Source organism: Aphelocoma coerulescens, chromosome 4, assembly GCF_041296385.1.
Source record: "Aphelocoma coerulescens isolate FSJ_1873_10779 chromosome 4, UR_Acoe_1.0, whole genome shotgun sequence".
Lineage (NCBI taxonomy): Eukaryota > Metazoa > Chordata > Aves > Passeriformes > Corvidae > Aphelocoma > Aphelocoma coerulescens.
The window spans coordinates 33,812,071-33,948,373 of record NC_091017.1 but is presented as its reverse complement, the minus strand read 5'-3'; the positions used below and the strand labels follow the sequence as shown (position 1 = coordinate 33,948,373).

The 136,303-nt window shown below is 40.1% G+C and overlaps 2 protein-coding genes across 20 annotated transcripts; both read right to left on the bottom strand.

The window, feature by feature from the left end:
- Positions 1-15,112: 15,112 nt before the first annotated feature.
- MND1 (meiotic nuclear divisions 1) lies at positions 15,113-57,645 on the bottom strand. Of its 6 annotated transcripts, none has more exons than XM_069013526.1 (8): positions 57,566-57,645; positions 55,357-55,422; positions 54,497-54,554; positions 52,742-52,890; positions 36,022-36,096; positions 34,099-34,213; positions 18,532-18,576; positions 15,113-16,886 (listed from the first exon to the last, which is right to left on the bottom strand). In XM_069013526.1, exons 1-8 carry the CDS (start codon positions 57,566-57,568, stop codon positions 16,780-16,782), a joined length of 618 nt encoding a protein of 205 aa, XP_068869627.1. In that variant the 5' UTR covers positions 57,569-57,645; the 3' UTR covers positions 15,113-16,779. The 6 variants fall into 6 exon arrangements, with proteins under 6 accessions (XP_068869627.1, XP_068869628.1, XP_068869629.1 ...); XM_069013527.1 differs by lacking the exon at positions 57,566-57,645 and adding an exon at positions 57,475-57,554; XM_069013528.1 differs by lacking the exon at positions 57,566-57,645 and adding an exon at positions 57,192-57,444.
- Positions 57,646-65,007: 7,362 nt separating this feature from the next.
- TRIM2 (tripartite motif containing 2) lies at positions 65,008-133,497 on the bottom strand. 14 transcript variants are annotated; one of them, XM_069013511.1, is made up of 14 exons: positions 122,466-122,743; positions 120,917-120,992; positions 115,720-115,806; positions 101,534-101,715; positions 99,179-99,416; positions 92,114-92,265; positions 91,256-91,436; positions 87,538-88,261; positions 80,761-80,864; positions 79,379-79,546; positions 72,541-72,709; positions 70,808-70,878; positions 68,105-68,245; positions 65,008-67,116 (listed from the first exon to the last, which is right to left on the bottom strand). In XM_069013511.1, the coding sequence occupies exons 4-14, from the start codon at positions 101,665-101,667 to the stop codon at positions 66,964-66,966; spliced, it is 2,235 nt and encodes a 744-aa protein (XP_068869612.1). In that variant the 5' UTR covers positions 101,668-101,715; positions 115,720-115,806; positions 120,917-120,992; positions 122,466-122,743; the 3' UTR covers positions 65,008-66,963. The 14 variants fall into 14 exon arrangements, with proteins under 14 accessions (XP_068869612.1, XP_068869615.1, XP_068869618.1 ...); XM_069013514.1 differs by lacking the exons at positions 115,720-115,806; positions 120,917-120,992; positions 122,466-122,743 and adding exons at positions 127,088-127,154; positions 133,376-133,497; XM_069013517.1 differs by lacking the exons at positions 115,720-115,806; positions 120,917-120,992; positions 122,466-122,743 and adding exons at positions 127,088-127,154; positions 133,376-133,497 and having other exon boundaries at positions 101,534-101,712.
- Positions 133,498-136,303: the final 2,806 nt, after the last annotated feature.

Genomic DNA, 136,303 nt, shown 5'->3' with positions numbered 1-136,303 from the left:
GGACGGGAAAGCGAACAGGCACTGCCCCAATAAGCTGTTAATGACACCGTACGCATTACTGCAGATAACAAACATCTTGTTTCTAAGCAGAATTTTTGCCAGCTCGCTTTAACTTTCTAGGCTGTGATTAAACACAAAAAAATAGGGTGGTTACCTGGCCTACTTTTTTTCATTTTCCCTCTTCTCATGCATTTTTGATTGAAAAAATCTGCATGGTAAAACAAGCATCTGTATGATCACAGAAAAAGCGTGATGAATGTAGGACAATATTAAGTTATGTTAATGGTGCAACTTCTGAAATACTGGCAAGAAAAATAGTATGGTTAAGTGATCTATTTTTAAAAAAGCTGCTTGCTCTGGAATCTCAAGTATACATATATATATATATCTCAAACTCTTCTGTGTACTGAAGAAGGATAGTAAATATTTTTATTTTAAAAAGCAATGTTACCATTGCGGTATCAATCAAATGCTAGGTAATTAAAAAAATATGCTGACATGCTCTGTCCTTTCCTTGCCCTGCTCTGCCTACATTTTTTAGCACATACAGTGCATCCACTTGAAAGCGTGGTGGATCCTTGCACACAGCAGGATTTTGCAGTCTCCTGCGGGACCCACCATGTTACAATAGCGTTCAAAGCTTTATAAGCTTCATTTAGTTTCAGCAAGCCTGTTGGAGCATTGTCTGTGCTTAAAGAGGCATTTAAAACTAAAGCGAAGCTTTGAAAGCTTCAGAGACAATGACGCTGGACTCCCTAAACCCATGAGTTCACTGCACGGTTTGAAGTGATGGCATCATGTAGGAAACATGACACGCTGCTCTGAGAGCCTGGCAGTACCTAGGCACAAAAGCGGGGGGCAACGCAAAATCTGAGGCACACATCAAGTTTCTACCACTGAAGGTCACGCCTGGACTGAGGAGATTTTTTCCTGCCTTTGAGATTTGTACCTATGCATATTTACTCTCTCGTTCCATAATGATTTCTAAGCCATGGCTATGTGTGTCTCTAAGCTGCTATGAATAAAAGAAAACAACAGCCAGAGCACACACAATAAAAACAAGGGAATATGCAGCAGCCATGCCTCCATGAGATGTCCAGCTCTTGGTCTAAGTGGTTTGCACATCCCTGGACTGTGCAAAAGGCAGCATTTAATGCAGAACTACACTACCTACAAGCTAAGGGAAAGAGCAGTAAAACAGGCATCAGCAAAACTGTGGTTTCCCAAACAGGCACTCATTTTGCAATGAACAACCCTGCTTGTCACCATTTCTAGGCAAGGGCATGCAATTTGTATAAACACAGTGAGAAACTGCATTGGTAACATCTCAAGGCAAGAGGAAAAGATCCTCCTGAGTCCCAAAAATAAGCATCCACCCTATCCATGGGACCTCACTCAGGTGGTGAGGGTTACAGGTATTCTTGGGTTGCAGTGGCACGAAGTCCCTGCTCCTGCCTTGTCAAGCTTCCCTGGCAAAAACCCTGGTGCTCTTGATCACCAGGGAATATGACAAGGAGAGGGAGACCCACACAAAAATAGCAATGATCCATGCAAAACAGCACCTTGTGGTCAGGTACAGGATGCCCATAAGTAGATTGAAAGGACAGTCTGTAGCAAACAGGTGTAATAAATACCAGCTTTGTAAAAAGCCATGGTGCCTGAGCATGTTTAGAAATAAAACAGTAAAATAGGATTTCACAGCATGACAAACGCTGTTCAGTAAAAGCTGGGCACACCTTGGCAGCACTTGGAGAGCCATGTCATGTGTTGCAGGCAGCATCTCATTTTTAAGACCACAGTGTTTCACTGGGGCACAGCTGCAGGCAGAGCTTGATGGGCTGGAAAAGGACATGGCGTGAGCCATGGCAGAGTTACCATGTGCTTTATTTTCAATTTTGATAGCTGTAGAAGGTTTTAATGGGGGTAAAATATAGTCTTATTTAACCTCAGTCCTCAGCCCACCAGAGCCATTTTTCACTGCAACTGAAAATAATGAACATAAGCTAGTTGGAGGCAGACAATGGGCATGGGAAATTTGAGCTCAAAGGGCTGAAGCCTGGTCAAAGTGTAAAGCAACCAGAATCCGTTTAGTACCACAGTATGTCAGAAAAAAAGCGTAGCTGTCAAGAATACAGCACTTCCACATGTGTGCAGATGCTCTTGAGGGAGGAAAATACACTGATGACATTGAAAAAACATAGCACAAAAGTAAAACACGTTTCAAAATACACCCAAATTGGAAACACTACTGTTAGAAGCTTACTAAAACACAGTAAAATATTGCCGCAGCTCTTTTTAAGTCCTGAAGTGTTACTATAACAAAAATAAACATGCTGATGGAAATATAAGAGAACAGCAATGCCAAACTCCTGGAGAAGTGACTGGCAAATTTGCCAGAGCTGTGCTTCCAAAACTGGCTGTGCAGCCCAGGATCCAGTGTTAATGGGTCACAGATGTTCTCCTTTTACAAAAAGAAGTTGAATGTGTTTATTTCTTTCATGGTGCCGGCCAGAGGGCAGTTAGGGGAGCAACTGGAAACCTGTGAGTTGCAGTTACTTGATTGAATAATCTGTTTGAAAAAAAGATGTTGCCATGCAAAATTATCCTCCCCCCCTCCGCCACCTCCCTGACAGTTTTGACAGCACATAAGAGTTTCACTTCCATCCAAAACTTATAGGGGAATTTAGGTAACCCAGAACGACGTAATGTGCACAGTCTGTGAAGTACCAGGGATTTCTCATGCCACAGTCCTAATGCCACCTCTTTTTTTACTCCATCAAAGAACCCAGGGGTCTGGCTACTGCCCAGCTCAGTGCCAGGGCATCAGGATGCATGCGTAGGTCAGGCTCTCCAACAGGAGCCAGGTTCCCTGCCTGCTGTGTGAGTTGCCATGAGGAGGGCATGGACTGACTTCTCGGCCCACCTATCTGCAGACAACTTGTGTAGCTGCAGCCACCACTTTCTCACCAAGTGCCCTCCCCCAGTACCTAGCTCTGTCCTCCTTTAAGGAAAAGCCACCGCATAACAAAGGAGAAAATAAATCCCTCCCTGAGAACAAGGGGTGCTATTACAAAGCCTTCCTGACCACCCCAAAGCACTGGCATTTAAGAGCACTCATGTCAGGGCTGGTTTTAATGTGGGACAAGGAGAAGCACTGCCTTGCACCCAGGCTGCATGGGCAGCAGTGGCGTGGGTGACAGGATACTTAGAGCAGTACAACTCAAACAACATGGGGAGAAGAAAGCTAATGGTTCCTATACTCAACCCACAGCATGAAGAGTCCTTTCTGGATACTTACACCACAGAGCAGTAAAATCCTAGGCAGGAGTTGAGTATCTCATGGCAGTCCTGCAATACAGGGTTCTGAGGTCCTCTCCAGGGGCCCAGCTCCATCACCACTGAAGTTAAATGTCATGTGTGAATGTGGACACTTCTGCAGGGGTGGCAGGCATGGGTGCCCAGTTACAAACAAGCTTTCCTCCAAGGCACAAAACATCCATGAACCCCCACCCTGCTGACCTGGAACTGAGTGGTACCCACAGGAAAGCTCAGCCAAGGGTGGGAAGGCAATGCCTTGGCCTGGGACAGAAGCCACATGACCCCCTCCACCTGAAATGGTCTGGTTGCTGAAGGAGTCTCTGCAGAAGCCCATGTCACGTGGCAGACCCCAGAGCACTACGGGGATCAGGGAGGCCCAGGCTGTTCTGGGAAGAGCTGAAAGAGCAATCTTTTTCTCTTATTCGCATAGCCAGGAATCAGCCTAGATATTTACAACTTTCTAATCTACTTTTAAATGCTGCCTAGAAAAGCAATGCAGAAAACTCAGGTGATCTGGACATTTTGAAGACTTATTTTATTTCCCAGAGATCAATTTTAGGCTTGTTCATTTCTTTTCACAGAACATCTGCAACTCTCTGCAACTGTAATTGCTATCATTGTCTTTTGAAAATGACACTTGTACAGCCTCCTTCCAAATAATTGCAGGAACTTTCTGTTCATTACGGGAGCATATTTTCAATGCACAGGTCTTCACCTCACAGCACTTCTGCCCTTTCCCCAGGGATGTGCAAGCATTCAGCTGCTGTACTGACATCCCAAGGGCTGTGGCCCTTTGCTCACCAGCTATTCCCAGTGGCACAGCACTCACAGCTGGACAGGAAGCAGCACAGCTCCAACACGGTCTGGATGAGAAGCTGTGCACATTGTCAGCCACAGGAGCTGGGTGCCTCATTCTTCGCCTGCTGTGCCAAAAATGTACTCTGCCAGGTGCCTGAAGGCCATGCAGGGTTGCTTTTCCAAACCTATTGTATACTCTGAGTGACATTCAAACGAAATGCAACTATGGTGCTCCTCTACAGGCCTTGATCAAACATCAGACCTCTGAAAACAACACATCTGCCCTAGGAAATACATTTTGGTTATTGCAATGAATTACATTTTTACATCCAAAATCTGTTTCGTTTCCAGCAAGAAATCAGAAGATGGCTAACATGAAATATTTAGATTCTGCCAAAACAGCTATCTTGTGGCTGGATAAATGCACAAGGATATGGACTTTCTTTAGGATGCTGAAGACAGCCCTACAAATAGGTTAAAAATAATATGTTGTGTTTCTATGTAAGACTGTTACCCTTTTACCATTCAGAACTCCAGCTTTGCTCTCAGCTTTCTGAACCATTATTCCTTATGCTGCTGACTGCACACTTGCACTTACATGTTTTCTTATTTTTTGGCTCAGTGGAGCAAGCAGTCAGCTTTTCCCTCATTCCTGAGGGATATCAGGTTACAACGAATGTTGTTCTGCTATTGTATACTTACCCAGTGGTGTATTAAAAATGCATATTTTCCATTTGATTTTTCTCCTTGCCAGAGTCAGGTTTAAGGCCACTTTTCTTCTCCCACTTGCTAGGTACTGTTAACAAGCTACTAGCTTATTCCCAGATGTAAAAAGGCAGGCAACAATACATGCTCTGTTTAACCCCAGCTGGGGATATAGTCCCTGCACCAGTTCATTTAAACTAAGGAAATTTACAGTGTATCCATGCAGCTAAACTACTTTGAGTGTATTAATTTTCGGAGAAGTAGGAGAAAGATGTACATATGGAGGCTGCCTGGTGATGGGACAGCCTCCTACAGCTGTGTGCATGGCACACGCTCACAGGGCAGGTCCCAGAGGGTCTCAAGTCCCTGCTGGTGGGTGCCATGTCCCCCCTCTGCCCTGCCCCTGGGCCAAATGGGAGCCGGCTGGCAAGGGAGAGGCCATGGATGAGCACTGCTGCTGAAGCTCTGGGGCACCTTGAGGACCCTGTCACTCGCAGTTTTGTTCCAACTTTGAGATCGATTCAGTTATTAAAACTGAGCAGCAAATTCAAAACAAATACAGTCAGAAATACAGTGCAGGCTTGTTAGAGCTGTGTGCTGGAGCCTGTGGGACAGGGAATTTCCTTGCCCACCACTAATATTGCTCAGTTTAGCAGTTTAATCCAAATCCCTGAAGAATAAAACCAGGATAGAATTCCATTGGATGGTTTGACTCCCCACAGGCATTATCCAGCCTGCACCGCTGCACAGCTGCCCAGAGCCCTGCATCTGACACAACAAGAAGCCCAAACGTCACAGTGCCAACATCTGCCCGTGTTTTCCCTTCTGGTGCTTCATGCTATGGAGGGCTGGTTCATCAACCCAACATTCCCAGGTTAAGGAACTGCAAACAGTAGCCTCGGTACCTTCCAAGCACATGGGGCAACCCCAGTACCTCGTTCTCAGTCTCCAAGCTCTTAAGGTCCAGGAGCACATATCTGTGCACTCTTCAGAACAATAAAAAGCCCAACTGACCTTTTTTTCTGGTTCACAATTAGATTAAAGACTTTGAATAATTAAGTAGAACTGATGCTAAGAATATTCTTTTACAGATATGCTAGAAACTGGTAGTATAAGAATCTCAAGAGGCAATTTAAGCGCTATCACGATTCCCTGAGACACCAAGGGGAGGGATGCAACTGTTTTTCCTACAGCAAAAAAGGGTGAAAGGTTCAGCCTGAAAATACATTTGTGGTCTGGTAACTGCCACGTGTAAAGAGCATGAACTAGAGGATTACACAGACAGAGAGGGACAGTAAATCATACGGATGTAAAAGCATGTTACCATTCAAGCTAGAAATACTGCTTAAAGGAATTATATTGTCTGTTGGCTTATTTAATTTGCTCTTAATTGAGCATATAGAGAAAAAGATCACTACTCAATGCAGACTTCTGATGTGGTGCCTCACTGCTTGGATTTGTCTGTGGCCATACAATTATGATCAAAATCAATTAAATGCATTCACAAAGTAATCACCTTAGCAACAGAAAATTTTTTTAAGAAGTCAAGAAAGTCATATGAGAAGATGTTCTGAAATTATTTATATATCTATATTCTAATATGACATACATAGCAAGGACAGGCTGATATTTCTAAAAGGTCAAATTTTTGTGCAAGTAACCAGAAAAACACGAAGTAAGATGAAAAAAACAGAATATTATATTCCCCACGATTCACAGTCCCAAGAACCAGAGGTTAAGAGTTTGCATGGATATACTCTTAACTCCACCCACAAAAGGACTTATGTTTTATACCAACTTTTAAGTCTTCAGCTAGAGAGCGAGGCTATCCTCCTTAGCTTTATCCAAATCTAAGCATTCAATTCCACCCATTTGAGAAAAATTCAAGATTTTCTTTATTATACTTAGCATGATGAGCATGTGAAAACAGAGGATGCTTGATGCAACTTTCTCAAGGAAGAGTGGAAACTCACCTCTTAAGTCTCCTCGGAAACACTCCAATTGCAGTCAAGAGAACGTAGGAAAACGCATAATGGACTAAACTTGAAACCTGGTTTGTTTCAATTTCTGCTATAAGTAGTTGAAGGTTATGCATCTGTCTTTCAAAAGCATTAAATGTGGATAAGACTGATTCTCAAACTGGAACAGGACATGAGACTACTGTCAACTCCAAAACCAGTTATTCCAAAAAAAAAAAAATCTGCTTTACTGCTGATCTCTGTTGAGACCTCAGATTCTGTCCAATGTATTTCAGGCTCTAGAAACAGTAGTAAGCAAAATTATATTCATCTAGTTTGCATATTCCTGCTGTATTCAGAACCAGGCTCAATTGCTCCTGCAGTAAAGGATGTTTTACAATCCTGCTGTCTTTAACAACAGAAAACTTAAGTGGAAAAAGACCCTCAAAAATCTCCCTTACGTATTTTAATCCATCTAGTAGCAAAGAGACGTGAGACTAACTTCGACAGATTTTCAGGCTCCCAGTGATTTCAGTAGAACTTGGTCTTCTGAAAAGCTCTGAAGAGACACAGATGCCCAAATGCCTCACATGGCATTTAGCACAGCTGTACTCTGAACCCCCAGGGATGTCCAAGCAGATGCTGAAATATGCTCAATAACCTGCCTGGGGGCCAGGAGCAAAAGATGCTGTATTGTGTTTAAAGCATGCCAGGAGATCTTCAGCTGAGAAACTGCACTGTGGGGTAAGGTCTTTCCCTATGTTTGCAGGTAAGACAGAGGTGTAAATAAAATGTAATTAATTTCAAGGAAAAAAAATTAGCAATACTTGTTTATGGTGCTTATGGAAAGATATGGCTGGTTCAGGCTGGTCCCTTCCATAGGCCAAGCTGCAATGCAACTGTACTTTAAGTGGCATTTGAATCCACTTCTCCCACAAAAGCACATTTTCCACAAAAGCTTTTCAGTCTCAAAGCCACCTGATGCTGCAGAGAGGCTACTTTTCCCCACAGTGGGCTAAAGCTGCCTCTTGCATCTCATTTTGACACTGACAGCTGTTTCTGCAGCAAGACATAACAACACACACAGAGTTCAAGGCTTGTTTGCTGAGTCTCTGCACCACTGACCTCTGAGCAATCACAAGTTTTCTTCAAGAGAAGCTCCACACTGTACCACAGATCACCGGGCTCTGCCTTGGCATCCAGTGCTCTGGCTGAAAGGCATCCTGGGGCTGAGCTGTAAATGCAAGGAAGCAATAAAAAGGGAAAGGCGAGATGCTTGATATCCAGCAGCATCCTGCATTACAGCCTCCCAGACCTGCTGCAGACAGCCCTACAGCAAAGTTATTCTGTTTTCATAAAAATCAGGTGCAATTCAAGAAGCTTTAGCCAGAAGGTTAAGATGGAAGCCACGTGCCAAGGAATTCTGGAGCACAAGCATCACAGATTTTTATCCCTGAAGCAAAAAGTAATGATTTAAACTCAAAAGGCAGAAAGGCGTGGAAGAACAAAATTGTAGGGGTGAAACCTTGAGCATCTTGGTGGAGGTGAATGGAGATAAGAATCCTGATTCCCTAGAGGCAAACAGGGTTCAAGCAAAAAGGGAATTTTACTAGGCTGAGGATGCCTAAAAAGGAAATTATTTTCCTCCTTTTCATCGACAGAAAGATTGTTCCAGTGACAGTTACCATGGAAACCAATTTTGAGAATAACAAGAAAGCATTTATGGTACAGAGCTTATTTTAAAGGATGGTGAACCATCAGCATCCCATTCCCCTAATTAAACTGATAACCTGACCAGATGACCCACAGAACTGAAACAACACATTTTAAAGTGGCATGGCATGGCAGTGCTAAATGGAACAGCCACAGCTTCCCACTGCTGTGTTTTTATGACCTTCAAAGCTATGGATATGGGACTCAAAAGTTTCTCCCAGGACACAGCTTTAGCCAGGCTGACTAGCACCATATCTCTCAGCATGCGAAAGCTAGAGACAGGTGAGCACCTCTACTCAAGTTAGTTCATTCAGGCTGTCATTTTCTTCTGTGCCATTCAGTTCTACTCTGAAGGAGGTGGTTTTTCCCCCAGCAGACTGAAAATTCAGTTGTCAAATGCAAGGGCACATGGGACTGGCTGAATCTAGGAGGGCAGCATTCCTGCTGCCTTTGCAGTCACAGATTTCACTCTTTCCTGTGGCTGCTGCACAGACCGGGGAAACTGAGAAATGCCTGCTACCCAAGGTAGCAGAGGGAGGAGGGATCCTTAGGGTCTCTCTCAACACCATGTTAAAATGTTGACTTCAGAGCAGACGTCATGAGGCTTTTTTCTTCCACTCATCTTCAGTCTTTGGTCTGCTTTGCATTTACTTTATTTTTATTGCTTCTCCTTGCACTATGAAGGCTAAGGGATGGGAGGCAGGCCACAGACTTGAAAAGAGAAATACACGAACATGAGCTCTAAAATAAAGGCAATAATGTTCTACTGGCACTGCCAGAAATATTTTTCATGCAAGGCTATCAAGAGCTTTCCAGCTTCCCAGACAGGAGGCTGTTCTCTGCACACAAGCAGCCAAGGAGCAGTATCTCTGCTCACAGCCACCCGCAGCACCGGAGAACAACCTCACTGCCCCAACTCCCGGGCCAGCCTCTAACGGCTCAAACCCAAGATAAGGTGACACCTGTCAGGTGGAGCAAAGACAACAGGCAAACCCCAGGCTTGATGAGAAAATACAGTCACTTAATCAGATCTTGATGCTTTTTGAAGTACCCAGAAATCAAGGAAGCTGTAAGGACTTTACTGCAGAAATGTTTCTTTTTCAAAAAGACCGAACCTTCTGAGCAGAATCACTCTGCTGGCTTGTTGGCAAAACTTCTTTCATTTTGGTAAAAGCTGAGGCCACGTGTCCCACTGTCACTGCTGTTGTTTGTACAAGAGGTGACAGAACTGTGCAATTAGCATTGCCATGGTGTATGAAACGAAAGCCTCTGAAATATGTTACCTTGAAAAAAATTACATGATAAAGAAGACAGCTTGGCATCAAAGGGTTTCTTTCAGTCACTCCATAATACACCTGTAAGCCTGGTCCTCTGAATTTTTTTATTTAATTGTAAATTACTGCTTACACTATTGCATACTAGTTTATGGTGTAAAAGCACCTCTATTAGAGTATGGCTATTCACCACTCACTTGCCAAGATAAGCATTTGTTAGGGTAAATCTGTCAAAAATAAAGCTGTCTAGAAGAGCAGAGAGGGGAATTGCTATCAAAGGTGGATCTAAGCATAGATCTTACTTGTGCTTTTTAAGCAGTGAACCCTCCTCCCTCTGGCCCTAATTCAGGATGGAGACATACTAGGCAACAACAGTAATAGTAAAAAGGCAAAAAAAAACTTAGCAAAAACTTGTTGCTATTGTTTTTTCTATCTGCTCCCTGTCAAAAGCTGGATGATGCAATTGGCAAGCTGGTATAGAAAATCAAGTCAGGAATCAGTATTTTTCACTTATGGTTTTCTGATTTGGGAAGTTGGTTCAGACAATGCCCACTGTTGGCTCAAGACTGATAAGGCAAAAATCTAAAAAGAACCAAAAAATTTGACATTAAATTCCCTTTTTTTCATTTCCTCATGTTCCCATCCAGTTATCAGTCAAATTTGCACATCAGTAAAGGCTGTTTAACAGGAAATTCTCTCTGCTCCAGTAACTAACATAAGCATTGAAGAAAGAATAAGAATGAAAACACACAACCCCAAAATGCAGATTTAGATCATGCCTACTTGAAAGAGTGAAGCCATATGTCCTACCCAGACATGCATGGTTCTCCTAGGTTTGTATAATCTTTTAATAATTTAAGCAGTTAACTGACAAGGAAAGGGCTCCTGGACTTTGTTGTTGAATAAAAAGACAGCTTCAACAATGTGATATCCAATTTTGAACATAACATTTTAAATTAGAAGTTCTGATTGTGAATCTATTTTCATTTTTACCACCTCCAATCCAAGGTCAGAATAGCAAATTAGCACTTCCATAACAGCTTAACTCGAAAGTACCAGAAAAAGTTGATGGATTTCAAAGATGGATTCGAAGCTGCTTTGTTCAGTGTATCTGTTTGGAAAACAATTACTCATTCACTGAACCTCTTATGGTAGTTACACCAGAAATGGAACACATCATCCAGGCTTCTTGCCTTTCACCAGATGATACAGAGACTGGTGTTCTGGAGCACGTAGTATCATTTTCTTCAGTGTTATTTCTTACATATCTCTTTCAGACAGGTACAGCATCAATGGCCATGGGAATAACAAACAGGTCTGCTGCAGAGCCTTTTGATTTTTTAATCACTGATCTCAGGAGCTCACTTTTAAAAACATAGTGAAGAGCATATTGCCTAGAATATATTTCAGGAGAGAAAAAAGCCCACAGAAGGATACAGTTTATTATGATGATTAATTGATGTCCATGCAAAAAAATTAATCAAAAAGCATTTCTGCCACTGGGAGTGTCTTTGACCAAGCACAGCATAACAAGGAAAAAAATACGATTCAATAGATAATTAATTTTTCTGGGAAACTGAAAACGAAGTATGAAAATTTGACTTTTATCTTCCTTGAAAAATCCTCCAAAATGCTAGGATCAGCCAGAGGCATTACTTTGCACGGCTAATAATGACAATGCAAGAACATGTTATTGACTTTTTTACTCTCCTTTTTTTTCTTAGCAGTAAAGAGAGAAAACATGATCATTTTTTCCACTGTAGCCTGCAAAAATGAGAAGAATTTTTTTTTTTTTTTTCATCTCAACATAAAAATCCCATCTCCAGAATGCCAGCGAGGTGCAGCCTGAAGGAAGATGACATGATCAAAGGTGTGCAGGGAAAGACGGGGATTCCTGTACGACACAGCTTCAGTATGCAGGTGGTAACTCAGGCCCTTTTTAATTTAAACACAACTTCTTCCACCACTGGCTTTCTCTAGAAGCCATAATTTTAAACAGCTTTTCCTTCTGAGCTTCAGCAGCAGCACAGCTGCTGAAGTTCATCATCTCACCTGAAACAAGGTGCCCCTCAGACGAGTTACAGGATTTAATTTAGCACTGCTTGCCAGATCAGTACAGTTTTTTGGAAACAAAAGAATGGAGTATATTTTAAAATTAAGTTTTTCATATGGAAAGGCTCATTGTTTCTCAGAATAACTTGGATTTTTATCAAATACTGGAAATGGAAAATTGCCCAGCAGGTTTTGTTTGAAAACTGTTCTTTATAAATACTTCAGCAGGAACATTTCTTTCATAAGGAAAATTTTTCTAACTAGGTTAGGTATGACCCCCACATAGCATCAAAACCGTTCATTCATTTGTGACGCTTTGTAAGAGAGTCTGAAGTGACCCTGAGAAGTTCAGTGGTGCTTTTGGTGGTGTTCACAGATCTCTTTGCCCCCTGGTCTTCTTGACATGCAACCTTCCGTGCATACAGTTTAAAAAGAGACAAGTCCAACACAGAGATAGATGCTTCCCTTCCTGTATGCCTGTGCACTGGAAGGTGTGTGTGCTGACAGCAGTGTCAGCAGGAGGAGGAGTAAGACAGACAACCATCTGTACAGACTTCAGTGCTTCACTTGTTCAGCCTACATGGTTTCTTTCTACAAGCAGATCTAAGAGGGAAATGACAGTGGAGGGGTGGGAGAGAAAACGTAAATGGGACAAGGAGAAAAAGAAGCTGAAGAGAAAGGCTATCCCTGCTGTGAAGGCAGACTCCTTATGCACAGGAACATTGATGCAGGAATTGTGTCTAGATGGCAGCTAACTGCTGCAATCATGGAAGAACCCAGTCATGTGTGTGACTCGTGATCAGACAAGGACTTCACTTGCTGAAGTCATCTGCTCCTTCCCACTGAAAGGATGCACACACCATCCCATCTCAGCCCCAGCAGTGCTGCCAGACCCTCACACAACACTCCATCACCATCTTTGACATCTTTCCTTCCTCCTCCCACCCCCAGCATGCTCTACCCCTTCTTGGGTCTCTAAAGTGGTAGGTGGGGAAGGGAAAGCCTGCATTTATCAGGCAAGCAGCCAAACAGAACAGATAAATCGTGAGCTTATACCAGAGTCCCTCAGAGTAAACTTAGCTGAAATCACTGGATAATTTAAGAACACTGGGAGGGAAAAGGAGAGGATAAACAACAGAAAAATATGATCCTACAAACCTCACCTCTACAATGAAAAAGGTGAAGATTAAGCACCAACCAGATCACCTGACTGGTGGAAATATGCCTGGGTGACAGAAGGACTCTCTAAGGAGCTCTTGCACTGAAGTTCTTAGTCACCATCATAAACTGGGTTCCTTTTCCCCTCATTCTCCCAAGAAGTTTCGGTCCACCTGTCACGTGATCACAGCATCACTGTGCCATTTCCGTCAGAGCCTGGATTTTCCCTTTTAAAACACCCCCAAACAACAATGACATTTTAGATGATGCATTAAGGAAAGGCTTAGCACCTGATTTGTCAAAACCTAAACCTTTGTGACTGTTAACACTCTGCAAGTACCATAAAGGGAATCCTAGTGTTGTACAGAGCATGCGGATGGCAAGTTAAAAGACAAAGAAGAATGGGATGTTTCAGGGCAGATATCATCAGCAACTTTCTTTACACAAGTAAGGTTTCCTAGTAGATCAGGTAGAAATAAATATTTTCTGCTGTATCTATATTGTTTCACAGTGGCCAATCAACATCAGTCCCAAAGAGCAGGCTTGCCCAACACTTCAGCCTAGTATTGCAGAGATAAACTCCTACCGAGATTTTGAAAAGCTGGACCTGATACTGTTCCTGGTACTGTTCAACCATTGCACTAGTAAGTGCTTTAATTATAAACCTGAATTGTAGTAAGGGCCTGACCTCCTGACTTAGCTGTAACAGTTGAAAACATTTACCTTAAATGGGCAAAAAAACTTATAGGGCACAAGAAAAAAAGAGAAAAGAGGAAGACATATACATAAAATAGCTGTGACATAACCACAAGAATAACAGTAGAAGTAAGCACTTAAACTCCATTGTTTTCTTGTTAGATTCTTTAGAAATATTTCAGATTCTGTCTCAGGAAAACTCTGAAAATACAAACTGGGACACACAATCAGCTTGAGGGTTTTTATTTTTGCTATAGGCTAATAGCAAAAAATTTCTCAGAAGGAAAATAATTTTAACAGTTACTGACTTTTAACTCAGCAGAATGCAAAAGTCTCAGCTTCTCCTAAAAACTGAAGTGAACACACATCTCAAACCACACAATTCTACATGGTTTCATACAGTGGGATTTAGCAGTCTGCTGCATATCTTTTTAAGAAGAAAAGCTTCCAAAAGTGAGCAGATGCAGCAGTCTCAAAGTATCTTGGAATATACAAGATACACAAATTGTCTCTTTTTCTCTCAGAAAGGATCTGGCTTTGCTTTTCCTGTTGAAATTCACCTATGCTAAAAATCCAGAATTACAAAAAGGTAGCACAAAATAAACCTATTCCACTAGAGGAGTAAGAATCAGTTTCTGGTAATGCATCACCTCTTCCGTTACTCTTTAGCTGAGAAATTTCTGTTCTGACTGTTCTAAAATTGTGTCCTTACAGAAGCAGACATATTCTCCCTCCAGGTTTGCTAACCAACACCAGGAGACAGAAGAGAAAACAGAGTACAATTGTATGTCTACATCTGTTCTGTACCTGTAAAACAAACCCAAAATTCTACAGAAAACTACATTGCTAGAAATTCCCTGCACTTGAACTACCTAAGTTTTGTGTCCAAAGCATAATGGCTGTGTTTGATATTTTTAAAGCCAGCTCATGCTGGCTGACTGTAGTATCTCTCAGCAAAACTACCTCAAGTACAGTTATTTAGATGGTATTTATTATATTTAGAGGTTTTATTGCAGTCCACAGTGCTTTTACCCTACAGACAGGAAGCTACAACATTGCAGCTAAACTTACATAGCTGGTCATCTTCCTTTACCTCTTGAATTTGGAAAGTAGCCAAAGCAGTAAAGTCAGTAAGAAACCCTCATCCCCAAAGGTACCAGAGGAAGTCTTGGTGCACAAGCTGCTACAGACCATAAATTACCTGAGGCTCCTTGACAAGGAGAAGGTCAGCCACATGAAAGTGATTCTAAGAGGCAAAACTTCATGTGCTCAGTGTTCCTTCACACAAACAAGCCTTTTGAGTCATCATCATCTCTACTGTATGGCAGTTATATGTTCTTGAACACAGATGTGCCAAGGAGCTTCTCACACCTGTTAGGTGGTACAGAATACTCACAGAAAAATCCAAACATTTAGCAAAACGAAAAAAAGAGAGAGATCTCCCACAAAGAGCACAAAAAGCTTGCCTCTTTACTGTTTCACAGCACAAAATCCAAGAGCAATCCAACCACCCAAGCTACAGGTGCATCGACAGTTTGGTTTGGCACCAGCAGGAAGCTTTGCTGCACAGCACCCCCTTTCATGGGGCAAAAGCCAGGCCTGGGAAGGAACACTGTAACACTGCACTCAGCTCAGTGCCACCTGCTTGCATCACGCCTTTACCAGTCAGAACTGTACTCAATGTTCAATACTGGACATATTAGGAATAAAATCTTTCCAAACACATAAAAGGAAACATCTCCATTACAATTTTAAGCATAGGGACATTTTACTACATGCCAGGCATCCCATACATTTTCCTCAGGCAATGGATAGCTTGCTACACTATCTCTATGAGAGGAAAATCTTCTACCTGCTATCTTCCCAATACTTTACTGTCTTCATAGACATGAGATGACAATAGCCAGGGGCATACCTGATTTTAACATGCACTGAACTGCTAGGAAACTTTAATTTGAAAGGTCACAGGAGACAGATTTCTGGGCATATCTCCAGCTAAATGCCACCTTTTCAGCAATGCTCTCTCATCAGATGTTACATAAAAGGCGACAGACACTTTTCAGTGATACCTTGCAGCAGGCCCACCAGCCTCCTAAAGGTAAACCTGAAATCCTTCAGAGCTGTACAGCAGAAATGCCATCTTGCAATAAACAGCTGTGGAAGGTGAACACCAGTCTCCACTGTCCACCTCTCTCTTGCTGTAGCCATGCACTGATCAGAACTAAAACCAGAAGCTGATACAAAGTGAGGTGCTTTGGAAATTTCACCAAACAAAAATGAAATCTGAAATCTGTTATTATTTTGGCTGGCTGCACTTTTAGCCTGAAATTGATAAAATGTGCATAACCCCAAAAATGCTCCATTTTGAACAGCGAATTGAATTCAGTCTCTCACATCCCAGATAAACATCCTAAATCTCGATGCACTGTGGTGTGAATGGATGGGTGCTCTTTGTTCCCACTTCCGTGCAGATACACTCTTGACCAGAGCAGCTTTCTCAGCATCAAATCCAATATATTTGCGGGAACAGATTCAGCTCTGTTGAACTAGTATTTTTCAACAACAAACAAAATTTTGTCACTAAACTTACAAGCAGTACTAGGAACACAATAAAAAATTACCTGAAATCAGACCTCAGCCTTTCTACTGACCTCCTTACTGTCTCATTGTTTTCCATTAATGGATTATGCCTCTTTTCTATTTCATTGGTGAGACAAGGGAAAAATTAATCCTATTCCATACTGTCCTCTGTTATTCCCACTCCAAAGCCTTCAACATGTTCAAACATAAATCCTTGGAGCTTCTAGCTCTTAGTGCTTACTACTACTCCCAGTTAAGCACAGGAAGAGTTAAATCCAGTCTCAAGACTCTCTAATAATTACTCCCTATAACCTTTGTCCATTCTGTCTCACAGAAGAAACCAAGAGATTTACTATCTACAGTAGAGTACAAGAAAAAAATTGCAATAAATATTTTTAGAATTTTATTAACCTTAACAAAACCAGCAAATTAAATGGTGGTCACCTGTTTGGAGAGGATTCGCATTGAAATGGCAGCTGTGAATATATAACAAACTATGTACAACTGTGTCAGTCATCAACTGAACACTAATCAATGTAATCCAAATCTTCTGGGATTCCAAAACCTTTATCAATTCTGCTCTCTTCAAATCCAAATTTACGCTTGGCCCAGGACTTTATTGAAAAGATGTTATCTGTAAACAGAATGGAAAACATTCATTTTGAGTATTTAGGAAAGCATAAATTATAGTCTTGGCTCCAAAAAAAAAATCCTTCCATTTGCAGTATCTCTTCTGTGTATGAAAAAGGTATATAGTGGGAAACATCATTATTAAGTAGATTTAGAACAGAAAACACAAGGCTTTTGTTAATAACCTCCAAAAAAGAGGAAATCATTTACTTAGCAATGACTAAAATATGTTATCTTTATCTTTTCTTGCCCCTCTTTTATGAGGAGACTGAAAGCTACTATTACAGTGTAAGCCTGCTATAGTGATGAGGTAAGTGTGAATATGCAGAGTGAGTATTTTATAGGTCCTTCTTCAACTAGACACCTACTATGTGACTGTCTACAGCTACAAAAATTAGATTTAAATTAGCTGTAAGGTCCTTTCTAGTCCTGCGTGTTTGTTCAGACACTGTATATAAAGTTAAAAAAAAAGATATTCAAGAAGCTTTAGTCAGCACTTCTCTTTTAGCATCAGGTTATTATTTTAACATATACATTTTGTTCAATTTAACATAATTTTTCACTGCAGCATTTACTGAAACTCATTACGTCATTTTTAACACCCATAAACTGCAGCGTTCCTTAAGAGAGGAAATGTTCTCTGTCTCTGCACAGCTTAGAGATCTATTTTTCTTTAACTATCACACATTTGGTTTTAAAACTGTCTCTTCAAAAGAAAAATATGCTGCAGCATATAACCAAATTGTCTAATTAAATAGCGAAGTACTTTCTACAGGCTGAGGCACAGTTCCTTTACCTCACTCGACGCCTTGAGAACAGCCTGTCATCAACAGTAGAAAGCCCTGACAACTCCCAGAAGTTATTTTCAAATACATAATTTTATTTCCCCATATGGAGTAAACAACCCAGATATAAAATAATAGTCCAAAGACTAAGACAATGATATCCTGCTGCACTTGGCATAACCAATGATCAGCAGTCCATCAGCAGGAGATCTATTCTAAACAAAAAATTGCAAGCAATATTCTAAATAATTTAAAAAACCATAAGGACATATAAATAGCTTGCTCTGCAAAATGGGAATGAATACAGCAAAGCTAGGCAACAACAGAAAATTGAATTAGACTTCCATATAAATGTCATCACAGTAACATTCCTTAAAACTATGCATCATTTTACTTATCAAAACTGATCACTTAGTTTGAGAAATACCTACTTTGTATTGGCATCCATCACATGGAAACAGCAATAAGATTCCACAAACCATCCTACACTTTTGAAAGAAATGAACATTCAGAATAGAATTAAGCTTTCTGAATACCTGGGCATCACCATTTCCAGTCTCTATTGCTTTCCTCTTACAAGATTTAATTCAGCCAAGGAAACAAGTTGCAGGATTTATACAGTGTGCAAGACAGCACCAGAAGGACAAATCTGTTATGTCATATGAAGTACATTCAGTAACTAAACTGAGAAGATGTATTTTTTTGTTGAATCATAGTAGTTTTATAAGTAAAATAGATTTCTCTATGTTTCTATAAGTAAGGACTATCCCACATCAAGTCCCAATCAAATTTAAAACTCTTAACACTGAGTAGGTCTTTTACTGAAACTGCTCTAGTGTGAAGCTGTGTTGCTGCAATACACACCAGTCCATCTGTTGGCTGCCTCCTTGGCCACTTGGTTTGTTTGGCCTGAAACAGAGAAAAACACCAACAACAATAAAAGCATACCTCACAGTAAAATCATCACTTAGTTTCAAGGCACAGAGACTAAATTTTTATTGATGTCATTTTTAGGGAACCACATAATATGGGGAAGTTATTCTACTGCTTCCAAACACTTGCTATACACTTTTAAGGTTCCAGCAAGCAGAAAGCTAGGTTAAAAAAAACAGGAGCAAAGAGCATAAAAGATACCATATGAACAACTGTAAGTTTTTAAGGTGTATCTTAAAATAACCCCAGTCTGGCTTGCCTACGGGCTTAATTGTCTTCACCAAGATTGGAACTAGATACATGGCCTGAAGATATCAGAGATGGAAAATATTTCATAATCCTCTCTATACATAAGTAAACTATCACATAGGTATGCATGATGCTACACAGATAAGGAAAACGACAAGGCAGCAGTCTATCATATCAATCCAAAAGTTTATAATTGAACTTTTATAAATAGTTTATCATGTATCATTTGAGAACCCCTTCAATGAACTGAAGACAAAATAATGTTTCTGGCTATTAAACTTGGCTTACGTCCCTTAGCACCACTCCAGAACTAAACACATAACAGTAAATTACTGTTACTACAAACAGGTTTTGTATAGTTTCCATGAGACGAAACAATCAAGAAGAATTCCTTAGATCACCTTACTCCCAGTTACAGTAAGTACTGAATCGAATCAAGCAGGTTAGGTCGTAACGTGGGAATTTATCAGACTCATTCTGGTTCTCACGCCTACATGTAACTTAGTTATTCCCAGTTAGTCTTGTTAGTACTTGCATGATAATACTCATTTGAATGGTCAGCATGAAACTTGTCTCCAGGGTACTGAGATGTGAATATATGATCAGGTATCTACTGTTATACACACTACACTTTAAGCAACAATAAATTATGTTGAAACATCATCTGCTAGCACCTACTCACTATTCCAACCTTAATACTCCTGTAACTGAAATGAAAAATGTTTACATTGGAGTCATATGCTATTTCAAAACCAATATAAAATGGTTTCTAAGAATGGCCTACAATTAGAAAGTTTGGGCACAGCACAAAGAAAAGCAAAAAAGATGGGCAAAAAAACGTGTGGGAGAGAAAATGGCATTTTTGTTTGCTTGCATGCATCAGAAATTCAAGTTGTTCCTAGCCTGAGAGAGATAATACTTATTTCCTTTGCTGAGTGCTTGCTGCCATCCCCACTTGTTCAGTTCCATGACTGGCAGCACTGACAATATACTTGCAGCTAATGGCATTTGGAACAGTACCTAACCTAACCCTACTTAGAGCAAGTCTGCAGAGTAACAGCTTCCACTGGTCAAGACTTTAAATGTGTGAACTACGATACTTCCCTCAGCATTTTTCTGAAATTCTACAGTAAAACTTGACAGCTGTATTTGACTCCAAGTAATGAAGTTTGAAATGAAGTGGGGGAAAGCAGGATGGCATTAAACTCCATGCATCCAGAGCGGTGAGGGGACAGCACCCCAGTGGTGGGTGAGCCAACCCATTCCACAGCACCTGCGAGGTCTTAGCAGAAAGCTCTGCTTTGCTGGAAGCAGCTGAGCAGCACAACAGTGGCAGCATGGTGCACTGTCACCCTGCAAACACTGCTCATGTGTGTTAAAATATACATATGCGATCATGTGTTCTGAAATTGTGACTTCACACCTCTGTCAAAGAAAAGCCTGAGGTGACAGCAGACACAGGCTGGGCAACAAGTTAGAAGGGCAGTCACTGCCTATGACTGATTTGTGGCTAAAAAAGAAAACATGGTAGTGGCAGCAGGAAGCTACACTGGGGAAATCCCATTATAACATATAGATAGATTGAGAGACAGACAGACATATAACCCCCACAATGTCTCATAGCTACAGGGGAACATTTAGCTATCTGAAGGCAAGATCAGTCTTAAGTCTTGCCGATGATTCCACTGCATGATCTTGTGTGTCTGCTGTAAGCAATACCATGCCTGGAAGAGAAACAAGACACAGGCTTTGGTAGTTATGGACCTGCACCTCCTGAAGACACCAGCCACATCTGCATCCTTGCCAGCATCTTCCTCCAAATCCATCACAAGAACTGACAGAAATGAAGAAATCTACACCTTCACTACATTCTGAAACTCTTTTTATAGCTGCTTGTTGGGACTTTCATTGGCTACATCGTCTGTATGTATACATGTGTGGAGGATGAGGGAAAGCAGGAGTAGTAAAGCAGACACCCCCCAGACACACCGACTGTATGTATGGGTGTAACTAACTCAAAGTCATGTTACTTCTGACTGCCTGTTCTCTAGCTCCAGGGGATCACAAAGCCGTGTTGGTTTTTAGACCACACTGAAAAAGAAAGCTCAAAATCTAAGGACAGCAATAGCATGGGAACTCAAAAATACACACTCCAAAGCAGAATCAGGACACCAACTGTGCAAACTGTAAAATGGAGAAACTCAAACACAGCACTAAGGGCAGTTGGCTAATTGCCAAAACAACCACAACCACTGAGCCCCAAAACTTGGCTGGAGTCCTTCTGATTCTCCTGCTCACCAGAGCTGCTCTAACTGAACTTGATTTTTGGCAGCTACTAAATAGTGCTCCAGTACTGAATCTACACAAAACAATGAAAGGCCAAATATGCAGCAGAGGTGAGCAATACAGGAGGCAACATCTTCCAGATGCTTCCAGATGTTCTCATTGCCATTAGGCTCTAGTTACAGTATGTATCTATACATCTGCACATAGGCTGACAATATATGTGATTGCTGTCTAGAAGCAGCAAAACAATCCATTTGTTCAGGACATTACATATTTATTTCACCTATTTGTGTAACAAGGCCTCAAATAGACTTTCCCAGTTCCATGTCTGCAGGATACAAGTAATTTATTTAGCTGAGGCACATACCTGTATCCTCTGCAGACTAATTTCAGGTATTTTATAAGAAAGAAAATGAAAGCTTGCATTTTGTCTCCAAAACTGAACAAAAGCAACTACTGTGTGTACAGCAATCCAAGGCCCAGAAGCAGCGAGACGTGAAGTGCTGGTCTGTTATGTCAGCAAAACACAGCTGGAAATATGCCCTTAACAGTGAAAGGATGCAGGGCAGATTTATTTTGACCGGTCCTTGTGAAAGTCTCTTTTTCCCTCAGCCTTAGTTATCTCTGGAGAAGTGCAGGGAACTCAAAAAGCTCAGGTTCTGGGAGCTGAACCATTATCCCAAGCATCTGTGATTGTCCTTATCACAAGGAAAAACCCCTGTATCCCCACAGAGGAAAATAAAGGCATGGAAAGGAAGGTCCAACTGCAGTAAATGGCTAAAAAGAAAGTGAGGGTGGGTTGGAATTATGCTTTTCAATGCAGGTAAGTGGCATTCTACCAGTGACCTGCAGGTATTTTGGAGTAGGCCAGGAGACAGAGGTGATAAAAAGGCACATGGACAGCTGCAGAGGTGCACTGAGAAGCTTCTAAAGCAAATAGACAGCACCTGGTCAGGAGTCAAGGCCAGCAGCACAGAACATCAGCACAACAGTGTTTCTAACAAATCTCAACAGGCATTATATATTGACTCAAATCATCATAAGGCCTCTGTGTTTCTGATCTGACTCAGGAAGACCTACAGTCATTCTCAGCATATTGCAAAACTACAGTCTCCTCCTTCTTTCTTCTTTCCTCCTTCCCCCAGATTCTCTCACTTTTTTCACTGGAAGGTGGAGATGGTTGGAATTAAAAGTCCTATTTGCATTCCAAAATTGAATGGCCAAGAGCTGTAGAAGTCTCAAATACTTCCACAGGGTGAAAAACAATTGTGACAGCAACAACCACCACCATTTCCTCACAAACATTTTCCAAACCTACTTTGGGTTCTTCCTAAAATCCTTTTTAAGTCTCACACGTATCATTAAGGGAACACTAAGGATACAGTCATGGAATAGTACTCAAATTCAGACTGTAAAGGCAACATTTTATAGTTCCAACAGCCATAGTAAAAGAAACAAACCAACAACAAACCAGCAGCCAGATCCAGCTCACAACCACCTGAGCTGATAGAAATGGACAAAGAGCTGTAGCTTTCTTTGATCTCCTAGATCCTACTCTGGCATTTTCTGGACAACTTTAAGGACTTCTAGCTCCAGGAACCTCTATTTCCCTAGAATAACAAAAGCTAATTGTAGTTATAAAGCTTACACACTATGGTGCCAGTTTTGACCTACCACAACTAGCGCCACAAGAAAATTGTATGGACTTCCTCACTTAAAAGGCACATGACCTGCAGAGGGAATTAGCACCTTACCACGGAGACAGTCACCCACCAGCCTGTGGGGTGTTAGGAGATTAATGCAAAATACAACTGCAGTCTTCAGCATGTGGGTGAGGGAGTAATTTTACAGCATGGATCGCAATTCCTCTGCATGAAATGCAGGGAACAGCTGCAACTGTTCTCGGGGATCAGGGAGGATTATTAGCCCAAAGATTCCCAATCTCTCTTGTGAAATTGGTCAGGGTAAATTAAGCGCATTAGGTAGATTTGAATTCCCATAATAATTCTGCATTCACTTAGACTGAATTCAAAGACGAAAAATGGCAACTACCACAGGAACTGCATGTGAACTTGAACCTCCCATGACTCTGATTATCCACTGCCTTCTGCAGAGTTATCCATTCTCCTGCACATAAGGTTGCCCTTACTTTCCAGAAGCATTACCTTGCCATCATCCCACTGTGACAGATTTGTTTCCCTACTTCTGCTGGCGCAGCCTCACTACAATATCCCGTGATGCAGTTTCCAAAATTTTTCCCACTAATGAAAACATCTCATGCAAATAAAGATCCCATCTCCAAAGGCCAGGGTAGAAGGTGAGCATAGAAATTCTACACCTGTCATCCACAGAAAGTACAAAAGGTTATTGCCTAGTAACTCCTACCCACATATCCATTCACAAACTGACTCCACAGACTCTGATCAAGAGCCTGTGGCTTGCCACTGGAGACTATTTATGGCAGTGATGTGATGAGGTGGCTTCTTAAGGTCCGTATTTGAGTATCCTTGAGAATAAGTAATCTACAACACTGTCAACAGGGTGAATTGCAATGTGGCAAGAAGAGCTTTAAAAGAATGTTTTGTAACCTTGTATTAGGAAGATACCTCCACACTATTGGAAATCTTTATCCTCCCCCATGCTTCCCAAAGAGGCATTTCCTCTCATAAACAGAATAAAGAGCTGCCATGTAGAAAAGTGATAGCACATCAGAATTCTGTCAACTCCTTTGAATCCAAAATAACACATCACTCTTCCCCCACACTCCAATATCCCACACAACACTTTTCCTCATGATACTAATCAACAGGTCACAAAGCTTCAGAATTCATGACTAAATTCAAGTTAATGTGTAAATAAGAGTTCTCATTTAAATCAAAAACTCAACAGAACTTTTTATACTGACTTATTTTAGACTCTGAATAAAGTTTCAGCACTGCAAGAAAAAACATTGACAATTATGAATGCTACCTACTGATCTACAACTATTTTGAAAAGCATAGAACACAATATAAGCTATTTGTGATAGAAAAATACTCAAGAATACTGATAAAATCATTAATTAAATCAGCATTTCTGCTGCAATACCTGTGTATATGTGCTTGAAAATAAACCTGAGCAAACAGATGCCACAGTACCAGTCTTGTCTACCTGGTGAGACATAGTGCACAGTAAAGCTACTAAGAAGCTGATCCACATTGCTGAGAATATGCTTTTAAAGGGTCTGTGATCTTTGTCAGTGTGTTTGAAAAATGTGTCAAGTCTCATCAGCAAAAAGCTCCCTCTGTCCCATATGAAAAGGTCACACTGTCAAATTTCATCAGTATGTACACAGGGTTTCCTTGAAAAACGTCCAACAGAATTTGTCAGAATTGCTACCAAAAAATTCCTCTATGGAAGACATGTTCTTGCACTTAAGTTTACTATATTCATGTACCTACAGAAGAAGACCATTTACCTTTCAAGTACTGTACCCAAAAACTCACACTGAAATCTCAGCTACATAACTAAAATACATCAATTTTCATCCAAAGACCACAGGGAAGCAAAGTGCTTGCAAAATATAAACAAGCACATCAACTTGATTCAGGGCTGATTCAGGGCTCCCTGACACCACTCTGTTTTTCTTGCAGTGGACAACTCCTCTTTCCCCACTTCATTCACTAATATACTCCACACCTTCAGCACAGTTATAGGAACTTGTACACTTCTGAGCTGCTGAACTGTATTTCGGAAGGAGGCCCATCCCAGGACACCATGGGTTTTGGCCAGTTGTGGATTGCAATCTGCTGTCACCGCACATGTCGCAGAGAAGAGTCTGGAAGGCATCACAAGGAGGTCTCTGTAAACCACAACTCAAGGCATGTTCAACTTTACCTATGCCATTTCTGAGGCATTTGTTGCCTGTTTTTAAGGTTTCCGGTATCAAGCTTTTATAACCTTCCCAGGCAGTCTAATTCTATGTTTGATTATTGCTATCATTAGTTTCTCACTTAACTTTTTCTGGCCCTACAATTTCAGGCTGTTACTTTTTGCCATCTTCTCCACGAACCTGAGTAACAGGCTGTTCCTTTTCTTTCCTTGAAGAGATACAGATATGCAAAACCCACCAGGAACAATCTTCTTTTGAGCCCTATTCTTGTAAAGCTTTTGTCTCTTAGAATGTGATTTCTCAATGTCCTTTTGCTCTGCTCTGAACACTTAGTTATATAAATATACGAATGCTCTAACATAAATCGGGTATACCCAGGTAGGATATCCAACACTGACACAGTGTTACAGATGAAGCCATGCTAAAGCCTTTAGTGCCACACTTTCTGCCTTGAGCAAAAAGATTATTTCATACATCTCATTGTTGGTTATACTTCTGCTTTGTATCTTAGTATGGGGATTTTTCTTGGCACAACAGAAATTCTTATCTTCAACCTGTTAACTACTGTAACTCTGACATCTTTTTTCAAATCCTCCCCACTTGACCAGCTACCTCAGATCATTTGTGTAGCACGATATCCTTGAATACAGGTAACAACCTTGCACTTTCTACTACTGAATGTTATCCAGTGTTTTTTAGACTATCTTTGCAATTTATCATGATCATTTTGAAATCCTATTTTGTCCTTTTTCCATGCAATCTCTCCTAGTTTCATCACCTGCAAATGTAACAAAAGAACATCTTCTATTGTATTGTCCAGCTCATTAATACAACCACTGAGCAGATGCACATACATGACAGACCATATTACAGAGCTTCATCAGTTCCACCTCCCTTTCTGATACTGAATTGCTCACAAATTATAAAGTACTTTGAGATTCACACTACTGCTGTTTCATCAGGATTGTATTTCCCTACTTTCCTTAAAACAGTATCATGCAAAACCGAGTCAAAATACCAAAGACAAACTTCCCCCAATCTACAAAGGTCTCTTACAGTGGCAGAGAGAAAACCTCTGTGTTGTTCTAGGTGTTTCCCAATTGGTTTTCTGTTCTGAATTTTTCTCTGATATCCTGCTCTTTTCAGTGAAACTAGCTCATATGATGTTAAAGTGAGAAGAGAAGAAAAACCATTGGAAATACTGTCAAATGTGCCAACATTAGTCTTGCACTCATACAACCTGCCTTGCAAAAACTGCAGTTAAATAGCACAGAACAAGATATCTATATAAGGAATATACAGTCATAATCCAGATAAACCCATAATGATGGTAACATACTATCCCATAAAATATGGGAGATATCTTAACATATGAGATTGGCAATTCATTTTTTTAAACAAGGCCAGGGAAGACCTCAATTTGACAGTCCTGCCTGTTAGCACTAAAGACAATGAACTAAAATCCACAATACCTTTCCTGGCCTAATTTTGCATGTGAAAGTCATGAAAAGATATAGACCAGTACATTCCTTTGAATTTCACCACAACTTTATCAGAATGATCTGAATGAGTGCTACCATACACAACTACCCTAGCAGGTCTAACACTGGGAGACAGTAGCAAAATACTCACTCCACAAAAGCCTTTTTGTTTCATATATAAGTGGATCTATAGATTAGTTCGATTTGATACTTTCATCAAGGGCTTTAAAACACTGTCAAATGGATTGCTACCAATTCATTCCTTAAATCAAGGAGTAACATAAATGTAGCCTTAAGTAGCCATTTTCCACATCACAAATTTTATCAAGTGTCTACCATTCCTAAGCAGCTCAACAGCTTTTGCCATAAGGATTTACTAGCTTAGACAATAAAGCTATTCCCACATATTTCACCCATGAGCCCCTCACTCGATATATTTTTTCTGCCATTCCAATATAAACAAAAAAGAAACAAAATAAAGGAAAAGAACAAAACCATGTCTTGTGAGTGTTCTCATTTGATTTCAAGAAAAGGTACCTTGCCTGACTGGCAAATTTATTTAAGTAAGGTGTTTGTTATGTACATTATCTAAAGATTTGGTCCTCCAACTGCCTCCTTTCTGTGCGTCCAAGACAAGTCCTACCCACAAAACACAGCTTTTTGCTTAACTAGCTAAAATACAGCTTCATTTTAAAGCAAGTTGGCTTAAGTTGACACTCCCTGAGAATAGTCTTGCTAGAAAGTGACTGAGGTATAAAAACACAAGTATGCATGTGTCCAAATATTTAGGACAGTTTTTCATTGCAGAGTAACCTCTTACCCAAAGACCAAACACAAAGACAGAGAAATTATCTGAAATGCAGAGAATAAGGGCCTTTTGCTGAAAGCCAAATGACCCTTCTGGACTTAAGCTTTCCAGCTTCAGCCAAAATCCCCACATTTCACTTTAAGCTTTGTGCCTTAGGTATGTATGTACAAACATTTCTTAAGCAGCCCAGTTTGTCCTGGTGGCCCTTCACTCATTATTATTCACAGCTGTTATATTCTCCTTTCTTTCCCGCTGCTCACCCATTTACCTAATGCTGTTGCTCCCTCATTCTGTTTTTTCATCCATTTTCTAACAGTTCAACTCATTGCAGAGTTCATGAAAATGCCCTTATGAAAACCTGTCACCTGCTCAGTTGGTCAGAAGATCCCTGGTTGCTCTTCAGGGCAACCATCACACAACAGACAATTCTGTGAGCTACATGACAAATGACCACATGTATGAAAGTCTTGTGAAGAAGGCAGTGAAAGACTTCATTAGACAGATCTGCTGGATGGAAAGAGAGATTTCAAAGACCTCAGGAAAGTCCATCACAAGACACAGGCATCTCCACCATGAGTTCCTAACTTGATCTGACAACTTGCTTTTATCACTGGTGAACTTCAGCACCGGAATGAAGGGCCAAGGTGAGAACTGTTTAACTTGCTTTTGTCAGGGAAAGTCCTTAAACCACTACGTTACAGCCTCTGGTAATCACAGCCAGATTCTGTTTAGCAAGTGTTTCCTTTGTCAAAGGACCAGCCTTTTAAATAACTGAAATGCAAACAAGCCTCCCTTGAAAATCAAGATTAAAAAAAAATGGAAGGGCTGAAGATAAAGGAGCAGATACACTGCTTAAACTTGAGATTCCATCTCGAATCCTATGATTACCAAAGGAGCTTGGATCAGTGATCCAGGAATACACTTGTAACTCCACTCATTAACTACCCTGTTCCTTTTCTCAACTTTATTTAACAGATAACATTTTTACCGTTATGTGTTTACATACAAGTACATTTATTATTCCTCACTCTTCCTAGAAACTAAGTTATGTTTAGTTTTTGTAGGTTTGATTTATCTTTTAATGTAGTTTTTGAACAGGTAATTTAATTTGTCAACCTTCCAAATGGATGACAAGCCATTCCAAGAACAGTATAGGCTGCAGGGGAAGCAAAACTAAATTCTTAGTTTGATGCTGCAATTAGTTGAGAATTAGTAGAGTAAATGTGTCCTTTCATTACTGGTGCCCCATCTATATATATTCTGGTACTCCATGATGAAGGAGGAAAAAAAGTGTGCATGCGTGAGCTGTGTAGTTTTGCTTTGATTAGTAGCAGATAGCCTGCAAGTTACATACACGAACATCCATTGTCTATTTCCTGTCATGTCCTCATCCAGATCCTCAGGAGATGAATGTAATAAATACACAATACTCTGTAAGATGAGACTAAGTAAAAAAAGGAGTCCTTGCTTTTAAAACTATTATTTTTCTATGTACTTTTAAGCAAGTGTCTGGTTCACTCCAAAGAAAGCTTAGTTTAACCCACTAAGACTAATGTAAGTGTGAGTGAAGACACAAGTCTAACATCAGCAGAATGACTAATTTCTAACTGCAGACCTTTGTTAAGGGCATTGCTGCACAAACGGCAAAAAGCACAGCTTGTCTCTCGGATGCCAGGTGCATATTTCATGGTCAGTAGCTAGGAAACATCCTCTTAATTGCAAACTGAACGTACCACATCTAGAGGTGATTAAAAAAACATTGTCTCTATAGGCTTCATCTGTACACTACTGATCTTGGTGGCACCTAGACCAAAATGATTTGTAGACATACATTTTCCCAAGTGAAACATTACATTTTTAAAAACAGATACTTAATAGTTCATTAACTGATACTGCTGACAAGACTTTTTAGTTTAAATCACCTTTCTGATATGATTTCTGAACAACAATCCTTACCACAAAGTATAAAAGACAATCCATTAAACCCTTTTGTAAATTACTGGCATTCTGACGCATTTCAAGTAAAACTGATGCAACTCATTTTAAAGTCTCTCCATTAGCCAGGATAGTCCAATCTTCATTTCATTTCTTCACCACTGTTTCCCTTCTGGGAACAGCGACTATTCCCAGCATTAGTAAGAATCCCCCAAAGAATCTAACACTTGGTACTAAAGTTTTTGTAACATGAAGTACACCTGCATATGTGACATATTTTCAAACTGATGTGAACATAAGAGAATAGCTGGGTGTATCAACAAAAAAAAACACCCCCAAAAAACAAATCCCCAAACTATGCATCCCACAAAATCCAGTAGCTAAATCAACATTAACTTTTCAGCATTCACCCTTCAGATATTAAGATGAATGAAAAAACTGAACAATCCAGAACTATTTTTTCATACTGTCTGTATACCCTGACAATTCCTCACAACAGTTTGTCAAGCTGCAATTTTCAGTGTTTAGAGACATCAGAATTAGAAATTTTTGAAGCACCTACAATGAAAAAAGATGTTTTCAAGTATGTATTACATATAGCACGACATTTTCATGGTATTCAGTAAAGTCTGGATGCTTTACCAAGATTTATTTTCACAGAATCATGTAAGTATTAGTTTTAGAAGATAATCCAACCCTGAACTGGACTGGTAGTGATGCCTCTGAGATCATACATTCAGAGAGTCAAAAGGATAACTATGTGGATATTTGTGGTTTGAAATCATGTCCATTTGAACCACTTGCCTCTCTTGTTACAGGATAAAAATAAACAGAGAGAACTAAAGTAAAAAGGTTGACACCGAAACTGCTACATGTGTTGTATCTGGTAGTTTGCTAATTTCTGAGAAAACAATTTGCCTAGACATGTTCAGATCAGTGTTTTAAAGGTAAAAGCCTAAGACATAAAAGTTATCAGTAACCAGACATTCTAAAAACATGTTAAATAAAAAAGGAATGCTGACAGGCAAGATCCCAGGCCCCATAAATATTAGCAATCATACCACACAGAAGTCACTTCAGTCTGTACGTAACTCTTTCTGAGAGCTGCCCTATCCAAAGGCACACAGTAACAAAGCATGGCTATTGTGGAGAAAAAAAAGAAAGAAAAGGCCTGACAATGTTTTAATAAAGCATAAACCAACATTCTTCTTATTGCAGAGAAGAAACAAGAAGTTTGAAATTCTAGAAATGTTTATTTTACAGTCAGCACTGAAAATGTTTAGCTGTTTCCAATTACAAGCTGACCAGCAACTCAAAGTCCCTATCATTTATACACTTATGTTGCCAGGCAAACCTTTCTATAAAATTAATTATGAGAAAAATTTTATTAGCTCCCTAACACCTCTCTCTGGTGGGCAGAAAAAATTAAACTTATGCAGCAGGTTAATCTTGATGTTAGGTGGAGCTTTTTCTGCAGACTTCATGAAAATCTGCATAAATTATGAACTATTGTAAGCTTGCATTCACCATGGCTTTGTCCTCTACCACAATGTTTAGAGAGTCTAGCAGCATCACATGTATCCAGCTTTGCATACACGCATGCTATGTCACATAAGAGACAAATCTCTCTACAATGGCTGCTCTCCCATGAGAATATATTCCAGCCTACAAAGACATGCCTCAAAGCTGAGGAACAATGATCCTGGCCTGCACCATCTGAAGCAGGACCACAAGTTTAATAGGAAAGTATAAAATCCCACTAATTTATTTTTTTGGGTTTTTTTTACTTCAGATGACTCTTGTCAGTTTTACTGCCTCTGAGAACATAATTTATTACTTAATCCTAACTCACAGAAGATGTCTTAAACAACATTACCAAGTGGCAAAGACCAGCTACTGAACTGCAAAGGTCATCAGAAAAAAATCCACATATTTTTCTGTTCTAGACATATTTTTACAATACCATACCAGTAAAATGGAATTATCTGAATATATCCACAAGACTAGACTATTACGTAGCTTCCTCTAGTGGTCAGTCCCTAAATCTTGCTGCTTCTGCTATTTACTCTAGTTACTTGTTACACGCAAATTCTGTGTTCAAATTCTGTAAATTTGAGAAGGCATTAAAATTTATACTGCAATGTACTTCTAATACAAAAGCCAAGGAGACTAAGCCAAGATATAGAGCAAAACATTTGTTAGTGACACTAAAAGAATAAACAGTGAAGTCAGCAAAAATCAGAGTTATTATTTTAGTTTTCCCATTTGCTCCCTTGTGAATATGCATTATAATATATTTAGTTACATGGTCAAGCTTGACTTTCCCACCACGAGATTCAGGAAGCAAAGACAGATGTTCAGTTTTTAGCTGAGTCTTCAGATATTTGCTATGAATCATTCAAACATTTGTTTTGACCCTGAAAATGATGTATATATATGTATGTGTGTGTGCGTGTGTGTGTGCACGTGCACATTTTAATGAGGCTTACTGCTGTGCAAGTGGTTTGTTTCTGAAAAACTCTGCTGAGGGAGAGAGCAACTAAGAAGACACAGCAAAGCATTCACCAAATTTGAAGGCCACTGAAAACAGATGACAATTTGATATAGACCTAAAATACCACAAGAACCAAAGCAGCTCTCTGTGATATGGGATAAGAAATTACCATGGTGAAATTTTATACTGAGCATCAGAAAGATTTCCTTACAGGCTGAAGTCATCAAGAAAGAAGAGGAAAAACCCAAAGCTAGAAAGTGACAACTGCCTGTTACAAAATATATTTTACTGAACAATTCAACTCTTAAAAAGAGTGTTATTACATAACAGCCATCTCTGACTCTAAAATAAGGTAGTCAAAAATCTGCTCAGCTGATTTAATTGAAAATAATTCCAAGGGTTATGTTATCTAAATTGTACAGAAGTAGAAAATCGTATCACCCATGTGCAGTTTGAAAATCTGTGAATGAGAAACTTTTATTATAAGGGGTTTTTTTCTGTGAAACAGCAGCAGCAACTTTTATGTCTAGCTGAATGCATTCTACTGCCTGAGATTCTTTATTGCCTTCTTACACTAAAACCCATAAATTTCTGCATCTTGTTTTGCCTTTGCACTTTTCTGCCCTCTGGAACCAAGAGAAATGCCCCACATTTCCCCCCCCCCCCCCCATTCCCTCTTTTCCATAAAGCCTGTCAACTTCCATTCAGTTTTGACAAAGACATTAACTCCCCAAAACTGACATCGCCATTTATTCACTCATACATTGCCAGCAACAATGCACACTGCCAGTGCAACAATGACTGACAAAACATATAATGAAGAAGAAACTTTTTAAATTAAGTTCAAGGACAAATTAATTTTGAAACACTACTGCATATTCCACTGGGAATCCTACAGGTAGTTCAACAGTGCCAACCTCACCAAGTCCCTTAAATGCTTGTCCCTCCATCACAGAAATTCACACAGAGCTTCCACACACTTGGACAAAAAAACCCAAACCCACAACATACAGACAAAAGACAAGGGCATGAGAAGTAACTAAGTACTATATTTCCTTCTCTTTCTCTCTTTTCAGGATACTAGTCACCGTGTTGCTTGCTAATGCAGCTTGCCCTAGCATTCCAGCTGTGACTTGCTCCCTCATGCCATACTTAGGAACGTGCTCATGGTGATTGTTTCAAAAGAGGCTCTCAAACCATTCTGTGCAATGCTTACTCTAGGGGTACCTCAGCAGTTAAAATACCTGACACTACACATCTCTCTGCTGTTGGTATCTGCCTAACCTCATTCATTTTTACAGCTGGAATCAGCTGGAATGTGTCTTCTCCTCAGGAGAGCAGGCAGCGAGGGATTTACAGCACAGTAACTAACCTCAGGTCTCAAGTTTGCTTATTCCCTGGCATACCATTACATCCTTGGGGAAAGATAACACAGCTGACAAAAAATGTCACAGCCCCTTAAAATAAATAATATCTGTCCAAATAGTGAGTGCTGCCAACTCTGTTTATGTTCCTGGCTTTCTCTCAGAACAGTTCTAAAGCTGTGGACTTTGTTAGTAGAATAAGGAAAGAGAAAAATTTAGCCACATCTCTTTTCAGAAAAAGTTCTGTGCCTGTTTCTCATCACTCTGTAACAGCATTTTGGCATTACAGCAAACTGAATATGCAGTGGTGTTTGGGTAGCAATGTAAGAGCCTAATAAATAAAACATGAAAGCTGCAGTAGAGAAAATTCAATAAAATTTCATGCATGCTTTTCATTTTTCATGCTAAGGATCAGAATATTAAGTACATTTCAGTGCTAAATTCTGTATTACAGTTGCTCATCATTCCTTGTGTTCCATTAGAATTAGAAACTCACACTGAAAGCCAGCATGTCAGAGACAGTACAGTCATTTAAGAGTGTGATAACATGCTTTCGTGTAAGTGAAATTAAGTATCTCTAATGAAATGCTAATGTTTTAAATAGGCAAGACAAAGTACGTAGAAAGATACCTGTCTTAACAGTATGGAACTGAAGGTAAATAGGAGCCAGAGACTCCTCTTCCTACACACATTCTAGGGTTTAGCACAAGTTATAGAATTAATATGGTTCTGGAAAGGATGATCCTGATGTTAATTCTAAAGCATCAGCGTATTTTAATTATAGGATTGTTTCTTAACTGCTCAGGTGCTGGCAGAGTAAATATCAATAAACCTCTTCATATATAACAGAACAGAACACGAAAAGAAATGGTCAGTGTACCTGTTTTGTGTGGCTCAGCTTTAAAAACCAAAGCAGCTATTCTTTGACTAACCTCTGAATACCAGATTTTAAGCTAAAGAAGTGCAGGCCTTTTCAGGCAAAAGATCACTTTAAACAATACACAACTTACGCATCTCTTCAACCACGTCTGGGTCACATTCCCTGTACTTGTCTATTTCTGCCGTTAGCTGCTCTTTTCTCTGCCGAAGAGTAGCAAGTTCTTCCAGTAGAGCTGCACGTTCTGCCTGAGGATTCAAAGGATGTTGGGAGACACAAAAAAAAAAAATACAAACATTAAAAATAGTAATTATCACACAAAGTTTTTCAAAAAATAAAAACATGTAAATTTAAAAGCTGCTTTCACTACTGCTTTCTGTCTATGACCCACTTGAGCAATTTATTTTATTACACAGAATTCTCAGTGACACTAAATGATACCAAATACAAACTGGAAGGAAAAAAAATTAAGGCCAAAAATGGATCAACTGAAGAACAATCTTCTACAACCTATAAACTCAACATGGTTTAACGAACTCCAAAGAGATCTCTTAATTATTGGGCTTAAAGGTTAAGCAGCATTTAGGAGTGCTAGTCTTGTAATTAAAGATGGCATTCCAAAAAAACCTACAATCCACCCTTCCACAAATTGAGATGCTGTGTATGAACACCCTCTGAATTTATTTGTCTTCTTTCTTTTTCCACACAATTTAAGAGCAATGGTCTCAAAAATAAATTCAGATATTTATGACATGGTAGTCTTTGCTGGGATTGTACATAATATTGACCTCAGAGATTCTATCAATCAATAAAAGTCTGCAGACACTGATTCAACATAAGCTCTCCCACAGCCAACTCAGCACATACTTCTAATTCAGTCTGTAGTTACACACAAACACTGGAACTGGCTGATACTCAAGTAACTCATTCTAGGGTAGCCTAGAAGAGCCACACAGTTTATAAACCATCAGGATTTTACCAATGGCAATGTCCATGGTAACCCAGCAGTCTGAGGTGTTTGTGGATTTGGGGATTTGTTTATAGCAGTTGGTATTTTTTTTTCCCCCAAACTTCCATATTCCCAGTGCTTTTGCCATCAGTTTGGATTCAGCATATTCTGAAAATGCAGAATGGAAATCAAAAGTTTCCAGATGCTGAGGTGTGCAGGTGAGTGAGATGCTTGGAGACCTACACTGCAATCTAGATTTTTTAGGACTTCCTCCTGATACATAGTCAGGAACCAAGATGCTGGAAACATCAGCCAGAACAGGATTTCCAGACCGATAGCTTTCTGCAGGGCAGGCCACATGCTGGAGAAGCCCAAGGCTGAAACAGTTTGTTTGGAAACACGACAAGCACAACTGTGTGAGAAACCTGCCTGTGATTACAGTCCATTGCAAATGAATGAATAAAGAATCCCCATTAAAGACACTGCCAAAAAGCAGATTTTAACTGAATTTGTGTAACTGCAACTTTAACAGACTTTGATGGAAAGGTTCACTCTATTCCTTACTAGATAAATGAACCATGCATAGGAAAAACCTAGTGTTTCTACAAAACAGCTGGGATTCAAAGATTTGGCACTTTCCTGCAAAATTCAATTCCTCCTGAAAGCTTCTGGCTGTCCCTGTTTTATTGGAGGTTTAAATCACTTTAGACTGAGCATCTCAATGCAAGTCAGCAACTTAGAACACCATATGAAGTATTTCTAACTAGTATGTTGGTTATGATAAAGGTGAAGCCTAGATATTTTTTTGCAGTGTTAACAGCTTCAGCATGCAAAGAGCACTGGGCTTACACAGCTGCTCAGAACAGTAATTTAGGCATCTATATTACAAATATGTTGGAAAAAACCCAAACCAACATTTAAGTTTGTAGTTACTAGATTTGGCAGTTCAGCAACCATTGGCAACTTTGGTACACACCTCTGGGTAGTTCAAGTTTTAAGACAGATTGAAATCTGAAAATACCTGGAAGTACTACATTAGTATTTACAAGAAGTATATACATGCAGTGCTATTTTCTTGTAGGGTTACCTCCCCCCAAAGCAACTTACATTATCTTCACGTCCAATTTTTGATTTCTCAATGCTTTTTTGTAAAGCCTCTTTTTTCTGACTGCTTTCAGCAAACTGATAAAGAAAACAAAGAACAAAATCAAACTTTTTTAGTAACATACTAAACATAGCTATAAAATGTGCATACATATTAATGTATTTAAATAATTGGATATATCTTTTTAAAATACATGTATTACTTATGTAATAAAAATATACACAAAATAAATACAAAAGTACCCAAATATAGATCTGAGGTTCTGAACCATAGAGAAGAATTACAGGAAGCAATTTCAAGTCTAAGAAATTTTCACTCCTGTGGCACATAATCTTGTTATATACTGCATGTTCAGCATGGGACTAAAATCCTATTTCATACCATAATCTGGCATCTCTATGCCAAGGACTCCATAACATGGAGGCTTTGGATTTGATGATTTCCTTTGGTCCTTTTCCAGCTGTCCCTATTCAATGGAAGCAATGACAAAAGCTGTAGCAGGTCCACCTGCTCAGCTTCGGATAGCAGTGTTCCTAAAGTCTGGTATGCCACTGGCATTGCCCCAATCCCTTTTACATGCTGATGAACTGAAGCCTCTGTTCAAAGGCATGTAAAGCTGTGGCCCTCTTTTACTGTGTGGCCCTTGCACTGCTAGACCTCACAGAGCTCCCTTCCTTCAGGCCTGAGGCACAGGAATCTCATGGGGCTGGTGTGAATACTCCTTCCATTTTCCTGTCACTTCAGGAGAAATAATTTGCCAAGAGAGATCTCTCCATTAACCTGCCACCCATCTTGAACCAGGCCTTTCCAGTTTAGTTGGCAGTTTTCCAGAGATACTTTGGAAACTCTTAAGCTGCGTAGAGTGTGACTCAACCCTCAAGGACACCATGTTCAGCATCAGACAAAGCACCTCGAAATATTAAATGAGATGAAAGAGAATGAAAACAAAATTTTAATAAAATATAGTTTGAAAACCTTTTACTGCTTTGAAATCAACACAAAAGAAAAAAAAAGAAAAAAGGAAAAAATAAAAAGAAAACAGCATGCTTTCTAAGTACCCTTTGTTTTAGTTTTAAAATGCTCTGAGCACCAATCAGTATATCAGACTGACTGTGAAAAGAACAGCTGTCAGGTCAGGTTTTACTCTGCCCTACCCTAAAATCCCCCACATGAAGCCTCCACTTCTACATTCCCTTTCTCACTGAGGATCCCACTGAATGCAAAATCATTTCCCAGATATTTCTTGCAATCCCCAACCTTGATAATTTAACCATATCATTTATATTGTGTAGCTGATATAAACACATTCATACCAACACAAACTGAACTGTTCTGGAGCTATAATCACTTCTCAATTTCTATTTAAACTAATGTTTGGTCCATATTTTCAGAAATACATATTAAATATAAATGCATGATAGATATCAGGCAGTGCTTACTGCCAAGTTTTGGAGATCAGCTGTAACAGTAAAAAGAAAATCCATATTGGTGGTCCATAGAGATCAGGATACAGTCCAACTGAAGCTCACTGGGTTTAGTGGTTCCTTTCATAGCTTGATTTTTTAAAATAATTACTCTGTGTTCATGCATGTGTGAGCATGCATACAGACAAAGTCTCCTTTCTAAAACAACGTTTTCGTTTTCTTCAATTTATATAGGAATTATACTAATGGTGTACTAATGGTAAGACATAATTTGAGGAAAAATATGTCCAGCTGTCTACTTGCTGCTCTCAGTGTGAGTAACCACAGAGGCAGAGTGGGTTTCACTATGTGGCTTGAAGTACACCAACATCTTAATTTTGGCAGATAGTCAAAAAGTACTCCTTCCACAAAATTCTTAAAATAGTAGGTGTGTTAGTCCCCACAGGATGGCATACTAAACAGATGTATACAGTTCAGAAGAGGGGAAGTACTTAGATGCAGTTTGCAGTTCACAAAGTCCAGGGAAGACAAACCCCAGACCATGTCATTTGGCATCTCTGGACACAGGATTTTTCTGGAACAAAACTGGCAGAGGAGGTAGAGAAGGCAAGGAGCTTATCTAGACCCTTATACTGCAAGTGCAAAGAAGCCAATGCTCTCTGCAAGAGGTCACAAAAGGTGTCACTTTCTCTGTTTTTTTCATACTCATTAAGTTCTTAAGGAATGTTTCTGCTTTCTCTAAAATGGATGTACAAAAGGAGCCCTCCAGGCAATGCAAATCGTAAAAGCTTGGAAGCACCTAATACGGCATCTTATCATTTTCTTGGTCCTCTATATTCCACATCATTTAATAATGAAAGAGACACTAATGACAAACTGTGGGAGATAAAGAAATTTCTTCAATTCTGTCCTACACAACATGCAAGGATGCCATGCCATGAGGTTAGAAGACCTTCCTTTGCCTAAAAGCAAAGATGATTTTTACACAATCTTATCTAAGACATTGCTTTCTTCACTCACAGATTTTAATTTCTTGGGTGTTTTTGGATTTTTTAATTATTCACATAACCAAAAAATTTACAAAATAAAATGACATCTCAGCTCTTTGTGTATTATTTAGAAGTCACAGTGGTTATCCCCATGACAACAAATAAAAGATGAGGATAAGAAAAGGAATAGCAGAAGGAAGCTATTGAAAAAACCCTAACATAGGACATGGATTCAAAGGGTGAGGAACAGATGGCCAGGGTCTGTGCAAAGAATCCATGACTATGGAGGAAGCAGAAAGGCTTGGATAGAGAGGTGGGAACACAGCCGAAAATAACTATAATGAAAGAAGGGAAGACAGTCAGCAAGGATAAAGGAGTCGGAAGAAGGATGAACACAGATGATGTAATACTTAATTGAAAGTAAGTATAAATGGCAAATGACAGGTTCTAGGGCATGAAAAGAAAAAAAAAAGCAGAATTTGCAAACATTGTGTATGTATGATAGCAGAGGGTCACATCTGGACAGTGACTTACTTTCCCACTCACCAGCTGTAGAAAAGCCCTATTGCAAAGACGCACAGTAGCAGATGGAGTATTTCAATCCTTGGAGCAACCTTGGGGACGTCTTTCAGGGCAACTGGCAAACAATTTCGCAAGGAACATTAACCACTCTCACAGAAATCTGACTCCTGCCAACAGCAGTGAGACCCATCCAGAGAAAATGATACTGTCTGCCCTCTCTGTTTCTTGAGAGAGATGTCTGGGCTGACACAGGACCAAGTGCACTTCTGCCACAAGTGTAACTAACCAGGTGTGGAAAAGAAGTACAGAGAGTCTACTCCATCACAAAGTTTCATTCCAATCTGACTGCTCTGAATCAGCACATGATTAAGCAAGATGCAAGAAAGCAGCAAAAACATCATCTAGGTGAAAGAAGGAAGAGAGGAGACTAAATAATTCAAAATTAGTAAGTTAAAAATGTTCTCCACAAGAGCATTTCATGTTTTCAAAACACAGTGGGAACCTGCAAGAAGATAGTTTAATGAAGAAAATAACTAGCATCTATAAAACAGGAGAGTTGAGGAACAATTTCTTTAATTTTACAGACCAGTCTGATCAATTAAATGACCACTAGCCTCAGACATTAATTCAATCCAAAGTCCCTCAAAGGGATGATTTTTCCTACTCTGCAAAGGTCTCACAACATTAAACTAAACATTTGTGCAGCAGTTTGGGTGTGCAAAGTGCTACGTGCTGATAACCATCAGTTCCATCACAGAACTTGGGGTCTGGTTTGTATCAAAGGACACAGATTAGATGTACACACACAATTTATAATCTAGTATGATTGCATTAATACCAGGGATCCACTTCAGCAAGCCACTGATGTACACTTGGAAGAGGAACATTTAACCCCCAACAAACAACAGCAGCAGGTTTCAGTTCCATTCCATGTCAAAACCTGCCTGATAAGACTTTTATTCTAGAATAAAAAAATACGTTGGTTTCTTTTTCCTCCGGCAAAAGTTTTTGTTGGTCCTATGCCTTCTGATTCCCTGTTTTTAACCACTCTAACCACCAGTATCCCACAAGCATGTAGCTTGTCTCACCAGCATATTAAAATATCTACAAACCTAGTGTAAGCCATGCAAACCCAGCCCCTGAGTATGTTCACTGGGCAAGAATCAAGCCAAGGTCTCACATGCTAACCACCAAGAGTGTTCACAGCTGTTAGCCCACTATCATTATGGTCTGAAAGAGAAATAGCATCCATTTGGTTTTCTTCTGGCCAAACACTCAACCAAAAATGGTATTAAAAATGACTGCTCTTGTGAGCACCGCTCACTGTGGCACTACAGAAGAATTAAAGACACCCATTTTTTAATTATTTCTAACTTGCAAAGTTATTTGCTTTGGGTTTGAAGCTCACTGTGCTTTATTTCAGTAAAAGGCAAGGCTAGTTTGCTTTTGGCTTAAACAAAAGCAGTTCAAGAGGTTTAGGGTAACATTTGCAGTAGATAGGTGTATTTCTTTTCTATGTGAAAACAAACTCACTACTGAAAAACTTAAGCGGAATTGACAGAAGGCATGGAGAGAAAGTACTTCAAAGCATTCCTCTAGATTTTAAAGAAAGATAACAAAAAATTGAAGCCAAAAAACAGACTAATAAATATAGAGAGGAAAAATATAGATTAACAAAGAACAATCTGAAAATATTGAAAACAGACCTGTTGTGTTAAAAGAAAGGCAAAGAACATTATACTGAAAGAAACCACTTAACAATTAGTGTTGACTAAAACTTAAAGAGGAAGAAAAATCCCAAAGGGCAGCACACTGAAGTGCAGAACTGCTTTCTAAAGTACTACACTAAGCAAGCATTCAGCTACTCAAGTCACAAATCCATACTTCCCAGGGTTTCCAAATACACACAAGCAAACTTTGCAGCCAGCTAATTACAGTCACAGCAGCATGGAGACCACTGTGGCCTGCAGTACTGTGGCTTCTGCTCTGATCTCAGGATGTCACGTACCACTCACGAAACACCATTTCTCCATATAATCCACCCAGTCAACTGAACTATAGTAGAAGCAGCCACCACTGGGACTTCAGTCAGGAATGTGATAAACTCTTAGTGAGGTACAAACAGCAAACATACAGTCACTACATAAATACAATTAAGGTCTATTATCTTTTAACATTGGTGAAAGGAAGATAAAGCAGCATGCAAGATCTTACCCTGAGTCACTCCAAGTCATTTCAGCAATATGAAGTAGGGATTTGTGTTTGGTGGGACTTAGAAGGAGCAACTCGGAGACTCCAATACTTCAGGAAACATAGGTAAGAACAAGAGTAGAGATCAAAGCAAAATAGAGTAAGAATTTTTAACTCCTGAACTGAAGAATAAACAAGATTTTTTCAGCAAGAGAACACCATAATGTGGAAAGAAAACACACCGTAGAAAAAAACTCTGAATAGTTAGGGCCTGCCACATTTCTGTATTCATAAGAGCCTTTTTTTTTTTTAAATACTGCAATATAGGTATACTGGAAAAATGTTCAATCCAACAACTCTCTTCTCTTTATGCATGATACAAATTTGACAATTCAACCATAAAAAGATTACCTAATTTTTAATGCAATCTTTGAAAGTGTCAATTCAAAAACTTGGGAGAAGATAGGGAATAAAAACTCGATTCCTTGATCAAGGGAAGGTCTTCCTCCTGACACTCCTTTACCCTGATCTCAGAGACTCCTGAGGCTGGTCTTATCAGTGAAGACTGATGCAAAGAAGGCATTCAGTAACTCTGCCTTCTCTGCATCCTCTGCTACCAGGGACCCCCTTCATTTACTAATGGGCCCACATTATGTTGTGTTTTCTTTCTGTTATTTACATATTTGAAATATCTCCTTCTGTCATCCTTGACATCCTTGGCCAGATGTAATTTTAGATGCGCCTTGGTCTTTCAAGTCTCATTTCTATTTCTCCTGACCACCTCTCAATACTCACTCCAAGTGGCCTGGCCTTGCTTCTGTCTCCTGTGAAGCTTTTGCTTTTACTTGAGTAACGACAGGAGTTCTTTATTCATCCATGGAGGTTTCTTGTGCCCTTGGCCTGACTTTCTTATCACTGGGATGCATTCATTATTCTTGAGCCAGTAGGAAGCGAGCCTTGCTCATCAACCAACTCTCCTGGACTCCTCTTCCTTGCAGAGCCTGGCTCTGATGGGATTCTTCCAAGAATATCCCTAACGAAGCTAAAGTTAGCTCAGCTGAAGTTCATGGTCATCATCTTGCTTGCTGTCCTGCTACCTGTTCACCCAACACTGAACTCTACAATCTCACGGTCAGTACAGCCAAGGCTGCCCCAACCTTCACATCCCCAACACGACTTCCTTGTTGGTTAACATGAGGTCAAGCAACACACCATTCCTTGTGGGATCCTCTACTACCTGTGACAGGGAGTTACTGTCAATGCTTTCCAGGAACCTCCCAGCCTGCTTGCACATTGCTGTACAGCTTCTCCAGCAGATGTCAGGGTACTTAAAATTCCCCCACGAGAACCAGGGCCTGTGACTTTGAGACTTGCTTCTAGTTGCTTGTAGAAGGCCTCATCCACTTCCTCCCCTTGATCAAGCAGCCTGTAGCACATACCCACAACAGCGTCACTCTTTCTACTCTTCCCTTTTATCCTGACCCACAAGCTCTTGACTCGCTCATCATGCTCATCAAGACAGAGCTGAGTACATTCCCTTCCCCCCATAACACATGACATTTGCTATTCAAAATGAAAGGATGGTGCACTACTTAAGCAAATAACACTCACTCCAAAACACCATACTACTACCAAACATCATACTACTAATCCTGCCAATGTGCAAGTTCTGTCTTTTTGAAGACGTACCGAAGAGGTAACAAGTAGGAATTTTTTAGGTTAGCACTGTAATATGTCAGTGATTAAAAGGAAGTATCAGACACTCACACTAAGTAAGTGAAGGTTTTTTCCAGAGGACTAAACTGAAAAACTATCTGACTCTCCATACAACTGTTTGACAAAGCACTACAAAGACTCTCAAAACTAGTAATTCTGAAGTTAGATCTCTGCACTCATAAGCAGTATTTATATGTTTTGCTAGAGAATTCATGTGGATAATACTGATTTACTTGCCCCTCCCACAAACAATTCATTTTGCATTTCAAGACTAAATTTAGACCTATAATCCTGATTTGCTTAACATGCTAACAGATGAGAGCGAGATGAAACATCACATAGTAAATTAGGCATGGCTGTGTTCTCAGGGCATATTGAATATGAGTCCTTTTTTTTGGCAAATAAAATAAAACATGTGGGGTACTCAGAAGAAACAAACGAGAAATCCCCTCTCCACAGGAACTTTCACCCATCCATGTACAAACCCAATGTTGTTATCTGCAATTATTTTAAAGATATTACTATATAGCAAATCCCTCTACATTAGAAGTATTTGAATTCAATTATTTTCCATCTTTTTAGATTTGCCATAATAATTAAGTTAATTTAGAGAAAATACCTTGCCAAGAGCTTTTGTTTTTGCTTCATTCATTTACAACACCCTTTGATAAGTAGTGGTTACGCAACAAAAAATAACTGCTCGAGGCCAACCTCCTTAAAAGACAAAAGGTGAAAGAAACAGTTGTGCAGGCTCAATGAAAGAACTGAATTTCTGTGGCTGCTTTCAGAGTTGCTGTAATTGGCACGACCTGAGGGACAGATGGCTGTCTACTCAGATACAAATATCAAGTACACCCCAATCAATCTAAAGAAACCCCAAACCAACAAAAAACCAGCTGAAGCACCTCATTCAACACTGTTTCACAAATACAAGCAATCTAATAAGGAAAGCTTAAAGAACTTCAAAAGACATTCACATGACTGACAGAACTACAGAAAATTTTCATACTTGGATACGAAAGATATGCCTGCTGCTGCATATTAGTGTATTTAATAACCCTACAAAGTCTAAGGTGGTAGTTAACAGGTCTGTTCAAGGCAGAAAGAACATAGAAAGATATTTTCCCTTGGAAAGAAAGGGAGAAAATGAAGAAAAGTTTTAACTTTTCCCTAAAGAGCTTTAAAGATTGCTATCCTAAGCAGCTGGACCATACACTGACAATGCCTTCAGGGACTAAGTAGAGACAGGCCCAAGTTAAAACACAATAATCATCCAATATTCCCTGAGCTCATGTTCTGCTTAACGACTTTAAAAACCAAATCAAACTTTATTCCACAAACTTTTAGAAATGCCCAAATTCTATACTGAGATATTATCAGTAAAATAAAAAACCTCAGTAAAATACATCTATCAAATTTCAGAGTTTTGACAGCAGTCTTACATACTCACTCTTCATACCAATTTCATCATTTGAAAGTAATGCTTAGACAGATAACCAAGTCATCTCCAATTCCCGATACAAAGAAGAGTCTTTGATGGAACTACCATGTGTTCAAAAATAATGAGCTGCTTGGCTGTGACAAGAAAGACCTGTTCCTCTCAAGTCTCCCTGCATCAAAATAGCTTAACACATTTTGATTTTATACTCTCTTTTTCGTTTGTTTTGTTCGTTTTTTTAAATTTTACTCCTTTCAGAAGAGGAAAATTCTATAGAGTGAGACTTCTATAATTGCTTGCTGGTAGTTTATTTCTGCATGCATGCTAATTTTCTAAAATAAAATATGCTATATCAATTGAAATACAAGATTTTAAGGGGAAAGTCAAAGTTCAAATTAAATAGGATTACAACTCACTGTGTCCATCAAATCCAGCTTTGAAAGTAGTATTGCCTCTGACCTATCACCAGCCTGGAAGCTCCCAGCCTTACAGTACAGGCAAACTTCCAGACAGCACAGAACACTTAAGCCTTTAAAGTTTCTTGGGATACTGGGTTTCTGCTGATCTGCTGAGCTGTCACTCCCACCTGCCACACCAACTATGGGGCATGGGGAGATGTGCACAGCTGTGTCTGTGCCACACCTGACTGGGCTTCTGCAGTGAGAGCCCTGTTTTTGCTCCCAGTTTCTTTTCATTTCAGATTAACAATTTCACTGCAATGCCATGAATGGAGCCAGCAGCCAGAATGCAAACCTCTTCGAAAAGGTAAACTGTGTGATGATATTACCTAAAAAATTCAGTGTCACAGACAACCCTGTTTAAAAAACCTAATAGTTTTCCTGCATTATATCAGAATGAATATATAATATAAACTCCTGAGGGACAGGAACAATATATCCTTTTTTGTATAGTAGGACTCTTCCTTCAAATGTACATTAGAATCTTTAGAGTTATTACAGAGACCGTTTTCAAAAAAGAAATTGCTCTTAAATCATGCCAATTTTACCTTACACTCATCAAGAAGGAAGGAAAGGAAAACCTACACTTCACAGTTGCCATCAAGCTAGTCACATATTAACAGCAAGCAAAAGGAAAAGCATGAAATTCAACTAATGAACACCAAATTATGAAGTTGCTTAATTCCAAGAGAAGCCTCCAGAGCACTGTATTTTTAGAAGTCTGCCATGCCAGCAGTATCTAAGCATACTCTCCAGGGTTTTGTAGCATGCCATGAAACATAATTCCAGAAAGCTCTAATACATTACAGCATTAGAAGAATCTTCTCTGCCGGACATTTTAGGACTTACTAAATGCAGATTCATTTCAAGACCTCACCATTTTTCAAGTGCAAGATGCAGAGGTAACAAAAACTGTGGACTATTCAAATAAAATTTCATTAGCATTTTCCAGGAGACTAATAGAGGAAATAAGCCTTACAGGATCAACAAACAAACAGGCATAGATATAATCAACATATTCACAAGGTTTAAATGATGCAAATTCTCAGCCTCTTGCCCTTACTGCTACAGCTCCCCCTAGATGGCTTGAAGTGAGTTAGTCATACTATACCAACTTTGCAGGAGGCCATTTTTAATGCATCTAGTCCTGTAGTTCAGATAAGATGTACAGGTCAGTGAAAGCCAGAAGGCTGAAGACAGGAAGGAATCACTAATTGTCTCTGTTGGAAGAGTAATTACTAGGCAAGAGAAAAAAAAAAATTGAGCCAGCACAGAATGTAATCACCCAGCCCACTGGGGTGCAGACTATCAAAATGGTCAGGGCATTCCAAAGAATAACTAAATAAGCACAAAGCTACATGACATGTCCTCAAACAAGAGGGGAAAAAAGGAGGCCCAGCATGCATATGGGAAGACTGCTCTAGCAGCTTAGTCAACACATTGGGATCCTGCCTACATATTACAGAATCATAGAATGTTAAGGGTTGGAATGGATCTTAAAACCATCCAGTCCCAACTCCCTCTGCCATAGGCAGGGACACATCCCACTACACCACGTTGCTCAAGGCCTTCCTTATAACTGGCATTAAAAGGAAGACTGCTTCAGCAATCAGAATTTTATTTTTCCTAGAAAGGAACAATTTATTACATTTCCTGCAACACAGTAAAATTAAATTGGAAGCATACATGTGTCTAAATTAAAGAATGAGAAAAATGTCTAAATAAGTAATTCCTAACACAATTCACATGCGTTAGTTGCAAACGTTCTGATGTACTCCTCTGGTTTAGAGGACAATTCTTTAACCATGCTATCTACTCCCTAAAATCTATAAAATATTTATGAAAAAGAGAGTGCTAAGCTTTCTAAACATATTACAGCAAACCTTATGATCATGATAAAACTTTAGACATTTTATACCTGGAAGTCCTTCTTTTTCAATAAATAGATGAAGAATTTTTAAAAACACACTGAATACAGCTTTTCAATGGATCATAATGTGAAAATATTACACCCAAAAAAGAAACTGTTCTATCGAAAGCATTAGGCCATGGATTCCAAAGGTGTTGCACATGTAACTCTAGGAATACTTCATCACTGCTATGAGGCAAAAAAACCCAAAACAGTGAGAACCTGCATTTAGAACCATCAGAGGCTGAAAACTGCAACAGACACCTGAGGCATGTATGGAGCTCTGCTAAGAGCTGATGGTGTACCATCTGCTGAGGACACCTCAACAAAGCAATGCCAAAAGCTTGCTCCACAGAACTAGGTCCCACTGACTCTCCCTGCTGATGCAAAGCTCCAGCCAGGGCACCCAACTTGTCCAGTATCTTCAGCAACATCACTCAACTCCAAGCACCATCAGGAGCCTCCTACCCCTCACTGCTCATCTGTCATCTCTACAGATTTGTACCTCAGTTCAGGATTGGCTGCTTTTTGCCAGCCACTGCTGAGCATTTGTACCTAAGAGAATCAACCTCCAAACCAGGTGGAAATACCCTGACAATTGAGTGAGTCAATCAGATGAAGGAGGAGGCTGCTCACACTGAAACAATGAGGACAGCAGAAGTTTCCTGAACTTCAGTCAGTGGTCTCAAGCAGACTTTATTCAGCAACTTTCCAGTCACAGTATATAAGGAAGAAAAATATACCTAAAAGGATAGATATAAACCAAGCTGTGTCTTGAAAGAACTTTCTGATGGTTAAAACTCAAAAGTTTTTTGTGTGCATTCTAAACAAAGAAGGGTCTCTCCTTTTAATTATGTTGTCAAATATCTTCAGGAGGATTCAAGCCAGATTTCTCACAATACGAATATGTTTTCCCACTAACTATTTTCAAACAATGTGCATTCCTAACATAAGCCTTTCCTAATAGAGCATTCCCTTAGTTGCTTTTTACTAAAATAAATTCTTTCATGTTTCATATTTCAGTGCTCATTAGTACAAATAATTTAATACCTATGAAGTCACTTAATTTTGACAAGTTCATTCCTGTGGGGGGGTGGGGAAGGGGGGTTTTTTCCTTTTTTTGTTTTTTTAAACTAGCTACCAAATGTGAGCCAGGATGTACCCACTTGTAAATGATAGGCAGGATGTACCCGCTTCAAATTCTCCCCTTGGTTCAATATATGAGTCACAGGAAGTGAAAATTCCTCCTCTTACCAACCCTAGGGCAGGGATTTAAGGAATGAAACATCAACTAATCCTTTCTATCTTAACTAACACTGGCCCAATGCAATGCTTAGTGGGAGAAAAAAATTGCCAGAAACTCGCAAGTCTCTTGGTCATGAGTATGCTGAAACAAGCACAGGGGAACAGCACAAAATGTCCATCCTGTATCCTGCTCTAAAACGATTCTCTTCAATCTTTGTTGCAGTGCAAGGTGATACCATTTTGCTCTCAGTTGGAACAGCAGCTTTAATACTTTTGGCTGCTACACTTTCCCTTGCAAAGCCTCAGAGCACAGAAGATTAATCCACAAGACACAACACCATGAGAAATGAGACAAATAAAAACACAGTGAAATGAATGGTTTTAAACTGAGCAGTGAAAGGAACAACACCACACTGAGGAAAGGAAGTGAACTGGTTGTTTTCCCAAGCTACTGAACGACAGCGTTCATAGCACTGTCAATAGTTACACTAACAACCACAACATCTTTGAAGTGCTTAGTATTTCAGGTCCCTCTCAGCACAGACACAAGTGTTTTGCCCAAGACACAGATGAAAAAATGAAACAAAATCTAAGCCGAATTTGCTTATACTAAGGCTACATCAGAAAGACTTCTCTTTTCCTCACTCACTATTGTTACGCCAAGAATAAACATCTTGTTTTGTCAAACTATAACTGATCATAGGTAATTCAAAGCTTCTGAATCCAACAGCCAGGAAAATATTGATAAAGAATAAAATCACATCATTTCAGCTTTTCTTAGGGAAGGAAGCAAACCAAGACCTAACTACCCCATCAGTAAAGCTTCCAAAGTTCTCTTGACAGGTGAGGTTACATTAAAAATTTCTCAATTTATAAACATTGTTAAAACATTATTTCTCAGTCCACACCCTCACTCTAGTCTCACCATCTCATACCTGTACCCAATCTAACCAAATGCAACTTCCACATGCAAACAAACCAAATGTGTGTATAAACCCATCTAACCAGAATGCAGCTTCCAACATATTTCCCTTTTTCAGTGGTCCTCTTCACAGATGCATAAGCATAACCAAGAGGTAAAGAATAAGCACCTGGCAGAAGGCATAAACCTTTAGGAGCAACCATGCCACTGCAAAACAAATTACTACAAAATCCAAAGGGACCTACTTCGCAATTCTCACTCTGTGAGCTATTGGAAGGAATAGTTCCAGCAGATGCTACACAAACTAAAGATATTTGCTGTCTTTGCTTTTCAGGAAAACAGGAAGAGGTCCAAGCAGTAAATCTGGGTTAGAAGGCACCACCAAGATCCTAATTAGACCAGCACAAGATCTGCCATATATTTAAGTCAGGGATTAGGGCCCCTCTCCGAACACCTGCTTCTACAAAAGCAAGCCAAAAGATGGGGTCAGGCAGGGAAGCTGTCAGGAGAAACTTTAGCATTGTTTTTAATTGCCATATCTCTGCACACTGATGATGTAATAAATCCTTCCTGAAAAAACTCTAGGGTATACAGAACCCCTGTGAAGTGCAGCTTTAAACATCCGGACAAAACTGACTTGATCTTCATTATGAGTACTGAGTCAGACTTCCCTGCTTCTGGGTCTCTAAGACGGGGTGTGGCTTAATAATCACTAAAAAATTGGAAACAAAAAAATTGCTTCAAGAACAGCTCCTAAAACAGCCCCCCACAATCACAGCTTCTGTAAGATGCAGAATGCTATGAGCAACCTGGCTGTAACATTCTGTAGTACCAATGTATGCAGGCAAAAGTTCCTGTAGCAGGCCCAACTCGTCAAACATAAGCCTCAGTGCTGTGAATTAATAGGGGAATTTGCATAATGAAGAAGCCTGTTCTGTTCCTCCACATGATTTTCAAATGACAGTTCAGCATTTGGGATCACTGCTTTCCCTTGACTATTTATCCATGCCCTCAGGAAACAAAGATAATGCCTCCTGGGAAAAAGCCTTAATTGTAGCATGAACTAAACTGCTGGATTTTTAAACATGCTTTAAGTAAGGCAGCCTGATTCTGGCTTTTAACTGCTGAACAAAGAAACCAACTCATGTAGTTAACAATCAATCTGGACAAGACACAGAGAGAAAACACATCCCTCAGCATGCCACATGCTCTATATGGGAATGATCAAAGACAAGCAACATGCAACAGAAATGGTACAATAGCTGACTTCTTTCCTCTGCTTTCTATGTTCTGACAAGAAGTTTTGTGATAGTCAGTGACTAGATTTGGAAGCCCTTAACAAAGTCTGTATGTGTGCACATCAAGAAGAATACAAACACCAAAAGAGCTAATTTGAACTCACAGACAGAACCTGTTCTCATCTTGTAAAAACATTCAGAGAGCTTTTCATTGAAAATGCCACCTTTCCACTGTGTCAACAGAGAAGTTACTTTCAGCTAGTGAAAATGTTTTTCCCTGAAATGCTGAAACATTTCCAGTCTCATCAGAGAAGCAAGGTAATGAAGACAAGTACTTTTAAAGACTCATAGCATCATCTAAAGAGACCTCTTATACCAATAAGTCCGTATCTCAGGAGCAGGGCTTGGCTTGCAAATAAGGTTCTGGTAACAAAACTATTTCTTTCCACTTCAACAGTTTTATATTGCAGAATTGTTCATATCAGAATAGTATATTTCTACATAGAAATAACCATAAAATAACATTACAAATCAATAACTACATGCCCATCACACTTTCACAATAACAGATGTTTGCATAAGTAAAGTACATTTAAAGCAGTACAGCATATTTTTGTAGGTAATTCCTGGATACTTACCATGGAGCACATTAGGCAGATTCTGCAAGACATTCCAAGGATATATTTGTCAAGGTATGCCAGAGACCTGCTTGACCAATTATGTTTAAAATTCATGATGGGACTAGGCCCAAGGGCAAGGACAACAAATACCAACTCCTTCATTCAGCTACTTGGCTGTAATATGGAGTATGAGCAACAACAAAGAGGGTCCAAGAGCAAATCATTGCATTCAGCAAAACAGTGGCACCAAAGAGTTTGGTGAACAAAGCAGAAGTTTTGGAACGTATTTGTTCAATTGCTCAGCTGGCAATTTATGTGCTGGCAGACTAAGTAGCCTGGTCCAAAACTTGTGTAAATATACTAATAAGTTGAGTAATTTTACTAGGAATTTCAGTTCGAAGTCAGTGCAGAGTTAAACTAATCTGTTTCAGACAGATGAAACTTCACTGGAGTAAGAGTCAGTGCATTGTTACTATCAGTGTATAAAAATTAAAGCCCAAGGATGCCAGGATTAAGTCCATGCCTGAAAATAGTACAACCACAGTCAGCTAAATCAAACCCCTTTTTCAATTCAAGATGTGGAAAAAAGGCATTTTTCTTTTAATTATCTTGATATAATTGTATAAAGAAATAGCTGAAGTTGACAACACTGTACATAAGACAGCAGTGTGTGAGATTCATTCACAGCTACGCCTGAAGAAAATAACGTCTGTAAAAATGTTCAGATGCTACCAGTAAATCTGCATTAATTCAAATGATTCTTTGATGAAAAAACATAATGCTAAATAATCATGAGAAGAGTTGGCAGTGCTGTGGTACAAATCACACCACATGATCTCATAAAGCTCATTTGTTCATCTTGTTATTATACACTCCCATTGCAAATAAACTGATGAATAGATACTTTCCCACTCCCATCAGAAGCAGAAAGAAAGACAGTTCCTAAAAAGTAGGAAAGAACCAGATGAATAGAACAGCAACGTTGCAACAAAAGATGCCCTGCTCTTTTGCAGAAGAGCCTCTCCTCCCCCTCTCCTCTGCCCTGGTGAGGCCTCCTCAGGAGTGCTCTGCCCAGTTCTGGGCTCCCCAGTTCAAGAAAGACAAGCAGCTACTGGAAAGGGTCCAGCAGAGGGCCATGGAGATGAGGAGGGAACTGGAGCATCTCTCTTATGAGGAAAGGCTGAGGGAGCTGGGCCAATGCAGCCTGAAAAAGAAATGACTTTACAGAAGAGAGGGGATCTCATCAATACAAATACCTTAAGGGCAGGTGTCCAGAGTGTAGCCAGACTCTCTACAGTGGTGCCCAGCAAGAAGACAAGGGGCAACTGGCACAAACACAAAGCTCTATCTAAATCAGAAAAAAACTTTCTTATTTTGAGGATGACAGAGCATTGGAACAGGCTGCCCAGGGAGGTCATCGACTCTCCTCTGGAGATACTCCAAATCCACCAGGATGTGATCAATGTGCAACCTGCTCCTGGTGAACCTGCTTTAGCAGGGAATTGGTCTACATCTCCGGACGTCCCTTCCAACCCCAACCATTCCTTGATTCTATGATTCATGACCAATTTGCTCTTTTCTCCTGCTAAAACTGCAGTATGTGCTCACAAATTAAGCCACCGATAAAAGCAGATGAAAGCACAATGGCCTAAGTAGAAACCATTGTCCCATTTACTCAAGTTAGCATTTCAGGTGTCATCACTTCTAGGTTACTACCACATGATGGCCTACATTACATAAAAGACACAAGAACATGCTACCTAAATATTTCCAGTCCTTAAATGATGCTTTGCTTCCTGACTAACATGCTTTCAGCAGGAAGTAGACAAAAAGTTTTCTCAAGCTCCAGCAAGAACCTCTGAAGTTTTCCTGACTTAACAGTAAGATAATGACAATGCCCAGCCATGAATGACAGATAATTCCTATAGTAATATCTGTGTATGTGGACATGCACATTTGTACACATGAGAGATATAAACAAGAATGACAAGGGGGTATAAGAAAAAGCAAACCCATTCAGACAAACAAGTATTTTCATAAAACAGATTTACCTGAGACTCTAACTCCTCCAATTTACGCTTCCTGGCATGAAGAGCTTTACTTGGAAAAGCCCAGAAATAATTGGAAGTTCCAATTCTATCAGTGTCCACCATGCCATCATCAACAAGGCTTTGCAGAATCTCTTTCACTGACATCGAGGCTAATAAAAGCAAAAATATAAAATTAGAACCACATAGCACCTAAACTATGAGTACCACAAGCCACCATCTACAATCATCTATATTTTCCTCTAATAGTCAGCTAGCTGGAAAATTTCACAAGGACAACATGCCCAAAGCTTCACTTGAAGGGATGAATCTCTTTGAAACCAGCAGTTTGCTCCTCAACACTGCTATTCTGCACATCTGCTACCAGATGTTTGCAAAACACTGCTCATAAGTATTGCACAAAATACATGCATGTAACACTACAATACCATAACAAACCCATGGGAGGTACCTGAGAAGTTGTCTTGCAATCTTAATTCTAACTTGGATTAACTTGTTTAAGTTTCTTGATTGGGAGTGTAATTACATTTCACTTTGTAATGCTTAACAAAGTATTCCATAGCAGCAGAGGCACTAAAGCCATCTGCCTACAGACTCAGGAATGACAGATTCTGATTTTGATTATACTCGCTTCCAACACAGAACATCATTTACACTCACAAGGATCAACATTTCTGAACATAACTGATCATTTCCTAGCAAACCTGTGGTGTAATTCACCATTTTAAAAAATGATACCTGTTCCACAAAGCTAAGCAGTTACATTATCCTGGTGTTGCAGATATAAAGACTTCTGAGCTCGTTTATGTATTTTGGAATCCGACGTTCAACTTCAAGACTACAGGGGATCCCATACCTTTTGGAAGCTATAGGCTGGATGCCAGGATGGCAGTATTTCCACATGTTAGTCATTTTTTCTTTTCAGAGTAACTGGGGCTTGGGTTGTATGGCTAAATGCCTTCATATGCAGAGACAGGACGAATTTGGACTATTCAAAGGTGTTAATGGTTTTAGAAACTCTGAACTCAAATTTACTGCAAGTTACAATTAAACATATGGACTGGCAAACCAATCAAGACAGCATCACATTTCTTCAGAAGCCCATGAATGCCTCTGGCAGCTGCTGACACAACTGAAAAACTCTGCTTTGTGATATTCACATCTGCAGTTCTCTCAGCAAGTTCATTTACTCTTGCACTGCCACCAAGATATGCTAGTCAAGGACAGTGGCAACTACACAAACATTATGCTTCCCTGCCCCTTTTGTAAATGAGCATAATAGGAAGAAGAATTAGGAACTTATAGAACAATCCAAGTGCATACACAAATCCTCTTGGACCTAATTCTAAACCAATGGATCTCATCAGGAAGGCTTTTATTGAAAAGACAAACCCCCTTCCACTTATAGCTGTCCAGCCACTTTTGGAGGGGAAAAGCTGAACAGCACACTGCCCGTGAATATTTGGACTAGCATTTTAAACACTTGTGACTATACAGGTGGATATTTAATACCTGAGTGCACATAATGATTTCATAGACTGAAAGTCACTACAAGTCAGGCAGCTCAGAGCGTAAGAAAGCCCCCATCCCATGTCACTTCTAACACTACAGACCTGCCATTGACCAGTACGCCACTCCAGCTATATTTTCCATTACTAGAATCACAAACCGGAACTTCTAGCCAGGAAAATTCACACTGTAGGACCTGTCCCAAAAATGATTACTTGCTCAAGAGAAACAACTTTTGTAAACACTTACTGATCCCTTTTTCTTTTGGAGCAATCTTCTCTAGATCCTTCAACTGGAAGACATCTTTCTGTGCAGAACATGAAAGACACTTTAGTTCCAAATGACAGCATCATCTAAGGCTGGGTGTTTTTTACACTAAGTCAATGCCAACAGAATCAAGCAGGAAATGCACTGTATATTTTGGTTTTGCTAGGGAAATAGCCCACATATCCCTCAACAGAATTGGAACATTCTGAGAACTAAATAATAAGAAAAACACTATTATTGTAACAAGCCCTGTTCTTTCCTTTGGTGCTCTGAAGTCACTATATTTCATCTCAAGTTAGACTACAAAGCCCTTAAAGCCCAGGTTAGACTGTCAGCACAGATGCACCACATTGCTCAAGTGTCACAGTATTTTTTCCAGAAGATAAAACATGGTGGATTATGTATGCCACCAATATCAATACAACTGTAGCTGAGCTTTTGGATCTCCAGGTTTCTTCTCCCCAGTGACACTTTCCAGCTCTGCTCTCAATTTTTCTAATGCTCAGATTTCTTCTTCCTCCCTCAAAATGCAGTGAGATACTTCCCAATTTCCTGCTGTCCTCTCTTATGGTAATAGACTTAAAATGAGAAGATGTGCATAGGTAGCACATGAAGAATTTAACACCACCTGTGCATCTTCATTCCTTGGCTCTACCTGGGGATGAGCCACCTGATCAGAGGTTAAATGAATGAAGTTTTGCCTCTGTAATTTACACCCTTATGTCACAGGGCATAAGTGAAATGCATGCCAGGATATAGAGTTCAGCTGCAGCTACAGTTAAGCTCCTTTTAGAACCTGTTTTCCCACCAACATAAATGCAGGACAATTATAAGTTACTTACTGTTTCAAAAAAGATCTCCATCATGCGAGCTCTCTTCTCCTCAAAGCTCAGACCTTTTTTCTTGGACTAGAACAGGGGAAAAAAGAAAAAACAAACCAAGACATTCAGCAATTTGAATAATTAACATCTACTCAGAATTCAGATCTATTTACCTATAAGTTGTATTTTTCATCCTCTAAAATACCTTACCAATAAGCCCAGACTTTCAGAGAAATTCCTTCTTTGCAAATAATCACTACACCAAGCTCATCTATTAAATGGAGGGACCTACCTTTTAGCTCGGAGCCAGCCTTTCCCATAACTCAACCTGGCTCTCAATGTTTCTTGACACATACCAGTCCCAAAATACCTATTTATATAAAACTCACACAAATGTTTAATAACCCTTAAAAAGATAAGGAGTATCTTCTATTTTTTTTTTGTTTTAAGAATTGCTTTCTATCTTGTGATATACAGACAACAGTGTGAGTTGTAGGCCATTCAGGTTTTTTAAAGGAGATAAAGAGCATTTTGAGGTATGCGTTTCTTCAAAGGTCCTAACCAACTTTATAATGTCAAGGTCACATTTTAAAAACCGTGCTGGTTTTATTTCTTTTCTCTCTGGTTGTGTGACCAAGCATTCAATAACTTGGGTTGAACTACAAGCAAAAGGCAGAAATGGGTATTCACAAACTGCTACCAGCAATACAAAACTGAGAGATAGTCTCCTCTGATCGCTTTCAGAGATGCTATTTTGATATGCCTCTTATGAAATTAGGATATAAAATATTTCACAAAGAATTGGAGTTCTACTAATAGCATTTAGCATAGTCCTCAACAACCCAAAAGCAGCAGGCACAACATGAATCTGTAAAGCTTCCCCTTGCCCCACTCCCTGCCTCACACACTGCGTGCAGCTACAAAAGAGGAAAAGGGGGATGGAAAGGACAATATAGCATGTTGGCAGGAAAAGGTCTCATTAAAAAAAAAAAGGCGTATTGTTGCCCTTAAGTCAATGGAAGCGAGTAGTCTAATAACAAGATGCTTTGAGAAAGACATGGTTACGTTTCCAAGTTTGTAACAGAAAGGAGTCAACACCATTTTTACTTTTTAACACCTGCTTCCTTCTTAAGGAATACAATTGGGCAGCACACAACACTTAAAACATACACCAAAAGCAAAACGGCCAGATTGATTTAATTTAAAAAAACAAATGTAAAAGCTAACTTATGCAGCTACAATAACACAGAGAAAGGAACAGAAGCAATTCAATACTATATTTAACAGAAAGCACCATTACTAATTTTTTAGGCCCCCTCTCTCCTCTTTTAGCCAGCGATACCCTAGGTCAGCACTGCTGTCTCCTGCGATGTCAGTACATTGCAGGATTAGAACCTGGAGCTGCCACGTGCATGTAAGCAGGAGCACGAACAGAAAGCAGACGGATTTAACTTCCACCTCCCTGCCTTTCCCAATAGCGCTGACACCTTCAGCAGCAACAGGAACAAAACCCGTAGGCGCACGACGTGGAATGGAAGCGTTTCTGGAAGCATGTGCTCGTAGCTACGCCCCTCGGGCGCCAAGTTTCACACCACCACTTCAACAAACGCAGCAAAACAAGGACGCCAAGAGCTCTCGATGAAGGTTATTAACTTTCACATTAATTTCTCCCTCCTACCTCACTGGCAGGCGTCCCCACCACAAATATTAACCACACCAGGAGCATCCATTTCGCTGCCGCTACCGCAGGCAGACAGAAGAATACGGTGCTGTGAGCGCACTCGGGCACACCTGCGATTCGCTCTGCCCGCTCCCACCTCCCAATGGCCGCGGCCAGAGGCTCAGCCCGACCACACCTGGGCCCCCGTGTCTTGGAGGGAAGCAGCGGGCACCGGGCCCGACTCGAGCCACAGCACGGGGCTACGGCTACTCCTCCAGGTGCCGGCTCATTTACATCGCTCTTCAACAAACGAAAGGCACGGCCCACGCAGTGGTGACGCTGCGCCCCCAGAACCGGCACCGTGGGGCCTCCCCGGAGCGGCAGCCCCGCTCCCCTTAGAGCCGCCGGGGCGGAGGGACAGCGAGGCGCGGGCGGCCGTCACCCGCCATCACCCGCCCGCAGCCGTGGCTGCTGCTGACCGTGGTCACGGCTCCCTCTGCAGCCCCGCAGCCTCAGCGGCCGCCCAGGAAAGAGACCAGGAGGAGGCCGAGGGCGGGCGGCCCCGCTTACCATGTCGCGGGCGGGCGGCGCGGTTTGATTCCGGCGCCACCGGGCGGGAAGAGGCCGGCGGGAGGCCGCGTGCGCAGCGCCGCCTGCCGCCCGCCCCGCGGCCCTCACAGCCCTCACGGCGCCCGCGGCAGCGGGGCGGCCGCACAAGACGAGGCTGTTTCGGCCACCGCGAACGTGAGCGTGGGGGTTTTCTTGTTGTTTGTTTGTTTTCGTTTTTTTTTTTTCTTTTGGTGGTGGTGGTTTTTTTGTGGTTGTTGGTTTTTGTTGTTGTTTGTTTGTTTGTTTTTTTACCGGCCGGGTGGTGTCGTAGAATAAAACTGAGAGGGCAGAAGAACACGTGAACTGTGGTCCAACACGACGTGTATTGTACGGCTGGCCTGGCATAGGAGCCATGGGACGTGGAGAAATAAAGCGTTCGCTGCCCGTGCAAGTGAAGGGCCTGGCCATATCTGATGTTGCTTGAAACAGTCGCTCATTGTGATGACTGTTCTAGCAACTTTTAATTACTGACAGCTTGTTTTAATTGTTATTGGTGTTGTAAATCACTTTCCTTCAGCTGCAGCAGTCCTGGGAAATTGCTTAGCAACAGCAGTGGGTTCATATCTGCCATACTAAATCTAGAGTTTAAATTCAAGCAAATGAAAACGTGAAAGCTGAGATGTTTAGGCAGTTCTTGGGAAGATTTTCCATGTCGTATGCAAGTGACCCCTTCCCTGGAACTTGAGGTTCTTGTCTGTGCAGCCCATGATCCTATTCCTCATTGTGTACACTAGCATATTACTAAAAATGAAATGCAAATTAGGAAAGACATTTTTAATACTAAGCCTTTTGTTCTTTCACTCTCTTCATGTGCATCACATTTGCAACTTGCTAACGCAGGATGAAATCTGTTGGTACACCCCCTCATCTGCTGTGAGAGCTCATATTCTGTCTCCCAGCCTTCCATTTCCTTTGGCCAGCCCTCAAAGTGACTGTGTCCCCACGCTCCCTGTGACAGTTCTTTTCCTCCTGTCACACTCACCTCTGCAGTCCAAGGGTGAGGGCCCCTTCCTGCTCCTTCACAGCCTAAAACAAAACCGAGCTCTGCTGGTTTTTTGCTGCTGCCAAGCAAATGGTTGCTGCAACATTTGCAAAGTCCCCGTTGCCCCCTAGGGTTTCTCCAAGCGACACGTGTGAGTGGTACGGGAGGTGTCAGAGCTGAACATGTACTGCATGCCTGCAGTACAGGAAGAAGAGGGGGAGGATGGGTTTTCAGAGGGACACTCACTCTGAAGTGGGCTTGGGGCACGTACCTCGTGTCTTCTGTTCAGTACACGTGAGGCAGCAGTGCTCCCATCTACCCCTTATACATGAAAGTAGACTGGCAGCAAACCCCAGGTAAGACTTGTGTCACCCCCAAACAGAGCCAGCACATGGCTGGAACACACACCTGGAACCATGGGTGGAAGGCACTCCTTGTTTCAGCAGTTGAATGTGATGGCAGCAAGCCAGACAGCCCATCCACCTCTGAAACATTAGGCCATGCTCTCGGGCAGTGGTGGGGCAGTGGCTCAGCAGGTTTTCTTCGCTCATGGCCCCTGGGGACAGCCAGGCTCAGCTGCCCCGAGTGCCATGGCAGCCCTGAAGCCCTTCCACGGTGTTAGCAAAATCCACAAACGCCAGAGGTTTATGTCCAAAGAGGAGACAGAGGAGTCCTGCAACTTTATTCGAATGAAGGAAGAAAGTCCACTGGGGCACACGCCCACAGGGTTTCCTCTCTCGAGGGTTCGGAGGGCGCAGCCTCCTTTTATCCCAAACTCCCGGCCACACGTTGCCCTCTTCCTTCCCCCATTGGCTGAGGTACCAGGAAGGTACAGCCTTCCCGAACCGCCTCCCACATATCCCCCCTTGAACCTACTATTTTACCCCAAAGTTCAGAAACTCGGGCTTATGCAGACCCCCTTGTCTGTTTCAGGAGCCAGACTGTCTGGGCTCTGCAACAAACCTGGTGCCCAAAGTTAGTGGAGACACGAAGACCCATTTCAAAGATGTTAACACCCATACCTTCACCCATCAAATTTTTTGTAAAGACATGAGCTTTCCTCTCATCGGCCACATCACTGGGTCCAATTGACTCTGGAACAGGAGGTTCCCTAACACCTCCCATATTTTGCAGCACCAGATGAAAACTAATTAGTTGAAAGACATGAGGTAAAAGAGGTCCCAGACAAAAGGGAGACACACGGTGTATCTTTTGCTTTGTCATTTGAGGGGTGGTTTACTGCATAAAGTGGAATGAATGACTCCTAAAATACATAAAGGGCTGGCATTTTAAATGGGCTTCAGAATGTCTAAACATTCTGAAACGGATATTTCACAAAACGGCTAGTCATACGCTATGAATCTAAAAATAAGACAATGGATGGGAATACTGTGGAAAAGATACTCATTACTGTGTCTTTCTGCTGGAATACTGTTCTCATTTTCCTGTGATTTTCTTAAGCTTTAACAACTTGGACTACATTTTCTATTCTAGGAGTCAGATTTTTAAGTACTGGTCAAAGTAATTTTTCACTGTTGCTGAGTTAGAGAAAATACAGTGCTTTGTCAGTGTTACATTATACTTGGATGAAATGAAATTTGTACTCTCCTTCATTTTGCTCTTACAACTGACTGTAGTTGACTTACAGTTAGAAATTCTGTTTTGAAAGGACAATAAAGCAACAATGGCAGGAAGCTTAGGCAGTAGGAGAATGAAAATTGTCCTGCTTTAGTTTTGTTCCTTTCATACATATGTGCCATAGCACAGTCTTAATTACATGAGCTGTTTTTTAGGAGGGAAGAATTCAAGTTGAATAGCAGATCAGTTTATTTCTGGAAGAGTAAGAGCAAGCCTTTCCAGTCCTGTGGCTGCCTCCCACAACACCTGTATGACTGACAGCAGTACAGCTTAAGCATGGAGGATGAGGAGGGTTTGAGGAGATGCTTACCTATGGCAGGTGATACCAACTTCTCTGGGATCCAAGCAGTCTGTCATGGGCTGTGGCCACATATCAGGAAGCAATATGATCCGTGAGTATCCCATACAGGCCAGTCTCTGCAGAATTTGCTGCCTCATTTCATCCTCAAATGAGCTTTTGGACTGTAAGCAGATGTTCTCCCTACAAACATTTAACCCTTGAGTGAGAAACTCTTGGTGAGAAATGCTAGCTGGCCCTCCCCCAAAATCTACTGCTTCGACAGCTTTGCTAGGCAGAGCTGCTGAAGTGAGCATTAGGTTATCCTTAAGGTGAGTAGCTTAAGCCCTAGGATTTTGGTCACAAGGCATTTCACTGAAGGAACAAGGCATTCATATACCTAGCTCAGAACAGATCTGAGGGCAGCAGCCTCCAACTGCAAATAGCAATGAGCAGCAAGTGCTGGGTATTTCCTGCACAGCTGGGGCCTGTGTAGGGAGAACATCTGTCCACAGAAATGACATTGACTGTTCCACTGCACTGAGATAGTTCAGTCTGGTCCAAATTAGGGAGGCTTCACATGAACTGTCAGCAAAACTGTGGGGATAGTTAACTGCAGAGCAGCACAGCTGGATATGAGAGAGAACTTCAGCCTAAGGAACAATGAAACATTTTTGAACATGCAACGGCATGTTAAGGGGGTACCACTGTAAAGAGAGAGAGCCTGGCTAGTGGTGGCTGCCCAAAGTACCTGCTCCTTTAGCTACTTTGGCATTATTCTCCCTGACATTGTTTCTCATTGGTGAGACTGGGTTCTGTAGTCTTACTCATAGAACTTTTAAAAGATTCTGCTGCCTCATTTAGGTATTTAACTAAGTACCACAAGAGGGTCAAAGAGGAAGTTGGCCATTTACTGCAGATTTTTTCTGGTAAATGACCGTGTTCCCCAGTATTAGTGTTCTGCCTGTCTGTCTGGTTTTGCTCAGTGGTGAAGAGCCTCTGCTCTAATAATCCAGGGAACAGAAAACATTTCTAGCCTATCAATAAGAAAATATTGGGAATGTAACAAGAGTCTTACCTACTAAGCCCGGTGGATCCAGGATATCCTGTGCTATTGCTTCTGTTCTTCTTTGTGATCTTTTTTTTCCTGGGAAGGAACAAGTGCTCTGCAACTCTGAATGTCAAACCAACACTGCTCGGCTTCAAGATGTAATGTTCTTTTAGCTGGCTGCCAAATAAAGCCTTTTGTAAGTATCTGAACTTCAGGGCAGATAGACAAGTACATTCAGCACCAAGAGTCTATTTGCTGAATGTGTATTCATCTGGAGACTGACAGAAAAACAAAACTGATCCATTATGTCGTACTAAGTTTGTCATTAGGAAAAAAATGAGGCATGGAAACATGGCTGCTGACACTCCCTGTGACTTGCAAGAAAGAGTGAAACACAGATTCCTCTACAGGGTTTGGGGGACAGTTCCACATAAAAGGACAGCAGCTCAGTATTTCAGCTGTCCCATTTCTGACTGTCCTGCCACTGAGCAAACACTCATCACTGAGGGTTTCACTGACCCCTCTGGTCCCCTCCATTGAGGCCGTGTCCAAGACAAATGATCCATCTGAAGATTCTTACTTTGTGAGCAAGTTCCCAGTCACACGGAGTTCTCAAATGATTCAGGTTTGGAGAGCTCACAAGACATAGGTACTATGTAAAATTAAAATTAATACAAGCTGGAAATTTATTCTTAGAGGAACAGAGTCAGATTGAACTCCTATGGCAAATTTTCTGTACTCCACAATAATTTAGTTTCGTTTTCTGCAACAGACCCTTGAAAGATTATAGCACACCTTAGCTAAAAGGTACAGTGTACTTCTGTGATGCAAGCAGAAAAGCTTACAGCTCTTAATCTTACTGCCACCAATGAAAATCTTAATTTTGAATCCTGGACTGAAGAAGGAAGGGAGGAACAAGGAAGCTCCAACTCTGCACCTTCATCCCAAGAACTACTTAAGCCCCTCTTTTCTCTGTGTCTATATAAAAGCTTAACACCCGTGAAAAAATCAGGGTTTCCTTGGCTTGTGACCTGTGGTGTCAGGGAAGAAATTTGGAAAAAATTACCTGTCTTCTTGCATTATGGGGTTACTTTTATGGACAGTGAGTATGAGACATATGAAAAAGAAATCCTCAACCATGAAAGTAACAGAGGAAACAAGCTTTATTTTTATTATTTGAAATTTTTGTGCGTGGTAAAGGTACACATTTGACTCCGGTTTTCCTACATTTCCAAGACAGAGTAATTTTTTTTGTCAGCTAAAGCATTATGAATACCATGGCACACAGGAAGCTAAAACTACACACACGCGCACGCACACACACACACAAACACTTTGTTGTGCATCTTTCATCTTTGACCTTAAGGAGAAAAGGTTTGTATTTAGCCTCATAGGGATTTAAAAAAAACCAAACAAAAACATCAGCAGCAGCAACAAAAAAACAAGTGAGAGAAATATTTCATTATGAATGCCAAGAGAGTGCAAGGCTTACATATACACAAAACATATATTGACTTACAAAGATGGAATGTACAAAAACTTTTAAAAAAACATGAAAAAAGAACTGGAAACACTCCTAGAACTGGAAAGCTGCAGCATATCATATCAACTGATAGAGATTTCTATCAGGGGCTGCTGCCATACACTGTGCAACTTAAGGAACATTCCCATGTTATAAACCAAAGGAAAAGTGTCAGGGTTAAGGCTGTGTTGCTCACAAACATCGACTGAAGTGCTGTACATTCATCAGAAATAAAATGACCTGTTAGGAACCTTCCCACTCTGTCACACAAATACCTTTCGTGCACTTTCCACAAACAGGTCAAATAATCACTGCTCACAATTCTCGAAGGAAATTTCAATTATACATCATGATTTCATAACGAGCTGTCTCCCATAACTGAAAGTCATTTCTTTAAAACAAACACAACATACTGGGCACTTATAGTTCTCATGATGGCAACACTAGATCCTTAGTTATAAAAAATATTGACATAAAATCAAAAGCCCTCTAGCTTTTACAGAACAGATGAGCATTTACTAGTAAATAACTCCATCTTCATGAGGCAAATGTTTGCCTAAACCATTTTCCTTTTCAATACATTGGTGCTGGTTTAGCCTATGTAAAAATCTCCTGTTGTTTATATTGGATTTATCTGAACAGATCTTTTTATTCTATTCACAAAACCATGAAAATACAGTTGGCTAGTTTGTCCTAAAATGCTCCATATGACATGAGATCTAATAACCTTTTGAGATTACTTTTGAGTTGAAGCATAGTTAAATGAAGCACATACTTTCACCATTCATGCTGTGCTGCTAGTCAATTAGCATTCCAGAGAAGTCAAGGGGACATTTGGTTATACCTGAAATCTGGCAACAGCGTGCCTCTAAAGCCTTTAATAAATGCTAACAAGTCAGCAAATCACATAGTGCAATTCTGACCTTCCCTTAATTGGATGAGAAAAAAGTCTGCCAGTTTTTAAGTGCAGAATTTCTGCTTTGGTTGCTCTTTGTAAGGTTTGTAAGCCAAGCATTTTAGTGAAGTTGGCTTCAGAAGCACACCGTAAAAGCAATGTGTTTCTCAGTTTCCTGGTGCCAGGCAGATAAGGTCAGACCTTGGAAGGGAATACCCTGCCACTAAATTTGAAATTGCAGTTGGCAGCATTTGCTATCAGAAGGAACTTCAAATTAGTGACATTTTTTAGGTGCTCCTCTGCTGATAGTGTCTGAAAATCCAAAAGTCTACTGAGATTTTTTGAAGAAAAAATCCACAAAACCCCTAATAGCTTTGAGCTGGGTTGTGAGGGGGTTATGTACAGAATTCACTATTTCATCAGGATGCACTTGGTTCACACGGATTATCTAAAATCCTGGTAAACAATGCTGGACTAAAGGGAGTGAAAAGCTTTTGAAGAAAAGTGTATGCATGAAATAGCACAGTCTTAAGTATCTGTTTTGATGTATAAGTTAGGATCTGATTTTTATACTTCTCAAAGTTCCTGACAACAGTGGATTTGGCAATGTTTTCTGAGGGGTAAACATGCAAGCTTAGTAAAATTGTATTATAAAAATCCGTATTTGGAACTAAATATGGTAACTGACAGCCACAGCACATTTTTAAAAAGTTTTTACCTCAATCTGTGCAACCCCTTCTCTTTATTAATAAATACAGTTCAAATGCTACACACCTTTTCTTCATTGATAAATGTGCCATTTAAGGGCCTCCCAATATCAAAAAGTGTTGTAAGGACACTTAGAATGAAAATTTGATCTACAACTTTGTTAAATTTTGATAGGACAGTTTATTGGTAATGACTGAGATACCATCTTCAGAATTTTAGGACAAACTCAGTTCAAGCAGAGGATATTTTGTTCCCTTAGTAATAACAAACTTGAGTTTTAGTATTTCATAAATGTTACCACCAGTTTCTTAGCTTCATTACAGTCCAACCTTAAGCTTCATGCACAAAATATTTATTCCAATGAAATAAGAAAACTTATATTTGCACGAGAAATTGTAAATTGGCTCTATGTGCAAAAAATAAACAAAGGAAAGAAGAGGAAATATCTTCAGGAAACAGTAATTAAAAACCAGACAAACCCCCCATTTAAGAACCTTGGGGTCTGCATTTTTACCAGTCAAATGCAACTTTACAAAAAAACCATTAATTTTTCTCAAATTCATTGAAACAACCACCTTAACCTTTTAGAAATAAGACAAATACTTATAACAAGAAATTTTATCAAAGATTTCTTTCCATTTCGCAAACATGCTTAAAGTACTCCCTTGTTTCTGACCCAATGCCCTTTTGTTTCAAGGCCCTAAAAATGAGAAAAGAACGACAGCACTTCCCAGGCTACTGTAGGCATTGGCAGCAAGCTCACCAGCTCCTCAAACAACGCTTAAAAGGGAGCACCATTCTATCTATATCAGGCTAAAGTAGCAATTCAACCTTTGACTATTGGATATAGAAATAAGAATAAAGCCAATGCCACTTTAGAAAGGACAAGTTCATACTTAAAAACCCCCAACAAACCAAACATTAAAAACAGAACCATGCCTGTAAGCATTTCCAGTTAAATTAATACTTTAACAAAGAACACAGTAGAGAGATCTGACAGAGGAAGGAGGGTCATTTTTCGGAGTGCTGCCATTGTCAAATATCATACATACGTTCCAGTTTGCTGAAATAACCCACATTTACTTTTTTTTCCCGTTTTTATGTCAATCAATCATACATACATACATACAAACAAATTGGAACAAATCTCACAGTCCTTGTTTCGTCCTCTAACAAAATTCCCTTTGATGAAGGACTTCAGGAATTGGTTCAAATTCATTTTTATTTGTATCGTATTTTTTCTCACATAAAAACAAATAGCTTTGGTAACCCTTGGCTTTCCTATACAACCTCAGTTTACCACAGTTCCTTTGGTTGTATAATGTAGGTCCTCCACAGGGGTACTTCTCTGGCTTTCTGTCCTGTTTGAAGCTGCATTTTGTTTTATAGGTTAATACAATGAATTGCCGTAAGGAAACATGGCAATGAACACGTACGAAAGAGTGGCACACATGAGGTTAATTGAGTTGACATTGTAATAACCCTGATCCTAATGAACTAGTTTGGTGTCAAAAGGTCTGTGGTTATACAGAAATTCCGCTCCCACTAATGTATCGCTACAATTAAGTTTTTCCAGAGCTTTAGAAATGTCAGGTCTCTGCAAAGTCCTTCCTGCACATTGAGCAAGAGGAAGAGTGAAAAACGGTCACACAAAACAATCCTTCATTAATTCCACATGAGTAGGGAATTTGCATTGATTCTCAAAGTGCTAAACATTGAGCTGTGTTAGGTCTGACGGTTAGAGCTAGACGGATTTTGTGAGACTTAACCTTATACTAAAAGGACCTACTTGTTATACATAGTAAGACTGAAGAGTGTTAAAAGTGTAATACCTACCATGATAATGAGATCTAGAAGATTCCCAGGATCACCTCTGGGTTAAATAACACATCAGAATGATACTTCTTTAAATTTGGAAGCTCTGAGCAGGAGCTATCCTTTGCAGTCATCAAAAAGCTTTGGGAACTTTTCCCAAACTTTTCTGATTTTTGCCTAATTAGTTAATTCCAGTTCCATAGGCTGAAGTTTGTGTTTAATTTCACATTGTCTTTATGAATTCAGTTACAGAGAATTTTTTTTATTAACACTTACAACAAAAAGTTCAGTGAGAAACATAAGAGGTGCAAGTCCTATGTAAACAAGGTAAGTTTGGAAATTATCACAAGAAGTCTGTGAGAGACTCCTTTGTTATTAAAAATGAACGCAAAGTAGGAGATATCCTGCACTGGATCTCTAGGACGAGTCTTTTCTTAAGGGTGGGTGATTATCCAGCTCCAGAGCTCATTGCTACTGTAAGTATCGATAGACCTTGAAGCAGTGATTTCCAGAGTCTGCGACTACAACGTGGCCATCTGAAGTAAGAGCCAGACCTTGGGGACCATACAGTGGGTCAGCAGAGGTGTTAATGTAGGATAAAAATGATCCACTTCCATCGAAAACCTTTGAGGGTGAGAAAGCACAGAATAAATGTTATGAATAAAAAAGGAAAGTAGTGGACACAAGCCTGCTCTCAGTTATACTTCTCATTTCTGAAACAATTGACATACACTAGAATAAACAAGGGCAGAATCGGTTCTGTTATCTCATTATATGCAACTTTATATACAAATGTGTTTTCTTATTAAAAAGAACTAATTAAAGGTGCCAGGATCTTTGGCAAGAATTAGCACACAATGAAATAATAATAATAAAAAATAAGTACCTCAGCTGTTCCTTGTTCTAAAAATAGTCAACTACAATAAATCAAACTTAATCAGGCACTCAACCAACACCTTGTTTTCCTAACAAATATTACTGTTGTGGCTAGCCTGATTCTTAGGTTCCCACACAGAGAAAACTCAGGAATTTGTTTACCCTGTTGATAGTGCTTCCTGAGAACAACTCATAAGCAGCTCCCTCAATTTTATATTCAGTGGAAATAATACATACACTAATTTATTAGGTATTAGGCAAACAAGACCTTGTGATGAATACTTAAAAGATAAAAAGAGGGCAACTCTCATAACTTAAAGCAGAATAATTTCTCAACACTTAAAAAAGATGATAAAAATCTGCTGCATTCACCTCAGGCCATTTGCTTTTTCATATTTTCCACTATGTCTCTTATCTTCTCTTATGGTGATTATAAATGGCTATCATCTCATCAATGTTTGCAAGTCTCATAAGTCATCAAATAACTTTTGAGGAACTACTTGGCACCAAAATCCTTGGTCACAGTGACCATCAGAGCTGCCAGCAGCCACACTGAAAAGCCCACAATCTGACACCACCAGTTCTGAAAGTGGACAGGCTAACGATGAGGCATTTAAAGGATGGTGTGAGAAACCTCATCACTTCTAATGCTGATGGTGTTTCTTGGGCAGTCTGAAGGCCAGAGTTACCAACCCATTTGCTAATCAAGCACCCTTTGAAATACAGAAATTTCTACCTGTATTCGGCTGTTTCCCCAATCTGCTACGATAATGTTTCCATTAGAATCTACAGCAACTCCAGTTGGTGCATTAAATTGCCCATTTCCTTCTCCATTTGATCCAAATTTCAGCATGAATTCTCCCTCCTGGTTAAATACCTGCATGGGTTAAAACAAAAACATGAATATGGCATGGTATCAAATATTAGTAATCTAGTACTACCAGTTCACCTGCTAATTAAGGGAGGAATTGAAGAGTTCCCAACACACACACACACACACACACACACACACACACACACACACAGAAGATGGGAGAAAAGGTGCCCATCTCTCCCTCCACTCCATTACACCAGACACCATTTCCCTTCTCACTTAAGATCTGATTCATCTCAGACACGGAGGCAAAGGGCACCAGAACCCTTCTGCAGCTTTGTGCAGCTTGAGCTAAAAAGAGCTGAATGCAGATACGGCACTGGGTTCTTTGTTTCTGTGGAACTAAAACACAATGGAGCAGATGCTCTCTTCACTGCTGCCATAATCTAACACACATTGCGAATCGTGGCATGCTGCTCTCTGTATAGACAGTTCAGCAAATGAATTCTCTGTGATGGTAACAGCTTTAGACAGCAGAAAGATAGAGCTGATCGATGACTATTCTGTCAGTGACCTGGATGCACCAATGGGACCAAAAAAGAAACCAAATGTGCCATTTACAAAGTACCACAGCTCTCCCTAAAATATTTTGGTCTACCTTGGGCCCAGGCCCAGCTACAGCACAAGGTCCAACAGTGTTCTTAGAGACTGACTGTGGCTTGCACAAGAAAATGCAAAGACCTGGTAAATGCCAAGTACACACTGAAGTTCTGATAAGGTAGAAGATGTCAGGAAATCATTCTGTTCTTGAACACCCCAGTGAACAGAGAAAAAACATTTGGGAAAGGAATTTAATGAAGCACCAGGTTAGTGCCTCAGATGATTAAAGAAAATTAAAAAAAAAAAAAAAAAGCCAACTAATGAAAAAAAACAGGCAAAGATATATTGCTCTCTCCCTGGGCTAAAGTGACCAAATGAGAGAGAAGCCTACATTGTGCAGGATTTTCCATAGAAGATGCCTGAGGGAAGGAACATCCTTGAAGGTTAAGGGGGCGGGAGAAAAATGTTGCTGAGTGAGCTTGTTTAATTCAAGACACTGGTGGCAGGAAGTGGCTTTGGGACTCAAAAGAGTGAAATTAATTTATTTAGTTATTTATAAACTAATTTATTATTTAAAAGAAGATGTACTCTCTGCTCTCAGATTATAAACTCTCCAGAGTGTCAACAGTTATATGTACTAATTTAGAGAACACTACAAAAATAAGAATCTTTTCCAGTTCGTACCAAATTGTAACAAGTAACATTTGTATCCCATTGAGTCACATCAGAGACAGAGGGGACACCCTGTTCTCATTAGAAATGTAATAATTATAAATCCTCTAGGATGCCACACTTCTTACATCTCTTCACTTCAATTTTTTTTCATTTCAGTTTGCCCCTTGCTGTTAAGCATCTCCACTCTTGTTACCAGGCAAACCTGGCTTGTGGAGAGGTAATTTATGGAGTCATAGGCCTCCTGCAGCACTCTTGGTTTCTGTGTTGTAATCCAAACCAAGAGCTGCTACTTCCTTACAAATTCCAAGAGGATACGCAAGCAAGGTTGCTATTCCAAACCTAGGTGATTCAGCACTGCTCAGACACCTTTGTGTCTATGCTTAGGCAGCAACTTCCTATTTCAGGTGAATATATAAAATTTATTTTTTCAATCAAGAACACTGAAGAACTAGACTGAGAGTTCATCTTTGTGTTCAGTCAAAATAGGCCAGTAGGTGAAATGCCAGGGATTTTGTTGGTGTGTGGGACTGACAGACGTGTCCTCAGAACCCAGGTGGAACAGCATCCTGCCTGTGTCCTCCTGTTGCTGCTTCCTGTAGAGGGAGGGCACAAGATCACAAAGGAAGTGTATGAAAGGGAATGCCCGAGAACAAACACGCAGAGGTGAGGCATTTCTGGGCCTGTATCTCCTTCACAGACATCTGCCAACACATCTCAGCACGTTTCCTTGGTTTGGTTTATTACTGGGACAAACAAATAAACTCTCTATTATACCAAGACAGTAACAGGCTGTGAGTCAGGACTTCCCATGGGTGTAAGGACTAGTGGCCAGCTCTGCCCAGTGCAGGAGGTACGGAATGAAAACCGGTTGTTACACAGGTTTTAAGAGAATCAGGTTGTAAAATGGACCCGGTAATCTTAAAGCTTACAGGTGTGGAATTTAAAGACTGTCATGTATCTTTGCTATAATTTTATTCAACTAGAAATGTGGAAAGCTTTTACTGGGAAATTCAAAAGCCAGACTTTTAAAAGAAGACATAACACAGGGTCAATAACAGGTTTGGCAGAGGGCTAATAAAAATAAGTAAGTTGAAATTATTTATCTCAAGTACAACTTAGGTTTAAGTAATTGAATTAGAGACCATTATAGTGACACCAAAGGCAATGGACTGCATCTTCACTAAGCAATGCACTGCATGCACAAAGTTCTCTGAAAGTGCTGTCCTTATAGCAGAGCTCATACATGTGGGGTGTGATCTCTTTCGTTTTAACAATATTTTGTTTTCCCCAAGAAAGTATCATAATAAAATCAAAATGGCAACTTTCCAAGTTGCCATTAATTGACAGTACCTTGACAGAATGGTTATGAAAATCTGTAATGATAATTTCATTGTTGCTGTTTACAGCTGCAAAATGAGGACCTGCAATGCAGAAGAAGAAAAAAATAGTAATATCATTAAAATAAAAAGTATGGTTAAATTTAAAAAAAATCAGCCTGACAGAATATTATGTTTGGCTTCTGAGCAACAGTAGTCAAAGTGGGAATACCAATTTCAAATTAAGAGTAATTTTACTTCATGGTTTTTTTAAAAAGCTCAGCATGCTTTTTGTAAACACAAATAATTTCTTTTTCAAGCAGTTGTCAGCTATTGTTACCAATAAGCATTGTTCATTTCTCCTTCTTTTGTATACATTTGACTATGCAGAGATTTATGGGCTTATTAACAAGACAAAACATGTAGTGTGTAAGCATAAAGTTGTGTATATACTGAAAATTGTTATCAAAAATGTTCCTGTAAATTCTTAATTGAAATATTTTATGCTCTATGTGCTCACGTCTTAACAAGCATTTGAGCTAACAAATTTTAGGATAAATAAGAAAGTTACTTAGAAGACCACTGTCAGGGAAAAAAGGGCATTTTTTGCTTTACATTGTGTATTGAAATATGTGTGCAAATTTGAGTAAAAAACAAAGGATAGCTTGAAAACAGGCAAGTATCCAAATTAAAACACTTGGTGCTATTTTGAGTTATTAAACAGAACAGAACTCAGTTTCAATTTTCACAGTATATCAGAGTAGACTATAAAAAAGGTGAAAATTTTTACATTGAAAACATTCAAGTATTGACAATTTACCTGTTTTCTGTAGCCTATCAGCAAGAAGAGGTGATACATTTCTCAAAAGCACTGTTAGGAAGTATTTGCCTACTTTTTTCAGGACGTGTACTTGCAAATTTTCAAATGAAAAGAAATTGAGATACCCAGAAAATTTAGTTGTGTTAGAACCCAAGCTCTCATAAATTATATATATTATGCCATAAGACATTGCAAGAGGTCTCAGGATAAGAACACATTGATGCTATTCCTCTCTTTCACTGTGAACCAGTCAAAATATCAGACCAATGAAACTACATACTAAAAGTGACCCAATACCTGTAAAATGACCTGCATACCTTAATTGGCATCTTTGTTTCAAATTTTTAAAGAACAGCTATTCACTTAAAATATATCAGTGGGGTTGTTCTGTTTTTTAAACTTAATTGTGTGTTCTGCTTGAAAGACACCATGTGCAAGCAGTCAGTTTGAGTATAAACTGCAATTTCCCCAAACTTACATTGGCCGTTCCCAAACTCTGTCTTCCTGATCTCAATCTTATCACTACCCCATTACACTCATTTTCTACGAGATACCACTTAGGGCATTGGGCTTTGTGTATCTGATGACTGGAAACACAAAGCACAGCGTTTGAGTTGATTATGATGAACAGCTTAATGTGGCAATTACAAAGCACTTATAAAATGCTAGTTAAGATCAGTCATTCTTGGGTCACTGATCTGAAATGCTTCCAGGCATAGGGAGGTAGATGAAACAATCTGGTTACAGTTACATTTGCAGAACAGATGTTGCAGTCTGCCTGACCAATCAAGCAAATGGTGAAGTGAATAGGAGCTGTATGTCTAGCAGAACCTCTCCCCCGGAGGAATAAAGGAGTTGGATACAGCATCTTCAACATGCTCAAACATCATGCAAATGTGAGCAGAAGAGGCAAGAAAAGGGGATTTACATATTACCATCAAGTGTACCTGCAAACTGCTTGTCACCATTTCCTCGACTCCCAAACCTGGTGACTATTTTCCCATTTGGCTGGAAGATGAAGACACAGCATGCTTTATTGTCCACTACAATGATGTGTCCATTGCGATCCACTGAAACACCTTTAGGGCCCATGAGCTTTCCAGACCCAATTTTGGCCTAAAAGGGAAAACACAAAACAGGAAAATATATTGGCATGATAGAAATGAGTTAGTACAGTTTGAAGATTGTATTACAGGCACACAGCAGAATGGAGAGGCATTTTTTTCATCAAAAGTTGGAAGTGATTGTTTTTATCAGCTCTTACTGTGTACTTCATAATTTTTTCTTCAGCTGAAAATAAAGTCTGCTTTCTGTATGTCTTTTCTAGACTGAAAAATCTGTCTGTCACCTCAGCAACTGAGTACAAATATACAACTCATAAGAAATATAATCATCAGATTTGTGTGACTTGATAAACTGCAGCATCTGTCAGAAATGTCTCTATGTCCAGCATTAGGGTACCAGCAGGATAGGCAGACAAGCAGAAAGGACTTTTGTCTCCGACTCCATGCCTTTCCTGAGTCCAACCACCACCTTGATGGACAGGGAAACATCTTTATCACTGCACCAAAGAAGTCAGAGCTCTTGGAGCACCAGGGCTGGGTGCGATGTAGGCTATGATGTACTCTGTTGCCTTTCTTGGCTTAGTAAGACACCAGCACCTTCTGAGTGCTCTCGGAAAGAATTTGAGCAAAGCTAAAGCTCAGGCTAACCTATCTTCCACCAGATTCCACATGACATTGCTTCACTTGCTGCTTAGACACATGAAGTCTCAGCTGAAAAATGCAAAAGAGAGAGGATCATGTTGCCAAACAGCAAATGAAGCAATCTTTGAAACACTAAACAAGTCAAAGCTTGTTCCTGTCTTAGGTAAATGAAATTATTTCCATCATTTTAAATAGGCCTTGTGACTACCAAAACCATCTGCCAGCATAATCAGCAACAGGAGGGCAACTGTATACAATATTTCAATGGAAAAACGTTCAGTGGAGAGGAGATGGATCTCACAACAGTAAATTACTTGGAAAGGCTAGAGAGCTGTCAAATCCAAAAATGTCAGAAGCATTCTTTAGTAGGTTTAAAAAGAGGGGGTTTTTAAAAGAGGATCTAAGCAGCAGAGCAAGCAGAAATTGAGATCAAGCCTTCAAAGAATCCATGAGCTACTTGGGCATATACCCAAGAAGACTCTAGGATCACCTCTCAATCCATTCCACATTTTTCCCCATTCAACTCTTTTTAAGGCAGAGATTCTAGAAGCTGATTTAATCTATATAAAATCAGTTGAGTTTTTACCTTTCAGTTAAAAAAGGTTGTAAATACCTAATTGTTTGCATTGGAATGGAGCAACTTGCATCCTGCTTTTAGCCATTTTTTAAAACTGATGGACAGATTTGAAAGCTCTTACTCAGGTTTCAAAAGTCTGTACTGGACAGATAATCCACTGAACAGGCTGTGTTGCAGTTATGGATTCCAGAACTTTCAGATCCTGTAGTAATTTGTGAGAGACACATCCTACAAACGGAGGTCCATATCTTGGTGAAGAACACACTTTTCTGTTTCCATTGGAATTTAAATGAAATATATACTAAGATATTAATCTTATTTATGAAACAAGGCCATCTTTCACCTCATTGCCTTTGCAGAGTGAGACAGATCACTGCCTAGAAAAAGCAATGCTGTGAACCATAGAATCATTGAGGTTGGAAAAGACCTCTAAGATTGAGTCCAAGCATTAACCTAACACTGTCATGTTTACCATTCCCTACCTACCACATCTACTGGTGACTTCTCTGCCCCTCTCCCCTCCCTCCTGCAATTGGTGAGCAGCAGTGGGACAGATTACAAGGCATGGAGAAAATTTATTGCCTAACCCATTTCTCTCATGTCCCTGATGTTTTCAAAGCAAACAGAAGGATCTCCCCTACCCTTATTAAGTCCCATGCTCCTATTCCATGGTACATTCTCATAGGTGGGGTTGCAGGTAAAAATAGGAACGATCCTAAAATAAAGCCACCTGGGTTCCCTGAGGATGGCTGCTACCAAGCCACTACACAACCTTTTTCAGTCTCCAGTAAAGAAAATTCCAGGGAGTAAATCTTGCAGGTCCAAGATTATGCTTAGCCACATACAATGATCATGTGTCAGTTTTATGTTCATGTGCATATACTGTTATAAATTGCAAGATATTTAGGCAAAATCTACCTAATTGAATCATGCTAAAATAGCCCCAGGAAAAGCTATTAAAAATTATTTTGTGTTCACCAGGGGGAAAATATGAGCAGAGCTACAAAATGTATTCAGTTTGCATAACAACAAAGCAGCCAAACCATAAATTAGATGCAAATCTGTAGATGTATTTCCTTTGGGGTGATTAAATCATATTCCCCTCTTTCCTTTGGGATGCCCGCATGGTTGTCTGCTTGAGCATTGCACCACCTCCTTACCATCTTTCCAGGATTCCTATGGAAAATGACTCAGACTCATGAGTACAGTGTCTTCCTGCCCATATAAACACATATGGAAAAATATAATGAATAAATCACATACTACATTAATGGGCACTCAGTGCTGAGAAGAGTAATAAAAATCACTATTCTTGGGCCAGGTTTAAAATATAATTTGCAAGCAGCAATAAAGTATGCCCAGCTAGAGTTTGCAATGTTTTTTACTAAAAATCTGTTTCCAGTTTAGATCAAAATATGCTGATGACACATTACTGGATCTGGCTGAACATAATCTTTGTATATTTTTATTTCAGAAAGTTTCTTAGAATTATAGGTTTGATTATTTAGAACAGAACATTATGAAACCCAGTCACTCCAGTTAAGTGTATGAATGGAAGTATTTTCAGGCTTTTTTTCCATTAGAATTGAATACAGTATAATGAATCATGTAAACCCTTAATACAAATAATGTGTTTAATTGAATTCAGTCAAGGACATAATGTCCCTTATTTTATAGGCTCTTAAGAATTTAGACTGGTTTTCAAACATGTGTTTATAAAGTCACCCTACCGGGCTGGAAAATATTCTACTGTGGGATATTCCTAGAGGTAAAAAAAAAAAATTCAGCTAGCCTATATAAAAATTTATGAAGACTTCTCCTCTGTAGAAGTAAGTGTGTTAGGGCTTAAGTTTAACTTTACCAATCTTGTTGCTGTCTGAAAGATTCAAGATTGTCAGCAATTACAAACTTTCAACATACCATCTTTTTCTGTTTGAGAACTTCTCTAATAAGGAGATACAGCTTTGTCACACATTGCAATATCACACAATAAGTGGATTTATCATTCATGTGACTGTCAGAATTCAACTGTGACCGTTTAACTACGCAACCTATTCCCATCTGAACATGCACCCAGCTTCGCACAGCTCTTTCCTTAATTCCTCTATGAGACAAAGAAAAAGAAGTTTGACATATAAAATGTATCCTTTCATCTTTTTCCACTTACCAAAATTTGATCTTAACTTGCAGAGCCTTTGTTTGGTTGATAACAAGGTTATCATCTTATATATATAACTCTTCAAGACTAGAAAGAAAACAATTCTCTTCTCAGAGGAACAGGAATCATTCTCTTGGCTCTGTTGTCCAGTTCCTTCACTAGGTTTGAACACTACACTGGTGAGGAGCTGGTACAGCTGCTTCACCATGCCCTCTCTCCTTAGCCTAGTGCAGTATCTGCTGCAACAGTTTTCTTAAGCAATTTCAGAGTACTTGACAGAGGAAGCCAGCACTGTTATATGCCCTTCACAGATGAAAAAAAAACAAACACTGGGAAGTGAAATGAAGATCACTAGCTGCCCATGAGATCTGTAGCACAGCCAGAAACAGAAGCCCTGAATCCTAAAACCCAATCTGAGTCTTTATCATTTCCAGGATAATACAGCCTTTCATGTGAAGAAGCTTATGTTTTGGTGCAACCTTAGATTAGAGTTTGTCCGCCGCTGCATTATGTAAGTTTTACAGCCTTGAGAAAAAAGAGCTCTGTCTTTCTTGCTGCCAGCAACTGAGGAAGGTGACACTTTTCTGCCTCGCAGTGGAGGTTGCCAAGGGGAATCAGTCCAGTGCTGTAATCAGGGAGATGCCTGGGTCTGGCTCCAGGGAAATTTGCCTTACGGCTCACATGACTATTAAAACTCCGCTAAGGGAGAGTAAGTGTAAACAAATACAGAAGGAAAGGGACAACATCAAAAATAGTTAGATTAAGCTCAAAATAGCCCCCTGATATTGCTGAGTTAACAACTAGCAGGCCACCTGCATCAGAGGTCTTACACAAGGACTTGCAGGCACAGTCCTTAGAAGGCAAATGCCATAATCCGTTTCTCTCTCTCTCTCTGTTACCTTAGCAAACACTACCCAATTTAATCTGACAAGACTCCTGTAAGAATTACCACTGCCAACACACAAGAAATTACAAGGTTTTGCCCAGATTCCCAGCAGCTAGATCTGTTATATCTATGTTTTGTGCTTCCAATATATTTTATTTAACCCCATCATAGAATAATATCCTGAGTTGGGAGGGACCCACAAGGCTCATCGAGTCTAACTCCTAGTCCTGCACCATTCATGCCCAATACAAGGCCCATCCCTTCATGGCACTGACTGCCCCCCATATCACAGCCTCACCCTCAGTGGACATGACCTCCCAACCCTGTGTGTGTCCCCCCACAGTTCCCCCAGGCCCTGTGCTCACCCCACCTGCACCCCTCCTCCCCAGCACAGCTGTCCAGCTGCACTGTGCAGTACAGGATCCCTTGAACCAGTGCTGCACCAATACAGGACCCCCTACTCCCATTACAGTTCTTCAGTGTGGCCCTGTGCCCAGTGCCCATCCCTGTTTCCATCCCAGTGCTCCCCCTGCCTTGCTCCTGCTCTCCCCACACACATGCTCTGCCACCTGTCCTGCACATATATGCCTACCCTCCGTATAAAAAAAATTCTTCTACAAACATTTCTTTTTCTTCTCATAATGCATTGATTGCATTCAATCTAAAAATATTATTTTATATCACTGATGTTTCATCTCTCATTTAATCCGTCTAGTCCCAAGAACTATGAAGTCTGATGCATTAATTTGTATTAACCATACAAACATTGCCAACATTACATAGCTTTTGCAATCCAACAAAAACACTGACTGAAAACAAAGCTAGGCTTCACATCAGAGGAACTACATTAATAATTCATTTCTTTCAATACCTGTCTCCCTGCTGGTAGTATATTGTACATAGGGTCCTGCCTTCTCCAGGGATTTTTTCCTCCAGAGTTGGCTCCATCCAAAATGCTGGATTTAGAGCTTATCTTAAGGAGGAAGGAGAACAAGCCCTCCATGCTCTGTGTCGTGATCAAGCCAGTTCACAAAGATGTTAATAATTATTTAAAACACACTTAGGATACTCGGAGTATTTGGATTCTTAACTAAATCACATATTTCTTTGGGTCTGTTTTGGTGTTTTCATTTCATTTAGGGACTTCAGCCAAAACCAAGGTTTTCCTGTGTAGCTGTACATTTTCAAAATTACTTGACAAGTAAAATCACATTCTCTCCACAAATGCAAGTAATTTGTATTTTTTTAACACTTGCATTACATTTTAGTATTGTTTTATTTTAGCTTGAAGTCTATACATGATCTGGATACTTCTAAAAGCATACACACCTGTTTCTTAGAGGGAGCTCACTGAGGACTACGTAAGCGCAATTGCATATTTGTATTTGTCACTTTGCAAAGACTATTCAGAGGAAGGCCACTCAGAACCTGAGCTTTTTGGTCATTACACTACCAGAAAATTAGCCAAACAGGTCATTTCTCTTCAATGCAGAACTAAGTATCTAGAACTAAGTACTCCAAAACTAAGTACCTAGGGCAGAAATTTCCCTGCAGGTCCATTATCCCAATGAGTGAGTACTGCTAACCTCTGTCAGAGGTGGCTCTCTCTAGAGTGCATCACCAGACTTGGTAACGTGCATTCAGAGAACAGCACCAAATGGTGGAAACCTTTAATTCTCTCTGGAACTGCACCTGAACCCAAGCAAAATAAATATTGCAGGTTGGAAATCATCAGTGTAGTGTAGTAGCTGTCTTATTTTACTCTCATTACAGGGATCAGAGTTGCTATGAAAATATGAGGTGTGCTTTCCTCAGAATTTCTGATTTCTGAAACCTACAATATCATTACTGTCTTTCAGTTTTTTCAGTTGACAACACACCACCTAAAACACTCCTGTCTGTACTGTAGCACTGGAACAACACCCTGGGTTACCTTTCCTTGTTTTTATTAGCAACAGGATCATATATGAATTATACACTACATTTGCTGAGAAGTATGGAACAAAAGACGAAGTCATCATCAGTCTGCTACCTTCTTTTTCTCCTCCATATGTCACTGAAGAGCTTCATGTACTCCTTGGAAGATTTTGTGTTTGTCTGTGTGCATACATATACCTGCACACAACCTTCTGTACAATCAGAGTACTAATGATGTGAAGGTTGTTGAGCTAGTCCAACTAGCCTTGCTGGCACTTGCTATGCTCGACCATAAGTTACAGAAAGGCATCTAAGCACCCAGTATGGAACATGTTGTCTCTGCTTGGTATAACATTACCATTACTGCTGTGATCTCCTCCTATTAATTATACGATGTGGCTGTGTCAGGGGTTTCCAGAGCACAACAATGGAATTTAGACTAAGTTACAGCCAAACTATGCAGTTTCTTGAAAAACAATGTTACTTTGCATTCCTTTGTAGGACAGAGAAAGCTCAGGAGAGTTCACATCGTAACTCATACCTTAAATTTTCCATCTGATGAGAATATGCTAACCCATTTGTTATCATAGTCTGCAATAATGATGTCACCACTGGGATGCACAGCCACTCCTGTTGGCCGCTGCAACTGGCCAGGAGACCTTCCTCGTATGCCAAAACGGCTTTTGAACTGACCATCATTGGAAAATATCTGTAAGAGAAAACATGAATTTTAAAATTATGTCCACATATGATCATCACCTATTTCTTGAAGCTTAGATTTTAGCAAGTCACTAATGAACACTATAGTCAGGAAGAGAGCTGGAAACATGAACCACGTTTATACAGTCCATATTTGAAAGTGATTTGTCTAATTTAAGAAGAAGCTTCCATCTGGACCCGAATTTCAAAAAGAAAAAAAATTTTCCACACTTACATTGCACTGTTTCTTCAGTGATCTCAAAGTACTTCACAAACATAAGTGAATTGAGCATCACAATGTCTCTCTCATGTGGGAGGGGATGGTATTATTCCCTTACTAGAAATGAGGAAACTGAGGCACTGAGTGACTCGGCCACAGTCAAACACTAAGTCTGTAGAAAATATAGAAATATGTCCACTGATTGTGTCCCCAAGCCAGGTAACTAGTCACTGAAGTTCCTCTGAAGTGGCTGCAAGTTGTGAAGCATGAGGGTGCTGATGAATACTTGACTCTGTCTCTTTGAAAAGTCCTGGAAACAAGTTCTCATGGCATGTGGCTTGCTGGTTCTCACATACAAGAACAAGCCACATGCTGCTGCCGTGTTCATTGCTACCACATGGGCAGCCTGGAGAGTGATGACAAATTGTTAATGGTAAAAAAGATACATGGCCAGCAAAAAAAATACAGCTTGATTTTCACACAGGTTACAGAAGCCAAGAAATTATGGGTGTCAGGGGTACTACCACAGAAAAGATTTGATCATGATATCAGAAAGAGAAATCAATTAAATAGACTAAAAGCCACTTGAAAATGACATCTACATGTTTATTTTTCTATTTGTACTTCCTTAAGAAATTATATTTGTGGCACCTTGCCCTAGATTTATATTTCAAAACATGAGAGTGATAAAATTTACAATGTAAAATTATATTTACAAAAAGGCATTTTTCCAGATTATTGCACAACTTATTTTTTCATTCATTGCCAACCATCATAAGGAATGGAAATAAACTCTGATTATATACTAGATATAGTATAGATCTGAAAAACACAGCTGCAGGTCAAGAAGAGGGAATGTTAATGGGTGATAAGTTGAGCTTCCCTTGTATTTTCTGTATCTGCCTGAATTGTACAAAGTGTGTCTTTCTGGGACTACAAAACAGGCAGAGGTGTGGGGGCAAGGAGAAAAACACTGGAAGTGGCATGTCCTCATCCCCTCATACCTGCACACACTGGTTGTTACTGTCTGCTATTAATATTTTTCCATTTGTAGATGCAGCTACACCTTGAAGATTTGTAAATTCCCCTTTGTTTCTTCCTTTGGTGCCTAAAATTGAACACAAAGCACGTAAGAAATCAGGTTAGACAGGACTAATCAGTTAGGACCCAAATGCCAACACATGCAATTACAACATTTCTGATCAAAGGATTTTTATTTTGAAGAGTTGTTCTCACTGCTACAACTTCAAAGAACCCTCTCAGTAACAGATACACAAATCTACCTACAAGCAGGGATTGTTCAAGGGACTGTTCTCACTCTTCAGCATGTGTGTCACCCTAGCCTCCATCAACATTAATTGCCTCTTTGGCCTTCATAAATCAGTGTTCACAAATTGCCTCTTGTATGAGGGAAGTAGTAAAAGGTTTTTACATAAGTGATGGACTTTTTTTAAACTGCGGCTTTTTATTCCACTGAAAAGGCAGTTACAGGGGCAGTACATGGGAACATACAGACAGGCTAAGGTAAGAACTTGGACAGATGACATGGGTTTAGTACCATTAGCTAAGTCTCCTCAGTGAAATGACAAAGCTGGGATAATACATATCACTTTGCATGGGGCCATTTCAAGACAGGGAAGTTTCCTATTCCCTCATATACAGTTTTCAGTCATAGGCTTCAAAAATTCCCTTAGCAGGGAAATTCAGATGAAGAACTAGCTTTGAACATTGGGACTTGTGGGCCAATGAAGACCAACACCTGGAGACTGAATGCATCTGCAGACACCTTGGGTTGTTCTAAAGAAGCAGTGTCCACACACAGTAGTCTCATTTTAACCCAGGATAAATGCACTTGTGATTTACATAGAACTGTAAGTCTTTTACCCAGTGGCTTAAGGTAATAAGGAGTTGTAAAATGTCAATTTTTCACAACAGTTCATTAAGTTTAGGTGGCTTATTACTTAGATGTTTGTTCTGAGACGTTCCAAGGAGCATCACAGAGCAAACTGATGTCTTTAAAAAGATCAGCCCTGAAGTGGCTGGTCCAAATTACACCTGGAACACAGGAACAGGATCCAAATCCCTGACTTGTTTGTAAAGGAGGCTCAGGGGTCTTTAAAAAAGACTGCAGTTATATCTTGGACTCCAATTACTATTCATAATAAATGAAGGAATTCTGAAACAAAACAAAAAACCCCACCGAACAACCACCAACTCTATAAGCTGTTCTTTCCAAGATTTTGATGCAGCACTGTTTTTCTTGGTGAAATATTTTTACAAGCATTCACTGGCTGTGTATCAGACATTAACTGGTTCCAATATATGGTTTTAACTTAAAAACTTGTATTTCATTTTAGTTAGTCCAAAATATCCCGGAGCTCAGTGATTAAAACTGTTCTGACTGTGATGCCGAATGTAAGACACACGTATCAGCTCTAATTTGTATTTAGCTTTCGTCAGGGATGTGCATGCTCGTAACAACCCTTCTTTCTTCTGTGCTGATGGCTGTGGGATGCATATTTCCTGTCACTGGCAAACAAGTAACATTTAATTTCTCTGCACTCAGTGCTGCAAGAATGTCCCTTTGTTTCAAGACTTATTTTCTTCAACTCCATCTGCTTCATCCTCTAAACAAGGCAAATGCTTCTCAGTTTTTGTGCTGCAAGGGAAAAGTACATATTCAGGGAATAGTGAGTTACATACCAATTGCATTGCCCATACTTGAGCCATACTTTCTGTTTATTCTTTTAATAAGCAGTGCCTAAGGGATGCATGCAGCATTTTTTTTCCACCATATGCTAATGATAAGTTTCCTTTTTGCTTCTTAGCCAAAGAGAATGGATGAAAAGGGAGAAACATTCCTTTTACTACTGAGAGTAAAGGGAAAACATTTGTTAGAAAAGAGAAGGCATAAGCTAGAGCATCTGGAACCAACTAGCACACACTTTATGGAATGTATGCTCTTTAGCCTTAGAAAAATGTTCTTGAAAGTCAAGGATTTTTGTTTTAAAAGATAAGAGAGACCTATATAAAAAGTTACTTCAGTGGAACCTTGTAAATATACATCAAAGGAAAAACTGAAGAAATTACACAGGAATGCCACAGTCATGTTTCACAGTAAGTTTAAGAAATAGCAATTTATTAGCACAGTGTGCAGATGAAATTCAGCTCCATGCAATGTCCTTGTACCTAGCACTTTGCAGCTATGAAACCTATCATCTAGGTCCTAATTTGCATACAGGCCTTTATACAGCCCACTCTGCAATGGCAGAAATTCCTCTGCAGAATTCCTCTGTAGAACAAAGCTTATTTCCTAATGTATGTTCAAGAGGAAATCAGATAACTTTGAACTTTCCATTTTGAATAATTCACTACGCCAGCAAAGATCTGAAGCCAAGCGCAGGCACTTCAGATGATGAGAGGAAAGCCTGTCAGCCTCTGGAAAAGCAGGCTTTTGCAACTGATTCTGCAATACCAAAGGATGATAGCTCTCTTCGTAAGCAGAAATTCCTTCCTTATGAACATACCTGCCTAAGAGAGAGTCTTCAGCAAGTCTTTTACTGCAAGATACTATCCCTCTGTATCAAGGCATTTAATGTTTTGTCTTCTCTCCAGCAGTTACCCATCTCTCCTTAGCCTAGGAAGGCACCAACATTTCAATTGCACAGGGCTGGAGCCAGTAGGAGCCTCGTTCCAGTGTTTCCCAAGCAGCCTGGTTAAGAGATGAAAGCCTGCATCTTTTGTGCCCTTCGTTGCCCAGCTTTATCTCCCTCCTGTTCTGAGCTAGTGCAGGGCACAAAGGAGGAAAAGACAGATACTTTACTGCAAGCTGCTGGGGACTGGGAGAAAACAGGAGAGATTTCAAAAGGGGAAGACTGATCAGAGTTATTAGGGAGCAGATCTGTGGCCTGTGGAGTATCTCCTTTTATACCATTTTTGTATAAAGGTAATAATCAGATTTGTTTTAGCTCTATCTAATTCTCTCTGGTATTACTGAGCATAGCCTACACAAACCAATTAATTTAGCTTTCAACAAAGAAGGTATCCATTTTCTGCTCAAGATAACTCTAGCACACATAAAATGCTTCATAATTTCAATCTTTTACTCTTGCACAATAGAGGCCATACTGAATCTCACCAAAAAGAAGGGGAAAAATAAACTAAAAGCCCATTAACAATCACAGGAGATGTCAAAAATTACATCATGTAACTGTAGTAACAATTTGCTCTTCAAGTCCTGGGAATCTGAACAAACTTGTATAGTGTATATTTTTAATGTTCATAGTAAGAGAAGGAGTGGTTTTTGCTTTCTAAGTTTTACTAATATGAATAATAACCCCCCTACTTGCTAACTTAGATTCCCCAGCTTCCTAAAATACAAAGAAAAAATGTGTCAGTTCCTCCAGCAGGAAGGGAATGGATTCAGAGAGACAAAATCAAACTGCAGAAATATTATACAGTATTGGAAGACTTTAGAGGTTGTGAGTGGCCATAACCTGTTGTGTAGGAACCATTTCTTTCCTGCCTACAGCATTACAAGTAATTCTTCTTGGACTCCTTCCTATGTGGTACTGGAACAAAAGGTAAAACTAAACTGCGTGGAAAGGTCTACATACATACTGCACAGACAGGCATCAAGGAGTTTTCCTGTTTCCCAGCTTCCTTTCTTTTTTCCTCAGAGTGCCAAAGATATTTAGTCAAATCTTACACATTATGAAGCTGTGATGCCCCCTCTCATAATGGATGCAGCCGAAACACAGAAGTCTCTGGAGTAAAACTGTACTGAACTGTTAACCCTATGTGCTTGCTGTAAAAGAAATGTCAGTCTTTCTAATCCAAGTTCCCACGTAACTCTATGTTTTTAAATTAGTCAGTCTGCTGGTTGAAGGCACACTGTTTGTAACCTTTAAAGAGGAATGAATAATTCAGTAGGAACTCTGGCAGATATGCCCACACACTGTTGGTAGTGAAGATGGACTGATTTGTGTTAATTTTCTTTACACAGCATCTGTCCCTAAAAGCTTGGCCAAGACCACCCCCAAGCCCTGCTTGTACAGCAGAGCCCCTGTCACCACAGACAGGCATGCACAAACCTAGGGGTAGGTGCACCTCAGAAGTTCTTTGCTGGCACAGCAGCCAAACTTCAAATAACAAGAGTCAAATCCAGGCCAGGTCTCTGTTGTCAGCACATCAGAAATGTGCTGGGGACTTTGCCAGCAATGTGATATCAACAGTTCTTCCCCCCTGTCCAATACAGGTATGACTGCAATGCAATGCAATGTAGGCCTGGCAAAATTCCACACTGGCCATCACAAACCCATAGAGTTCACGACGAACATCAGAGGGATTTGAGCTAATACACTGGAAAAGGAAATTATTTTTTTCCATTACTAGGCATTCCTATTTCTACAGCAGAGAGGCTGGACCAGATGACCCACTGTGGTCCCTTCCAACCTTATTTCTTTTGTGATTCTGTGAAACACCCAATCAAGAATCCCTTTGCTCCCTCTAAGCCTGCTTTTTAAACTGCACTAAAGCTATTATTACATAGGCCTTGTCTGTAATGGTTTATGTGGAGTAAATTCACAGTAAGTCTCCTATTTGCTTTCAGCATTGATAACAGAACAGAAGATGACATTCACACCTAGTAAGGAGGCTGACAGAAGTTCTGTTAAAGGCAATTTTTTATTTTACATATTAATGTACCAGCTAAACTTAGATGCTCAGTTACGTGACTTAACAGACAACTAAACAGTCTGAGGGAAAGGAAAATTGAACTTTCTAGCAGAGGGCCAACTCTCCATCTGGCTGTATCTGATGCCAATTCCAAATATAAATAAATGAAGAGAAAAAAGCAGTTAAAGTGGGAAATAGAACCACTAACCACTACTGCTAAATGGTGTCAAAGAACCCAGTCACGAAAAGTGCCAGAAGAGAAAAAATACCAAGGCACACAGTGCAGCATTGCAGAGCTAGAACATAAGATGGGGTCCTAGATAGAGCAGCTGATAACAACCATGTCTCTTAACCCTTCTTTGAAGGACATGGAAGAGATTTACCAGGGAAGGTGGAAGTGCCTGATACTGTGAACACCCTTCACCTCTGCTTGGCATGGGTCTAAGGCACAAAAGCAGGGTAATGAAAGACTTCTCTCTCACTTTAGTGCTTTCTACCAGTTGTAGAGGTAGAAAAATCATTGGGCAACAATTATTTTCTAGATATCATAAGAACATTCTTGTTTTCATTTGTATAGACTAAGGACATGCTACACAGATACTGCATGGACACACTCTTATTTTAAAAAAATAATAGGTTGAGGATATAAATTATTGAGAGAGAAAAAGGATGCAAGAAATACTCTGCTCTTGTAAATAATGAAATCTGTGAGTGTGTAGTCAATAATTTGACCTTGGAATGTCTGAAGAGAACCACATGCCATTTTAAAAGCCACAAATAACACAGAATTGGCAGAAGATACAATACACACATCCCCATGAACAAATGCACTAATGTTGCATTAATGCTATCTCTTGTTAATACTAGCAGGAGAACAATCCCCTGCTAGCAGCTGATCAATTTACTTGTGTGCATAAAAGCCCATACATCAGCATACATACAATAGCACACTCCATATACTTGGATGCCCAGAGGAATATTACAGTGTGATTCTCCAACACAGCTGTGTGAGCTTCTGACAGCCCAAATAGAAGATTTATCTTGCCCAGTTTACAATACAGACCCAGATTTGGCCAGGGCCATTGGAGGAATTCAACAATGGGTTCAAAACAGAGATACACAGTTGTGTTGGAGAACAGTGATAAACTTTACATTACCTCATCAACAAATGAATCAATCCTTAACTTTTCAAAGTGAGCTGAAACTGGAAGTAAATTAACTCCATGAAGGCAATCCTTGTGAAAATGTCAGAAGTTTTACCTGCATAATTTGGAAGATTGTAAAACCCTAGAGCATTACAGCTGTGACCTTTCAGACGATGCATACATAAGCCCACAGAAGCCCAGAGGAACATCTCTATAGAGGGTCATTCTGTGAAATGAGTGGCTGAAAACAGAACATGAAATATTACTCTCAGCTCTGTTTTTTCTATAAAACAGTGATCCATATATCCCAAATGTGGACACTCCACGAGGTTTCATGGAGCAAAAGTTCTGAGACATGCATAGCTCTTGCTCTAATGAAATACATCTTCCTATTTTGAGTGGTGAAGGGGAGAAGGTAGAACTCAAAAATAAAGCCCATGGTCATGGTTGCATCATGACGCAACTTAAAAGGCTCTGCACTTCTGGGAAAACATTTAAGACTTCTAGAATTTATGGTGTGTTGGAAAGAGTAGTTTAAAAAAAAATTTAAAAAAAAATCTAACAAACAGCACCACTACCAACAAAGGCCAAACCAGAACCATACCACTATTTGGTAGTCAAGCCAGAAACTGCTCACTAGAAGCAAGGGATACAGAAGCCAAAATTACAAGCTGAATTACTTTAATCCATACCAAAAGCTTTGTAATAAGAATATTAACAATTCTTTAAATACCCCAAATCAAATGTATCCATTTCTCAACCAAAATCCCAATTAAATATTTACTGCAAACTATTTTTGAAGTGTATACTTCCAAAATTTACATATAAACAAAAGTCAAGAGGCTGAATGGTATTATCAGGTTACTCTACTTACATCTTTAGCTTTACAATAACTAAACTTTTTCATTCAGTTTCCCTGAACTGTTTTTAAGTATGTCAACGGGCAGCCAAGTCACCTACCTATTCTGAAGATCAAATCATCTTCAATGGGATTCTCTTTTCTTTTCCCAGTGCTGTACATGCTCGCAGGTCTCTTCACAGCTTTCTGCTTCACATGACCACTGCCAGGAGATTTCACACGCCTCTTAACCCCTTCAGTGGTAGGGGACACATCTGCTGACCTGACCACTTTAAGTTTGAACGGGCTGCCCTTGATATGTTGATCGTAAAGTCTCAGTGACAAAGTGAAGTCCCCTTCTTTCTGAACAGTATACAAAAATTCGTAAGTGCCATTTTTGTTGTCAAGTATTTCTCCATCTGCTACACTCCCATCAGGCGTGCTCAGTTCAGCAGTGAGGTAAGCATTCCCAGATTTACAGAGCTCCCCATCTTTGTCCTTGGTTGTGATGGTAACAGACATGGGCTGTCCGATCACTGTCTGCCTCAGTCCCTCACCAGTGGCAACTGTTTCAGAGGCAACAGCATTGGTGGTTAAAATAGTCCCCAGGTTGTGAATGGACTTCTTCAGGCCTTCTGTTTCCACTATAAAGTCCAACTGATCGTTTTCACGGGGCTGCAGCGGGAAGTCCCGCTCGGCCAGTTCATTCAGCTTGTCACTCATTTGCTTCTTCACCAGCAGCACTTCGGTTTCGGTGCCGTGGTTGAGGGCTTGGGCTGTAAAGTTGCTGCAGCTTTTAATGCTTTCCTGTCCTTCTAGCAAGGTATCCAGCTGAGTCTGGAGGACCTGTGTGCATTACCAAACACCAGATTAGCATAGTGTTACAAGACCTATCCTATGAAGATGTAGCATCTAAAGGTCTTTGTAGGAACCAAATTTATGATGTCTTCTTTTAGAGTTTAATTTAAACCTTCATTTTAGAAGTAGTACCACACTGATCACTAACCTGTATTTGGAATATAATGCTGCAACACAAAAAAACAACCTGGTTTGGGTATTCAAGACTTTACAGATCCACTGGCACAATAGATTGAATTATTGCCCCACCTATCTTGTTGCAGGGGATTTTTTTTGTTTGTTTTGGTTTGGTTTTTTTTGAGCAAAAACCCAGCAACAAATGTAGGAGCTTGAACCCTGCTCCATTTAACTCTCAGCAGTCACTGGAAATTGTGTTCACAGATGCAGAGATATTTTGGAGTCATGAGGCCCATTAATAAGAGAGGCTGCAAGAAACTTCTTGAACTATTTCTTCAAAGCCAGAGGAATCTGTGGGTTACTCCTCTAGGGAAATGGACAAGGAGGCCTCAGGACCTGGATGCACATCCATCCTGAAGAAAAGGGGGATTCCTGAACCAAATAAGTGAAGAAAGGAAAAACCTCCCCAGCAGAAAGTAAATTGATTCCTCACTTTCAGCAGGCAGGAAAGCAAAACATACAGAATGGGCTGTGGATAGTGGAAAGAGTTGGATTGAGTAGCCTGAAATTTTGGTGGGCAGCAAGTAGCCACTCCATATTTAAGACTATGAAAGAGCTTTTATTATAGGGTCAGTTCTGGCCCTCAGTCTAAAATCCTTAAAATCCTTGACCTCAAAATTGTTAAGTGTGGGCTGGGAACCGGGCTAACTTTTTTTTTTTAAACCAGTTTTGCAGTGAATTGGAAAAAGGATCCCTGAATTATAACAACCTAGAAGAGACATTCATGATAGTCAAGAAAACATTGCAGCTGCCCCCCACACTCTCCACTGATAAAATCCCCAAACGAAGGTACCCAGTCACACACTTGGTATGTTTTTCCAACAGAGAAGAACCAGGGCACAGACATGACTGTGGATTAGAGAAGTTATTTTGTTGACCATCACTGTAAAGTAAATATTTTTGAAACATTTCAGTTGATGTAAAGTAAACTTAAGGACTGGATGTATTTATTGCTATGAAATACTCTTCCCTTGCTGAGACACACTATGTAAAGACATTGGATTCTAAAGGCATTTTCTTCTGAATTTTCCAAAGCTTTTAGCTTTTCATCCACTGGAGAAAATCCAGGCTCCCATGTTACTGACATGGGAAAGTGATAACAACACAAAATCTTTTGCAATCAAAACAGAATGAACAAGTTTCAAGACTACACTGAAATTTCAAGTCTTCTGCTTTTCTAGGCATACAGAAACTTTTCAGGATGCAATACAAGACATTTCTAATCTGCTTGGTCTTTACTCAAGGACATAAGTAGTTAAAGAGAGAGCATAGCTAATAAGGTCCCAGGATGAAAAAACCCCATATGCTTCAGATAACAGGTCACAAACTAAAAGAAAGATAATTTGCAGCTATGTTTTAAAATCAATACTTTCTTAAGACAGCTTTCTTTCATTACAAAAATGGAAAATATTAAATCCTAACATACATAATATTAAACTGTACAGAGAGTATTTTACATCTTACACTCTTTCAGTCCACTGGGCAACAAACTGAATTGCCAACTCTTTTTTAGTAAAGTGTAGCCCTTTTATTGCTACATTTTTTAAAAGCATATGATCAGAATAATTGACGATTTGGGTTTGACTTATTTTGCAGGACTACTGTGCATTCAAATTAAAATCCAGTTTCAACTGGGTTTTTTTTATACAAACAGGGTAGATGCCTCTTTTACTGCTTATGTGCAACTTCATAAAAATTTTATTCTCTAATGCTCAAAGTAGTTATTAAATTATTTTAAATCTCTTTAAACAACAATAAGATAATTTAACATCATATTCTATTTTGTGTAGACTTTGTACACACACAGAGTGTATTTGCTTGCTATGGAAGTCTGACATCTTGATTAGATTGTGACATCATGAATACATTTAGATAAACCTGGGATCTAAGTCCACATTATTGATGCTAAAACTTCTCTAAGCTGCTCCTTAGCTCTGGAGATGACTGAATTCCGTGCCCCAATGGTTTTGTGCTCCCTATGTTCCTAAAAGTACGTATCTTGTGCACATGTTAGAATGCCTCCATTTCCACAGGCTCAGCAGTTCAATACCTTTCTAGTGATGTTTTCAAGCCTATTCTAGATCCAGGAATGCAGCATTCCTCCACTTCAGACATCTGGAGATGTTCAAGCTGCTTGGTAATGACACTCTTGAAACTCCAGTTGTTGATGTTATTTCCTTTTAAAGGCTACTTTCAGGGAAGAAATCTTTCTTTATAAAGCAGAGAACTGATGCCCAGGAAAATAAGGTCTAAATTCTTTAATTTTCCTCATTCAGACCTAATAATCCTCAACAAAATTTCTACGCACCAGGCTACAGGCTTTGCTTTGTAAAAGTACACGTTTCTGTTTTCTTCCTCTGAAGCTTAGTCTACAGTATAAGGGGAAGACCCTCAGATTCAATCATCCAAATAGGAAGTAAAAGAGTGAATACAGCTTTGCAATCTATTACTCTCTGCATTCCCCTAAGAAAGTGAGATGTCCCTCCAATCTTTTTGTATTCCAACACATGACATCTAACATGAAATATGTTAGATCATGACATCAAAGCACTGGAAAGGAAAACAGTGCCTTGAAGCAAAACAGGCAGCCTTACTCAGTTCTTCAGGAAAAATTGTTTGGCCTGTATCTTCATGCTCATCTTATAAGGCTGGGCACCCACAAGCGAGGCTCTGCAGCACTTCATTTCAGGAAAACAAAGTTCTCTGGATCTCAGACACAATTTGTCAAACTGGCGTCCCACACCATTTGTAAAAACTGGCTCATTAAATGAGCAGCTTTTCATTGAAACAAAACATGCATCTTACTTTGTGTTTAAGGCCATAATTCACTTCCAGCTCCATGAGCAGCACGCTCTTTCGCACATTTAAAGTCTTCTGGAGTTCATCAAAAGTGGAATGAATGTCATCTACGATGCTAGCCTTTTGGTTGGTTAACTGGTGTATGATTTCAGATATAAAATGAAGTGCTGAGTCAATCTCTGGAAGCCTGAGGGAGGAATTAAATTACAAAGATTGCTGTTTCTAAAGTCATTAAACATTGGCCCTTGCCCTGGTATCTTTTGATTAAACCCTCTCATCAGCAGGCTGTCTTTAAATTTGGTCATTTCCCAGAAGCAAGTTCATTCCTTTTATAACCACACAGTGGGTCTGGTCTGATAAAATAAGGCTAAGCCACAGTCTTCCCCTGTGCAAATCCATTAGACTTTAGGCATTACCAACAATGAGACCTTGGATCCTCTGTACTTTATGCTGTATATCTACTCAAAAAGATACAACTAGATCTACCCCACTTTTTCTCTTTTTTTTAAGCCTTGTTGCCACCATAGTGTTTGTACCAGTCTTTTTAACACCCAGTATTATTTATTTAGCTATCATTAAATTAACAACCAGATAGTAGCTTCTTCCTTAGCATTTTATGCCCCTCCTTTGGAGGACACCTGCATTTCGAATGGCCTCTGTTTTGTGAAAGACATACAGGAATCTCTTTTCACTAATCCCTCAGTACATCCCACTCAATGGATTTTTTGTCCTTATTCTAGCTGCACTATCCCTGTTTCCAAGGTAAATACCCATGGCACCAGCACATTAAAATATCTACCCCAGTTAGGACAGGAAGCCAGTGACAAAACTGAAAATGGAAAATAGTCAGTGGAGTCTCCATACCTTTTGTTGACAGCATCCAATTGGACTTGGAGGGAAGCCTTGTGTTGCTCCACCACATCCTTGAGTGGTACGGTGGGATGCTCTGCGTGTTCTCCCTCTGTGCACTCCCGGCACATGGCTGTCTCACAGGACTGGCAGTAAAACTCCATCACCTGGAAAGTGCACAACTCTACACTCAAACATGGCAGCAGTAACATAACTCAAAGCATATCTTACTGAGTCTTGAACTCATTAATTAGCCAAGCTCTGAGACAAAGCTTCTGTTTTCTTATGCACCAATAATTTACTGCCTAAAAGATGGCTATTATTCTTTTTATATTCATTTTTATATTCATTTTATATCAAAATGCTCATTTAAAAGCATTTTATTCTATCATAAAGTGTCAGAACAGCAGTGTGTGTACAATTCTGGACTTCATTGCTGGTCCTAACATCATCTTTACACTGTGTAATAGTAAGTTTTTGGTGTCTCTCTTATGCACTCCATGAAACAACTCAAAAAAACAGGCATTCAACTACCCTCACTAACTTGATCCTTAGTTGTCCCATAGTGTCTACTAAAGAAAGTGTACACTTAGGCTGCTTTTCAGAACAGGGCCACCCTTGGAACACAAACTCAGTGGAAAGCACCAACCAGTGTGTTTATTTGTTAGAGGAAAGCACCCTAAATGAACCAACTGCTGCAGGGAAAAATCTCCATATCCCATTACTAATCCCTTAAAACCATTAAAACCCCATATCTGAGATTGTAATAGGAGGGCTGATCTATACTTGAAAGAGGAGGAGATTGCTTCAACCTGTTAAATACCCAGCAAGATGCTCTTTAGAGATAAAAATAGATCTTTACATGTAATAGATTCTGAATATATTCATGAAGGGAAAGAAACAGAGAAGTGCTGTAAATCATATGTTAGTCAAAATAATGCAGACGTGCAAATTTGGCATGAGACCTTTTTTCACAGCAAGGAAGTCCTTGGGCACAAAGCGTTTTAGGCTTATTAAAAAGGATATAAGGGAATTCATAGTATATGCTTCAAAGCAAGACATTGGCAGCTCTTTTGCATTCAGAGCATAGCATCAGAATCTTGAATAATTCAGCTGATGCTTCTGGCACTCAGACATCTTGCACAAAGATGGTTGTGCTAGAGTTGTTGGTTGATGAGATGGTTGTGTAGAACCAGCTGTTTTCAGGTGAGCAGAGGGATTTGTAACAGCACCAGGCAAAAGAGCTGGCTGCTCCAAGGCATCTTGAGAATTAAGGAGGGGGAAGAAAGAACCATGATTTGCACGTGGCTATTAGCATTAACAGAGATTTTCCTCTGATAAGCTCCTTTCCATCTTATTCCCACTCTTCCCTCTTATCTCAGTTCACAAGATATGGGATTCACACGCAATGAGGGTTTAGTCATTTGTTGGCCATTCATGTAAGCCACTTCAGAGAAAATTTAAAAGTTGCTCCAAATAACCTGTGTAACATCAAGTAGATCAGCAAGGGGAAAAAAAAGTAGACCTTCTAAACAATGTCGACCCTCATGAACACTACTCCAGTCACTGTGAATTTAGCAGTCTCGTTGTAGTAGATCCTCCAAGGCCTGATAGTTACTTGGGTAGGCACTGTGATGTGATGCATTCTTACAGTGCATGGAGGAAATGAGTTAAACCAAGTGTAGGATTTAAGTTCTTTTCAAAGGCTTCAAAAGTCTGCAATCAGAAACAGCCAAAAGGAAGAATATTTTCTTAGGAAACTCTGAAATCTTCTTATATGGCAAAAAAAAAAAAAATTCATATCTTTTGAATGAGTGTCCAAAATTAATCTTTCTGCTCTTAATAATTTAATGCTTAGGTTCAAGACATTTCAACAAGTCCTTTATTTATTCAGTATTTTTATCTTCGGATACAGTGATTAGAATAATTTACTATTTCTGTTTTCTATTGAACACCCCATAATAAATATCTTTATATTTGCAGCCACATATATAAGAAAGGAAGCATCTCATTGGCATATTGAAGTTCAGTCTAAACAACTTTCTTCCTCTTTATTCAAACATCAGAGAAACACGTAAGCTCAAATGATAATAGCAAACAGATCACAAAGACCTAATGTGTATCTCTGCATAGAAATAGTTGTCTTTGCCTCAAATTCAAAATGTTTGGAGAGAAGCAGCTTTCATTTCCCACCACAATTATTGTACTGCGCATAGATGAAGGAGAGGAAAAACCTAATATTAATATCATTCAGGCTTCAACTCTCTAGATAGGCTGATTTCCTAAGATATTTTTCTAGCATCTCTTAATCAGGCAAGACTAATTTCTAACTACAGACAGACATGTATTACTGGCTTTTCATCTCTCCCCTCCATGCCCAACATGGGCATCACATTTTGTGACACTCCCAGAAAACTTTTCACTATGACAGGTTTGCCTTACAAAACATCTCAGAAAATGACATTTGCCTGAACCTCTCCTTTCCAAATTCAAGAGAGCTCTTGGCCAGGACATACTATAGCATCCAGCTCTGGCTTCAGCTGTACTTCCACCAAATTCAACGAGAACATTCCCATCAGCTGCAATGAAGTTTGAATTTCAGAACCCAGTTTTCAGGTTCTGAAATCCCATCCACTAATTCCCACCTTAAACCAGACCAGCATATTTCAGCACTACAATGTAATTAGAGACCCATGCGCATCTTCGCTACTGTAATTCAACTGAATTTACAGAAACCTTTAAAATTGCATAATCAAGGATGCAAGTACTTCTGAACTAGATTTCACAACGCCAAGACACACTAATTCCAGCCCTTCAAAGTTCAGGTCTTGAGGAAAAAGTTCTCATCAATCCCAAGCCCCCCTTCTCTAAATTCACATTGCTCATCCTCTGTTTTCTGTTTGTTTGAATTAAAAGAGCAGTCTACAGAAAAAGGATAAGTCAGCTCTATGCCACCCACCTTCCTCATGTCACACATGCATGCTTAATTCTTCTGTCCCAGGGCTAGTGTGTACCTTAGCTTTGTATGATTTGGCTTTCAGAAGAATGCAAGTTTGAATTACCTGAGGGTGCCTCTGAGATACCTGATAAAATTTAGAATGTGGGGTTTTTTCCTCCTGAGTCACAGCTTTTGCCTTACCCATAGATTACACTTTAATGGGATACACGAGTAAGTGACATGGTGAGAAGTACAGAGGTGAGGAGAAAAAAAGAAGAGTTTAAAAGGTAAGTAAGATATGAAGTCACTTCATCAGAGTATCAAGGATAGATGTTTTTTTATTTTTCCAAGAGAAGCATACAGGCAGTAAGCAACACCTCCACAAGTTCAGGAAATATTTTTGTAAGCAAGATCTTATGCCCGTCAAGTTCCAAGCTATGCTACGGTCTTTTGAGAAAAAGCTAGTCAGAGATAAAGCATTCTCTCTTGTTAAAAGTGTTTAATTTAATACTGTGTATCCTCTCTTGTTACACTCTAGAGGCAGAAAATACATTGCCCCACCTTCTACATTGTAAAAACATGAATCCTTGATGCTGAGCTGGTTTTCAGTTCAAATTCAAATAACACCCAAGTACAGACATTTCAGAATGGGTGACTGCAAAGAGGCTACACCACTCATTACATACAATGGAGTTAGAATTTCATAGCCTTCCCTGCCCTGGCTGCTGTGCCTGCCCCTAAATTATTGTAGATCAGTGTTTCCAATCCAGAATGCTTTTATACACAACAAGAGCTGCATATGTGTAGCAGCTGAGAATAAAGCCAATCTTATTTTAATGTGTAGGTAGAAGATAAGAATCTTCTAGTATGTTCAGAAGTTCCATATGTGCCCTATTACCCTGATTTAACAAGAACATACATTTGTGCTCCGTGTTGTGTCAAAATGAGTGTCTTGGGGTGACTTTATGATGTGTATCCCATATCGCTGCCCTATGCCCAGAAATTAATTCTTGTGCCTTTCTATGCCTTTAAACTGAGCCTGAGAGGGGGAAGGAAAAACTGAGCAAAACTTTCTCAAAGCAGTTTGCAGCTTGTTCAAGGTCACACAGAGATGGGGACTTTTTTTCCAGTTGCGGCAGGGAAGCAAGGAAGCACCCGGCTTGCTGCTTTTCCAGTCGGCTTTTGGCCACTTGTTCAGCTTCTTTTTCTCTGGAGAGGGACTGAGAGTTGAACTTGTTTTTTCCTTCCCTGGAATTTCGGATTTTCTCCCTTTTCTGCTGGACTGCTTCAACCTCAGAGCACATCAGGAGGACTTTCCACCAGGCACAGAGGGCCTGGCCCTGGGCCAAGCCCCAGCTCCAAGGAGACCAAAGGGAGGACTCGAACACTTTCCCAGGTTTTTCCTCCACAGCGAAAGATTTTATTATTTAGCATTATTTTCCTTTTCCCGTGTGTTTGTTAAATAAATAGTTTTATCTTCTTCACTTTCCTTCGAGGAAAATTTATTTTTCCCGAACCTGGTGGGGGAGGGGTGGTTGTGCCTTCTCTCAAAGGACATATTTCTAAATTTGGCCAAACCGGAACAATGAGAAAGCATTTTTTTATAGTTCAGGCACAGGTAACCATATTCTGTATTAAGATGCTACAAGCTGAGTTTCATTTTTCATAAGAACAGACAGAACAAAGATGCCATAACAGAGGATGGGAGGATGTGCACAGAAGGAATAAAGTAAACATATACACATATGGAAAGTATGAGTGATGGGAATAGGGGACCAACTGGGAAGGGAAAGTATCTAATCTACATGGCCTGAGGAAGGCTAAGTTACAAGCTGACAGGCAAGCAAATGAGAAAGTATCTCTGCATCAGTTTCTATCTCATTTTAATCAGAGAGGTTTAAATCCAGGATGGCTGAAATGATTGAAAAAACTGTTTTAAAAAGAAACTTATTTCCAAGCTAATATGAAGAAAAACTGGTAATATTTAAAATAAATATTTGATGCAAATAGTAAAAGTACAATGGGTCTGAGCCTACCCCAAGCAATATGTAAAAATTAATGGAGGGTGGATTTAGCGCAGAATGACTGCTGGTTTTGTAAAGGCATTCTCCTCCAGCTGCCAGCTCAATCCTTTTTCACTTCCTGAAGCCCCCAGTAAAGCTACTAGTAGCCAAGCACTTGAAATCATAGAATACCCTGAGCTGGAAGGGACCTACAAAGATCATCGAAGTCCAACTCCTGGCCCTGACAAGGACCACCCCAAGTCACACCATGTGCTTGAAAGCATTTGCCAAAATGCTTCTTGAACTCTGGCAGGCTTGGTGCTGTGACCGCTTCCCCACATTCCAGGGAAGACGTTCTGGGTGAAGATTTTTTGGATACTTCCTAATATCTAACCTACTTGCCCCACAGCGCTCTTCTGTTCTGAACCTATGAAGCCAGCATAATCCCATTTCCTCAGTGAGGCCTAAGGTGGCCAGCACCTTGCCCTGTGCACCCTTCCAGCCAGACCCACCTGGCCAGCCTCAAGCAGCTCTCCCCAGATCTTCCCTCAGCTCCTCCCATCACAAGGACTAATATGTGCACTCAGCTTTTCATTTCTTAGCTTCACAAAGCTTTAAATTGGAGTCATCCTCAGGCTATCCCCAACCCTCCCAGATACTTATTGAAGCGAGAGGATGTTCCCATCACACACTACTCAGCATCCTAAAAGACATGCTATGTTTCAAGGCAAGCCAAGTAAGCTAGAGGACTTACAAATGCACCTTTCCCTATAAAGGAGTTCTCAGAGAGGTGTAAGGTAGCATATTTTTGACTGTAGACAAGCCAGGTTTTTTTAAACATACCCAAAGAATAATCACCTGGTAATTTAAAATACAAAACAAGTAACACCTTAATTTTGACTTTTTTCTGCATTTCACAATCAAATGTCTCCTAACAGAATGGCTATGTCAGAAAAAAACTACGGTTCATTTTAAAGAGAGCAAATAAAATGCAAACAAAACCTAGGAATGCATTAATCAGTAACCAGTACACACACATAGGTATAGTACCCATTAAAAAAAGTTACACCAGTTATTCATTAATCAGAGCGTACAGCATCAGTTCTACAAGTCCACCTAATTCCAACAGAGATTGGAACTGAGCTATTCCTCTGTCACAGTAATCATTACCTATCAGCTGAATTACTCCTCTACCACCAATGTACCTACACTGAGTATCAAATAAAACAGTTCCCAGAAAGTTGTCTTAAACTACTGACACATACTTCTTGGCTTGCACAGGAGCACAACATTCAGTTTACAACATAACATCACTGAGTTTTGCAGCGTGATCTACTTACATGTTTGCATAAGCTTGGCTATGAGTCAGGAGCTCATATGCCTACCATGAAGTTACACAGGTTAACACTGAAAATTGTGAAGTAAGCAGAGTTAGAGCTGTTCTTACAGTAATCTGTGAATATTTTCTCAGTTGGGGGTACTTGCCAATGAATACACTGATATGATTTGAGGATGTATGTGGGGACACACGAGGTAAAAAGAGTAGGTGGAGGGAAAAAACAAAGCAGCCTCCAAACACTGATATGAGAGACCCACAAAACACTGCAGATAAACAGAAGCTCTCCGTTTCTAGCCTCTGCTGACCCAAAGCATCCTCAGATAGGACTCACTTTTATCTGGCTCTATGTTAATATGTTCACATACCTTTTGGTACTGCCCCAGGGTGCAGGTTAGTTAAACTCATAAGGTCCTTGTCACATATTGCCTAAACAAACACACAGGTACCCACAGCAACAGTTGATGCTACAAGCACGAGGGCTAGGGAAACCCAACCCAAAGCAGTAAGGGCACAAGGTTCAGTATTTGCAGGATAATAATTTTGACCAAATGTGCCAAAAGACAGTATCATCCCAGATGACTGGCAAGATGAAATAATATGTTGACTACTTCAGAATGCTCCACTAAGAACATTTGAGTCAATTTGAAGAATTACTTGTCTTTTGCTGATATACTATAAAATCAAAGAAATAGTGTGATTCCACTTCCCCTGCTATCTCTTTAGAAAAAAGTATCCACGAAACCCAGACAAGTCAGCACATATCAATACCTGTACACAGCACAGGAGGCTGTCTCACTTACATTTCCATCATGATTGGGGCAGGAGAGTGGTTTGCCTGCAGCAACAGCAGTGACAGTCTCCAGGATGGAGGACTCCTCAATGCTGTTGTCCGGCGTTCGCTGCAGGACATCCATGAGGTTCGTAATAAAGAAGTTGTTCTGGAGTGCAGAAACCCCTTTCTCTGGCAGAATGGAGGTCTGGCGGCACACAGGGCAAGAAAGGGTTAAGCTATGGGCTGGAATGTAATTCTGTAAACACCTATGGGGAAGGAAGGTAGAAGGAGAAAGAAAGGAAAAGTATCATCAAAGAAGGAAAAAAAACCCTTTCATCAGTTAAAGAGATAGTTTGAAATAGTGCTACCCCTACTCATTAAAGGAAAAGTACATCAAACAGGCTTCTGATGCAAAAGAAGTTATGGGGACTATTTTTTTTCATTTAAAGCTTCTTTTACTCTGCCACATGAAAAAAAGCAGACATCATTAAAAGAGTTATATGCCCTTTTCTGAGATATTCGTGCAGTTGATCATGCTTCCAGACACCTACTGCTCACAGGACAGTAAAAATTATAAACTATCAGATAAAGTCTGACAGACTTTGCATCAATATTTGAATCTGTGCCTTTAACTGACTAACTGGTGGTTGACCCTTGTCTTTCCAACAGAATCTCCTTTAATAACTTGTATTTGTGGGTTTAGTGTTTCAGAAGTAAAACATGGTCCCAATGAAACCAAAGGAAATTTTTTTCATTTATTTCAATTAGGAAAGTTATTTGGCAGCTACCCTAAATCAACAGAGCTTTCTTTACGACATAGGGAACTACCTGCTAGCTTATCACAGTTTGTGTTAAGAGGAGTTTTGAAGGAAATTTTTGTTAGTGTTTGACTGGAGGACAGTGTTGGGGTTTTTCAGAAAAAATAAATTTCACAGATTATAAATCTGACACGAAAGTTCAGCAACCAACAATATACACAATATCCAGCAGGCTGGCCTAGGTGAGACTTAATGCCACTTTTGGCCTTGAAAATGAAGTTAACACCTGCTGGGCATGCAACATATAGTTGCATGCAATATACTATATTCAGGATGGTCCTGTAAGCAGAAGCAGCTTTGCAGAATGCAGTTCTTAAGGGAAGCAGTGCTACTCCAAATTCCTCATGAGATGCCAACTGAGAAAGTGTGACCTCACACAGCTCCACAGCTCTTATCCTTTTCCAAGGGCTTTGGCTGCACCACTCTTCATCTTCCCCAGGCAGCCCTCCTCCTAACCCCCCAGTAAGGGCTCCGTGAAAGGAGAGCTTAGGCTTTGCACATCAGCACTACACTGGAAGAGTTCTTCCAGCCTCTCTCCATAACCAGATCAGCCTAAGAAGATTACAGTGTAAACCAGAAGCTGACCTTAGGTTTTACACATGAGCACAAGTCAGGAAACTTAATGCATGATGGTGAAAATCTTGTCTCACTGACTTCAGTAAGAGTTTCAGTGCTGCCTTTTTTAATGCTGGGATTTCCTATTCTACAAAAGACCAGTTCACCTGACACAGTCAGAGATCCACAATTTTTCTTTCACCCTGTGCAAAGTTAGAGACTACAATTCTTGCTAAGAGGTGGAAATCTCCTAAATTAGTGTTTACATCACATACCATTTATAAAAATTCTCCTGCCATTCAATACAGTCCAGAGTTGCATCCCATCAACAGATGAAGAACTCTAACCACTAATTCTTCATCTTTCAACTTTTCTGCAGATGCTGTATTTTCTCCACAATTTGATGGATAATGCAACATTTAAGTATAATTAAGCATATTCGGTTCACTCAGCTGGATACAGTAAAAGGCAGGTTGCTAGTTTATCACATCTCTTTCCAGAGAGTTTTCCCACTTCAGTCAACCAAACTGCAGAATAATGAAGACACTAAATCACCGGTTATTAATAATGTATATATCATGTCTAATCCTTGGACATTAAAGGCTGGGATAATTACTTATTGGCTTAGTAAATCAACAAAGAATTTTTTTTTATTGTTTCTAATTATATGATAATCAGAATAAATTTGAGACCATTATTTGAGGTCCAAATTCTGGCTATCATCACCTTTTGCACTGTATTAACTGTATTCATTAGCTTAATTGGATTTGCTTTTTGTTTACTCTTGCATAAAGAGAAGGTATTCCAAATACGCCACTGCTGTCTCTTCTTCCTGCCTGCCACAAATGTGTTTTTCTACATCCCTGCCTCTCCAGCCTTCCCAGAGTTTATCATGCCTTAACATGACATTCACAAGTAAAGGGAAAAGTCCCCATCCACTAAAGGATGCCTTGTCCTGTCCTTGCTGCATGACACAAATACTGAGTTACCATCATGAGGAAAGCATTTACCTCTCACAGAAAGTGTGCAGGCAGGGAAGTACTTTGGGGTTCTTGTAACGGTCCAGGCATATGCTGCAGATTAGAAACTGCTTGTCAATCTGACGGACCACAGGACTTGGGATGTTGGAGCCTTCACTGGCCATCCTAGACCACTGACATATGGGTCCTGTTCCCTTCTACCCTGCACACTGCTGGAACGGGGTGGAAAAGAAGAAGAGAAGAAAAACAGTTATAAACTCCATGAAATAACAAAATCATTGACTAAGCCACTCATGTTTTATCCTTATGCAGGAACTCATATTTCCAAACCAAAACAAGAAAGAATTGAACTTCAAACATGGTTTATCACTGATGAGAGCCAGGGAAACAGTCAGCAACATCTACAACACCTCTGTCTGAGCATTTGGGAAAGGCATGCTGCCTCTGGACTGAAAGAGTTAAGGGGCTGTCTGGTTTTAAAGAAATCCCATGATAAAAACGTTCTTGCGCCAGTAGGTTCAGCCAGTGCTAACAAACATCGGATTTCTTACATCCACAGTACCGCTGGCAAAATGCTCTAACTGGAACTGCACCAGCCAGTCAAATGGCTGCATCACAGACAGAATTTGAAAATGGTTCACCTAACAATTTTTTTTTCCCTTGTCAGTGCTGGTACTGCCAAAAATATGGTAGATTTTAACTCTAGGAAGCCCCCAAGAAGGAAGCTCCAGAACCAGCCAGCCCCTGGGAAGGGAATGCTCAAATTCTGCATCACCAATGGGGAGGTAGGCAAAATGAAAATCCTCCCAATAAAAGAAACAGAGCAAAGAAGAGGCAACTGGTAGCCACTGAGAATGAGCAACAGTAGGGTGAAGGATACATGAAGTGCATCCAAATAATAAATGCAAGAAAAATGTCATTCTAGGCAGAACTAGTAGTAAGAATCATGTTTCTAGGACTGAGGATTCTTCACAACCTGGCATATAAAGCATGAAATAAAAGGCTAAGAAAAAAGTCTACTAACTGTTAGAATTAAAATTGCAGGTTAAAGGGATGGCAGCAGGCTTGGAACACCTCCTGTTCTGCAATAAGGCACGGGGAGAGAAAAACGTAGGTTCTTTTCAGCTGGAGATACAGATTATAACCTACAGAATTAATACATAAAAAGAGAAGACAGGAGGTAAAGTAAGGAAGCAACCACAGAAAAAAGTAAACTGCCGGCTAAAATAGTTCAGGAAAACCTGGCAAGCAGAGTCCCTGGCAGGGTGGCCCAGCAAGACCTCCTCTCCATCAGGATTTCTAGCAGGCTGAAGTGCCGGGAGGCGCAGGCGCGACTCTGTCGCAGCACCGAGTTCCGCCAGACCTCCCGCATCCACAGCGGAACAGGGGCTCCTCTTTGTGAGCTGCAAGCCCAGCTGGGCTTCTTCTCTGCAGGTACACTCCTGAGGGGTCTAACTTCTTCCTAAAGAATTTCTACCCCTTTTCAGTCACCCGTTTCAGACAATTTGAGATCTAGCTTGAGGGCAGTTCAGGCTTTCCAAGACAGAAACAACAAGCCCTCTGCTGATCATGCTCATTCAAAGGTCACTCAATTCCACAATGATTTGTGTGACCTGTATAGCACTTTACTGTTAGTGTTACATTAGGTCTTCTTCCTGTGCTTGGATGAAAGGCACACTAATCTGTCAGAGTTGAACCCATGCTGTTCTTCCCAAGTTGTGCATTTAGCCATACCGGTATTTTTTACTTACTGCACCAAGCAAGGGGCTATTCCTAGGATAATGACAGTGATTATGGATCATAAGTCAGCTGTGCTGACATCCCTGATAACAGGTTCCTGGGGCATCCCCTCTGTGTTAGCAAATACAGCAGCATAAAGTTATTCACAGTTCAAATTCATCCAACAGCAGTAACTGACATTTAATTTGATGGAAAACACTTATGGCAGGCCCTTTTGTTTCCTTTTTTCCCAAGGAAGGGGAAACTGCAATGATAAAAATTGCTCTAATACTCATAAAATATCATGTTTGTTCATGACTCAGAAATGCATTATTTCAGGATTGATAATATTTGCATGTCTTTCTCATCTTTTAAAATTTTTTAAAAATTTCTTTCCCCACAGTAAAATAAAATGTGAGTATTACGTAAACAATTTTTTTTTCCTATTTAAATGCCATAAATCACACAAAATAAACCCTAGGAGATCAATTAGCAAACCATGTTACTTTTAAAAAGCTTGAGTTAAAGGTGGCTTTACAAGAAATGAAACCAAAACATCTGGCTTTTACAAAATGGAATAGAAAGACCAGACAATCAAATATCCATTAATGTATTCATACATTTGACAGCATAACACGCAGAACATCAGCGACGTGTTTCAAAAGGAAAATTCATTTCACCACTTACACAGCTGTGTTTGCCTCCCACTCTCCCTCCCCAGACGTCAGGGGCAGGGACCCAAACAAAACAGGGAAGATAATCAGAAGCAGGAGGATTTCTTATCAAAAGCAGAGTTTCCAAATTGGACACACAAACAGTATAATTTTTTTGTTATAGACTGAACACAAACTACTGGAAACAGCTGTACTTAAGATATGAAAGAATAGGTCACCAGTGAATGCTGCCTGTCATTTAACAGAAGAAAGTTCTCCAGCAACCAGGTATTTTTTGTATTTCATCTTTCCCTTATCATGTAGAGCTACACCAGCAAATAGTGCTTACACAAGAAAATCTGCTGCTGCCTGAAAAAAATAATATTGATTTAATCTGTTTTTCATCTTAGTTTTTCACATTCCCCTGATGTCATTGCAAAATGAAGTAATTCTTAGCATTTCATACACAAATCTCATGCCAACCGCTTTGTTTTTCAAATGCTCACGCTTTAAGCTTTGTCAGTGAAAGAAACCATCAATGATTCAGAAATAAGTGCTTTTAATATTCTATGTTTTGTCTGAAATGCAGTAGCCCATGACTGTCATTTATGCCCTGTGCTCACATAAATCAGATTTAAAACATGCACCTGGAAACAGAATTTCACCTGTACATTTCAAGCTTTGGCCACTACCTGGTACAACAAATTCTTACACAAATGGTCCCTTTTAAAGAATCTTTTGAGTATGGGATTTGCAGGATTCTGCAGCCTCTCTAAGGCAACTCCACCTTTGATGTAATTTTGATGAATATGATGTAGCTATGAGAAGGATGATTTTGCCCATTTACTTAATGAAAGCAACTGTACAATCAAAGACTATTTGAAGAAAATCTGGGGATTTTAGACAATGTTTTTGAATTTCACCAGACAGTATTTTTTCTGATTTACTACTATGCTTGCAGCAACATAAGTTTTACATGTATTAGCAGTGGGAAATTTTGCAAAGTAACACTACTTTTACAAGAAAAATGCTCTCTTTTTTAGTAGCATCTTCTGAGCTCAAAAACTGCCAGAGCACTTTTCAGAGGTTCATTACATCTCACAATCAAAAAAGAGCAGCTGAAGCATGAGCTTAGAAAACAAGGCTACCACTTCTCCATATAGTTACACTTCGTAATTTAATGCAAAGCCAAAGGACTAGGAAACATTGCACCAAACAATTATTACATTGCACCCCACCCATTTATCTATAACACACACACTCAAAACCGAGTTCGGGTTTGCTAAACCAAGTGCAGTAAAGGGTTCTGAAATGTATACCCTTTGTCACTTTTCTGAGGCTCAAGGATCGCTATCTTCCCAGCCACCCCAGAAAAAGCATTACTCTTTTTCCTTCTGCTTGGAGACACGACCATCGATTTTCATTTAAAATATACTAGACAGCAAAGAAAAGAGAAAACAATGGTTCTCTAAGCTAGTGGAAAGCTTTGCCCTCCATGCATGCATGCCTTCAGGAACGAAAGACAGGGTGCGGCCCCACCCATATGAAAGGAACTTCCTATAGCACTGGAAAAGGGGGTAAAGAAAAAAATCACATTAGGTATAGCAAATAACAGTTCCAGAAGAGTTGTTTCAGGTAAACAGAGACATGTAATAGAAAAATGCACCCTTTCTACAGGTATCCTCAAATGAGCTTTGGAATTCCTGAAAATTCTCTATTAGTTTCCCAGCCGAGAAAAGACACTGGGGAATCAAGTAACTGTTCACAGGATTTTATTCCTAAAAGAGCAGAATTCTGTGTTACTGATACACTGCTGTCTCTGAAATCAACCCACCTATAGCTGCAACTAGCCTGAAAGTACAGCCTGAGGAGAACAAATTGCTTGCTGCTTGTTCATCCTCTTCTTATCATTCACAACCTAGAGGGTCTATTCATGTACTATGAATGAATAGGTTTCCAATGGCAACGTTTCCAAAGGAACAGTTAGGCCTCCAAAGCCATAAGAAAGGGTGGGGAACCCTCAATAATGTTGCTTCAAGGACTGGGGGAGCTGAGGCTTAAAAGTCCTTAAAACAGATAGATCACCTGTCCACAGTCTGTAGGAATAAAGAACAGATTCAAGACATTTCTAGCAGCAGCCCTCAGATTAGCCGATAAGAACACACTGAGCAAATTAATTATCAGAACCGCCACACAGTCCATTTGTGTAAAAGGCTTGATAAGCTAAATTTGCATTCCTTTCTCTCCCACTCTTGCAATCAGCTTAGTGCCTTGTTTAAAACACAGCAACCCTCTTCATTCTTACAGCATGCAGAAATGTAATGAACGATCGAGGGCCAAAACAGGAGCAACCCAGCAGCAGCCACCAGGAATAACACTGAGCAAACTTGAGCATTTCAGACCTACCCATCTTTGTAGAAAAATATCTTAATCAGTGCAGTGCTGAGGATAAAATCCTTGCAGGGACGGAGCTGCAGTTCCGCAGTAATCCAAACGAACAAACCATCATCTGTTAATATTTCAATCCTCACGCATAAAACTGTTAAGGAATCCCTATCACAGCACAGTCATTATTAGATGCACAAGAGATTTTGTCCCCTAAGGAATGACGCTCCATTCCATGAAGAGGACAGGTGGAAAGAAAAATGGAAGAATAAGAGGAGGCCCAGTGAAGTCGTCATGAATTTTTTTTCCTCCCTGGGTCATTTACAAGTGGGAGACCCCTTCAGGATTCAAACCAATCAATCTTTATTTAGCACATCTTTTTCTCACTCAGCCTGTGTAGAAAGACTGCAGCAAATGGTGCAAGGGATTGTGGGATGGGGATGCAGCAGAGAGCTGCAACCAGATTCGCTGGGTTATTTTTTTTTCCTCCCTACTCAGCAATCAGCTGTTCCGAGGCTCCGCGCAGGGCCATTGAATTTGGTCACCAGAATGTTATTACAGGATTAGCAGGCGGAGACAGCTACCACTGTGCATCTGGCATGTCAATGCAGCTAAGAAATACATATGCAAATATTACTCACAAATCGGAAAAAGGATTTAACTCCGAAGGAGAGAGTAAACATTACGTAACATCCATTACCAGGACAGTTGCCAGAGATAAAATGAAAGCACTTTCGTTTATAAAGAAGATAAAGTTTAACACTTAATGATTCCACTCCGATTTTTCCAGGATTCAGGGTATTTCTTGGAACGTAATTCTTCCCTACTCCAACTTTCAGAAGCAACAAAAGACCCCACAAACACTCTTTGTCTCTCTCCAGATGTTTAAAGCAAAGAGCCTCTCCAGAAAACTGTGCTAGTGACACACAAACCAGCAGCAGCTTCTTGTACTACAGAGCCGTATATTTGACCCAACTCAGTCTCAAGTCAAATATTCAAGGCAGCAATTAGTAAACTCATATTCAAGGAATTTGAGAATCAAGGCTAGCAGACTGTTCAGCTTTTCTCTAAACATTAATGCAAAGGTGTATTATCATAGCTAATCTATTTACTTGCTTAAAATTTTTTAAAATTCATAGATCAACTCTGATTTTACTAGGCTGTTACCAAAGAAATCAAAAAGAAATTTGGTGCCTGCTGTTTTTCAGCTATGCAGAGAAGGTTGTTAAAAAGATGCTTGTGAATACACAGACACCACTGAAGTAAAGCAACATAGAATTAGCTTTGTCTTCCAGTATAACAGCTGGTGGGTTTTGCAGACAAGGTAGTATTTGCATCTTTAAATACAGTGTATCTTTTCTTTTGAAAAAACCAAATCGTATGCAAGTATTTCAGCTAACTGAGGCTAACAAAGCTTCCCACAAATAAAAGAACACAAAGCTCCATTTGCATCAAGAAGAAAACTCGTGGGGCATAAATACTCTCTTTGCTACCCTGACTTAATTAGGACAGATAAAGTTATTTTAGAAGTTTAAAATGTTGTCCTAAGCTCTTTAAGCACAGTTTCCAGAATATAATATTTATTCCATTCTTGAATTGATGAGCTAAATAGTATTATTAATCACCTAGTGTGATTGAAATGTAATCTAAATTCCTGTTAAAAATACAAATTCTGCATACATCTTTTACTTTCCACTTGGTGATCATTTAGCCAGATCATTTTATGCATCAGGCAGATCCAGCCTGGTTTCCCTGGACAGTGCCCACAGGGTGAAGGCATGTTGTAATCCAGTTTATAACCTGAAATGAAACATCAGGCAGCGTGTGTGCATGTATTAGGGTTTGGGGTGCCTGTGCCAAAATACTGTCCCTCTGATTCCCTTAACATGTGCTGAACTCAATCAAAGAAAGAGCACAAGGTGTTTCATTTTAGCTCTAACATTCAGAAGCAGAAGGCATTTGTACAGCAGGATTCAAAGTTTAAAAAAAGGCCAGAGATTTCAGGCACGTTTTTGGAGAGGTGAGTTTTTTATGTTTGGTTCAGGGATTTTTTTAGTTTTCTTTTTAAACTGTCTGGGAAATCCCTATTGCAAAGAACAAGCAACAGATTTCACTCCCACAACAAGAAGATCCAAGGCCTTTTGTTTCTGCCACTGGAACAAAAACACTTAAAACAAAAATTGAGTGAGAAAATCCAGGAGTGGCACCCCCAGAACTGAAGTGGAAGACTGTCGGACAGAAGCATGCAGACATCATTTAGTTGCTTGCTTTCCCTTGCTCATTTCAAAGGCCACATTTACATACACTAAAACAGAATGACCAGTAACACCCAAATTACTATTTCCATTTATGGTCAGTAGTAAGGACTGCATACCCCTCAAAACAGAACTGATCCCATAACATACCTCATGGCCAGAGGAGACTGCTGGAGCCACAGCTGCAGCCACTCTCACAGGGATATATACACCTCCAAATGAGACATTGCTTCAAAGTGCTGTTCCCTTATCATTAACTCTGAGAAGTTGCCTGCTGACAATGAGCTGATACTCCACAAATTATCCTGCTTCTTCAACAAAACAAAAACGTGCTACTGTGGCAAGGAAAATGAGACAAAAGCCATAGCATTCCCCCTGCGATTTTACTTGTTACATGTTGGTATGTAGACTTCTCCTTAGTGAAGAGGAAATGGATTCTTAGCTCCAGGAACGATCTTGCACTTTACCCCCACAGCAGTCACAACCAGACTCTGAACAGGTTTATTGTATGTGTATGTCTTTTGTGCTCGGAGCTGGAAGTGGGGATGGTCATTATATGCTTTACTTTGTTTGTTGTTTTTCTGTTTTTAAGTAAAAAAGAATAGGCTACTTTTCCTCAGAAAATTGCTGCATTTCATTGTTGCTGTTGACTTATCTGTGTTACTGCTGACCAGTGAAGAAAGTTCTGGAGAAGAAAATACATAGTACATGCCATCTTCATAGTCCCATTGAAGAGTGATGTAGCTTCTGTTGTCATTCCCTGTAAACATCCTGGGCTTTGAATAACTTATTCTTTTCCCTGTTCCAAACACAACCTAAATTCATATTCTTAGGGAGGCCATAAATAGTAAGGTACCAAAAAAACTCACAGTTAACTTACAGGCCATAGGTAGATACTGGTATCTTCTCTAATATTAAATAAATCATCCAAACACTCCAGGTTAAGATTAATGGTCTGCACTGAAGCCTGTACTATAAACTGACTGAATGGAGTAGTCTTAAGTCACGCTGCTGTACAAAAGAGATTTTAAGGTCAGCAGAAGAAAAAATTATTGGGTTCGTTCAAACTAAATCACCAGCAAATACAGTGCTGGCAATTAAGGCTGACTGAAAAGTAAGAGATGTGAGAGACCAGAAATCAATTACCCAAAGCCAACATGCTGGAAATGAGGATTAGTTTAGGAACACAAATAGAGGAGAGGATGGGCTGTTACAGCCATCACCCAGCTCCACACATCCCTAATTTGACCCTGGTGCCAGGAGAGCAAGTGGGGTGAAACAGCCAAGCTTTGTCATTGTGGAGCCATGCCCACACCAGGAATCAAGGGGCCTTAGTCTTCCTCATGAGCCAGTGGCCTTTACCTTTCCCCACTGTGGCTGTGCACCCACGCAGATCCAGCAGCTTCCAGAGAGCAAGTGCAACTTCCAGCTTCCAGCTTCCAGCCCTCACTCCACATCCTCCAGTAGCCCAGGCTGTAGCTCACACTAGCTGAGAAGAGCAACAGCTTCCTCCCACTGTGGAGGGCACACGGCATGTCTGTAGCCAAAAGCCAGAGGGCATGTCTGCCCCAAAAGGAGCTCTGCTAGGTCTTGGTTCCTCCCCACCAGCCACAGCCTTGAGCCATGGTCACTCCCCCATCTCATGATCCAGCAGAGCAAATGCTTTTTCCCAGAGCTTGTGACCCAACACAAGGGATTTGTCATAGCCTGGGAGGCAAACAACTTGCCTGGGATGTAATGCTGGGTTGCTGGAAACTTTCCCAGCAGCCCAGCATCCATCCTCCTGTGACTTTGTCACCTTCTTCTATTTCCTTCTACCTTCTGCTTATGCCCGGTTTAGCTTGCCAATGTTGCGGCTTTTGCAGCACAACTGCAGCACGGCTGGGACAGCCTGGCCTCCCTGCTCAGCCAGCGTGAGCCTTTCTGGCAGGACTGCACTTCCTGCCTCTCTCTGCCACTGAAGTTGCAAGTCAGGCAGCACCAGACACAAACTGCTTTTCTCCCCTTCGTGTTATTCTTTCTCTTCCCCCATTTGGGTATTTGCCATTGAGGTGGCTCTGCAGTCACCAGAAACAAGCTCTGTATTCCATCATTCCTTTTGCATGGCAATGGGGTCACCTCCTGTACCACTGTCAGATGCAGATATCATTAATTAGGTTTCTTTTAAAAGTTTTCAACTGCTAAAGGCACAGGAATAACAGGAATAGTAGCCACTACTACAAATTCAAGCCTTGCTTAATAGCATTACATGTTTAATGATTTGTTCCTTTTTTTCTTCCTCCTTTCCCCAGCCTGTAATCAAAGCTTACAAAAGGGTGAGCACCTGAAAAATGGGTGGACCTTTTAAGACATCACCATACTAATGCTTTATACTCCAGTTTGTAGAGGGAAGGTTATGGCCGGCATCTAATACCTACTTTTCTTCTCTCTCCTCATCCCCAAAACTTATGCCTCTGCAGTACCCCCTTCTCCACCACCCTTTGGAGGTGAATAATCCTGCTTCTATCCCTAAAGACCCCATCTCCCAGCTGCCCTGTCCTTGGAAGGAGAGGGGACCTGCTGGTGGCTGCCCTGCACACACCAAGGGACAAGTCTGGCAGGTTAGAGCTGGTGTGATCACACAATCATCACCAACTGAGAGGCTATTTGTCTGTCTGAGGTTTTCAGGACCTCATTTTGGGTCAGGGTCTTGCACAACAAATCACAAAACAGCTGGAACACACTGAATTTACTGCACATGCAAGGACAATGCCTCAGTGGGCATCCACGAATTCTCAACCAAATACCCCAAATTCTCAAAAATGTGATTTCAGAGAGAAGGGGTAGGAAATGAATGGAAAAGGACACACCAATGGAAATAATAGGATAAAAGTATCAGGTTAAATTACAGCATCAGAACTCTAATTTAGGGCCCTTTCCATGTTTAATAAAATATCATATTCTCAGGTGAGCTCCTAAAAAAAAATCTGCAGTGAGGTATGTTGAAGTAATTATTTCAGGGGCTAGATGTTGTACAGTCATAAGGAAAAGAATTTTAAATTGTACACTTGCCATCCAAAACAGTGAGTCAGAGTATCTCTACTGAAAAAACCCTACCCTGACTACTGGTACTATCACCCTTACAATTGCACATTTTTGACTCTCCAGGTCTACCTATTTTGTGAACACTGACAGATCTCTGTTCAGCCTTTAGAGGTATACACAGGCTCAAATAAAACCAAGCTGAACTGACAAATAATTAAAACTGCACATCAAAACACTGCTGCTTCCATAAACATCTGCTGTGAAATGCTACTTGAAATAAAAGTGCTCCATGAAGACTCCATACTAATTACTGTTAACACTTCCAGGAGCAGGAAAACAGGCAGTAGAGCAAATCAGGAATCTATTTGGAAAGAGGTCCCTGATCTTTTCTACATACTGTTAGATATAAGGTATGTTGAAAAATGCTCTAGCCATTTTCTTCTGTGTTGCTGAGCAACGGGGAAGACAAGTAAAAGCAAGCAGAAAATGCTCAGTGCTTTTGGTACTGAGCTGTGTGGTGAAGACTGTAGAGATCATCCCCTCCACTCCCTCCTGAGACTGGATCTGCCCCATGCTGCATGTCCACTGCACCTCTCCGTTTAGGGGAGGTAATACACATCAGGTGCTGGAGTTTAGTCACATATTCTCTGATGACCACCATAAAGTCCCTCTGTTGTTTCCAATTACTTCAGTAGGATTTTGGTGAACTAGCATGAAGTTCAAATCAGCGAGGGAGAAGGCAACACTCAGCAATCACTACAAGCCACGTAACTTCTTCACAAAATTAACTTAGGGAGTGCCAACCCTTTAGAATGTTTTTCTTGCAGCCTTCAAAAATCCCACCTCCCATCAAATACAATATATGAAACACAAACCAGGAGGGAAAAAAACCCAAAACACTTTAGGTGTCTCACAGCAAGAAACAGCAGATAGAATATAAGTATTGAAAAAGCAAAAATGGAGGCAGAAAGGGAAGGAATTGTCATCTTCTAAGCGCAAAACCACATACTAGGAGAAGAACCAAGGAGGGGAAAAAAGAGCCCCTCTCCAGCATGTGAGCAGGCTGAAATCATGCACACATCCTCTGCAACACTTATATTGTTTAAAAAACAAAATATTGCTTGCTGCACCTCCATATTTACCTTAGCTGTTGAACAGTACCCACCTCATTTTCTTGTCCATAGCCCAGCAATGTCTGTATCTGCCAAGTCTTCTTCTGAACCAAAATATCTTTGAAAAACGCAGCGATGTGTCTACACATTTATATTGTCCTTGGGTTCAGAGAAAACTTTGCTCAAGCGTTAAGTGGCAGGCAAAAGTTTACCCAGGCAGGCTCTTTATGTTGGCAAAAGTGCAACGCTGAACTTCCACAGCAAGTAGGCAAACACATGGCTGTGTGCAGCAGGTAGTCTGGCAGCACCAGCAGTGGTGAGAAACAATGTCAGGGCAACCTTGGCAAAAGGAGCTCTGTGGGTTTGAACAATGGTTGTGGGCACAGGAGCTGAACAGACCAAACAACCATAGCAAAAAGCCATCTACAGCTCTCAGTGGGAGCTCAAAGAGCTCGGAGCCCGAGCATGCTAGCTGTGACGCTGTGTCCTCCACCTCTGCACTCACAGGGACACTATTTCACTTCCCAGCAGTCAGCTCCAGCAATTCAGAACTTGGAAACACCCAATGGCTGAACTTCACCCAGTAAACACGTCCTTCCAGTCCTCAGCAAGGACACTCATTTGCTGATTGCATGCCAACACTCCTATTTAAAGAAGTGTTGTTACTGGAAACATTCTACAGCACGGATTAAGTGCTCCCTGCACCTTGTGCCTTGCCTGCAGAAATACATCAATTCCCAGCATGTGTTTCCACAGCAGAGTTTTACCACAGCCACAGTAACATGTGTTACCTGCCTGCAAACCCCTGAGTGGGCAGCATCCCCAGACAGTCCTACCAAGCAGCTACTCTGGCTCGGCCCACGTTTTACTCAAGCCTTCTCCCTGAGGTACAAGGTTTTATACATGACACGAAGTTGTCTGCCTTTATCCTTCATCTCCAAAAACAACTCTCCTAAGCTTTCTCTGAGACTGCAGGTTCAGGCCAGATGCCCAAGGCCACCATGGGGCATTGCCAGACTGCTCATAGGCAAATGCTCAGCTCTGATGTAGATCACATTTCCACAAAAATGACATTCTCAGGAGAGCTTGTACATACACTCCTGCATAAATATCAGTCTTTTCAAGTGGCATCACAACTTAGGAAGCAACAGCTAATGAAAGAGGAATAAAGCAGAACCAGTCATATGCCACAATTTTAAGACTCTCCCAAGCTGAACTGGGATATATAGGACATTCATTTCTACATGAAAAGACATCCATTTTACTTTACAGGAAAACCAGTACATTCTTGTGTACACAAAAAGCAAATTAGGGAACAGGATAAGAAACTATAATTAATACCATGTGAATGCAACTGTCTGTTTAAACAAAAAAAAAGAAGTTGGAAAAAAACCTGGCATCAGGACAGATAAGACCAGTATTGTCTTAAATCAACCACATTATCATCTGGATTGTGATAGCACCTGGAAATCTCTTTCAAGTACCAGAATGCTGCTGTGATAGGCACCTGCTTCACAGCACACAAGTTCCTGTGCAAACATAGGTATCCCACATCTTAAAGCAAAACGGTTAGACTGTTGCTATTTAACTGTATCTGTGACACTAAGTACTTTGTACACTACAGAATAATTTTTCATAGCCAGCCATCAATTTAGATATGGACTATCTTTGTTAAAAAAGAGGTGCAAGACAGTGGCTTATATAGCATGAATCTCTTGCAGTCAGGAATAGGAGCAGATCTTAAGATCCTCCTTCCTTTGCAAACTCCATGAGTGCACATAAGAACTGCCTGAGATTTTAGAAGTAGTCCTTGTGATGACTGTGACAAGATGCACCATGTTGTTACTGAAACAGATTATACATCGTAAGTGATAAAACCCCTGAGAGGTGTATGTAAAGTAACCAGCTGTAAGCACTGCTGTTACAGGCAATTGAGAAATCCTAGTGGAAAACCAGTTACAAATAGGACACGGAGACAGCCCTACCTCAGGTACTGAACTTCTCTAACTCAGATTCCACAGTAAGCAGCTCTTAGGATGTATTTCAAATAACTTAAATGCTTTTGGAAGCTTGATGAAACAGTAGTCATTAGGTTTTTGGAAGGTGGAGCCCACTGTCCTCTTGAGTTAGATTTTATTCACAATTTATTGTTTCTTCACTATTTGTATCTATTGCTTTTTACTATTCCTTTTTATTGGCCACAGAGGAAAAGCCTCTTTTGCAGATACCAGTAATGTGTTGGATGATTCTTCACCCTGTGAGCTGTGAAACCCATTGTCCGGGTTGCTACAGTTGTTAATATTTACAGACATGCCAGGAGAGTGGGACAAATTCATGGTGAATAAATTGATTAAAGACACCACCTCTACCAGGAGCAGAACTGGAAGCGCAAATCATTGAATATTAAAGATCATTCTGAAGAGTACCATGATATGTCTGATCCATTCTTATGCTCTTCTGCAGGCATCTACTGTCAGCAACCATCTAAATTATAAGGCTAGGCTAGATTTACTTTTGATTTGACCCAGACAAACCTTCAAGTTACTCAAAGCAGACATCACAGGAGCTGTCACTCCCTTTTGGCATAGTTAATGGACATTAAGGGCTCTACATGGCTGCTTCTATCACTTTGCAAAGCTGGGCCATTTAGGGATGTCAGGTGAAAAGAATCCCTCAGACATCTGCCTTTTGCACCACTGTAGCGTGAGAAATGCCACTCAGGGCCACAGAGTACTTTTAGCAGGTACACCCCTTTCAGGTCATACAAACAAGACTCCCAACAACAATGAATGACTAATCATCACCCCAAGCAGAGAACCCTTTCATAGTGAATACATTACTAACCTAGCATTTCTCTTCCCCCTTCTCTTACCTTTTCACATTTATTTTATCCTTAAGAAAAAAAAAGAGACTTCTAGTGGTATTTCCTTTTTCTGGTTTCTCTGCATAGGTACTCTGTATTATTAATATCTGCTTTAATTAATGTCATAGAGCTTGGGGAAATCGTGCCTTGATCACTATCCTGGTTCTTCTCATTTAAAAGTTCTTCTCATTTAAAAGTTGCCCACCTCCATCTTCAGAGGTCCCTCCCGAGGGTGCACATCTTCAGAGCAGGCCTTCTGCACAAGCACATCCCAGAGGTGAAACAGTGATGGCTGTTCAGAGGATAAAGGTCACCATTCAGGAGCACAGATAAAAACACATCCTAAAAGTTAAATATGGGAAGAAACTTTCCTGCTTTTACAATTAATTGTATTCAAGACTGTGTAATATGTCAGCTTCTGGTAAGACTAACAAAAATTTTAAATTGTGTAAACAAAGGAAATGGAGCTACTAGTTTATTTTTTTTCCAAATCCACCTTATATACACAAACATTTTTGCATGCTCTAATCTAGTCTGTCTTTTTACTCATTTTTATAGGATGGAGTAGTAAAAAACTAATTAGAATGAGGAACCTAAGGGATGAGGGGGTTCTCTGCCTACACAGAACATGTAGTGCAATTCTGATAGAACAGTCCTCCAACACTTAATGTCTTCTTTTTTCTGTGTAATAAAGTTGCACTTATCTCCACTGAGAGATTTTATGTAAAGGATTACTTTTGTAAATTAATGAAAAATTATTTGTCGGGAACTAAGTATCTCAGAACATGTTTGTGTTTTTCAACCAAAATTTATTTCCAGCTGTTTTAGACACAAGACAAAAAGTTATCACTGTATATTTGATAAACAGAATTAAATCTTCATGGTGCAACACTTAATTTTATCTCTTTCTTATGTTTTCTGAGCTGAGATGCATAAAGAGCAGTTGCTCCCAGAACTACACAGAGCAGACTAAGAATTAGGTAATAAGAGAAGAACCAGTTCTTTGCAGAGAGTCCACTAAAACTTAAAAGCTCTTTGGAAAGACCACATATTAACCCATATTGTAGTACTGTGTCAGAGTAACACTCAGGACAAAAAAACCCACTTATGCTATGAAAGTAATCTGTGGCTCTACCTGACTTTTTTGCCCTAGGTTTCCTAACTTCAGCACAGTGCAATTACTTGAGTTCTAGATATCAAATTAAATCTGCTTTCAAGATAAAAAAAGCCAGAAACAAAACAAACCAACACCTGCATAAGCTTATCTTGTAGGAGTTAATCCCTGAAGGTTTACATTAACACTTCCACCAATAGAGGGATTACAGGAGAGAAAGCTGTAGAAGGGAATTTCATGAATACTGTTTCCTCACTGGGAAAAAAAAAAGGGGAAGCAAAAGCAAACCAGACAACTGTGTGAATGCAGAGAAACCATGGCATCTTTTCCTCTTCAAGAGTTTATGTACGCTGTGAATGGCTTGTTCCTCAGTGCTGTGTTTTTATTCCTGGGGGTCATTTTCATTCCTGAGGAATTTGTAAGCAGTGGGATTTACAGTATTTGCAATCTACAGCTGTTCTCAGAAGAACCAAGGGGCCTTGAAGACATCATTGAACTTGCTGGCACCTGCTCTTTTGGAAGTCCCATTTCTCACAGAACATGCAAGTTGTCTAATAATACAGAGAATGGGCCAAATATGGCTGGGGCTAAATATGGGACACATACTGTCTCTCCAAGGACCACTACAGAGATTAATGCATTAAGAGGCACAAAAAACCCATAATTGTTGGGATCTTTTCAAGAGCATTTCCAAGTTCAGCACAATCCTTTGAGTGCAATTTGTTGCTTTTTTGTAAGTAATTGTTTCAAGCACATTTGCTCAAGATTCCATCACTACTTTGGAGGGCTTTTGTTCTGCAAAAGGTGCAGGAGCATTTTGCACATTCACATTTTCATACTAGTCAGAGTTATGTAGTTCAAAATAATCTGAACACTGTTCTTTCCTTGCTAAATCAACTCATGAGCACTTCACAAAGCACACTGGTAGATACAGTGCACCTTCAAGGTCACAAATAACCAGGTTCTGCTGAACTTTGATGTAGAAGGAGGCAGGCACAGTATAGATCCTTGCAGAAAGCTTTTTTTAAGCCATCAGTCCAGGCATGACAAATTTCCACATTATAAGTTCACTGAAAGAGCAGCCTCAAAACAAGCATTCAAAACCCATTAAAACAAAGAAAAAGGGGCGGGGCGGAGGGGGATTGTCACTCTGTGCTTCCAGAGCTACAAGAAAAAAAATCAAGAACAGAAGCTCATGGCAGCACAAAACAAATAGCTTTCCATGACAAAAGAACAGAAAGTCACCCATAAATAAACTGATCATACACATGTTTAGGCAGACTAATAACACCAAGACAAATAAATCCATACTGGATTAGGAGCAAGCAAATTGCTGAATATTCATCTCAAGCATTTAAAATCTGATGAAAAGTAACTGCATCTACTCCGATCTCTCCATCTCTTTGAAAAAGAGCATCCACCTTGGCATAATGACTGAAGATCCCCATCCACTTAATTAACCACTCCTACAATGCATCCAAACCTGATAATATTCAGATGGTTTTAAAGTGAGACCGAATAATACTTTTACACTGAGCAAAAGTGCTGCCCATAAAAAGCAGAGCTGTTTGGAGTTCTTCCAGGGGAACATTAAGTATATACATGATAACAGTGAATTTTTAAGTGATTTTTCTTCTCCTAGTGGCACGGCATGTTCTTATTACCACCTAGATTTAATATCTAACAATAAACCATCACAGCCATTTCAGCATGAGTTTCTTTTGATTCTTGTGTTAGCAGGGACACCATGTAATGTAAGAAGTGCCAGAATACATGCTGCTAACATTTTTCACATGTCTATGATTAGTCTCTTCTTAATTTAGCTGTGCCTCTTTTAACCCTACTGCAACTAGATAGTGGCCAGATGTATAGAGCCAGCTAACATCTACCTGCTACATCTACCTGTTCAGCACCTGAAGAAATATATTCTATCTGCATTTCCAATTTCAGTTCTTCCTTTTGAATGGGATTTACCTTTGAGCTTTTGCCCTAAAGTCCAGCTAGCAAGTAGGAAGGCTGCCGGGTTGCCAGCAGACTTCTCAGCTGACTAGATCCTTGGCTGTCCCCACATGGGACATTAGTGACATGTTATGTCACTGATTTCTCTGTATGGTATTCCAGTTACAGATTATTAATTCTGATCAAAATAAACTACTGACTTCCAGCCAAAATCACCTTTCAAAATAAGTAATGCCCAATCCAAACACAACCAGCCATCTCAATTATTAGAAGGAGCGACATGCAATGCCAAGGTATGTCTACAGATTGTGGACAGAAAATGTTTAGACAGCCTGTGGTAGAAAACAAAGGCAAATACCTTTAATGTTACAATTTATACAATAAATATTTATCTATTTAAATCACAGAAATAAAACATGGTCTTTATAGAAATAAAACCATTCAGAAAGTTTGACATAAAATTCCATTTTCATTTCTCCAAAGGTCAGCCTGAGTTTTGTTCAGTGGAAGGTGATCTTTCTTTCAGGTGATCAAAAACGAAGAGGGAGAAAAAGACATCTTGTGCACAAAACAGGAATTTCTCCAAATTTCATTTGTTAAGTGTTTGCAACCAAGCAGCTCTTCCCTTTACAGACATTGTTAATGTTAATGTTAATGTTAATGTTAATGTTAATGTTAATGTTAATGTTAATGTTAATGTTAATACAAACCTCACAGCACACCAAGGGACTGCCTCCAACCCATTCATGTCACATAACAAATAGAAGAGCAAGTCCAATTCTAACAGAAGGAGCATGTCTTGAAAAGTAACTTGTCAAAAATGGAGATATAGATAGGTGAAGTCCATTTATGTGACTGCTAAGCCCTGTTCTTTTCCGTTCACTATTTTAAAAACCTCTAAATAGTCGTTATTTTCTTTCCAATACTGATTTCTTCCAACAAATATTGATTTTTTTTTTAGTCTAGTTTTTTTTAACAGCTCATGCCATGCATTTCCCATGGTTAGCTCTCCCCACCTTTTATTTTTTACCAGGAAACATTACAGAAAACACAACCACAACCTGCAGTCTCTGGAAATAGCACATAATTATTGATAATTATAATTTTGATGAAAGTGTCAGCCGAGTATAGCATTTGCAACAGTGGATTGCAATCTGAGAGTCACTGGATTTCTTCAATAACTGAGAAAGGCAAGTTCATGTATGCTACCCTGCAAAATATGGATGGGCAAAATTCCAGGACAAAATTTTTAGGGTTTTGGAATTAGTGGTATTTTATAATACAGAATACTGCATTATCCTGAAAACAACTAATTAAATCTAAAGTATTATTCCCTTATATAATGCACATTCCCTTATATAAGGAACATTCTTTATAAACTGAACATATTATTTGGAGTAATATATGCCTGCTACTGTGTATAAAAAAATAGTTCAAACTAGGTACACTTGTACCCTCAGACACATTTAATTCTGATAAGACAATATGCTTGCCAGCAGATCAAATCAAAGGCTTTTACATGTGGCTCAAAGATTTATCCTAACCTACTGTACATTGTGCCTTTGTTTTCATAAAAATAGTTCATGTGTCTAGACACAGTATTACATGTTTCTGCAAAACTGTGTATCTTTAATACTTTATGCAGATGATTAAATTTCAGCTTCAGTATAGCAATGCACAACACTTTGTTCTCTGGATTAGAACACCCAGTACCTTTTCAGTTAATTTAATTCCTTAGTTTTCCTCAAAGGAATCAGGAGCATTGCTGTGTTTACATAAGCTGTCCAAATTCTAATTTTGTTATGAATTAATGAAATTCCATTATCAGGCAAAGACAGGCCCAGCATGTTTTCATGATGGCTTCAAGCACCAATTATCTGGGATTTTCCAGTAAACAACCTGACCTTCAAGCTAAAACTAGGAAAGAATAGTATCATGGGCTGGGGAAATCCCCCAGCAGAATTATCTTTGTCCAGGTAAGGTCTAATGTTCCAAACGCTGTGCATCCTGCTGGACATAGCAGAATTCAGACAGCACTTGCATGGATCATGGACGCTGCTTGTCTCAAATGTATATCCTCAAACCTAAGATTTCATGAAAAATCAATGCCATGAAAAAGATGAACTTTTAAGACACACACACCTCCACCACCCCCCCAAAGCCTTAAATGTCTGGAAGGACACATTTGCTGTCTCCTTTTACAAATTACATAGAGTAGTCAAAAGATTTTCCCCAGTTGATTGAAATAATTGTTTCCATTATTTTAATCCTTCCCTCTTCCCAGAAACCCTATAAGCAAATCTAGAATTGGTTCTGTCATAAAACTCACTTAATGTTTCCTTCTGGCCCTTGAGCAGCATGTGTTCGTAATGCTCCTTGAAGAAAAGTTTTGTGTAGCCTTCTCCCTGAGGAAAGATGTAATTATTAAAGGCCTATGAAAGCCATTTCTCATGAAAAAGGATGAATCTCAGGGACTGAAATGAACCCTGGATGAAGAAAACCCAAACCTGTTCTTTATAACCAAACTGTGGGCATTGCAGGTCCAGGATCAGACATGGGAGTTTCTTCACCACTCAAGTTTGTCAAATGCTTTGCTGAGAAGTTTGAGGAAACCTCTGGTTTATGGTAAACAGTTTTGGATGAGGGCCAAAGTACAGAAGCCTTATTTCATTTTGTCAGCAGCCAACAGACTGATTCCTCCCCCAAACTCTCTGGAAACAGGGAATAACCTCCTCTTCCTGCTGATGCAGTCCCAAGACCAGGTGCAGTAGCTTTCTGGTACCTTCTCTCTATAACCACTCCAGGCTTTAGATACTATCCAGAAAATTATGGGACTAGCTTGAAAATAAGCAAGTTTATACAGATTTGAACAAAACAAATCTTTTAATATGTATGTCTTTTCAAGACATACAGTTTATATTCCCAAGTTTATTAAAAATATTCACATTATCTAGAAGCCCTCATTACTATCGCTAGTCAATTTAATTTCAGTTTTCACACAAGCAACAATGTGGAATGTTTGAGTTAAGGGTCGTTTTCTTGGTCTATTTCTTGTTTTATCCTTAGTATATTACCTGGTATATTATCTATAATTATAATCCCTTGTTTTTACTTAAACCTATCAATCTGCCTGACAGTCTGCCTAGACTGCATTTTGAAAACAGTAAAATGAACCAAAAGGAGAGTAATCAACCCATCTCAATAACCTATGGAGAGCTATGCACCAGGTAATGGCTCAAGTTACTCTTCACAAAAGCACAACAGAATATGGCAACATTAATGCCAACTTCCAGCTTCCAAAAGTGAACAACTCTGAAAAGTAAACTGTCTCTTCTAATTAGACCTTGGCATTGTCCTCTCAGATTTACAGTCATTATTTTGCTTTGAATAAACATCACTATTTCTTTCCTAGGCAAACTCCTTGGCTCTGTTACAATTATTTCTTTTAAATATTAAAGAGCAGGAAACATTTGTTTTCCCTTGTCACATCCTGTCCTCTTTACATAGCATCATAGAGTCCCCTTTGAAACGCCTGCTCTTACGGCAAGCCTGACATGCACAGTTCAATCAAAACATTTCGTATTGTCTTTTGCCAACTACAAACAAATTTCTGCACAAACACTGAAAATATTTAAAGGTTTCGACAGCCATCTAAAGCCGAGCTAGCACGACTGTCAAAGAAAGGTGGTGTCAAACTGCTCGGCTTCCCCGCTACCACCCTGACTTAAAAAAGAAAAAGAAAGACAAAGCAATTCACTCATTTGCACAGCAGAGCTCCTGGCAAGAACTCGCTTGCTGAAAGCCACTGCTCTCACAAAATATCCGAAAGCAGAAAAAGCACACGAACAGTTAGAGATGAGTGTGAAAGGGTAACTTACATTATTTAGAAAGACAGTGGGAAAAGACTGCTGCAGTTTCTTCGTTATTTTACACTGCTGTTGGCAGAGCAGACAACCAAAAAAGTTCACCTAAAGAAATCCCTCCTTTTAATTCTCTCTCTCCCAGTTCAGTTACTCTGGAGTCTCTCAGCCTGAAGAGATCGGACAGTCAAAAGTTTATCCCGCTGTATTTCCGAATGATATGGCCGACTTTCCTTGGACACATACCAGTGATGCAGTAAAAATAGACAAAAGGGGGGGGAGGGAAGAAGCAATCTAGCTTGAGCCTGAATCTTCTTAACTCAGAGTTTTCTGTAAAAGCTGCTCTTATGTCAGAAGATCCCATTCCTATCCTAACTCGCACAGCACTGAGTCATCCATCTGGTTTTCATAAACTGCAAATTACAGGCAAAGCAGGGAACATACACAGTCCAGTTTTAGCAGAACTCCCCAAGCATCAGCCTTACAAGTAACCTGAGGTACAAAGGCTTTGAAAATAAACAGCTGGCCCCATGCCGGGATGGTCTCCCGTCTGCAGATGCCCGACTGCTCCCCCAGGCAGCGTCCAGCAGCCCAGAACACCACCCACCACTCAAGAAAGTGGCAGCCGGGTCCCCACACTCCCCGCTGTGGAAACAAACCGACCTTGCAGCCCTCCCTCGCTCCCAGCACAAACAGCCTCTCTGAAAAGGGGCAGGAAAATCCAGTGCATTGTATGAAATCGTTCAACAGTTTAGCAAGTCATTTAGAACAACCTGGTTTTTATAAACAGGGAAGTGAATGCGGATCCCCTTACATCCTCTAAATGCTTCCAGGTGGGAAGCAAATCTAATGTGTTCGTAGGTTTTGTTTTGGTGGGTTTTTGTCCACTCAGAGCCAGTGGACAGTTGCTTAATAGGGAACTTCTGGGATGGTTCAAGCAATTCATTACAAGAACGAACATTTTACCAAAAGTATCAGAAACAAAGTTTTGATACACACCCCATGAAAGTCCATGACTCAAAGCCCGGAAGACACTTTCAGCTCCTATTTTCATCTATTTAAAGGTCTAGTGCCCTGATTAAATTCAAGTACCAAAGGCTTAAGGAGTCACCTATATTTTGGGATGTTTGATGGCTTTTGTGTCAGAACTGAAGAACATTCTTTTCCCAATAAAAAAAAATCAAGAAAACAAGTTTATGGTGGATAAGAAAAGTTTTGCCATTGCTTAAAATTAAAGTTGTTGTTATATGTATGTTCTTTAAAATAACAAGTTTTATTTAGTTGTTAAGTTTTAGCAGAGGACCTTTTCAAGCTTTTCTACTGGGAATAATCTGACTGCTTAAACAGTGAGACTCTCTAAACAAGGCATCTTTCACCAAAGCATCGGTGAATCACTACAGTGAGTCATTAACAAAATAAAAACACCATTGTAAACACTGCCTAAAAGTCCTGAGCCTTGTCGCTTGCTCAGTTTTTCATCTTGGCACAATCAGGTTTGCACTGATTGTCAACTCATCCTGTACCTGGATCAGGACTGACACAACTGGACTGTTAAAGCCAAAAGCAGTTGAATGATTAGAAAAATCCCAACAAACAAACAAGCAAACAACAACAACAAAAACGAACACCAAACCCAAAAAACAAGGCTTTCTAGTCAGTTGAAGCAATGGAGGAAATGATGAATTAATTTTTTTGTGTTTATTTTTGCCCGTACTGACACAATTCCTTCCAGTAGTTGAATAACCCATTGAGTAATTTCAGTCACATCAGGTAGAGATCCCAGAGGTATTATATTCCTACAGCTTTTGTGAAAAAAAGGCAGCTGTCCAGATGAGTGACATACAATCCAGTGATCCAGTGTAAAAGGCTACACATGACCTCAGCTGTTTTATTAGACACCAGAGCACCTCACACAAACAAGAGGCCTATGAGAACAGATTTCATGTGCCCTACAGCTCAGCTGCTACCAAAGTTGGCCAACTCTGCCTACATTCTAGCATTTTTCCTCTCTTCTGTTCTGTTCTCCTGTTGAGGTAGTAAGCAGCAAAACACGCAAAATGCACAGATGTCAGTTGAGACAAATAATATTATTTTTTGAAACAGCAATAAGCAGGGTTGGTAATAGTTGAGTTATTCTCCCACTTAGTAAACAAGGGGGGTGAACTGTCTACCTCATGTTTTTAGTGATACTTTCCATGATACCAAAGAACCTGATCCTAGTAGAGCAGACTTACAGGTTTGGGGGGACAGAAATTGTTTCATGGGCCACAGCAGAGTAGTCCTTGCTTGGCATGTAGGTCTCTCCCCACTGTACAAGGACAAATTGAATGACTGTTACCTTTGGAATAAGAACGCTCCTTTTGGTGAGACATGGTAATAAAGAGGAGAGTAAGTGGAAATAACCACTTTCAGTTTGTGATGCTTGTGCTGACTGAAGTTTTTTCCCCCAAAGGAGCAAATGCATTAATTCACACTGATCTCTCAGGTGTTCTTCAATACATCTGTTCTCTCAAAAAAACAATCCATTTACATCAAAGGTGGCTTTCACAAATAACAATTCCGCAAGAAAACCCCAAGAAAATTCAAAAACAGGAGATCAATTTTAAATGACCCTTCTTTTTTTTTTTTTTTTTTGTATTTTTCATTTCCTCTTTTATCTCATCCCTATGAGGTACCAGCAACCTACTGTCCATACACAGCTCCTGCCTCCAGACAGCTGTGCGTCCCCTCACTGTTGCCTGGATCTAAGGCATCGTTTGATGCTCACACTCTAACACTCTGTCTCCATGAATTTTGGGGCAGTCAAGCACCATGTTCCTGAGCACAGGGATCCTAGCTTTCTGGAGAAACAGAGGTGGAAGATATTCATCACTTCGATGGTGAGAAAATTTACTGTAGAAAGCTTCATATAGGAAAGACTACAACAAAGAATAGATCAGATAGGAAAAACAACCTTCTAGGAGCAATTTGTCTTCTCAGAAAAATGGCAGCTTCCATTTAGGATATTTTTCAAATGCCAGCTACAAAACCACCCTGTTTTTTTCCATATTGATTTCTCACCAAGATCAACTGTGTTAGCAATATGAGTAGGACAAGAGTGGAGTAGGATGCAACTTAGATACTGATTATGCTGGTTATGTATCTTTGTATATAGACATTTGAACGGTTTTTTCAAACGCCATTGCATGTTCATTAAAGCAAGGGAAAAGTGTCCCTCCGTGTCCCTCCCCAGTCAGTGACAGACAGGTTGTGATGCACAGTGGGTGGTAGAATGTGTATCTCTCTTGGTCTGAACTCTGCTCCTATCCAGTCTAGTGTGGTTGTATTGGGAGCACTGCATTGCAAAGGCATAGTTGAAAGCAATCTGGTTTTCAACCAGTTTTTTGCAGCTTAAATAATGAGAAAGTGACAAGTGAGATGTCTGGGGTGGAGAATGCACCTTTCATTTAATTTGAATCTGTGAAATTACCTAAGTGATAGAAGCTCAGGATAGTAGACTAACAAGCCTGGGTTTCATCACAGGTATATGTTAACCTTTGGTTTTAACACTATACCACTTGGTGTAGGATTTTAAATATGTTTATGCAGATTTCTAGTCGGTCACAACTCAAGTTCTAGATGAATCTTCTGATGCAAACAAACTGGCAGGCTTTGTACAGACTGAAAAACCACAAGTCTGATAAACTGAGACAAAACTACCCCTGGAGGAGTTCAAGGTGAAGCTTTCAGTTCACTCAATGAAATAAAATGTCGATTTTGGCACTGACAATAACTCATTTTTTAAAGACAGATTAGCTGTGATATTATGAATCATTTTATCTCCAGCATTTCAAAGCTAGCACATGGAACAGCTGCCTTGGGTCTGGGTTCAAATGCTAAGCTTGTAGTCAGTAGGTCTGGCTTCACTTACTATGTATTTTATCATAGCACTTCAGCTTGGTGCCCAGTGGCTTGAGTTTGGCAAAAGCCTGTCCCCCTCCAGAAAGGCACATAATTGTCAGCTGAACTTCCAAAGAGATACCACATGGTAATCTTTTGCTGCCTGCTCCAACTCTTAGGTGAGAAGAGGGCTGTTTCGGTGCTTTTGGTATTTTTATTTTCATAATGTATGTATTTTGCTTTATAATGTATCACTTCTCTTCCACAGAAAGAAAAAATGCAGCTCAGACAAAAACGCAATGCATTATAACCTTGATGTCATCGTTGGAGAAGCCCCATGGCTGCTTCTGTTTTCACTACTGCAGTAGCCCCTGGCTGTCCCCAGGAAAAAAAGGAGAATAAGCATAACTAAGCCACTTTTCCCATCAAGTCTCACTTACATCTGTGACTCCAGCGATCTGGGCTTGCCTGGGGCACATAAACTCATTCTGAGCACATTGGTGATGGAGACATAAGCAGCCTTTTCCCTTCTAGGTGAGATGTATGATAATTCCTTTTTCCCGCCATGAAGTCCACAGAACAGGAGTTAATGGCTGGATACTTCATTAAGCAGCAAGTCAGCAAACACTATGCAATGCACATGCCCCAGTGGCTTTCATCAGGGAAGGTCAAATGTTAGAAGAACATAATTTCAAAAGACAAACATTAGACTGTTTTCAGAGGCCCCTGTTCCCCGCTGAGTGAACACTCACACTTCTTACCTTGCACTGAGGCACTTGTTGGACTCCCAGGGAACAGGTACAGTTCATTGCCTGACAGAAAACTGCCCTGTGAAAAAAATGCATCAATTTTCTGCAACCTGAGAGAGGTGAATTAGCTCACAGGGACCGAGTGCTGCAGACATTATGGACTGGAGCAGGGGAAGAAAGACAACTGCAGCCAAATGCTCAAGCTTCTTATAAAAATATACTGTGAAACAGCAGGTAAGCCCCACACTCCTCCTGACTGTAATCCTACTTCAGGGTCTTCAGTCACACTTTTGTGGCAACCATGTCCCGTAAATGTGGGCATACACTCAGTCTGTGCCAGGCTCATGCTTCTGCTCTGTGCTGCTCTGAATCAGTTTGCTACTCTGAGAAATTAACCACCAGCCCTGGCTCCTGTAAAATTGTACTGTCTCGGTATTACTGTTTTTCACAAACTTCCATTCATGTAAGCTTCCTTTCAAAAGCAAGTATCCAGGAAACACTGATGTAAGACATTTTCATATGTCTGCATTCATGAAAAGTTCTGAACCAAAAGTAATGTGTCCAAATCCCTCTTTTTGTTTGAAAACATCATTCATCCAAGAATCAGAAATGTTACCATGTGACTGGTAACACAAAGAAATGAGCACATGAAGAATCACAGCAAACAGTTCAAAAGCAGCTCTGGGCCTGAAGCTGGTTCACAAGATATTTGTTGAATACTGGACACTTTGTTTGCCAAGAAAAATAGAGAAAAACACAAAAGTACCATGCTTATTTATTTCTTGGCTTAGTCTTTCTCTGACCTTGCCTGGAGCTATCCCCCTTTACAGCACACAAAAAAACTAGTATGTGCCTGATTTACCCTGGACCTGCCCTACTTTCCTGCCTTCAAGTACAATAAGGAGGAAAAAGAAAGTATGTTGAGACCTTTGCACTGAAGAACCTGAGACTCCAGGAGAGAACAAAAAGCCCCCTGTCTCTCAGACTGCAAACACTGCGCTGTAGTGAGGAAGACAGTGGGAGGAGACTACAGCAAAGAGCGAAGAGCTATGGGGAAGCTCTTAAGGACTGAGAGGCAGGGAGAACAAGCATCTTAAATGGCATGGAACACAGAGGTTCAGGAGGATGGGACATGGGATGCCTGGGAAAAAAAGGTGGCTCTAGGATAGGAAAAGAGTTGTGGCAGAACAATGAAGAGGCTGTGAACTTTGTGAGTGAGGCAGGGGGCACGGATGACAGGGAGAAGCTACATGCCCTCCCTACACAGGCATGAGCTGGAGACTTGGACTAGGATGAGGGGCCCGAGGCTAGGAGGCACTACAGGCCAGAGTGAAAGGCTGACAGTCGTGAAGCTGTACAGAGCTTTGGGGCATGTAGGGAACAAGGATTTCTCTACTGAAAATATCCTTATCTACATAAAAGATGCTGTCCCTGCTCCACCCACATGAACATCTCTTCCCACTTTTTCATACTCTCTTTTGCAGCCAGAGCCACATTAGCCCTGGCTCACACTGTCCCATCTGTGTGTTGGGATGTGACAGTGTTATATTTTCCATAGCCAGATTCCATTTCCAAGGAAATGTTTTGATGTAGCTCTGAATCCCAAAGTGTATATGAGTGTTAAGCATAGATTTCAAAGTGATAGAGAAGAGTGGGTATCAGGAGAAAATTACAGGGAAAATAGAGAGAAGGAGACACTTCTTTAGACAGATGGTCTCATGAAGGCAATGTCTGAAAACTGCAATATGCTGAAAGTTCAGCCACTGCAATGCTGGAGTTGATATTAACCTCATCAAATACCTATCAACTTGCTCTTACTCATTTGAAAAGTAATTGAAAAGAAGGCCAAAAGTATCATGCTGAAGTTAAGCATCCCAGTCAGACACAGAAATTAAACCACACATATGACAAAAGATTGTAATTCTTACAGTCCCATTTCAGCCCCTAAGTAACCAGCCTCCCTATTGCCTTCAGCAAGAGTTTTGCCAGAGTAAGACCTGCAGAATTCCGTGCCAGGATATTACTATAAAAAACATTAACTTTTGACAGTACATTAGGGGATTACATTAGGGAGCATTAGGTGAAGTGTCAACTGAAGATGCTGCATAAGAAGAAAGATGTCAAGAAGAAAACAAGCCACAGTATGATTTCATTTCGTGAGAGAGACTGCAGTGCACTCCTTGAATTTTAGTGGATACAATGCTTCTCAGTTTCACATGCTGTGAACCAGCAGTGATAAGAGGAAATGGCTGATGACAGCCATGATAATTTCTTTAGACAGCAGCAACGAAGAAGAACACAGCAAGCTACCCTCTTAATTAGGGACATTTTATGCTACAAGCTAAAATTGCTGCTTTCTTAGACCTTTGGCAACTACACAGGCAAAAAGAAGGAAACTGAAATATTTAAAAGCTTCTTCATGGATGAAGAAACAGTGGCATCTATAATATTTCCTGCCTACTTGAGCACGTACTAGGATACAATTTGCTTTCTGGGCCTAAGAGAGGTGAGCTAGAGAGAGGAATGAGCCATCTGGAGGCTACAATTAATATACCAGTCCTGTATGTACCCTAAAAGAAGGTAGTTTGCACAACTGTGCCTTTTACACACCATCGAAGCATAGCAGCAATGCAGAGAGCCTGTTCTGTAAGCCAGTAATTCCAGTACGTAAGTAGAAAGTTTAGGGCTTGCCAATGGAGTCCAAGGAAACATCTTCCCAGCAGAAGAGCAGAGTACAGCCAGCACGAGTGCTGGAATGCCACTGAAAGTTGTTTCTTTCAGCATTGCTAGCTAGCACAGAAGCCAGATATATCAGACAGGAGGGAGAGGAGTCAAAGGAATCTGTGGAAACTGGTAGATACTGATGATTTAAAGGCAGCACAGACCTGAAGACAACTTAGTCACTGCCATTCACTCTCTGCCACAGGCAAGGAAGGTAGGAAATGATCCATTTTCTCTCTGTCTTGACCCAAGTTTCCCATTATATTTCAGGCAGGCCACCCTACAGAACGAGACCTGTGGCAAATAGCTGGTTGAGAGACTTTCATTATTCTCCTGGGGTGAATTTTGCACATAACCTGCCTAGCAATTCTTTTCTTTCCTAAGAGCAGTACCTTCCCCAGGTAGCACCACCAAAATAAAATGCACACATTAGAAGAAGACCCTCTGCTTTTAATGTATGAGTAAGATCTGGGTACTACAGCCCTGCTGCTCTTTTTAACAGAAAAAGCTGCATGCTTAGCATTTTTCATTTTTTTAGAACCAACCAGTACGTTCCACTTTAGTGGCAACAACATCCCTTACCTAGCATCTAGTACCTAGGAAAAGGGACCTGGAAAAACAAAAAAAAACCAAGCCACAATGAAAGATTTTAAAAGCTTTCACAAGCATGGGTGAAAACTGAGGATATCAGTCCAATGTTTCAGATTTAAGAGAGAGGACAACTTACCCAAAGAGGCTGAGGAGACAAGGTCAGCCTTTATCCCTATGGAGACCTGAGTTCTGATAGTAAGTGATTTTACAAGGAAATCTATCCAAACCTTATAGAAGGCTGTCATTGCTTCTTTCAGACCCTCAGATTTTTCCTGCTACCTGACGGTTCAGTTTCCTGGTCAGACTCAAACAGCTGATGGGAGGGAAGCACATGCAGTATTTCACTCACAGGCTCTCCCTTATCATAACCTTAATTGATGTGTGTCAAGCATATAGGACACATCAGCAGAGCACCTGCTAATAATAAACCCTGAGGCAAAAAGTACCCCTAAAGCCTTCTGCTTTCAGTAAAAATTCAAATGCCCAGTGTCATGAATTGCAGCTCAAACAACTCAAAATTCTCAGTCATCCAGAGAGCTCCTCTTTCCCAAGATACTGATTCATTCTGGGAGCTGGTCTGACATCCTCAAGGGCAATGTAGGGGGAATATAGTGGATCTAATAATCTGGTAACCATGAGTATATTTGGGAAATATTGGTAAGGGGTCAGGGTTTCAGTCAACCCCAAATTAATACCTTTCATTAAGTTCTGAACAACTGAATAATAGCTATATTACAAATGTGCCTGCAGACTAAATACTCAGCCACAGGAAAGTGCTGGCAAGTGAACCTACAGAACCAGAGGAAGAAAATGAATTGCAGTAAGCAGTTCTATTTCCAGCTTCCTTGCAGATTTTATCTCCCTCTTTTGTAGATTGAGCATGATATGCTTCTCTGCTTTCCAGGCCATCTGAAAGCTCTGTTAATGAGTATTAGTAAATAACTTTGTTTTCACAAACTGCCTACCATCTCAGAATCAAAAAGTGCAATTATAGCTTATTCAGTTCAGAGCAGTTCTTTTATGAAGGATGTTGATTCAGCATCTTGTTTTAGCAAGCCCTGTAAATACATCTTTAAAATTATCTCTCTGGGAGAGAAAAAAAATCAATTTTAATTTTCTGCCTGTTTACCCTGATGCAAATCAAACAGACACAGTCTGCCCCTTCAGAGCCAGCCACGTTGTGCTGAGCTCGTGATTCACAAGGGATTTCTTTCTTTAGTCAAGAGACAGACAATGTGGCAAGCATATTGATTACTCCTAATATATACTGCGAGGGCACAGTCACAACTCCTAGGTGTGTGGTGTATCTCATGGCTTTCATTTAAGTACTGAGATCCTGCTTTCTTAATCTATAGACAAAAACCAATTTAATTTCCATCTTTACTAATCAAGGCTTAGTATCTATCTGCTGCTTAGCGCAACTGACTGAAACACTCTGGCTTGTATTCACAGCCTGGCACAGAAGCAGCTTATTGCTGTAATTAGCTTTAATTCATACACTACCACACATGCACTGTACTGCTGTAGAGAAGGCTCAGATTCAGAGCTAACAATCACCAGCATCAAGACCCACCTAAAATGTATGAAGTACAACAGCTGCCTATAATTTGATCAGTTTTATTCAAAAGTTTCTGTCTAGCTGTCTCTTCGCCACTGCTTTCTAAACATAATATTGCTTGACTGGCCCTCTACAATCCACGACTCACTGAATGGTGCAGTCATTAAGATCCTATAGGTGAGTAGGACTTTTGAGCCAGAAGTTTCCAGACTGCCTCGGGGCTTTCTGCAGAAGGTATGCACAGCCCCAAAACACAAGCAGCACAGCAGAGACAAAGGCACAACCCCCAGGGTATCCCCCTGTTGGGTACATCCACAGGGGGCAAGCTAAACAAGCTGAAAGGAACATGGCATCAGGCCTTGCTTTGGATTTGCTTTCAATTTCTTTTTGGCATGAGTCAAGGCTAATAAATATCTGATTGAAACTTAATTTCCTGTGATTTTAAATAGAAGAATAATGAACATTCTTATTTACAGTGACAGCCACCTTTCTCCCCATCAGGTGTCTTGAACTCACAGCCTGAGCCTCAGTTACCACATGAGATCTACACATGGACTTGCCCAAACTTCAGGAGCAGACTAGTTGCATTCTGCATGGTGGCCAGCTCTGACAGGGACATTAAGGCTTTCTTTGCTGGTATAAATGGTAAAAGAGAAAGTCTAAAAAGTCCATCAATACATGCAATGCAGGGGTAAGTTGAAGAATACTGCCCCAACAGGCAATATTCGATTTTGAATTCTGAAAATTAGAAAGGGCATACTAAAGATGCAAGAAGTCACACCATTCCAGCTCTGCAGTCTTTGGCTCTGTGGAGCTGTGAACAGTTCCCAACAGCAGTCAACAAAGAGGACTGAAATCTCTGACCACAACCTTCTTTTTCTACTGCTAGGCATATATCTTCAAATATGACAGCACCTATCAGCCTTTTGGGGAGCACTCATTTTATACTATCTCATTTCCAGCCATTTCACACTTTTCCAAATCACACTATTCATGACCTTGCAAAAATTGCTGCTGTTTGAAATGAGCCTGGATGATCAAATACTGGAAATGCAGCTAAAAATAAGAACTAGATGCAGACTAAATGAAGTGTATGTGTGTGTGTATATATATATATATATGTGTGTGTATATATATATATACAAACCCCAACAAATAAAACCCATATATAAACCCAACAATTTATTAAGTTTAAATGGGTTTTGTCCTTATTAACTTCTTCCCTTTTGCCTCCCAGGAAGGTCTCATTTGAGATTGAAATTGTGTGGTTCTTGCAGTCATGACACTGCATACAAAGTAGCTGCTCTTTTACTTCAGACAGAGGAAAATGCTTTCATAGCTGCCTCTCTGAATGACAGCACCTACCTGCCTTGCTAAAACATGCCCTTAGTCTTATGAGAAAAGCCACAACAAGACAGAAGGCTACTTACTAGTGTTCCATAGAGTCCAGGCGGGAGTATCAGAGGCTGAAATTCACTGTGCCTCTGATGAGAAGATTTAGTTCCCTGCAGCATTCAGACAGTTGGTCCCATTACGGCCCATCGGGCGGCTGAGTTAAAGGGTGGCCGTGCACAAACATAAACAGCTTGTCAGCACAAGCCAAAGAGGCGGGCCTGCCCTGCCAGCCACAATGCGAGCCAATGATTAGCTCCTTCTTCGAATTCTGGGTGTTCAAGATATTGCGTTTCATTCTTAAGCAGGGGAACAAGAGGGACTGACTGGGAAGGGCTAGGGCTTGACGGTTTACTGCTAGGCATTAAAATGCTTAAGGTGGAAGGGAAAACAAAAATCAACAGATCACTTCAGGAAAAGCACATACTTGCTGTGTATTCATACAAACACTTTTAGGGAGCCTGCAGGTATCTCCAATGCACTGATTCTTTTAGGTCAATCAAGCATACAAACAAAGACATCCAAATTAAATTTAGTTCATACTCACTGTCTAGAAGTTTCACTTGCAAAGTCTCTAATTTTAATTCTCTCCATCCTTTTTCTTATTTTCATCCTTCCTAACATGCTCTATCTGCTTTATTTGCTGACAGTGGCATTTCTCGCTTCTCTGTCACAAATGTCTTACCCTGACCTTCTTGACCTGACCTCTCAACCTTCATTGATCCTCCTATGACTGCTTCTCTTTGCCTCCATCTTAACTGCTTATTCTTTTGGTCCTGAGCTCCCCAAAAGAGCAGTGTCACAACAGAGGCACCTTAGGGTAAGGTTCTGTGAGACAACCAATTTGATCTAGCAAGTTATTGCTGTCAAAAGTAGAGGTGTTAAGTCTCCCTTTCCTTCAGCACCACACTGTGCCCTCCTTGTCTGTCCCCCCATCATTCAAGGAAAGGTAATGTAGCACAGAAGTAAATGCTTCTCTGTCAGTTTACTGATCTTAAAACAGAGACAAAAGAGGTATTGCATGGAGTGAATACTCCCTGAAATATAAGCTTCTTCTGATCTTGCCTCAGCCATTTATGATGCCACCTGTCTGCCCAAGTTCCTCTCTCCTTTGTTGTTTGAACTGAATTGTTCCTAGTTAATTGAATACCCTGCTTACAGCTGCTGATCCCATTTCATCCCAGCTCTGTCCTATTTTCTTATGCCTCTAGTTTGGTTGTGAGGCCTGTCTGACACCAAGATCTGCCACATCAAGTATTTTATAATAACTCCCTGCATAAATATCATGCTTTGCGTTTCAAGCCTCAGGCTCTTTGAGCTTTTTTTGCTTTGGAAATAACTAAAATCCTCCTTAAAAACCATGCCATCTTTTTGGCTTTCACTGTTTTTTCTCTGATCTTTCTGATTAATTTTTCTCTCAGCATCTACTCCTCCCTCTCTTGCACTCCCAAAGGCACCCTACTTCTTGTTATATTCTATCAGCTTTTACTATTTGCTTGTGCAGGCTCCTGTACCACTTTATGTCAGTGATTTACAAGCATCCATTTGTATTTTTCAGCTTTCTGCTTTTCTTCAGTCCCATATTTCACCCTGTGTTTTAGGCATATTGTATTAAATGCCCTGACAGCTTCTAATATTAAGATCCTTTTCTGGGGTCAAATTAAAGCAGTTCAATCACACTACATTCTGTGTAGTCTTGGCACAAGTCGTTTCTCTCCCCCTCTCCTTTGATAAAGGAGCTGAACTCCCTGCAGAGGCAGATGCTGGAGTTAGCACCTTGTTCAGATGGGCGGGCATATCGCAGCTCTCCGGCTTCTGCTGACAGGCTGCACGAGAGTTCTGGCACAAAGCTCTGCATCACAACGTGCTGGGGTCACGTTTGCAAGTTTTTCTTCACAGTGAGACATACTAGGCACGTTCTTCAATGACATCGCAGATTCTGATGCAATTGCACAGCTCCATTAGCTGCCACACAGTACATAACATACACTGCCTCTACTTTTGCCCAGATTTCTTACTCTGTGCTATCCACACCAACAACATTATTTTACCAGAGCTCTCTTCTAGTATTTTTAATGTGTAAATCTCTGCCTAGGTCGACAGTGTGATCACAGTATTTGATTACTTTAATTATCTTCATTATTGAGCCTGGATCTTATTCCCAATGCACCTGCATTGTTTTCCACAAAAAATTCAGCAGCTGAGGTAATCTTTTGTTCCATACCACAGCCACATTGCCTACACCTCCATGAATGCCATGCTTTCATGTCCTGAGCTCCAAGGCCTTTTCAGAGTTTCTCCTTTCTTACTGATCGATTCCCCCAGCTCTCTTCATCACAAGGCCTGGCTTTTCAGCTTTCTCTCTTCCTACAAAGCTCTCTTTTCTTACCTTGTCTTTTATGCGGAGAATGCCCTTCTTCATCAAATCAAATTATCTATTTTTCTTTCTTTTCTACAATCTAAATGTCACAAAATATAGAAACAATGTATCAGTGTGAGAGTAGGAGAAACAATGTGAATAGGCAAAAAGTCACTCCAGAAAGAGGGATGTTTCATCCGTCTATATAAAATATATGAGCTGCAAATCTTCTACCATCAACTATGTACTGCAAGTTATGCACCTTACGCTGTTAGATTTTTCATGGAACAGGATAGGCATGAAAAGCCTTTGATGGATATAGATCAAGCGCCCAAACACTGTACACAGATTGTGAAAAGAGTGCTATGAAAAGACTGTTTGTAGATGCACAAGAGAAAGCAAGCTAGCTATTGCATCTCTGATTCCCATGGAAATTTATTTAAGATGCTAATTCAGTGTAACCACAAATAAAGAAACAAAAAAGAGAGCAAGAATGAGCTGATTTAGTGGACTTTGTTGAAAAGGCACACTTTAGACAAAGTCACCCTGGGTACAACTCCTGTGACTCCACTCATACCATTATGCCAAGGATGAAGCTGCCTCTTTG

Coding starts and splice junctions, on each gene's coding strand:
- MND1 (XM_069013523.1), bottom strand. CDS start 56,888: ATGCTTCCAGAAACGCTTCCATTCCACGTCGTGCGCCTACGGGTTTTG. Junction 55,423..56,822: donor TGTTCCTGTTGCTGCTGAAG/GTGTCAGCGCTA, acceptor CCCCTGTTCTAG/TCCAAGAAAAAAGGTCTGAG. Junction 16,887..18,531: donor GGCAGCCAACAGATGGACTG/GTGTGTATTGCA, acceptor TTCTGTTTACAG/ATAACATCTTTTCAATAAAG.
- TRIM2 (XM_069013514.1), bottom strand. CDS start 101,667: ATGGCCAGTGAAGGCTCCAACATCCCAAGTCCTGTGGTCCGTCAGATT. Junction 91,437..92,113: donor TTGGATGCTGTCAACAAAAG/GTATGGAGACTC, acceptor TTCCTCCCTCAG/GCTTCCAGAGATTGACTCAG. Junction 80,865..87,537: donor TGATTTGATCTTCAGAATAG/GTAGGTGACTTG, acceptor GTTCAATTTTAG/GCACCAAAGGAAGAAACAAA.